At 44.9% G+C, this 144179-nt stretch overlaps 3 protein-coding genes and 2 long non-coding RNA genes across 8 annotated transcripts; 3 read left to right on the top strand and 2 right to left on the bottom strand.

Annotated features, from left to right (window-relative positions):
* The first annotated feature begins 9203 nt into the window (after positions 1–9203).
* LOC132388328 (zinc finger protein 850-like) lies at positions 9204–21104 on the top strand. The gene is made up of 2 exons (XM_059960663.1): positions 9204–9257; positions 17689–21104. The coding sequence occupies exon 2, from the start codon at positions 18093–18095 to the stop codon at positions 20238–20240; it is 2148 nt and encodes a 715-aa protein (XP_059816646.1). The 5' UTR covers positions 9204–9257; positions 17689–18092; the 3' UTR covers positions 20241–21104.
* A 7982-nt stretch (positions 21105–29086) lies between these two features.
* Positions 29087–36208, top strand: LOC132388329 (zinc finger protein 239-like). 3 transcript variants are annotated; one of them, XM_059960664.1, is made up of 3 exons: positions 30721–31123; positions 31634–31826; positions 34217–36208. In XM_059960664.1, the coding sequence occupies exon 3, from the start codon at positions 34540–34542 to the stop codon at positions 35407–35409; it is 870 nt and encodes a 289-aa protein (XP_059816647.1). In that variant the 5' UTR covers positions 30721–31123; positions 31634–31826; positions 34217–34539; the 3' UTR covers positions 35410–36208. The 3 variants fall into 3 exon arrangements, with proteins under 3 accessions (XP_059816649.1, XP_059816647.1, XP_059816648.1); XM_059960666.1 differs by lacking the exons at positions 30721–31123; positions 31634–31826 and adding an exon at positions 29087–29359; XM_059960665.1 differs by having other exon boundaries at positions 30721–31814.
* A 9494-nt stretch (positions 36209–45702) lies between these two features.
* Positions 45703–62003, top strand: LOC132388326 (uncharacterized). 2 transcript variants are annotated; one of them, XR_009510211.1, is made up of 5 exons: positions 45703–45847; positions 49445–49617; positions 50817–50983; positions 59342–59562; positions 61407–62003. It is a non-coding gene; the product is annotated as an uncharacterized LOC132388326 (long non-coding RNA). The 2 variants fall into 2 exon arrangements; XR_009510210.1 differs by lacking the exon at positions 59342–59562.
* A 17434-nt stretch (positions 62004–79437) lies between these two features.
* On the bottom strand, positions 79438–103291 carry LOC132388330 (oocyte zinc finger protein XlCOF6-like). Its single transcript, XM_059960667.1, has 3 exons — positions 103276–103291; positions 95803–97440; positions 79438–81106 (listed from the first exon to the last, which is right to left on the bottom strand). The coding sequence occupies exons 2-3, from the start codon at positions 96991–96993 to the stop codon at positions 80417–80419; spliced, it is 1881 nt and encodes a 626-aa protein (XP_059816650.1). The 5' UTR covers positions 96994–97440; positions 103276–103291; the 3' UTR covers positions 79438–80416.
* A 12197-nt stretch (positions 103292–115488) lies between these two features.
* LOC132388324 (uncharacterized) lies at positions 115489–140866 on the bottom strand. Its single transcript, XR_009510209.1, has 4 exons — positions 140758–140866; positions 135477–135653; positions 124677–124802; positions 115489–115751 (listed from the first exon to the last, which is right to left on the bottom strand). It is a non-coding gene; the product is annotated as an uncharacterized LOC132388324 (long non-coding RNA).
* Between the last annotated feature and the right edge of the window lie 3313 nt (positions 140867–144179).

Genomic DNA, 144179 nt, shown 5'->3' on the forward strand with positions numbered 1-144179 from the left:
CTTTTTGTTGGCTTTGTGGAACAGCCCATGTTCCAAGCCTATACGAGTATCCATCTCCCTCTTTTCCTTCGCTTCATCGACGACTGCATTGGCTCTCCCTCCTGCACGCATGCTGATCTCGTTGACTTCATTAACTTTGCCTCCAACTTTCACCCTGCCCTCAAATTTACCTGGTCCATTTTCGAAACCTCCCTCCCCTTTTTTAATCTTTCAGTCTCCATCTGTGGAGACGGCCTATCTACTGATATCTACTATAAGCCTACAGACTCTCACAGCCACCTGGACTATTCCTCTTCCCACCCTGTCTCTAGCAAAAATGCAATCCCTTTATCGCAATTCCTCCGTCTCCGTCGCATCTGCTCTCAGGATGAGGCTTTTCATTCCAGGACGAAGGAGATGTCTTCCTTTTTTAAACAAAGGGGCTTCCCTTCCTCCACTATTAACTCTGCTTTCAAACACATCTCTCCCATTTCCAACTCCCATGCCCTCACCCCATCGGGATAGGGTTCCCCTTGTCCTCATCTACCACCCCACCAGCCTCCAGGTCCAACGTATAATTCTCCGTATCTTCCGCCACCTCCAACAGGATCCCACTACCAAACACATCTTCCCCCCCCCTTTCTGCTTTCCGCAGAGATCGCTCCCGACGCGACTCCCTTGTCCATTCATTCCCACCGATCTCCCTCCTGGCACTTATCCTTGCAAGCGGAACAACTTGGAAAGATCCAAGATGGCGGCGCGACGCAGCTTGCAGCGGCCACTCCGGAGCTGATTATCTGTTATTTGTGAAGTGGGGTGCCGTGCGCAAACATAATCGATTGAAAACGGACGTGGAAGTACGGAGAAACACCGGGAAATCCAAGGAAGTTCTTCTTCGTTGTTGCTGTTGCTGTGAGGTCCAACACTCTGTTGGGAAGAACAGGCCCCCAGTCCTCGGGGTCGCATTGGCGGGGCCGTCTTGATACACTCGGCAGAGGATGGTGCTCGGAGAAGCTGTGCCGGAGGGGATGGTCTTTGGCTCGGAGGTTCGACGGACTCGGCGCATTCGGTGTGTGCTGCGTCTGCGAGGCTGAGTCGGGCGGCGCCGTGGGGGCCAATAGCGGGGGTATTCCCTTCTGCCGCCGGCGTGGGATGGCGAGTCTGTCGGGACCCTGGGGACTCGTGGAAACTGTGTGGTGATTTCTTTTGAATTTACAGTCCTTTAACATCTTGGACTATTTTTACTGTGCCCATAGTCTGTTTTTTTTAATCAATTATGCTATTGTTTGCACTGTTGTAACTATATGTTGTAACTATGTGGTTTTGTGCAGGTCTTGTAGCTTTAGTTTTTGGTCTTGTTTTGTCTGGTGGATTTGGAGCTCCTTTCCGGGGAACGCGCTAAGATGGTAGCGCGATATTAATACACAGCAGCCTCTCCGGACTCTGGATTGGGGATTGCCAAACGGTATGTGGATTTTCTGGTGTACTCTGTTTTGTCCTGTGCTTTTGTGATATAATTCTGGAGAACATTGCCTCATTTTTTAACTCATTGCAATTGTGGTTTCTAAATGACAATAAACAATCTGAATCTGAAGTGTGTTACGAAGGTGAAGCAACTCTAAGGGGCCGAAGGGTACAAAGTAGCCCCCTCATTTTTTGAGAATCGCAAGATCGCTATTAATTCGGGTCTGGGACCCAGGAAATGAGAGAGAATCCACAAGGTTTTGGAATGTGTCCTGGCCCCAGCGAGACAAAGCCACGGATACCGGCCATTGTCTCTGGGAGACGGAATTGTGTATTGAGTGCTGTACTACTCATTGAAGCCCTCGGGGAATGACCAGAATGGTCTGGTTGAGGGATTGCATCATCCCAACCTGATTGACATCTGAGACCCCGTGAGTGGGGATAAAAGAGGGTCTGGGGAACGACCCCTTCAGACGCACCAGGAGAAACGCTAGGAATCCGGTGACAGCCTTTAATAGCGACAGCCGGTGGGGTTCGTGTGCGTCCTTTCCCTTGCCTGGGTTGGCGGCCTCACCACGGAAGAACGGCTTAGCTAAAGGAGAAGCCACAAATGAACGGCCACCCCCCAACGAGACTCCCGACGGATCGAAATCATAAAGGTTGGAAAACTCGTAGCGGTAACTATTCCATTCTATTCGTATTTCTCTCTCTTCAACCAAGTGCAACACAGCCACAACCAAAAGACGGCAGCTTGTGGAACTTCAGTGAACCGTATATTTCCATTGGACAATTCGTTATCCCCGGGACAACGATAGAGCTTATTTCTTATTGATTATTAATATACCCGCATTTTTAGATTTAGTATTGACGACGTATATTATCTGTATATTTGCATTGATATTATTTTTGTGTATTTTTACTAATAAATACTGTTAAAATAGTATCTTCAGACTTCAACAGACATCTCTATCTTTGCTGGTAAGTGACCCAGTTACGGGGTTCGTAACAAGTGCTACACCTGCCCTTACACTTCCTCCCTCACCACCACTCAGGGCCCCAGACAGTCCTTCCAGGTGAGGCAACACTTCACCTGTGAGTCGGCCGGTGTGGTTTACTGCGTCCGGTGCTCCCGGTGTGGCCTTTTATATTTTGGCGAGACCCGATGCAGATTGGGAGACCGTTTCGCTGAACACCAACGCTCGGTCCGCCAGAGAAAGCAGGACCTCCCAGTGGCAGCACATTTTAATTCCACGTCCCATTCCCATTCTGATATGTCTATCCATGGTCTCCTCTACTGTCAAGATGAAGCCACACTCAGGTTGGAGGAACAACACCTTATAGCAGGCTGGGTAGCCCCCAACCTGACGGCATGAACATTGGCTTCTCTAACTTCCGTTAATGCCCCTCCTCCCCTTCTTACCCCATCCCTGACATATTTAGTTTTTTTGCCACCCTCCTCCTTTTTTTCTCTCTTTCTGCCCGTCACTCTGCCTGTTCTCCATCTCCCTCTGGTGCCCCCTCCCTCTTTCTTTCTCCCGAGGCCTCCCGTCCCACGATCCTTTCCCATCTCCAGCTCTGTATCACTTTCGCCAATCACCTTTCCAGCTCTCAGCTTCATCCCACCCCCTCCGGTCTTCTCCTATCATTTCGCATTTTCCCCTCCCCTCGTACTTTCAAATCTCCTACTATCTTTCCTTTCCGTTAGTCCTGACGATGCGTCTCGGCCTAAAACGTCGACAGAGCTTCTCCCTGTAGATGCTGCCTGGCCTGCTGCTTTCCACCAGTGTTGTGTGTGTGTTGTCTGGAGAAGGGAAGATCTGATTGGGGAAAGAGGTAAAAAGCTGGAGAACAACACACACAAAATGCTGGTGGACGTCCTGACGAAGGGTCTCGGCCCGAAACGTCGACAGAGCTTCTCCCTGTAGATGCTGCCTGGCCTGCTGTGTTCCGCCGGCATTTTGTGTGTGCTGCAGATGCTGCGGATCCGCGATAAAACGGGATCACGTGACGGGTGGAGGGACTCCCACGTGACCCGGTGACTCCGCTCCTCGCCCCTCACACGCTGCCCGACCTCCCCACCGCATCTCCCTCATTATTCCCTATTTACACCGGGTACAGGTTTCACATTTCCCCTCCGTATATTCCCGTCCCATCCCTCCACCTCCCTGGGTTAGGGGCTACGGGTTCGAATCCCATTCCGATCCGACTAACATTTTAGATCCAAAACAGGATTGTGCAGGTTTCATGTAAATCAGTCGATGTTTATAAACTAATTTGTATTCACATTCCTCTGGCCTCACTGGACAGGAACACTGAAACATCAAGTGAGAAACAGCAGTAGGTGGCCATTTAGCCCCTCTAACTATCAACAAGACGGCGGCTGCTCTCCCATCTCAGACACATGTTTCTGTCCGATCCTAATTTCCTCAATCCCTTCGGTCTCCACACATGAGTCAGCCTCTGTTTTACGTGGGGACGATCACCGAGTCTTCACCACCCTCTGAGGTGGGGATTTACAGACATTCACCACCCTCGGAGTGGAGACATTTCCCCTCATCTCAGTCCCGGACAGAGCACTCCTTTTTTCAGAGACTGTGATCCCTGGTTCAGCCGGTAATGATGTTGCACATTTCAATGTGTCTCAATCCTCGATTCTCTAAATGAAAGGGTTATCACATTTGATCTTTATTCATATGATGAGCCCAGCACCCCAGGGATCAGTCTGTTGAATCTTCATTGCACTCTCTATAACAAATACTCTCTAACTTCTTTGATGATCCTCTGTGGAATTAATTTCCATCTTCTGCAGCACCGTGTTGGTCCAACCACTTACTTCCCACCCCTGTCACTATTTCCACCTTCCACCTCCCCCTCACCTGGATCCACCTCTCACTCCCCGGCTCTTGCCCCATCCCCACCCCTCACCTCTTTTCTCTATTTCCCGTCCACTCTCACTTCAGAGGGAGGGTCTCGGCCCGAAATGTTGACGGTTCATTTCCCTCCACAGATGCTGCCCGACCCACTGAGTTCCTCCGGCAGTTTGTTCTTTGGTCTGTATAACCCGTGTTAGTATGGGGAGCGGGATTTTACACCATATTCCAGGTACAATCTCAACAAAGCACAAATAATTGTCACTTTGCCCGGACCATTGGCCCCGCTTGCAGGGCAACAGTCTGCCGGTGTTTGCCCCCAATGTGGTGAATCCCTCTGCTCGGCACCACCGTGGGCTCAGACATTTCCACAGATGAGCCCCTCCTGTCCCCACCGGGACAAACATCCTGTCCGCCCCCTCTCTCACCATCTTCATCCTTTCAATACAATCCCTCCCTCCCCGGGGAACCGGCATCGAACCGACGTGCCGAGCGGTCTCCTCCTACCTCTCAGCGATACATCAGACTCCGGCCGCAGGAGACGCTTCACAAACGCCCCAACTTCCCTCGGAGGGAAATGGAAATAAATCAGAAAGCGGACATTTACTTTGAGGTTTTCTCCGCTCTGAGGAGGCTGTCGGCGCTCGAGCGGGAGACGGACTCAGCGGGGTAACGCCCACTCGGCTTGTCCGCCTCCGCGATTGGTTGTAACCAGTGACTGACATCGCTTCACACCAATAGGAATAGCGCAGCTCCTAAATCCTCTGTTGACAGCGGTGGGGGAGGGGCTGGTCACGTGATTATTAGCCCAGCCGTTAAACCGATAAAGCTCGAGCACAGCAGCGCGTGGGTGACGTAAGACACCGCGCACGTGAGGGCAGATCCCGGTGTGGGGAGTTCGTGTGTGACGTCAGGCGCGTGGGAACTGTGTCTGACGTCACCTGTGGGCGAGCGCTGGCATTTAAAAGCACCTTAATGGACTTTTCGGTGAGACAACAACATTAATGACGGGTTTCATCGCTGAATCCAGTGTTGTGGGATGTAAAGTCCCCCGTTATGTGTCCGGCTGTGCCGTGTTGTTGGTGGAGTGGGCAGCGTGATGTTTGTCTCGATTCGGGTCACAACACCAGAATTGCCAGCGGGGTCCACACACATATTAGTCAACAGAAAACACTGTGTGTATTCTCAAGTGAGGAGTCTGTGTGGTGATGCAGCTTCCCTGGAGGTGGACGAAAGAGGACACACCAACAGGTGGAACCAGCTGCGGGAAGACATGATTTTTCAGGTCTGATGACGAGCTGAATGTACCATAACCTTCAGACTGAATCAGAAAACCATTCAGAAGGTATTTGAAACGTCAGAAGCAGAGGAGATGATCCTATGTCTCCATCAGACTTCAGTGAGATGGTTCCAGTTATAACGTGCAGGGATGAAAGCACAGTGTTTGGGGTCTGATTTAATCACTGATTCTGACACAGTGAGAGGGTTAGTTTTGCTGTAAGGAAGCAACATTAATGCAAGAAGACACAGGAACTTCATCAGTTGCCAGTTGTTTAGCAGAAGTGACCAATCTATGCTACTTTGACAGAAACAGATATTCCCAGAGGTGAGAAAGGGGTGCAGTCTGGTTTATTTCAGTTTGGAGAGGGGTGTGGAGTTTTGAAATCAATGCCTTGCGGTGCCACCATCGTTAATTTAGCATGTCCGGATTGGTGGATCACACAGCACGGGAACAGGCCTCTGGCCGGCCATACCTGTTCTGACCATCCACTCACTGTCCACACGGGTCCCATTCATCAGCACTTGGTTCACAGCCGACTGTATCTCGGCAGTTTCAATGCTCATCCTCTTCGTAAATGTTGTGAAGGGACCTGCCTCCACCACCACCTCGGGCAGTGAGTTCCAGATTTCAGCTACCCTGGTGACACCGGCTCCTCCGCTGTTGTGCGGGGTAGGGTTGTTTCCTTTGGGGGGGGGGGGGGGGCTCGATGTTATTGTTCCCTTTTCTCCAGAGCGGTGGGGTTTGTAGATTGATGATCGGGATGCCGTTCTTTTTTTAAGCTGGGGTTGGGGTGGGAGTTTGATTTTTCTCTCTGAACGACTTTCATGCTGGGACTCACAAACACAACAGCTCGTTAGTTCCGCTGTATCTGTCAGTTCACCAGCGCTTGAATGCCGCCGATCCTTGAATGTAGAGGCGGAGATGCTGGAGAAGACAGCGCCCCACTCGCGACAAGGAGAGCCCGAACACGTGTCCATGTACGTGATCTGATTGGATACATCGCCATGACGTTCAGAGCACTGTGACGTCATTCCCTGGATCTCATTTTGGAAGGGATTCAGTCGGCCATCGCAGATTCACCGACAGCTTCGCACTGGGAAGCGGCCGTTCACCTGCTCCGTGTGTGCGAAGAGACTCATTCAGTGAACCCACCTTGTGATGCTCCGGTGTGTTTACAATAAATAGAGGCCACATTTCTGTCTGGAGTGAGCAAAGAGTTTCACTCAATCATCCCAGCTGCGGCAACACCAGCAACTTCACATCAGGGAGGAAGTTCAAATCAGCTCCGTGTTAAATGTTTAACCATCTCGGTGACTGAAGGCTGCTGCAGGTTCATGAGGGACTGTTACTGTCAGATTCTGCAGTTCTTGCGGCTGCTCATCGCACCCAGGACTGAACCCTGGTCACTGAGCATTGGAGGAGTCTGTTCTGCTGATGTTAGACTTAAACTAGACTGGTGTTTAATATTGTGGAGCTGTGAAAGATAAATCAGCTCTGTATCAAATCCCGTGTCTCAGGTTCTTATCGTCTCTAACACACTCACAATGTACACTAGAGTGGCCACTCTGTCCATCTGGTCCCTGCCCATGTTTCTGTTCCATATCAGTATATTAAAATCTACCCCTGCCGTTCTCCCTCTCACTCTCCCTGTGATGACAGGTTACAACTAGTCACCGCTCCGTGGAATAGGAGATTTCTCTTGAATTTCAGAGAATCATAGAAATCTACAACACATTACAGACGCTTTGGCCCACAATGTTGCGCCGACCATGTAACTTACACTAGAAACTGCTTTAAAATTACCCTACCGCATAGCCACCTATTTTCCTAAGCTCCGTGTACCTATCATAGGACTCTTAAAATACTCTATTGTATTCGCTTCTGCCACCATCGCTGGCAATGCATTCCACACAAACACCACTCTTTGCTTTAAAACCTTAGCTCTGACATCTCCTCTGTACCTACTTCCAAGCAGCTTAAACCTATTCCCCCTCGTGTTAGCCGTTTCTGCCCTGGGAAAAAGCCTCTGGCTATCCACACGACCAATGCCTCTCATCATCTTATACACCTGCATGAATTTCCTACATGATTTTCTCCGGGTTGAACAAGATGATGAGCTCACTGTGGTTGTGACGTTGTTCAGGGCTCCGGACGAAGTTGGTTAAACTCCTTCTTCTCCGCTCTTTTCAATGTTTTGTGTCATTTTCACCTATTTTAAAGGACTTTGACTCACAGCTGGGTTGTTGCAATTTTTACGTACCAGCAGCAATAGATCACTATAGGAGTCTGGTTTCGATGTTAAAACCACTCTCTTCATTAGTATCTACTCCAAAAGATTGAACGAAATAAACAGCAATTAACGGTGTTGTACGTATTCCAAACTATTGGGAAACAATGCTTAAAGTCTTCAGATGGTAAAGTGGAAAAGTTCAGTAATCCACGGAATAAGTGAGTGAGAGGAGAGATTTGTAAATCCACACGAAGATGTAGAGAGAAGGCAATTACGAAGAATTCCACACACATTCCACGCTGGATAAACGAAATAACAGTCGCCGAAGATCGTATCCGGGGATTAGTTCCGAAATCCACTTAGAAATATCAACAGGTGACAGTGACAGGAATATCGTCTTCAAGTGGTTACCACAGAACACCCGGATTCCTGGTAAGGGAAATCCACACATCTGGATGATACGAAGTGACAGTCACACATCCGTTGTGCACTGCATGCCGATGATCAACCCAATCTTTTGGGCATAGCAGTGACAAGCTGAAGTCTCTCTCACTCTTCCTCTCTTCTTCTCCCTCTATCTCTCTCTCTCCCCTCCCTCTCCTCCCCCCTCTGTCTCTCTGTCTCTGCTGCAGCGCCTGTGTGACGTCACAGACCCGCCTCACTCAGGCACTTAAAGCGACGCTCACAGTAAACGAACCTGTGGTCTCGTAACACAATGCACCTCTAAAGTCTGACAGCAGACTAGCGAGTGAATCTTCGATGGTGCAGAGTCGGAAACCAAAGAGTTGCCAGCCTGAGTCAGGCTTTGCGGCTCCAGAGAGAGAATGGGTCTGGAGTTTACGAGGAAGAGGAGAGGGAAGAAACAGACCAACAGGATATGGCTACAAAAGGAAAATCAGAAAAATTTGGAAAAAAGATTGTTAGTTTCTGCAAAATACTGGTGGAAATCAAAAGATTAGGCAGCAATTGTGGAGAGGAATAAATAAACAACTTTTAGACCGAGCCTCTTCAGCATGCCTAGACTGTGGACTCCACTGCTTAGTTACTACCTGAACTGCAGAGCTCCTCCAGCATTTTGTGTGTGTGCGCGTCTCTGTATGTCCAGCCACTGCAGAATCTCTTGTGTTTTATATCCACATTTTACATTGGCATTAGATACACGTGGATATTGAATACATTGTTTATGTGAGCCGCTTCCTGCGTTAAAAAAGCTTCAGATTTTTTCTATATACCCGAAAAAAAAATGAGATATGGACATTGAATCGGTGCTTCAAGAACTGTTTAATGGCACCGGTATTACCCAAAAGGCCCTGCCAGAATAATTCTTATCAGGCACTGAAGCGCTGATGAACTGCGCAGGCGTCAGGCTGACGACGTCCCCGAGTATCACGCATGCGCGCAGCACACGAGGCCTTGAAAATGTCGGTTGCAGGTAAGAGCGATTCTCCGTGTTTTTTTCGTAAACACCGACTTCGGGATAATTCCTCTGAATTTCGGACACCGTGGCCCGCAACCCCGGGACAGTCCTGTTCTCTTCCCTCTCTATCAGCCCCACGATCCGTACACGGGCCCCGGGGAGCTCCCGGCTGATGAGGGAATGGGAACCGATGGATCTCTCAGACAGAGCTGAGCTCCAGCTATCTAAATGCAAGGATTAGGAACTCGGAGAAAGGGAACAAAATCTTTTACATCACCCATCTGTGGACACTCTCTGGAGGTCCAAGATTCGTATGTTACACGACCGCTGGACTAAGTGTGTAAATGTAGGAGTGGACTATGTTGAAAAATAGATGTGCTAGATTTTCTAAAATTGACTCCTTCTACCTTAGGCCACAACCTTATCTGTCATTCCTTATTTATTTATTTATTTATTTATCTATCTATCTAGCTATCTATCTATCCATCTATCTATATTATATATATGGAAAAGCAGTATAACATTAGATGATCCAGCATAAGATGAAAGTTTAAACCTTAGCCTTTGTTTTAAATCAATACTTAGTCTTTTCTGTGATTAGAAAATCGGAATCTTGGTTAAATTACTGGACATAAAGTATGGTGAGGTGCATTGCTAGCATTGTAGATTAGCAAATATTCTACTGTGGATTGGACTTCCAGAGCACAGTTATTGGATATCCACAGGACAGTACTGTCAAAGACTAAGATGGTACTTTCAAATAGAATTGGAAAGGAAATGAGAGGGAATTTTTGAGTGATGCAGAGCAAGAGAAAAGGATTGGAATTGAGAGGATAGTTCTGGTTGATGATCTCCTTTCATGCCAACAATAATTTTATAAAATTGTTCTGTGATTCTGTGTGAAGCTTTCCCTGGTCATTTGCCACCTCTTCTTGTGATTCTGCTCCTAAATGTGAAGACGTGGAGAAGTGAGTTTAAAATTATGCCATTGAACTGGTTGTAAGAATGGACCACACCTATTGGTCCTCATTTGGTTTATTCGGAGCCTTGTCAATAGCATGAATAACTGAATAAACATCTCATTAGAATGGGGTAGATTAAATTGAATATATAGGATCTTTAAATTATACCCCTTCCCACTTATTATTTTCGCTGGAAAAGAGATGTTGAAATTCTAAGTAATCCTGACTAAAGTGTATTAATGTTTGAAAAAAAAAGCTCAAGGTCAAATAAGTGTGAAACATTTGTAGAGTATTTTATAGGAAGGGACATTAAAGACATTCATCATTCATGCTGATTTTTCCTCCCAGCACTGCCGCAAATACACAAACCACCCCACCTCCCTTCAAATCTACTCCATGCTATGCCTGATGAACCAGCCAAGATTAGCAGTTCACCATCTGTGGGAAAAATTGAGTACAAATACCTAATAAGGTTGGGATGTGTACATTCGTCTCCCAATTTATGATGTAGGAGCATTGACATTATGCTGCTTTGTGTGTAAAATATACAATCCTCTTTGTTCAATTCTTTATTAGCTCGTGAACTTACAAGTTTGCTTCAGGGAGTTAAGCAATTTAATTTTAAACAACAGCATGAATTGACAAATGTTACCAATTTTAAATAGCAAAAAGTTTATAGTATTTTTTTCCTGGGAAAAAATAGAAGTGGGGAAAAAAAAGACTTTTGGTCTGAAGTTTGAATAGTGTTATCATGTGACTGCATTTTTCAAAAGAAAAGAACAAAGATTGTAGTTATCCAAATGCAGAAGGGTTAATCCTACGTTAAACTTGTGAATTAGGATTAAGAGATCCAAGATAATGTTAATTTAATGAAATAATTTAAATCCAATTAATGCTTTAAATCTACACTATACGTTCAAGAATGCATTTTAGGTAGCTCAACACCTCAAGCAGGTCAGTCAGGTATCTCTGCTCCCTTTAAACTCGCACGTTTCTGTTTCCCAGATGCCTTTGAAACTTACTTTGACCTTATTTTCTGAGCTTCTTTTAAACTTGGAGGTTATGTGGAACACATCATTCTGTAATGTGATGTCTAAAAACAGTGATTTGGAAGTGAGGTATGATATATTAATATGAGAACATCTAATAATACAGAAAATCTGCTGGTCCGACACCCAAGACCCAACCATGGCAGGTTCACTAAGTTTTACTGTGGTTCGTCACATGTTTGGAGGGCTGTCGCCTGAAAGTAATGATCATTAATCACCATCAATGTTACATAGTTCACACTGAAAATAAAAGCACAAGGGAGAAATCGGCCTCTGCCGCACCTTTTTTTCAGAGTGCTCAGTGGTTCATTTGAAATCAGGTCCAGAATTTTTCTGCACTTCTGATGGGAAATCTGTTGGATGTGTTTCTGACAAACAAACACCCAAAAAATGTAATGAGTCAATGCACCAAGTGGATTGAACGCCAGCACTTTTGAACAGTGTGTTTCAGCCTATTCTGTTTCAATCTTTATGAAATGTGAAATAATATGAAAGGTCTAGAACTTGATTGAGGGCTAAAAGATTACGAGAGGCATAGACAGGGTGGATAGTCAGTACCCGTTTCCCAGGGCACCAACAGCAAACACCAGAGGGCATATGTATAAAATTAAGGGAGGGAAGTTCAGGGGAGACATCAGGGGTAAGTTTTTTTTTACACAGAGGGTTGTGAGTGACTGGAATGACTTGCCAGGGGTGATGGTGGAGGCTAAAACATTAGGGGTATTTAACAGCCTCTTGGACAGGCACATGGATGAAAGAAAAATGGAGGGTTACGGGGTAGTGTGGGTTTAGTTCTTTTTTTTAAGGTTTATATGGGTTGGCACAACATGGAGGGCTGAAGGGCCTGTACTGTGCTGTAGTGTTCTATTCTATGGCTCTAAAATCTTTTACATCACCAGTTGAGAAAATCATCTTTGATCTACCTCCAATCACAAAGAGGAAATCTGCAGGTGCTGGAAATCCAAGCTACACACACAAATTGCTGGAGGAATTCAGCATTAGTACTCTTTTCCATAGATGCTGCCTGGCCTGCTGAGTTCCTCCAGCATTTTGTGTCTGTTGCTTGTTCTACCTCCTCTCGGTCTGCATTTTTCTACCAGTGAGAACACGCTTCCACCAATTCTGTCTGGCTACGTAATGATATCAAACACCTTTGCCCCGGGCAACAAGTAGCTTTCACATCAGAAATGTGCCAGACTCCAGGGAGATGGACTACTGTCCTTAAAGGCAGTATTCCTTGGCATTACCATCACTGAGTTCTCCACTGTCAGTCACCTGGGTGAGACTTGAGGGGAAATACTTATGTACAATACCGTCTGTATTGTTGCTGTAGAATTTTCAAGTGGGAAGAAGTGGAGTGATATTTGGAAATCTGAAATTGAAAGCATCATTTAGCAAGAAAATCACAAATAGGTGGTTTGCAAAAGCTGTGGCGAGTAAATCCTTCATTAACCTGTTACATAGGTTGTGTGAGAGTGCAGATGAACTCGATCAAGACTCAACCAGAGGAGATTAAAGTTCTTACTGACAGTGATTTGCTCGCTGTTGAAATGAAAACCTCTCTATATAAAATTCAGTTTGCACATGTTGTTGTCACTGGGTAAAAATTGTACAGTACAAGGTTTTTGCACACACTGGTCATTACAAATTAGAGGGGATATTGGTGGGAAGGCGGGGAGACCTCCAGTGTCCCTGACGTCCTCACGTATATCCAGCTGCACTTTAAGGAGTTGGAGCTGGAAATGGATGAATTCCGCATCATCCAAGCGTCAGAGGGTGTGATAGGTATGACGAGCAGAGAGGTGAGTTGTACCCAGGGTGCAGGACACAGGAAACTGGGTGAGAGTCAGGAAGGAGAATGTTAAATAGCCATCGCCGAGTACTCTTGTTGCTATCCCACACAACAACAGGTGGACACTTTAGAAACTGTTGGGGGGAATTACCTGGCAGAGGAAAGTCAAAGGGGTGATAGGGGATTTGTTAGTTAGTGGAACAGAACTAGAAAGGGATGAGTATCCTAGTGGCAAGGCTTGCTGGTGCTCCCCTGTGGGGTGGGTGGTTAAACTAAAGTTGCAGGGAGGATCGGAGCCAGAATGACAGAACAGAGAGTGGAGAGGGTGAATTGAATCGAATTGACTTTATTACTTACATTCTTCATACATGAGTTGTAGAAATCTTTATGTTATGTCTCTGTCTAAATGTGCAATGTTAAATTTTTTAATAGTTTATAATAAATAGTATGTACAACAGGACAGTCAGGATAAATAAAAGTACAATTGTATCAGCATGAATTAATCAATCAGAGGGCCTGGTGGAAGAAGCTGTCCCACAATCTGTTGGTTCTGGCTTTCAGGCTGTGGTACCATTTCCCAGATGGTAGCAGCTGTAACAGTTTGTGGTTGGGGTGGCTCTGGTCCCCAATGATCCTTTTTACACAGTGGTCCTTTTTACACACCTGTTTTTGTCAATGTGCTGAATAGTGAGAAGTTCACATCTACATATGCGCTGGGCTGTCCGCACCACTCTCTGCAGGGTCCTGCAACTGAGTGAAGTACAGCACCCATACCAGGCAGTGATGCAGCCAGTCAGGATGCTCTCAATTGTGCCCCTGTGGAAAGTTGTTAGTATTTGGGGCCCCATCCCACACTTCCTGAACCGCCTGCGGTGAAAGTGGTGCTGTTGTGCCTTTTTCACCACACAGCCAGTATGTACAGACCAGGTGAGATCCTCGGTGTTGTGTGTGCCAGGGAACTTAAAGCTGTTCACCCTCTCAACCCCAGATCCTGGGTCAGCCTGTCTCCATTTCTCCTGTAGTCTGCAGCCAGCTACTTTGTTTCAGTGACATTGAGGGCAAGGTTGTTTTTTTGACAGCAAACAGATGTCATTCAGACCTCAGGACATGAAATTATGATATTGTAGCCATTACTTGGACTTGCTTGCGCTCAACAGTCTGAGGGATTTCAAGGAACAAATCTGTAGAGAGATTGCGGACTATGCCAAGAAACAAAGGTTGATAAAGTGAGTGATTTTAACTTTCCATTTATTGACTGGAATCCTAGGCTGTAAAAAGACTAGATGGGGTAGACCTTATCAAATCTACCTTAATCAGTATGTAAAATTCCTGATGTAGAAGTGTGCAATAAGCTATTGGGAAGTGATCTAGGGCGAGTGACAGAAATTAGTGTATGGGAACACTTTGTATCTACTGATCATGAGATTCCAAGTAAATACAGAAAAGCAGAGGCCTGGACCTCTCTTGAGATTCTAAATTGGAGAAAGGCCAATTTTTATGATATTTGCAAGGATTTGACAAGTGTGGATTGGGACAGGATGTTTTTTAGCAAAGGAGAACTTGGTAAGTGGGAGTTCTTCAGAAGTGAAATTTTAAGGGTGTAGAGTTTGTATGTGTCTGACAAAATAAAAGTTGAATGGTAACTAGTGCAGGGAATCTTGGTTTTCAAGAGATATTGAGGCCCTGGATATCTCGTTCCTCTAAATGCCGTGGACTGTTGGGTGCAACCAAAACTCATTAATGACAACCATTTCATAATTCCACTCCTGAACTCATCTGACTTTCCTTTAGTTGTCTTCTTTTGGATTCTAAAAGCTTCCTAATGGTCTTTTGCTCTTTTGTTTGCCCTCTCCTCTGCTTTTATGTTGGTTTTGGTTTCTCATTTAATCCACGGTTGTGCCCTGCTGTCATTCCAATGCTTCCACGTCTTTGGGATGTATCGATTACTCAGCTCTCGAATTGCTCCCAGAAACTCCAGCCATTGCTGCTCCATTGTCACTCCTACCTTTTCCCTTCCAAACAAGTTTGGCCAGCTTCTCTGTCACAGAAACATGGAGAAGTTCAGTACAGAAACAGGCTATTTGGCCCATCTAGTCAATGCCAAAAACATTTAATCTCTCTAATGCAACTACCTGCACCGGGATCATCACCCTCCGTACCCCTACCATCCAGGTACCTGTCAAACTTCTCTTAATGGTGAAATCGAGCTCATATTCTCCACTAGTGCTGACATCTCATTCTGCACTCTCACGACCATTTCAGCAAAGAACTTTTCCAAATGTTCCCATTAAATTTTCACCTTCCCCACTTACCCATGACCTCTGGTTGTCGTCCCACCCAACCTCAGTGGAAAAAGCTGCTTGCATTTACCCTATCTATACCCTCATAATTGTGTTTACTTCTGACAAATCCTCAGAGCAATGTCTAATTTCCTTGTTTATGTTTAGAGCCTTTTTTAGGTGTATAAGATGATGAGGGGCATTGAGTGTGTGGATAGCCAGAGGATTTTTCCCCAGCATTAAGATGGCTAACAGGATGGGGCATAGTTTTAAGGTGCTTGGAAATATATGCGGAGGGGATGTCAGGGGTAGAGAGTGTTGGATGTGTCGAATGCACTGCCAGCAGCGGTTGTCGAGGTGGATACAACAGGGACTTTTAACACTCTCTTAGATAGTTACATGGAGCTCAGAAACATAGGGGACTATGCGCTAGGGAAACACCAGGAAGCTTCTTGAGTAAGTTACATAGTCGGCACAGCACTGTGGGCCAAAGGGTCTGTAATGTGCTATAGATTTCTATCATTCTATGAAATTCAAGGGAAATCTCCAAACCCACGGAGTGGTGACTAGTAGTGAATAGTGGGGAAGTTACTGGAACTTATGTGCAGGAACCGGAAATATAAGTATTTGGCTAGATGTGGACTGATTAAGGATAGACAGCATGGCTTTTTGCATGGTAGGTCATGTCTAACCAGTCTTACAGAGTCTCTTGAGGAAGTTATCAGGAAAGTGGTTGAAGTCAAGGCAGTGGATGTTGTCTACATGGACGTTAGCAAGGCACTTGACAAAGTCTCATATGGGAGGTTGGTCAAGAAGTTTCAGTCACTCAGCATTAAAGATGAGACAGTAAATCGGATGAGACACTGTCTTTGGGAGAAGCCAGAGTGTGGTAGCAGATGGTTGCCTCTCTGACCGGAGGCCTGTGACTAGTGGTTGCCACAGGGATCAGTGCTGAATCTGTTGTGGTTTGTCATCTATATCAGTAATCTGGATGATAGTGTGGTTAACTGGATTAGCAGATTTATGACCACCAAAACTGGTGGTGTAGTGGACAGCGAGGAAGACTATCATGGCTTGCAGTGCAATCTGGACCCCCTGGGAAAATGGTTTGAGAAATGGAAAATGGAATTTAATTCAGACCAGTGTGAGCTGTTGCACTTTGGTCTGACCTACCAAGGGAGGTCTTTCACAGTGACTGGTCGGGCACGGAGGAGTGTTGTAGAAGCAAGGGACCTGGGAATACAAGTCCTTAATTCACTGAAAGTGGTATCACAGTTCGATAGTGACGGAAAGAAAGATTTTAGCCCATTGGCTTTCGTGAACCAAATACTGACAATAGATGGATATTATGTTGACTTGTAAAAGAGGCCTAATTTGGAGTATTGTGTGATGTTTTGGTCACCTACCTACAGGAAAGATTTAAAAGAGATTCAAAGATTTCAGAGAAAATTCACAAGGCTGTTGTCAAGTTTGGAGGACTTGGGTTATAAGGAAAGATTGAACAGGTCAGGACTTTATTCTCTGGAATGTAGAAGATTGAGGGGAGATTTGATTGTGGTAGAGGGGCACAGATAGTGTAAATGCAAGCTGGCTTTCTCCACTGAGATTGGGTGGGACTTCAACCAGTGGCCAGGGGTTAAGGGTGAAAGGTGAAATGTTAAGGGGAACATGAGGGGAAACTTCTTCACACAGATGGTCATCTAGGTTTGGAATGAGCAGCCAGCACAAGTGGTGCATGCGAGCTCGATTTCAACATTTAGGAGGTTCGTGTAGGTACCTGGATTGTAGGGGTGTGGGAGGGGCAATTTAAATAGTTCAGCACAAGACTAGATGGCCCAAAGGACCTGTTTCTGTGTTGTACTTTTCTACAAGAACCTGAAATATTACAAAAATTCACTCTAACCCCTTTTAACAGCTGTGCGGACCAACCAGTCATCTCAGCAGGAATTTTTTTACATGGTGTTAAAGCTGTAGCACTTTAAGTTAATAATACATAAAAGAAAATCCCAGATGCACATCCACAAAGACAATTTGCGTGAGACTGGTTCAGTTACTGTGGGGCCAGGCACCCATGCAGCTCAGCAGGAACGGGGAATAATACCAATGGAGAGAGTCAAACTGAGCCAGGTCACAGATTGGAGATGGCAGAAATGCCCCATTCTTATAGAGACAGGAAGAGCATCAGAGAGTTTGATGGTCTTCCAGATACCAGCACTGTGCCCAGTCAGAAGATGATTTCTCTGTCCAACTTGGGTTGAACTTCACTGTAACCGTGTGATACCAAGTCAAACCATGGCAACTCAAGTTATCTCATCTGAAATGTTGTCCTAAACCCATTGATGGATTTTGTAAATCTTTTCACAGGTTAAAAACGAGAAGGAATTTGTCGTGGGGATCTCAAACTGAAAACGCCAGTTTTGCTGACTCTGTCTGGATATTTAAGAAGTGGAGCGAGGGATTCTATCGACTATCCTTCCTGCTCAGACTGTGGAGAGGGATTCAATTGATCATTTGACCAAATAGCAAGCCAGTCATCTTACACAGGAGAAAGGCTGTTCACCTGCTCAGACAGTGGGAGTAGATTCACTCAGTTATCACAATTAAAGGTGCATCAGCAAGTTCACACTGGGCAAGGCCATTCATCTGTTCTGTGTGTGAGAAAGGATTCAGTTGGACCTGTGGACACACCAGTCAGTTCACACCACACCTGGTAGAGGCTGGTGATCTGCTGAATTTCTGGGAAAGGATTCACTCAGTCATTTGACCTTATGGCTCACCAGCGAGTTCACACTGGGGAGAAGCCATTCACCTGTTCAGTCTGTGGGAAGGGATTCACTCAGTCATCCAACCTACGGAGTCCCCAGCGAGTTCACACTGGGGAGAGGCCGTTCACCTGTTCAGAATGTGAGAAGAGATTCACTCAGTCATCCAACCTACGGAGTCCCCAGCGAGTTCACACTGGAGAGAGGCGCTTCACCTGCTCAGTCTGTGGGAAGAGATTCACTCATTCATCCGCCCTACAGAGACATCAGCGAGCTCACACTGGGGAGAAGCCATTCACCTGCTCAGTCTGTGCGAAGGGATTCACTCGGTCATCCAACCTACTGGTACATCAGCGAGTTCACACTGGGGAGAAGCCATTCACCTGCTCAGAATGTGGGAAAGGATTCAGTGAGTTATCCAACCTACTGGTACATCAGCGAGTTCACTCTGGGGAGAAGCCATTCACCTGCTCAGTCTGTGCGAAGGGATTCAGTCGGTCATCCAGCCTAAGGAGACATCAGCGAGTTCATACTGGGGAGAAGCCATTCACATGCTCAGAATGTGGTAAAGGATTCAGTGAGTTATCCAACCTACTGGTACATCAGCGAGTTCACACTGGAGAGAAGCCATTCACCTGCTCAGAATGTGGGAAAGGATTCAGTGCTTTATCCAGCCAACTGAGACATCAGCGAGTTCACACTGGGGAGAAGCCATTCACATGCTCAGAATGTGGGAAAGGATTCAGTGAGTTATCCAGCCTACTGAGACATCAGCGAGTTCACACTGGGGAGAAGCCGTTCACCTGCTCAGAATGTGGGAAAGGATTCAGTGAGTTATCCACCCTACAGAAACATCAGCGACTTCACACTGGGGAGAAGCCGTTCACCTGTTCAGAATGCGGGAAGAGATTCACTCAGTCATCCCACCTACAGAGTCATCTGCCAGTTCACACTGGGGAGAGGCCATTCACCTGCTCAGACTGTGGGAAAGGATTCACTCTGATATCCCGCCTACAGAGACATCAGCGAGTTCACACGGGGGAGAAGCCGTTCAACTGCTCAGTCTGTGGGAAGGGATTCACCCAGTCATCCGACCTGCGGAGTCACCAGCGTGTTCACACTGGGGAGAAGCCATTCACCTGCTCAGACTGTGGGAAGAGATTCACTGTGTCATCCCACCTACAGAGTCATCAGCGAATTCACACTGGGGTGAAGCCGTTCACCTGTTCAGAATGTGGGAAGGGATTCACTCAGTCATCCAACCTACGGAGTCATCAGCGAGTTCACACTGGAGAGAGGCCATTCACCTGCTCAGAATGTGGGAAGAGATTCACTCATTCATCCGCCCTACAGAGTCACCAGCGAGCTCACACTGGGGAGAAGCCGTTCATCTGCTCAGAATGTGGGAAGAGATTCACTCATTCATCCGCCCTACAGAGACACCAGCGAGCTCACACTGGGGAGAAGCCGTTCATCTGCTCAGAATGTGGGAAGGGATTCACTGAGTCATCCTACCTACAGAGACATGAGAGTGTTCACACCGGTGAAAAGCCGTTCAATTGCACAGAATGTGGGAAACGGTTCACTCTGTCATCCAACCTTCTGAAACACCAGCGAGCTCACACTGGGGAGAAGCCGTTCATCTACTCAGAATGTGGGAAGAGATTCACTCATTCATCCGCCCTACAGAAACACCAGCGAGCTCACACTGGGGAGAAGCCGTTCCTCTGCTCAGAATGTGGGAAGAGATTCACTCGCTCATCCGACCTGCAGAGTCATCAGCGAGTTCACACTGGAGAGAAGCCATTCCCCTGCTCAGAATGTGGGAAGAGGTTCAGTCACTCACGCTCCCTGCAGAGACACCAGTCAGTTCACACTGGGGAGAAGCCGTTCATCTGCTTAGTCTGTGGGAAGAGATTCACTGAGTCATCCAGATTACTGGAACATCAGCGAGTTCACACTGGGGAGAAGCCGTTCATCTGCTTAGTCTGTGGGAAGAGATTCAATAACTCATCCAGATTGCTGGAACATCAGCGAGCTCACACTGGAGAGAGGCCATTCACCTGCTCAGAATGTGGGAAGAGATTCACTCACTCTTCCACACTACAGAGACATCAGCGAGTTCACACTGGAGAGGAGCCATTTACCTGCTGAGAATGTGGGATAGGATTCACTCAGTCATTCCAACTACTGGCACACCAGTCAGTTGATATGAATCCCTAGGTTTTGTTTGCTGTGGACTGTCATTTTAAGAGAGAGAGATTAGGAAGTTTAATCAGTCTGACTTGCAGCTTGTTTACATCACTCACAGCTTGTTTAGTTTTAACTGAGGACACAGACACTCAGAGTCAGACGGAGATGAAGGAGGAAAAATGGAAAGATCGATACAAGGGAAATAGGTGCCAAGGGTCACTGTTTGGAATTTTCCTATGCCCGCAAGTGTGGGTTAATTATCGATTCATCATACATCGAATGTGTGGTTGTCACCTCGTTTGATCCATAGGAGTGGATCTGATTTGGGGTATCATGTGAAGACCACCGATGTGTTAACCCTTGCCTGGGTGTGGTGTGGTAATTCACTTGAAGACGATACGCCTTGTGACAAGTCACTTTGGGTGATAATTATTATGTGGATTTGGAAGGATGACAGATAATATCTACAGTGACTGTTCTCTTGTTTTACCACCATGGAACCTGTGGAAATCGACATAATTGCCTTCTCTCGACATTTACCCTGGATTACATATATCTCTCTCATCACCTATTCTGTGGTTGAACTGAACTTTCATACTTTACCATCTCAAGACTCCAAGCCTTGTTCTCCCCAAGCTCAATAGTTTTGGATTTATATTTACACACATATATACACATAACACTGTTAACTTTTGTTTATCTTGCTTAAGTTACTACATTATAAGTCGATTCTAATAAAGATAGTTTTAAGATCAAAAACAGACTCCTGGTGTAGTCTCCACGAGGAAATCTGCAGATGCTTGGAAGTCAAACACACACAAAATGCTGGTGGAGCACAGCAGGCCAGGGAGCATCTATAAGGAGAAGCACTGTCAACGTTTCAGGCCGAGGCCCTTTGTCAGGCAGTCTCAGGCAGTCCTGATGAAGGGTCTCGGCCTGAAACGTCGACTATGCTTCTTCTTATAGATGCTGCCTGGCCTGCTGTGTTCCACCAGTATTTTTTGTGTGTTGTTCCAGGTGTAGTCTATTGGTGCTGATTCTTTTTTAAAGCTTTACGATTCATAACAAAATTGGGGCCTGCATCTGGGATATGAACAGCTATGGGGGCGTAGTCATTAATTATCGATTTCATTGGGGAAGTCCCTTTTGATATATTTGTGTGTAGAAAATCAGCAGCGGATGCTGATTATTGTTTGGAAGTGGGAACCTCTGAGGCATTAGAGGATGCCAGACGGATTGAGTTGTTGAGTCTTGCTAGAAGGTTAAAACTTGCTATGTTGAAATTGACAATGAGGAGGGAACAGATGCAGAGGGTAATAGCTGAACATTATGTATCTGAGGGTGTGTTTAAAGTGGAGGAGTTGGACGTGTTTCCTGGAAGTAAACCTAGTGAGCTTGAGCTCCAGTACAAGTTAGAAAAATTAAAGATGGAGGCTCCGGAAAGGCAGAGGCAATTTGAGGCTAGAGAGGCAGAAAATCAGAGAGGAGGCAGAAAAACAGAAGGAGGAAGCAGAAAGACAGAGGCTATTCGAGCTGGAAAAGATACAGTGGTTTCAGCAAAGGGGTCTAGCGTTAGACTCTGGTGATAAGTTTGAGGCTAGTCAGGAAATTAAATTGGTACCTCCATTTGATCAGAAAGAGGTTGATAAATACTTACAGCATTTTGAGAAGGTTGCTTAGAATTTAAAGTGGCCAAAAGAGGGTTGGTTCTCTTACAAAGGGGGAGGCTTAGCAAGCCTATTCTGCTTTGACAGTTGATGAAGCAGCTGATTGTGACATAGTGAAACAGGCTGTGCTCAAAGCTTACGAGTTGGTCCCAGAATCATACAGGCAAAAGTTCTGAAATTTGTGGAAATCTGTGAACCGGACATATGTAATTTGCTTATGAGAAGTCTGTGTGTTTTGATCGCTGGTGCACATATATGATGATGATGATAAGTATATGATGATTTTAATAGCTTGAAAGAGTTAGTTTTAATTGAAGAATTCAAAAGGTGTGCTCCTGACGACATAAAGACATATTTAGATGAAAAGGATACTGCCAATTTGCAGGAGTCTGATAGAATAGCAGATGAGTTTGCTTTTACTCATAAGGTTAAGATTATCCCAAATAAGAGCTTCCAAAAGAGTGCCAGAGATCACCAGGGTAAACCAGAAATTACAGCTGGGACTAGTGACAAGAGTAAGGATGAAGGGAAGCAGTTGAAAGAGAAATATTCTGGTCTTGCTTGTTACTATTGTAAGAAAGCTGGTCATGTGATGGCTAATTGTTCTATCCTGAATAAGAAAAATGAAAAGAAGCCAGTCCCAAATGCCGGTGTTCAGTTTGTTGACGCACCTATAAACCCACAGGGTTCTGAACATTCTGTTGAGGCTCAGTTATGGACTGAGAACTCTGACTGAATTAAGAAGGCTTTTGATCATTTTATGTCAAATGGGTTTGTATTAGTAAAGGAAGGGTCAACCCAATTACCAAAAATTCTTCGAGTTACTGGGGATTCTCAGTCACTTATATTAGACAGCGTTCTAAAGTTTGGTGATGAGATGAACAATGATGAGGTAAATCTTATTAAAGGCATTGGGGGTAGCATGGTTTCTGTGCCATTGTACAAGGTAAATTTACTGTCAGGGTTGCTTTTGGGACCTGTTAAAATCGGATTATATTCCATTTTACCATTGGAAGATGTTAGTTTGCTGTTAGGGAATGACCTAAAATTGTTCCTGCAGCGCTGTTGACAACTAAGACAACTGCTGACGACCCACAGATGGATTTTAACATTTATCCTTCCTGCGCAGGAACTCAAAGTATGGCTAAAAGTATGCCGACGCAGACGAATCTGTGCAGCATGATTCTGATACTCATGATAGCCAAAATCGGGATTCAGGTTATGATGTCAGGGAATTTCTGCCTTCATTGTTTCAACAGGATTCAGTCGTAAGTCTGATGAGAAAGATTTATCCCTGTCTAGGAAGGAGTTTATAGCAGAACAGAACCGAGACCCTGAGATTGAAGCTTTAAAAGAAACAGCCCTCTCAGATGATGAGATTAAGAATGTGCCAGTAGGGTATTATCTCATGATGAAGTGTCAATGAGGAAGTGGAGGCCACCTGCTATACCAGCGAGTGAGGAATGGGAAATTGTTCACCAAGTTGTAGTTCCTAAAGTTATATGGCTGAAATTTTAACTTTGGCCCACAGTATGCCATTAGGTCGACATTTTGGAGTGAATAAAACTGTAAACAGTTATGTAATAATTCTACTGGCCTAATTTGAGGAAAGATGTTGTGACCTTTTGCAGAAGCTGTCGCACTTGTCAAGTTGTGGGTAAACCGAATCAGGTCACCCCAGTGGCCCCACTCTGCCCTATAACTGCATTCGGTGAACCCTTTTTAAAATTTATAGTGAGGGGAACCTTGTCCTTGTTAAAGGAACAGTGGATTGATGGGGATGTACATGTTAACTTGTTAGACTCTGTTTAGAAGTTCAAGAATAAACTACACCAAGTCTGTAGTCTAGTGAGACAAAACTTAAAGATCTCTCAAAACAAAATGAAGTGTTGGTTTGATAAGTGGGCTTGAGAAAGAAAATATCAGGTGGGAGATAAGGTGCTTGAAATAGTCTCTCAAATTAATGATCTGAATAATGCTATTAAAACACCCGACCAATGTAAACTAACACAGGTGGTACACATAAATATAATGAAGCCGTATTTTGACAAGCAGGCACCGTCTGGGAGTGTTGTTGTCAAAACATATTGAGAATGAAACAATCGACTCGTCTGAGAATTTTCACAAGCCAAACATGGTCCCAGTTAGGCTAATGAACTCGGTTGTTCCAGAAAACATTGATAACAAGTTGGCTCATCTGCAGCCAAAGCAACAACAGCTGAAGGAAGTAATCCTGATGTTTAAAGATTTATTTCACGATGTTCCCAAGCAAACCACAGTCGCAGTACATGATGTAGATATTGGTCAAGCCAAACCGATTAAACAACACCCATATTGCATGAACGTCGAAAAGTGTAAATTGGCTGAGCAAGGAATTGAATATATGATGAAAATGGTATTATTAGTCCTTTGGCATCAGATTGGAGCTCACCCTGCGTTATTGTGCCCTAACCTGATGGTGGTGTTAGATTTTGCACTGATTATGGGAAGGTAAATGCAGTAACAAAAACAGAATCCTCTCCTATCCCTAGGGAGGATGATTGCATCAATAAGTCTGGAAAAGCTAAATTTCTTACAAAGATTGATCTGTTGAAAGGGTATTGGTGTGATCCATTGACGGACAGAGGTAGAGAAATTTCTGCATTTGTGACACCTTCTGGGTTGTATGAACACAATGTTTTCTCTGTTGGAAGGAAAAATGGTCCAGGATCATTCCAGAGAATGATTGATTCTGTAATTCCAGGGTTAGAACACACAGATGCCTATATTGATGACTTAGCCACAGGGAGTGACACTTGGGAAAAGCATATCTCTGCAGTAGAGAAGCCGTTTGACAGGCTTTCTCAGGACAACCTTACAGTTAACTTGGCTAAGAGTGAATTTGGGTGCCACTGTGACCTGTCTTGGCTATGTTGTTGGTCAAAGCAAGTTGGCTCCTGTTCGGGCAAAAGTCCAGGCAATTTCTCAAGTTCCTATTCTGACTGATAAGAAGGCTCTTAGAAGGTTTCTGGGAATGGATGGATATTTTCGTAAGAACTTTGCTGCTATCGCTCTTTCTCTGACCAATCTCCTGAAGAAGAGTGAAAAGTATGTTTGGACCGAACCTTGTCGGGAGGCATTTGATCGATTGAAAGTTATTATTTGAGATTAGGCCAATCAATGTAGTGCTGTCAGCTAATTTCATTAGCAGGTTGAAGGTGTGGGTGGCAACACAAGTCATGGGTGCACAGAGAGTAAAGGAGAGGGCCAAAGAGACAACACTGTGGGGTATGTGTCCTGAGGGTCAGAGAGACAGGAGATGGAGCCCACTCTTACCACCTGCCGGCGATCTGACAGGAAGTCCAGGATCCAGCGACACACGGCAGGGTGAAGGCCGATGTCTCTGAGCTTCTTGTCGATACTTCACACAGAGAACTTTGGAGAGCAGAGAACATCAGAGAAACAAGCTTCCCCTCCATGGACTCTCCGTACACTTCCTCTCCCTCAGAAAAGCAGGGCATGTACACAAAGAACCTCATAACCTGTACATTCTTCCTGCAAACCCGCTCCCCCATCGGGGAAGAGATACAAAAGCCTTAAAGCGAACCACCCGGCTCAAGGACGGCTTCCTGTCTGCAGTTATAAGCCAAATGAATGATAAAATGGACTCGACCTCACAATGTAACTCGACGTGACCCTGCACCATATGTCTATCTGCACTGCACTTTCTCTGCAGCCATAATGTTTGTTACAGTTATTGTTTTGTCGTATATCAGCTCGATGTACCGTTGTAATGTATCGATCTGTGTGGATGGTACGTCAGGGAAGATTTTCACTGTCGTTCAGTACATGATGATAATAAACAAATTCCCCATTTTAATTGTGTGCAAATATTAGACAGACTGAGCTTTAGCTCAGGAACCACAGAAGGAAACTGAACGCAAATAAATAGAAAAGGCTTTAATCTCTCATTACGATCTGCTGTAAGTGAGATCAGGTGACTGGTGGTGGGTCTCCCATATCAATATCAGAATCAAGTTTAATAGCACCGGCATATGTCATGAAATTCGTTCAGAAGTAGAACCTAATTTTTGACCATAGATTTTAACAATTGTGATTTAATATAAGAATATAACTATCACATTGTTAAATTATATAAATAGTACAAAATGAAAAAAAGATGTAATAAACTATTTTAATTGTGTGGAACTATTTGACTGACTGGGTTGTTGCTTTGGAAGTAGTGGAGTGAAGCTTAACTGAACTGCACACATTTATGAGAAGCTCAGATAATTATAAAAAGCTAAATTCTCACATAAGTGGGTCAGACACCCAGAAACATCGGCAGCACTTCAGCAGGTGAAAACAGTGGAATGAAACATGCTGAAAATATTGCCGAAAAAAAACCATATTGTCCACCACAACGAGAGGACGTGACAGATCCGGATCTCACTGCCTTGTCTGAACGGGGAAAGATGAAGCTCCACGTATAGGTAGAGCAGTGACCCGCAGATGCTGCAGATCTGCAGAGAAACGTGAACAGGAAACGGGATCACGTGGCCGCTTTGGTCTCTCACCCCCAGACAGATGTCCGTTTACCCACTACTCTGTGGAAAGACGCAAACGCCGCTCACATCTCCTCTCACCTTAAATGTATTAGACATTTCAACCCCCAGGAAAAATATATCGTCTATCCACTCTATCTATTCCTCTCGTAATCTTATAAACGTCCATCCAGTCTCACCCCAGCCTGCGCCGCTCTGGAGAAAACAACACAAGTTTGTCCAGCCTCTCGTTATAGCTCATGCCCTCTAATCCAGGCAGTGTCCTGGTAAACCTCTTCTGCGCCCTGTCCAAAGCCCCGACATCTTTCCGAGAATGGGGGCGACCAGAACTGTGTGAAACACTCCAGATGTGGTCTAACTAGTTCTATAAAACTGTGTTACGAACTGTGGCGTTTTAGAAACGAACCAGCAGCACTAGAGTTCACACTGGAGTCTGGTTTTGATGTTAAAACCAATATCTTTAGTAGTATTGACTTATAATATAGTAACTTAACGAAATGAAGGGAAGTTAACAGTGTTATGTGTATATGTGTGTAAATATATCTCCCAGACTATCGAGACTGAGGGAACAAAGCTTAGAGTCTTGAGATGGTAAAGTAGGAAAGTTCAGTAATCCACGGAATAAATGATGGGAGAGAGATATTTGTAATCCAGGGTGAAACGCAGAGAAAAGGCCGTTACTTCAACCAACCGCCGTCGAAGTTCTTATCCGCTGAATCCGTCCACATACGAGTTATCAGCGAAAGTGACCTGTCACAGGAATACCGTCTTCCAGGGGTTACCACACAACATACCCAGGCAAGGGTTAACACAAGATATTCCAAAACCCACTCCTATGGATTATACGAAGTGACAGCCACACACATTCGTTGTGTTTCCGTGTACCGATGATCAACACACTCTTGCGGGCATAGGAGAGTTCCAAGCCTCAGCTGCGACTAACTGAAGCGATCAGCTTTTCCAGTCTCTCTCTCTCTCTCTTTAGACTGGCTGACTGGCTGTCTGCAGATCTCTCTCTCTCTCTCTCTGATGGTTCAGTCCACAGTCAGCGCTGTCAGCCTGTGACTGACGTCATAGTCCCGCCTCCTCACGCCGGCGCTCTTAAAGAAACAGTCACAGTACGACCAAAGGCTCGTAACAGCCGCAACACAACTTTCCGACTTTTGAACTCAATGCTTCAACTAATAAAGACAACCATGCCATTTGCCTTCTTATCCACCCGATCAATCTGTGCAGTCTCTTTCAGGGAGCGATGAACTTGGAGTCTAAGATCCCTCTGATCATCAACACTGTTCAGGGTTTTGCATTCAACAGTGTTCTGTCTCATACATTCGACCTACCGAGTTGCCAAGATGAACATCACTAATCAAATCTCACTGAGATTTCTCAGGTCCTGTTGAATTTATTGCCAAGTGCTCAAGTACGGGAAGGTACAGGGACAGAGAAACACTGACTTGTTGCAGCATCACAGGCAAGTACATTCAGAAAATACGCGGAACAGAAGTTATACGATTCTCTGTCCGTAACAATCTGTAAATATGTTTTATGTCATTAACGATATTTAAAATACATTGTGTCATGATCAATACTAATATGTGCATTTGTGTCAATAACAGACTTGGAAATGTTGAATTTGTTCCCTGTCTCCATTCCTCCTGTAATCCACAACCAGCTCCTTTGTTTTCGTTACAATGAGGGAGAGGTTGTTTTCTTGACATGACCATGTCGGGGTGATGACTTCTTCTCTGTCGGCTGCCTCGTTATTATTTGGGATCCGGCGGATCAATGTACTGTGGTCAGCAAATCTAATTAGCAGATTGGAACCAGCCACTGCAGCCCCACAGTGCACTATGTACTGATTGCAAAGCTACAAAATTGCATGTGAATAGCCTCCCCTCCCTCAACTCCACTCTTTCTGCGTCACCAGCAGACTGGGGCATCTCACATCTCGCTGCCTCCGCCAGGACATTAAACTGTGAACAACTGTGGTCAGGGACTGATCTCTGGGGTACTCCAAACGCTACCTCCTTCCAGTCTGAAAACGACCCACTCATCCAGACACACACTACCGGCAGTTTATCGATCTCCAACGAAAAAGCCTAATCACCTACTCCTGAGGGTCAATACCATTGCTGACTCGGAGTTTACAACCGTCAAATACCAGGAGGGACATAATAATCAGAAAGTCTCTAGTCACAGCCGTGTAAATAAAATGTGATCTCAGTGGGTGTGTGGCGCATGCTCAGAATGCGAAGGAGACAGACAAACTGAGCCAAGTCACAGACTGATGTAGGGGAGGAAGGATCCATTTTGATACAGAGAGGGAAGCGGAGAGTTTGATGTTCAGCCTGATGCCGGAACTGTAGCCTGTTAGAAGATGAAGTCTTGTTCCTCCAACTTGTTCTGAGCTGTGACAGTTTTTTTCAGAAGGCACCATGGAGAGTAAAATTACCTAAGTTGAAATGTTGTCCTTCACCCTCCAACGTGCTTTGTAAGCTTTTAACATTGCAGAAAAGGCAAAGGACTTGTCTATGGGACTCACAAACACAACAGCTCGTTAGTTCCGCTGTATCTGTCAGTTCACCAGCGCTTGAATGCCTCCGGTCCTTGAATGTGGAGGCGGAGATGCTGGAGAAGACAGCGCCCCACTCGCTACAAGGAGAGCCCGATCACGTGTCCATGTCCGTGATCTGATTGGATACATCGCCATGACGTTATAGCACTGTGACGTCATTCACTGGCTCTCATTTTGGAAGGGATTCAGTCGGCCATCGCAGATACACTAACAGCTTCGCACTGGGAAGCGGCCGTTCACCTGCTCCGTGTGTGTGAAGAGACTCATTCAGTTAACCCACCTTGTGATGCTCCGGTGAGTTCACAGTAAATAGAGGCCACATTTCTGTCTGGAGTGAGCAAAGAGTTTTACTCAATCATCCCAGCTGCTGCAACACCAGAAACTTCACATCAGGGAGGAAGTTCAAATCAGCTCCGTGTTAAATGTTTAACCATCACGGTGACTGAAGGCAGCTGCAGGTTCATGAGGGACTGTTACTGTCAGATTCTGCAGTTCTTGCGGCTGCTCATCGCACCCAGGACTGAACCCTGGTCACTGAGCATTGGAGGAGTCGGTTCTGCTGATGTTAGCCTTAAACTAGACTGGTGTTTAATATTGTGGAGCTGTGAAAGATGAATCAGTTTGTATCAAATCCCGTGTCTCACTTGAGAGACCACTCGGCCCAGCTGATCCCTGTCCATTTTTCTGTTCCATATCAGTATATTAAAATCTATCCCTGCCGTTCCCCTCTCACCCTCCCTGAGATGACAGATTGCAACTAGTCACTACTCCGTGGGATAGGAGATTTCCCTTGAATTTCACAGACACATAGAAATCTACAACATATTACTGATGCTTTGGCCCACAATATCGTACCGACCATGTAACTTAGTCTCTTAACTGTCTAGAATTACCCTACCGCATAGCCACCTATTTCCTAAGCTCCATGTACCTATCTAAGCGTCTCTTAAAAGATCCTATTTTATCCGCCTCTACCGACGCTGGCGGTGCATTCCACACAGACATCACTCTCTGTTTAAAAAAAACTTGGCTCTGACGCCTCCCCTGTACCTACCTCCAAGCAGCTTAAACCTATTCCCCCTCGTGTTAGCCGTTTATGCCCTGGGAAAAAGCCTCTGACTATCCACACGACCAATGCCTCTCATCATCTTATGCACCTGCATGAATTTCCTGCATGATTTTCTCCGGCTGAACAAGACGATGAGCTCACTGTGGTTGTGACGTTGTTCAGGGCTCTGGACGAAGTTAGTTAAACTCCTGCTTACCCGCCCTTTTCAACGTTTTAGGTCACTCTCACTAATTTCAAAGGTCTTCGCTTCGAACTGCTGGGTTGTTACAATGAACCTCTGAAGTCTGACAGACTAGCGAGTGAATGGAGCAGAGTCAGAAACCAAGTTGCCAGTCAGGGATTTGGGGCTCCAGAAAGAGATTGGGCCTGGAGTTTACAAGGAGGAGGAAGAAGACAAACCGAACCTGCAGGATGTGGCTACAAATGAAAGATCAGACACATTTGGAAACTGCTTGATTGAAAAAAAAAGTGGTTAATTTCTGCAAAATACTGGAGGAAATCAACAGATCAGGCAGAAAATGTGGAGAGGAATAAATAGACAACGTTTAGGCCGAGCCCTTCAGCATGCCTAGACTGTGTACTCCTCTGCTTAGTTGCTGCCTGAACTGCACAGTTCCTCCAGCATTGTGTGTTTGTGTGTCTGTGTCTGTATTTCTAGCAACTGCAGAATCGTTTGTGTTTTATATCTTCATTTGTAAGAGGGTTGTACTTCGGCATTAGATAAACAGAATGCCTGTTGATATTGTTTTTGGGAGCCGCTTTCTACGTTAAAAGAGCTGCTGAGTTTTCTACACAGAAAAAACCCTGAGGTGTGGACATAAAACCGGTGCTTGCAGGAACTTTTTATGGCACCGTGATTACCCATAAAACCGTGCGTTTAAAATTTCTCTGCCTCTGAACCACCAATCAAATGCGCAGGCGTCAAGGTTGTTGACGTATTTAGATCGCATGCGCGCTGTATACAAAAGGACTCAGCAGGAGCGTTCAAGGTAAGAATGAATCTACGGGCGGCTATCTTAAACACCGAGTGTGGAACAATTGCTCTGATGCCGGACACCGTGACCCGCAATCCCGGGACAGTCCTGCTGTCTTCCCCTTCTCTCAGCCCCACGATCCGTACACAGGCCCTGGGAAGCTTACGGCTGCTGAGGGAATGGGAACCGATGGATCTCTCAAACAGAGCTGAGATCCAGCTATTTAAATGCAAGGATTAGGAACTCGGCGAAAGGGAACAAAATATTTTACATCACCAGTTGAGAAAATCTTCTTTGTTCTACCTCCAATCACAAACAAGAGAAAACCCGTGGAGAGGGCACAGTTTTAAGGTGCTTGGAAGCAGGTACAAAGGAGATGTCAGGGGTGTTGTGCTCTTTATACGGACCGTGGGTTACTCATAACAAACTATATTAGGGAAGAATTGACCTTTTATTTAACAGCAACAAAACCACGTTTTACACTGCCATGCTTCTCGATCATTCTTCATTTCTGCGCATTCTCAGAACTCTGTCCAGTCACGTCCTGGCACGTGATATCACCACGAGGGGTGAGTTTCTTTACGCAGAGTGATGAGTGTCTGGAATGGGCTGCCGGCGACTGTGATGAAGGCGGATGCAATCGTGTCTTTTAAGAGGCTTCTGGTACATGGTGCGCAGAAAAATAGAGGACTATGGGAAACTCTAGGTAATTTCAAAAGTAAGTAATATGTGGCACAGCATTGTAGGCCGAATGGCCTGTATCGTATTGTATAAATGGTGAAGTCACTTACCCATGACCTCTGCTTGTCAGCCCACCCAACGTCAGTGGAAAATGCTGCTTGCAAATACCTCTATCTATACCCTTATAATTCTGTATACTTCCAACAAACCCTCAAAGCAGTGTACAAACTCCATTTCCAAAAAAGTTGGGATATTTTCTAAAATGCAATAAAAACAAAAATCTGTGATATGTTAATTCACGTGAACCTTTATTTAACTGACAAAGAAAAGATTTTCAATAGTTTTACTGACCAACTTAATTGTATTTTGTAAATATACACAAATTTAGAATTTGATGGCTGCAACACACTCAACAAAAGTTGGGACAGAGTTAAAATAAGATTGAAAAGTGCACAGAATATTCAAGTAACACCGGTTTGGAAGACTCCACATGAAGCAGGCTAATTGGTAGCAGGTGAGGTATCATGACTGTGTATAAAAGTAGCATCCATCAAAGGCTCAGTCTTTGCAAGCAAGGATGGGTCGTGGCTCACCCCTTTGTGCCAAAATTCATGAGAGAATTTAGGTCTTTCAATATCTACAGTACATAATATTGTGAAAAGATTCAGAAAATTCAGAGACATCTCAGTGCGTGAAGGGCAAGGTCGGAAATCACTGTTGAATGCACGTGATCTTCAAGCCCTCAGGCGGCACTGCCTAAGAAACAGTCATGCTATTGTGACAATTATAGCCATCTGGCCTTGGGAGTACTTCGGAAAACCATTGTCACTTAATGCAGTCTGTCGCTCCATCCAGAAATTCAACTTGAAACTGTATTACTCAAGGAGGAAGCCATACATCAACTCTATGCAGAAACGCCAGCAAGTTCTCTGGGCCTGAGCTCATCTCAGATGGACTGAAAGACTGTGGAACTGTGGTCATATGAGTCCACATTTCAGCTCGTTTTAAGAAAAAAACGGGCATTGAGTTCTCCATGCCAAAGGTGAAAACGACCATTCTGATTGTTATCAGAGAAAGGTGCAAAAGCCAGCATCTGTGATGGTATGGGGGTGCATCAGTGCCCACGGCATGGGTGAGTTTCATGTATGTGAAGGTAACACTGACTCTGAGGCATATATTAGGATTTTAGAGAGACATATGTTGCCATCAGGGCGACGTCTTTTCCCGCAACGTCCATGCTTATTTCAGCAGGACAATGCCAGACCACATTCCGCACGGGCTACAACAGCGTGGCTTTGCAGACACAGAGTGTGTGTGCTTGACTGGCCTGCTGCCAGTCCAGATCTATATCCTATTGAAAACATATGGCGCATCTTGAAGAGGAGAATCAGACAACGGAGACCACGGACTGTTGAGCAGCTGAAGTCTTACATCAAGCAAGAATGGACAAAATTTCCAATTGCAAATCTACTACAATTAGTATCCTCAGTTCCAAAACGATTCAAAAATGTTATTAAAAGGAAAGGGTAATGTAACACAATGGTAATCATGCCTCTGTCCCAACTTTTGTTGAGTGTGTTTGTGTTGCAGCCACATTTGTGTATTTACAAACTACAATTAAGTTGTTCAGTAAAACTATTGCAAATCTTTTCTTTGTACTTTTGTCAGTAAAATAAGGGTAAATGTGAATTAACATATCAGAGATTTCTGTTTTTATTGCATTTTGGAAAATATCCCAACTTTTCTGGAAATGTTGTTTGCATAATTTCCTTGTTTATGCTTAGAGCCTTTTTTAGGTGTATGTGAGCTCGATTTAACATTTAAGAGGTTTGTATAGGTACCTGGATGGCAGGGGTATGGGACTGGGCAGTTTAAATGGTTCAACACAAACTCGATGGCCCATAGGGCCTGTTTCTGTTTTGTATTTTTCTACGACTGTGACAGGATCCTGAAATAATTCTAATATGTACTCTATGAACTTGTAACAGCTGTGTGGACCAACCATTCATCTCAGCAGGAATTTTTTATATGGCGTTAAAACGGTGGCACTTTAAGTTAATAATACATAAAAGAATTCCCAGCAGCACGTCAAGAAAGACTATTTGCGTTTCAGATACTGTGGGGCCAGGCACCCGTGCTGCTCAGCAGGAATAGGGAATACAAGCATTGGAGAGAGTCAAACTGAGCCAAGGCACAAATTCGAGATGGCAGAAATGCCCCATTCTTATAGAGACAGGAAGAGCATCAGAGAATTGATGGTCATTCCAGATACCAGCACTGTGCACAGTCAGGAGATGATTTCTCTGTCCAACTTGGGTTTAACATCACTGTAACAGTGTGATACGAGATCAAACCTCGGCAACTCAAGTAATTTCATCTCAGATGTTGTCCTAAACCAATTGATGGATTATGTAAATCTTTTTACAGGTTAAAAACGAGAAGGAATTTGTCTCCACGAATCTCAGATACGGCACGGCAATTTTGCTGTCTCTGTCTGGATATTTAAGAAGTGGAGCAAGGGATTCAATCGACCATTCTTCCTGCTCAGACTGTGGGAATGGTTTCACTCGGTTATCTCAGTTGAAGGTACATCAGCAAGTTCCCACTGGGCAGGGCTATTCATCTGTTCTGTGTGTGAGAAAGGATTCTGTCGGGCATCCCACCTGCGGACAGACCAGTCCGATCTCACTGGGCCGAGGCTGGTCATCTGCTGAATTTCAGGGAAGGGATTCTCTCGGTCATCTGACCAAATGGCACACCAGCAAGTTCATACCGGGAAGCGGCCATTCACCTGCTCAGACTGTGGGAAGGGATTCACACAGTCATCCACACTACAGATTCATCAGCGAGTTCACACTGGGGAGAAGCCATTCACCTGCTCAGAATGTGGGAAGGGATTCAGTCAATCATCCAACCTACAGAGTCACCGGCGAGTTCACACAGGGGAGAAGCCATTCACCTGCTCAGACTGTGGGAAGGGATTCACACTGTCGTCCCACCTACAGAGACACCATCGAGTTCACACTGGGGAGAAGCCGTTCACTTGCTCGGTCTGTGGGAAGAGATTCAGTGAGTCATCTGACCTACTGGTACATCAGCGAGTTCACTCTGGGGAGAGGCCATTCACCTGCTCAGTCTGTGGGAAGGGATTCACTCAGTCATCCAACCTACTGGTACATCAGCGAGTTCACACTGGGGAGAAGCCGTTCACCTGCTCAGTCTGTGGGAAAGGATTCACACTGTCATCCCACCTACAGAGACATCTGCGAAGTCACACTGGAGAGAAGCCATTCACCTGCTCAGAATGTGGGAAGGGATTTACACTGTCATCCCACCTACAGAGACACCAGCGAGTTCACACTGTGGAGAAGCCATTTACCTGCTCAGAATGTGGGAAAGGATTCACTCATTCATCCATACTGCAGATTCATCAGCGAGTTCACACTGGGGAGAGGCCGTTCACCTGCTCAGACTGCGGGATGAGATTCACTTGCTCATCTAAACTGAAGGTACATCAGAGATTTCACACTGGGGAGAAGCCGTACACCTGCTTAGACTGTGGGAAGGGATTCACTCAATCATCCAACCTACAGAATCATCAGCGAGTTCACACTGGGTAGAAGCCGTTCACGTGCTCAGTCTGTGGGAAAGGATTCACCCAGTCATCCAAACTACAGAATCATCAGCGAGTTCACACTGGGTAGAAGCCGTTCACGTGCTCAGTCTGTGGGAAAGGATTCACTCAGTCATCCCAATTACTGGCGCACCAGTCAGTTCACAATGGAGAGTGGCTGTTGTTATGAATCCCTGGGTTTTGTTTGCTGTGGACTGTCATTTTAAGAGAGAGACAGATTAAGAAGGTGAATCAGTCTGACTTGCAGCTTGTTTACATTGCTCACAACTTGTTTAGTTTTAACTGAGGACACAGACACTCAGAGTCAGACGGAGACGAAGGAGGAAAAATGAAAGGATCGAAACCAGGGAACTAGAGGCCAAGGGTCAATCTTTGGAACTTTCCTATGCCCACAAGGGTGGGTTAGTTATCGATTCATCGTACATCGAACGTGTGGTGGTCACCTCGTTTGATCCATAGGAGTGGATCTGATTTGGGGTATCATGTGAAGACCACTGATGTGTTAACCCTTGCCTGGGTGTGGTGACGATACCCCTTGTGACAATTTGCTTTTGGTGATAATTCGTATTTGGATTTGGAATGACGATGGATAAAATCTACATCGATTATTCTCTCGCTTTACCACCATGGAACCTGTGGAATTCGACATAATTGCCTTCTCTTGACATTTACCCCGGATTACAAATATCTCATCACCTATTCCGTGGATGAACTGAGCTTTCATACTTTACTATCTCAAGACTCCAAGCCTTGTTTCCCCCGTGCTCAGTAGTTTGGGAGTTATATTTACACACATTTATTCACATAAAACTGTTAACTTCTGTTTATCTTGTTTAAGTTACAATATTATAAGTAGTTATTAATAAAGATAGTGGTTTTAACATCAAAACCAGACTCCAGGTGTAGTCTATTGCTGCTGGTTTGTTTCTAAAGCGTTACGGTTCATAACAAAATTGCATCCTGCGTCCGGGATATGAACAAACTTGGGGAAATATTGATCGATTAATTATCGAGTTGATTGGGGTGATCCCTTTTGATTTATTTGTGTGTGGAAATCAGCAGCAATGGATATTTATATAATTCTGGAAGCACCAACCCCTGAGGTATTAGGAAAAGCTAAAACAAATGAATAGCTGACTATTGAACGTCAATGAGGTAAGGGGGTGTGAAGGAGCAGGGTAAGCATAAAACTGGGAGAGCAGGTAAAGGTGAAAAAAATAGGGGTTTTATTACCCAAAGTGTTTATAAACTCAACAGAACTGTTCTAGAGTCTAAACTTGAATCAGCTAAACTTGAATCAGCTAAACAGAACAAAACTGGGTTACAACAATGCAGCGAAATACTCCTCAGACCTAGAGACACCACTCAGCTCCTGGCTGTGGGCTTATATTGGATGCTGGCCATTCAATAGTAAATTGCATGGGACAGAAAACATTCCTCTCCTTTAAAAGATATGCCGTAGCTCCAGAGAACACCCCTCTGGCTGTAGCAGAATCCAATTATCCAGCCCCATCTACATAGGCTGGTGTCATGCAGCCACTGAGTCATTTCCCAGGTTATCAGGAGGACGGTCGGCTACAGGACACTTTAATAGGCCCGGCTGATGGTGCGGCTGCGAATTGCAGACGCCACAGGGGACTATGAGAAAGCCAGAAATTCAGAGGAAAATAGTTGAGCACTATATATCTATGAAGGTATTTGATAAGGAAGTGTTAAAGAGGTTTCCTGTGAGTAAAGAGGAGATCCAGTTACAACTAGAACAATTGAGGACTGATGTACTTAGATTAGAGGCTGAAGAAAAAGAGACAGAGGGGGTTTGATGCAGACAAACAGAGGGAGGAAGCAGAAAAAAAGGTGTTTTGAAGCTGAGGAAGCAGACAAACAGAGGGAAGAAGGAAAAAGACAGAGGCATGTTCTGACAGAGAAGTTAAGGCTCAAGAAAGAAGTTGCTGTCTCAAAGGAGTTGGTTGTACAATTTATTGCCAGCCAGGAAGTTAAATTGGTCCCTCCATTTGATGAAACCGACGTAGGTAAATACTTCCAGCCTTTTGAGAAAGTGGCTGAAAGTCAAAAGCGGTCGAAAGGAAGCTGGACTCTTTAGTTACAAAGTATAATTAAGGGCAAGGCTCAACACACACATTCTGCCCTATCAATTGAAAATGCAGCTGATTATGTCATTGTGAAACAGGCTGTGCTCAAAGCTTATGTGTTGGTTCCAGAAGCTTACAAAGGCTTAGAAATTGGAGGAAATCTATGAAACAGACTTACATGGAATTTGCTTCTGAGAAGTTTGTGTGTTTTGACCGCTGGTGCACATATAAAAATATAAATGATGATTTTTACAGATAGAAAAAGTTGGTTTTAATTGAAGAATTCAAAAGGTGCGTCTATGATGACATAAAGAGACATTTAGATGAAAATGATGCTGCCACTTTGCAGGAGTCTGCTAGATTAGCAGATGTTTGCTTTAACTCATAAGGTTAAGTTTACCCCGAATAAGAGCTTCCCAAAGAGTAGCAGGGATCACCAGGGTAAACCAGAAATTAAAGCTGGGACTAGTGACAGGAGTAAGGATGAAGGGAAACAGTTGAAGGTGAAATATTCTGGTCTTGCTTGTTACTATTGTAAGAAAGCTGGTCATGTGATGGCTAATTGTTCTGTCCTGAAGAAGAAAATGGAAAATGAGGCAGTCCCAAATGCCCGTGGTCAGTATGTTGAAGCACCTATAAATCCACAGGGTTCTGAATATTCTGTTGAGGCTCAGTTAAGGACTGAGAGGTCTGACCGAGTTAAGAAGGTGTTCGATCATTTTATGTCAGATGGGTTTGTATTCGTAAATGAAGAATCAACCCCAGTACCAGTGAAAATTCTTCGAGATACTGGGGCTTCTCAGTCACTTACATTAGACAGTGTTCTAAAGTTTGGTGATGAGTCTAACACTGGTGAGGTAAATCTTATTCAAGGCCTTGGGGGCGGTGTGGTTTCTGTGCCGTTGCACAAGGTAACTTTATAATCAGGATTGGTTTCAGGACCTGTTGAGATAGGATTGTGCTCCAGTTTACCAGTGGAAGATGTTACTTTGCTGTTAGGGAATGACCTGGCAGATGGTAAAGTTGTTCCTGCAGTGCAGTTCACAACTAAGCCAACCACTGATGACCCACAGATGGATTTTAACATTTATCCTTCCTACGCAGGAACTCAAAGTATGGCTAAAAATTCTACCAATGCAGAGAGTTCTGTGCAGCATGATTCTGATATCCATGATAGCCAAAATCGGGATTCAGGTTATGATGACTCGTCAGGGACTTTTCCGCCTTCATTGTTTCAACAGGATTCAGGTCGTAAGTCTGATGAGAAAGATTTTTCCCTGTCTAGGAAGGAGATTATAGCAGAACAGAACCGAGACCCTGAGATTGAAGCTTCAAAAGAAACAGCTCTCTCAGATAATGAGATTAAGAAAGTGCCAGTAGGGTATTATCTCAAGGATGGCGTGTTAATGAGGAAGTGGAGGCCACCTGCTATACCAGTGAGTGAGGAATGGGCAATTGTTCACCAAGTTGTAGTTCCTAAAGTTCTTAGGGCTGAAATTTTAACTTTGGCCTACAGTATGCCATTAGGTCGACATCTTGGAGTGAATGAAACTGTAAACAGGATTATGAAATAATTCTACTGGCCTAATTTGAGGAAAGTTGTTGTTACCTTTTGCAGAACCTGTCACACTTGTCAAGTTGTGGGTAAACCTAATCAGGTCACACCAGTGGCCCCACTGTGGTCTATACCTGCATTCGGTGAACCGTTTTCAACATTTATAGTGGATTGTGATGGCCCATTGCCTAAGACTAAAGCTAGCCATCAGTATCTGCTAACTATTATGTGTACTACATCCAGATTCCCAGAGGCAATAGCTCTCAGAAATATTAAAGCTAAAACTGTGGCAAAGGCTGTTACCAAGTTTTTTTACTTTATCTGGTTTGCCTAAAGAAATCCAGTCTGATCAAGGAAGTAATTTTACATCTGGATTATTCCAGCAGGTAGTTTATGAACTGGGAACTAAACAAATTACATCAACTGCATACCATCTGGAATCACAAGGGGCTTTGGAAAGATTTCATTCTGCCCTCAAAACAATGATTAAGACATAGCATGGTGAAAATGGAAAAGACTGGGATGAAGGAATGTATTTGGTTTTGTTCACAGTAAGAGTTGGTACAGGATTAACTGGGCTTTAGTCCATTTGAATTTGTATTTGGTCTCAGAGTGAGGGGACCTTTGACCTTGTTAAAGGAACAGTGGATTGATGGGGATGTACATGTTAACCTGTTAGACTATTTTAAAGTTCAAAAATACACTGCATGAAGCCTGTATTCTAGAAAGACAAAACTTAAAAGATTTCTGAAAACAAAATGAAGTGTTGGTTTGATAAGTGGGCTTGCGAAAGAAAATACCAGGTGGGGGATAATGTGCTTACCTTATCTCCAATGTTGATGAATCCACTACAGGTGAAATTCAATGAACCGTTTCAAATAGTCTCTCAACTTAATGATGTGAATTATGTTATTAAAACACCTGATCAACGTAAACTAACACAGGTGGTACAGAAAAATATAATAAAGCCTTATTTTGAGAAGCAGGCACCATCTGTGAGTGTTGTCAAAACATATGAATCTGGTAACCCTGAGAATGAAACAATTGACTCGTCTGAGACTTTTCACAAGCCAAACATGGTCCCAGTTAGACGAATGAACTCGGTTGTTCCAGAAAACATTGCTAACAAGTTGACTGATCTGCAGCCAACGCAACAACAACAGCTGACGGAATTAATTCTGAAGTTGAAAGATTTTTTTTCCCGATGTTCCCAAACAACCACAGTCGCAGTACACGGCATAGATAATGGTCAAGCTAAACCGATTAAACAACACCCATATTGCATGAACATGAAAAGTGTAAATAGGCTGAGCAAGGAATTGAATATATGCAGAAAAATGGTATTATTAGTCCTTCAGCATCAGATTGGAGCTCACCCTGCATTATAGTGCCCAAACCTGATGGCAGTGCTAGATTTTGCACTGATTAGAGGAAGGCAAATGCAGTAACAAAAACAGATGCCTATCCTATCCCTAGGATAGATGATTGCATCGATAAGGTTGGAATAGCTAATATCTTACAAAGATTGATCTGTTGAAAGGGTATTGGTGTGTTCCATTGATGGACAGAGGTAGAGAAATTTCTGCATTTGTGGCACCATCTGGGTTGTATGAATACAATGTTTTACCTTTTGGAAAGAAAAATGCTCCAGGAACATTCCAGAGAATGAATGATTCTGTAATTCGAGGATTAGATCACACAGATGCTTATATTGATGACATAGTTACAGGGAGTGACACTTGGGAAGAGCATATCCCTGCAGTGGAGAAGCTGTTTGACAGGTTTTCCCAGGCCAGCCTTACAGTTAACTTGGCTAAGAGTGAATATGGCCATGCCACTGTGACCTGTCTTCGCTATGTTGCAGCTCAAGGCAAGTTGGCTCCTGTTCGGGCAAAAGACCAGGCAATTTCTCAAGTTCCTATTCTGACTGCTCAGAAGGCTCTTAGAAGGTTTCTGGGAATGGATGGATATTATCGTAAGTTCTGGAAGAACTCTGCTGCTATCGCTCTTCCTCTGACTAATCTCCTGAAGATGGGTGAAAAGTTTGTTTGGACCGAGCCTTGTCAGGAGGTATTTGATCGATTGAAAGTTATTTTTTGAGATTAGGCCAATCAATGTAGTGCTGTCAGCAAATTTAATCAGCAGATTGGAGCTGTGGGTGGCAACACAAGTCATGGGTGCACAGAGAGTAAAGGAGTGGACCAAAGAGAAAACCCTCTGGGTTCTGTGTCCTGAGGGTCAGAGAGACAGAGGAGATGGAGCCCACTCTTACCACCTGCCGGCGATCTGACAGGAAGTCCAGGATTCAGCTGCACAAGGCAGGGTGAAGGCCGAGGTCTCTGAGCTTCTTGTTGATACTTCACGCCTTTGTATGGCTACTGCTCTGCCCATGACTGCAAGGAACTGCAGAGAACTTTGGAGAGCAGAGAAGATCAGAGAAACAAGCCTCCCCTCCATGGACTCTTCCTACACTTCCCCTGCCTCGGAAAAGCAGGCCATGTACTCAAAGACCCTCACAACCTGGACATTTTTGCTGTAAACCCGCTCCCACATAGGCGGAGAGATACAAAAGCCTTAAAGTGCGTAACACCAAGCTGAAGGATGGCTTCCTGTCTGCAGTTATGCCAAATGAATGATAAAATGGACCCGACTTCACAATGTAACTCAGCGTGACCCTGCACCATATGTCTATCTGCACTGCACTTTCTCTGCAGCCATAATGCTTCATTACAGTTATTTTTTTGTTGTATATCAGCTCAATGTACCGTCGTAATGTATCGATCTGTGTGGATGGTACATCAGGCAAGATTTTCACTGTAGCTCAGTACGTGATGATGATAAACAAATTTCCCCATTTTAATTCTGTGGAAATATTAGACAGACTGAGCTTCTGCTCTGGAACCTCAGAAGGAAACTGAACTGTTGTCATTTCTGTGGAAAGCAAGTATATGGAAAATGCTTCAATCTCACATTACGATCTGCAGTAACTGGGATCAGGTGACCGGTGGTGGGTCTCCCATATCAATATCAGAATCAAGTTTAATAGCACCGGCATATAGATAGATACTTTATTCATCCCCAAGGGGAATTTCAACCCATGAAATATAACTCATGAAAGGGGAAATGTGCCATGAAATTTATTGTCTCTGTGGTAGCAGTAGAACCTAATACTTAATAAAAGATTCTAACAATTGTGATTTAAAATAAGAATATAGTTCAAAAATAGAAAAAATAAAAATCTAATAAACTTTTAATTCTGTGGAACTATTTGACTGACTGGGTTGTTGCTTTGGAAATTCTGAAGTGAAGCTGAATTAAACTTTACACATTTCTGAGAAACTCAGATAAATACAAATGGCTAAATTCTCACATCAATGGGTCATACACCCAGAAACGTTGGCAGCACTTCAGCACGTCGAAACTGTGTATGAAACATGCAGAAAATATTGCAGGGAAAAAAAAAAACGCTGTCCACCCACAACGAGAGGATGTGACAGATCCGGATCTCACTGACTTGACTGAACGGGTGAAAGATGAAGCTGCAAGTACACGTAGAGCTGTGACTCGCAGATGCTGCAGATCTGCAGAAAAACTTGAACAGGAAACGTGATCAGGTGACGGGTGGAGGGACTCCCTCCTGAACCGGTGACTCTGCTCCTCGCCGCTCACATGCTGCCCGACCCATACGCCGCATTACCCACATTATTCCATATTTACACCAGATACATGTCTACTTTTCCACACCATATCTACCCCGATCCCTTTCCCTCCACCCCCAGGTCACAGAGTCACGGGCTCGATTCCCATCCCCTTTTTCAGAGACTGGGATCCCTGATTCAACCGGTAATGTTGCTGTGCATTTCAATGTGTTCTCCTCTCAGTCCTCGATTCTCCAAATGACATTTAGTGTTATCACATTTGATCTTTCTTCAAGTTATGACCCCACCACTCCAGGGATCAGTTAGGTGTATCTTCATTGCACTCTCTATAACAAATACTCTCTAACCTTTTTGTTCATCCTCGATGGAATTAAATTAAACTTTCTGCAGTCCTGTGTTGCCCCAACTACTGACGTCCCACCCTTGTCACTATTTCCACCTTCCACCTCCCCCCCCCACCTGGATCCACCTCTCACTCCCCAGCTCTTGCCCCATCCCCAGCCCTCACCTCCTTTCTCTGACTATTTCCCGTCCACTCTCAGTCCAGAGGGAGGGTCTCGGCCCGAAATGTTGACGGTCCATTTCCCTCCACAGATGCTGTCCGACCCATTGAGTTCCTCCGGCAGTTTGTTCTTTGGTCTGTATAACCCATGTTAATATGGGGAACGGGATATTACACCATATTGCAGGGTTAGTTTGTTGACGTTCTTTGTTACGTCAGCAATATTTCAATGTTATTTTCAGTTCGGTGCATTGTTTTACCATACCGAGCTGCAGAAATCTTTTCAGCATTTTGTCCAACTTTGCCAAATCATTCCTGATTCCCACATCACTCTCTGGGACTGGGAGCCTTTCCCCATCACCAGGCCTGAGGAAAAGCAGGGAATCTTCTGTCACGGTTTCCTTCTCTGTGAGTTCTGTGATTTCCTGTAAACATGGAAGGTGTTGAGTGATGGATTGAGTGAAAGGGAATGGAGAAGACATTATCTGCTCAGTGATGAGACGTCTCAGTGACTTTGATCACAGGAACAGTCACTGGGCAGCCTCTACACCCATTCTGTAAATTACTGGGTTCGGTAATTAGCAGCAAAGCACATGACTGTGGAAATAACAACCTGCATACACTTCCCATCCATGTCCTTACCCAAATTTCTCTTTAGTGTCTAACTAGAACCCACATCCACCACTTCCACTGGCAGCTCATTCCACACTCTCACCAACCTCTGAGTGAAGAATCCCCCTTCAGATTCCCCAAAAATATTTCACCTTTCACCCTGAAATATCGTGTGACAGTGGGAAAGTGTGTATTGAACCGGAGGAAATAGCAGAGGTAATTAATGAATACTTTACTTCAGTATTCACTATGGAAAAGGATCTTGGTGATTGTCGTGATGACTTGCAGCAGACTGAAAAGCTTGAGCATGTAGATATTAAGAAAGAGAATGTGCTGCAGCTTTTGGAAAGCATCAAGTTGGATAAGTCGCTATGGATATGAACATTTGGAGAGGTATAATATGATTAGTAATAGTCAGCATGACTTTGTGACGGACAGGTCGTGCCTTACGAGCCCGATTGAATTTTTTGATGATGTGACTAAACACATCGATGAAGAAAGAGCAGTAGATGCAGTGTATATGGATTTCAGCAAGGCATTTGATAAGGTAACCCATGGAAGGCTTATTGAGAAAGTAAGGAGGCATGGGATCCAAGGGGACATTGATTTGTGGATCCAGCACTGGCTTGCCCACTGAAGACAAAGAGTGGTTGCAGATGGGTCATATTCTGCATGGAGGTCGGTGACCAGTGGAGTGCCTCAGGGATCTGTTCTGGGACCCTTACTCTTTGTGTTTTTTTATAAATGACCTGGATGAGGAAGTGGAGGGATGGGTTGGTAAGTTTGCTGATGACACAAAGGTTGAATGTTTTGTGGATAGTGTGGAGGGCTGTCAGACTTTACAGCGGGACATTGATAGGATGCAGAACAGGGCTGAGAAGTGGCAGATGGAGTTCAGCCCTGGTAAGTGTGAAGTGGTTCATTTTAGTAGGTCAAATATGATGGCAGTTAAAATGTCGGGACTGAGATGAGGGGAAATGTCTCCACTCCGAGGGTGGTGAATGTCTGTAAATCCACACCACAGAGGGTGTTGAAGACTCGGTGATCGTCCTCACATAAAACAGAGGCTGGCAGATTTGTGGAGAGCCAAGGGATCGAGAAAATCAAGATCGGTAGAAGCATGTGGCTGAGATGGGAGAGTAGCCTCCATCTTGCTGATGGTTAAAGGGGCCGAATGGCCTCCTCCTGTTGTTTCTCACTTAATGTTTCAGTGTTCCTGTCCAGTGAGGCCAGAGGAATGTGAATAGAAATGAGTGTTTATAAACATAGACTGATTTAAATGACAAACACGAGGAAATTTGCAGATGCTGGAAATTCAAGCAACACACACAAAATGCTGGTGGAACACAGCAGGTCAGGCAGCATCTACAGGGAGAAGCGCTGTCCACGTTTCAGGACTGACGAAGGGTCTCGGCCCGAAGCGTCGACAGCGCTTCTCCCTGTAGATGCTGCCTGACCTGCTGCGTTCCACCAGCATTTTGCGTGTGTTGGCTGATTTAAAAGAAACCAGCTCATTTTCTGTGTGGGTCTGAATTGTGTGTCGGGATGGGAAGTGAATCGAGACTATAACTGAGAACTCTGTGACCTGGGGCTGGAGGGAAAGGGATCGGGGAAGATATGGTGGGGAAATCTAAATACGTATGGAAATGATATAGGGAAATAATGAAATAATGTGGGAAATGCGGCGGTGGGTAGGGCGGTATGTGAAGGGCGAGGAACAGTCACCGGTCACATGGGAGACCCTCCAGCGAAACGTGATCGTGTTTTACCGCAGATCGGCAGCATTTGCGGGTTAGTTTCCGTGGCTCTGCCCACCGCCTGTGACGCAAAAGAAGCATATTGCGCATGCCGAGCCAGGCAGTGATTTTTTTTTCTTTGTGGAAGTGGGTCAGCGGCGGGTCCGGGTTCGGGATCGGGATCGGGATCGGGAGGGGGTCCTCGCCCCCTTGGACAGGGAGCCGGAGACGGATTATTCTCTGCGGGGCAACACCAGCAATTTCCATTCAGTGAGTATTGAAGACGGTCCCGAGCGGGGAGGTCTGACGTTGGGTAGTGAGTTAACTTTCCCGAACTTAAACAAGAGAAAATCTGCAGATGCTGGAAATGCGAACAACGCGCACAAAATGCCGGAAGAACTCAGCAGGCCGGGCAGCATCTAGGGGAAGAATACAGTCGACATTACCGACATTACTGCCCTTCGGCAGGACTGGAGAATAAAAGGTGGGGGTGGGGAGGGAGAGAGAAACACAAGGTGATCGGTGCAACCTGATGGAGGAGGGGATGAACTTTCCCGAACTGGCGGCCTCGCCTCGCTTCCTTCACAGAATCTGCCGAGGTCGGTCCGGGTTGTGAGACCTTCACACCGAACCGTCTGAGATGAGCCGCCGCTCAGCCCGTTGTTCTGGTCCTATTAGCAGGATGACGTAAAACATGTTTCTATCTTGTTACTGACAGAGAATTGTAAAATTGCTGTTCTGTGTGTTATCTGAATGTACTTGCCAGTGATGCTGCCACAATTCAGTGTTTCTCTGTCCCTGTACCTTCCCGTACTTGTGCACTTGGTAATAAATTCAACAGGACCTGAGAAATCTCAGTGAGATTTGATAAGTGATGATCATCTTGGCAGCTCGGTAGGTCGAATGTATGCGACAGTACACTGTTAAATGCAAAACCCTGAACAGTGTCGATGATCAGAGGGATCTTAGACTCCAAGTTCATCGCTCCCTGAGAGAGACTGCACAGATTGATCGGGTGGTTATGAAGACAAATGGCATGGTTGTCTTTATTAGTTGAAGCATTGAGTTCAAAAGTCGGGAAGTTGCGTTGCAGCTTTATAAAACTAGTTAGACCACATCTGGAGTCTTTCATACAGTTCTGGTCGCTCCCATTCTCGGAAGGATATCGGGGCTTTGGAGTGGGCGCAGAAAAGGTTTACCAGTATATTGCCTGGATTAGAGGGCCTGAGCTGTAACGGGAGGTTGGACAAAATTGTGTCGTATTCTCCGGAGCCTTGCCGGCTGGGGTGAGACTGGATAGACGTTTAGAAGATTACCAGACGATTAGAAGCCATGTCTCAGAAAGGCAGCGTCCATTATCAAGGACCTCCAGCACCCAGGGCATGTCGTTTTCTCACTGTTACCATGAGGTAGGAGGTACAGAAGTCTGAAGGCTCACACTCAGTGATTCAGGAACAGTTTCTTCCCCTCTGCCATCCGATTGATAAATGGATTTTGAACCCTTGAACACTACCTCACATTTAAAATATATAGTATTTCTGTTTGTTGCACGATTTTTAATTTATTCACAGAAACATAGAAAACCTACAGCACAATACAAGCCCTTCAGCTCACAAAGTTGTGCCAACATGACCCTAACTTAGGAATTACTATGGTTATCCGTAGCCCTCTATTGTTCTAAGCTAGTATTTCTTTACTTTTCTCCAGTGTCTCCAGGTACCTATTGTGCTGTCTTGCCATAACCATTTCAGACCAGGGAAAAAGTCTCTGACTATCCACATGATCAATGCCTGTCATTATCTTATACACGTCTATCAGGCCACCTCTCATCTTCTGTTGCTCCAAGTAGAAAAGGCCGAGTTCACTCAAACTTTTCTAATAAGGCATGCTCCCCAATCCAGGCAACATCTGCGTAAATCTCCTCTGCACCCTTTCTATTGTTTCCACATGCTTCTTGTAGTGAGGCAACCAGAATTGAGCACATTGGGGTGTGATCAGCATCACATATAGCTGCAACATTACCTCTCGGCTCCTAAATTCAATCCCACGATTGATGAAGATTGATTGAAGATTGATATGCCTTCTTAACCACAAAGTCAACCTGCGTAGCAGCTTTGAGTGTCCTATGGACTGGGACCCCAGGATCCCTCTGATCCTATTCACTGCCAAGAGTCTTACCATTAATGTTATATTCTACCATTATGTTTGACCTAACAAAATGAATCACTTCACACTTATCCTGGTTGAACTCCATCTGCCACTTTTTTGCCCATTTGTTCATCCTATCAATGTCCCACTGAATCCTCGGACAGCCCTCCACATTATCCACAACTCCTCCAACCTTTGTGTCATCAGCAAACTTGCTAACCCATCCCTCCACTTCCTCATCCAGGTCATTTATCAAAATCACAAAGAGTAAGGGTCCCAGATGAACTGTAAATGATTTAGTTGTTTATTTTTATTATTTTATATTGTTTTTTTTTCCTTCTATAATATGTATTGCATTGAATTGCTGCTGCACGGTTTTCAAATTTCATGACACACACCGGTGATAATAAACCTGATTCGGATTCTGAGTGGACAGACAATCTATTTTTCCTGGGGGTTGAAATGTCTGATATATTTATGGTGAGAGGAGATGTAAGCAGCAAGTTTGTTTCTTTACACAGAGTGGTGGGTAGCTGGAGAACTCTGCCTGGGGTGGGAGACCTGACTGTTCACGTGATCCCGTTTGCCCCTCCCATTTAACAGCAGATGGGCAGCACCTGTGCACCTGTTTCCGAGGACCCGCCCTCCGGATGATGTGACACTCACTTCGCGCATGTTCAATGTCTCCGTTTGGGTGGTGTTTTCTTTTCCGCTCAGTGCTGAAGTGCATCACCTGTGGGATCGAGGGAAGGCTCCTCACCTCCTGGGTGGGGGAGCCAGGGGTTGGAATCACTGTCTGTGGGCTGAAGATACTGCGTTCCCATCGGGGAGTATTGAGACCGATCCCGAGCGGGGAGATCCGATGTTGGCCGTGAGCCCCGAACTGAGGACCAATTACTCATTTATTTTCCGATTATCTGGGCTGGGCAAAAATGTGTAGACTTCACTTAATCTGCATTGAACGATCCAAACCTGGAGCCCAGGATGTCTATTTCCACAGAGTTGAAAAGGGAGACCCACTGACAGGTCACGTGAGTCTGTTTACTGTCGATCTGCCCTACCCTTCACTTTGTAATGCAAGATGACGTGGTGTGTGCTCAGAGTCCCCAGATGGGTCAGGGTACTTCCTCTATGTTGTGTTGGGGAATCTGATGTTGGTCACTGAGTCCCGTTAACTTCCCCCAACTCGCCTCATTTCCTGAGGCTGCTCAAATTTGTCCTTGAGCTTTCTGACTGTTGTGTCTTCTCCTGGACTGGGGTGGCTGAGAAAGGAGAACGTCTCAGGTTTTGGGGATCTTTGATTTCACTGCCTGCTTTACCGAGGGACTGGGAAGTCTAGGGGGGAGAGTGGTTTCTGTGATGTGCATGTGGCCAAGTGGTTAAGCAATCTGAAGGTCATGAGTTTGAGCCTCAGGCCAGGCAATGTGTTGTATCCTTGAGCATGGCACTGAACCACACATTGCTCCTACATGTTTATAGCCCAGATAGATTAAATCACCTGATCCTGTTCCTGTACTACCATGACAGAATGATGGCTCCTTCGTATCCTATATTGTTTTTTGATGTGTGAGCGACAATATAATATTGTTCACTGAGATTATTATATTTGGCTTCAACGTTTAAATTTCAGTGAGTTTTGTTCTTAGTAATATTAAGCAGAAATGTTTGGTTCTCTTTTTCATTGTTACTGTGCTTCATTATCTCTTTGGTTACTGTTAGACCTGCGGTGAGAGGTTTATTGGAAGAAAAACCCCAACTGGAAGCAAACCATGGCTAAAGATGTGGGAACAGCAACAAGAGAACTGGCCCGAGGACTGAGAGCATCAACTGGAGAGAACAACACTGAATCAGCTGACTTGGAGTTCCCAGTGAGTCAGTGAGGAGGAAGTTTGGTGAGTCTCATTTACTCAAACACTGGTTCTTTATACATTACATACCTGTACAATAGAAGATGGGAAAAAGTTGTTGAGACTGAATGTGCCCAGAAGAAACATTTATCCTCTGTCAGACACAGTTGCAATCGCACCAGGTCCGGTAATGTGCTTCCAGCAGCCCAACCCTTTAAAATCACTCACATATTGTGGAAGTCAAATCTGGATGAAGTGGTGGAAATCGGGCACAATCTTAAGTTGCTGGAGATCTGCACTAAAAACTGAAAATGTTTGAAGTCATCCTGACAAAATGTTATTAACCTGAATTGTAAAGATTGTCCCCCTCCCCACAGCTGTTCCTTACCTGCTGAGCAGTTTGGTCATTCCAATTTCTTTTTATTACATTCACTCTGGATTGGTTTATGTTTCCTAAAATGTATCAGTTTTAATGTGGAAGTGGAAATGGCTCACTCTTTGATAGTTGAACAATAAAGTAACCACAACTTTTCCCTGCAAATTACCCTGGTGCCAATTAGTTTGTTATTCCTAGAAATGGGTTCAGTACAGTTGTTGTGAACAAGGTTTACAAGAATAATCTCAGGAATGTTCGGCGTTATGTATGAGGAGCATTTGATTGTTCTGGATCAGTGCTCAATGGAGTTCAAAGGGACGGTGGGGATGGTGGAGGGATGTTTGGTTAAATAAACCTACCAAATACTGAAAATCCTGGATACAGTGGACATGGAGAGGATGTTTCCATTAGACTGTGATCTGATGGCACAGTCTCGGAATAAAGAAGCTTTCCTTTAAAACTGAGAGGAGGAAAAAATTCAGCCAGAAGATGTCTGATCTGTGGAATTTGTTGCCACAGAGTTGGTTGAAGCTGCCATTTGGGTATACATATGACAGAGATTAACATATTGATGATTGCTGAGCAGCTCAGAGTTACAGGAGGAAGGCAGGAATGTGGTGTTGGAATGAAAATCAGCCATGGTTAAATGGTGGGGCAGACCAGTTGGACCAAATCACATAATTCTGTTCCTGACTGAATGATGGCTCCTCCTTATCCCGTATTGTTTTGTGATGTGTGAGTGACAATAAAAAAATGTTTACTGAGATCATTATATCAGCTTTCTACGTTTTGTTCTCAGTAACATTAACCAGAAATGTTTGGTTCTCCTTTTTATTGTTATTGTGCTTCATTGTCTCTCTGGTTAAAGTTAGACCTGCGGTGAGAGGTTTCTTGGAAGAAAAACCCCAACTAGAAGCAAACCACGGCTAAGACAAGGGAACAGCAACAAGTGAACCAGCCCGAGGACTGAGAGCACCGACTGGAGAGGACCCATCTGACTCAGGGTTTCCATTGATTCAGTCAGGAGAAAGTCTGGTGAGTCTCATTTACTCAAACACTGGTCCTTTAGACATTACATACCTGTACAAAGGAAGGTAGGAGATAGTTGGAGTTGGAGAATGAGCCCAGAAGAACCAGTTATGCCTCTGTCAGACCCAGTTGCAATCACTCCAGGTCTGGTAATGAGCTTCCAGCAGCGCAGCCCTTTAAAACCATTCCCATTCTGTGGAAGTCGAATCCGGATAAAGTCACTCAGAGACCGTACGGTACAAACTCTTTATTCCAAGCACCCGGGGCTTACTTAGTTAGTTGCTCAAACAGGAACAGTCTGTGACTGTTCCCACCCAATCCACTAACTGACTAACAATTCCCCTTACACCACAGATATATCCATCCAGATACCCCCACACAAGACAGGCTATGTACTACATGACAGGCTGGAGCCCCTAAAGACAAACTACAAAATAGTCATAATGGTTTACCCACACAGAACAGACTGAAGCTATCCTATCTCTACATGTGAATGCGCAAGGAGATAAGCATCCGGAAACCCTAGCTCGCTACCCTCAAGAAGAAATATGGCTCAGCATGGCTTAGTACATCTATTGATCATCAGAATTTTCTTTCAGAAAAACAGGCTGCTATTGTTTAACAAAGTGTTAACCATTTTACACACTTTATCCTTCCCTCCTTTTGATCATTACATTATCAACAACGCAGTAACTTTTTACAGAGAAAGCAACTGACGACAGCATTGACTTATCAGTGGGTAAAGACAGTGTACAACAGTAATTGTAACAAAGATATATACAAATATTAGGCCATAATGCAGTCTTATTCCCCACATATTACCAAATAGGCCTTCACAGATCACCCGTGTAATCGGTGAACCCGTGTAAATCCTGCCCTACTTTCTTGATGCTGTCAATCTCCTTTTCAGTGTGCTCGGAGAGGGATGTAATGTTAGTAAATTCATTAGGGGATATACATGCAGCATTCTGTGTCAATAACAGCACAGGTTCCCTCTTTCTCAGCTGGGATAAACTCTAAAGCCGTACGATTCTGTACGACTGTTTGCCAGATTGCAATCATTTCAGTGGATATTTCCATTACTTGGGCTTCTGTTACTGTCAGGGCCCCTGCAGTGTTGTGGCCAGCTCCTCAAGTGCTGTATCCAAATTGATTATCTCTAATGAATTCCTGGCTACTCCATAGGAGAGAAAAGTAATCATTCAAAATCAAGCAGACTCAGTTGTTCCTCTCGGCTGCTGGGCACCTGCAAGTATGGCCAGGATGCATGTTTCCCAGTATTGGAAGTTCCATTTGATGGGGGTCTGAGACACCATCCCTCAAAACACTGACAGCCGCAGTCATCTCTGACTGGACCACAGGTCCTCATCTCACTTCCCCGGAAGTTATTTGAGAAAGCCCGGGCTGAGAGTTCCTCACTCTGGTTGAGCAGGATTACTGACATTGGAACCACAGTTTGACCATGCTGTGGAATTTCAGCACAAACCCAGCAGGCCCCTAGTTCTACCTGTTTGGCATAGGTATGACAGAAAGATGGAAATGTTGACATGGGTGCCCCCGGATGCTGGGGTGAGCCCTCTCAAAGACATAACCATGAACACCACTAACAACCAATACGTTTTCCATTAATCTAAGAGGGACCTTCTACACAGTTCCTTCAGTAACATGTTTGGCACCTAATTGCTGTATCCACCGAGATTGCCCCTTCAGTTTCACACCCATCTAAGTGGTCAGCAACACCTAATATGGTCCTCTCCACCGAGGTCCAAGGTTCCCTCAATCCCAGTTGTTTGTCCGGAAAAAAGTATCCCAGGTTCCATGGTGGGATAGTCACTCCTCTCTGCAGAGTAGTTCTCTTCCTTGTAAGTCTGTCGTACCTGTGAATGTATGCTTGGAAAATTTTGGTTAGTTAGCATATATATTTCCCCATGTCTTCCCCTTGGGTATGAATATCCAATTTTGTTGGTAGACTTTCTGGGAGCAATGGTACACAAGGTCTTAGTCCCCAGGGTGTCCTCATGGGCCATCCATAAATAATTTCAGCTGGTGACAAATCTGTTTTCCCCTGTGGAGTAACCCTCATATGGAACTGGTAGGACTTTCAACTGAGTCCATTCTCCACTGTTAGTTTGGCCAATTTACTCTTCAGAGTGCCATTGGCTCTCTCCACTGTGCCAGCGGCCCGTGGGTGGAGTACAAAGTTGAATTGTTGCTGGATAGCTAGTTCATTACTTATGCCTTTGTTTACTTTCATCACGAAGTGTGGGTCATTGTCAGAGCTCAGCATCTCTGGCAGGCCGTACCTGGGAATTATATCCTGTAATAATACCTTCACAACAGTCATAACAGTATTGTTGGTAGTTGGAATAGCTTCAACCCATCTACTAAACACATCTATAATATCTAAGCAGTATCTATAGCAATGTACTCTAGGCAATTCAATAAAATCAACTTGTAGACACGAAAAGGTCCACCTGGCAAGGGACTCGTACCCGGTGTGCAGGGTACAGGTTACCAACCATTCCCTCCTTTCCCAGGTGTGTATAATTACGTATATAATCGACCAATGTTGGTAAAAACTGTGTAGGAACACAAACCTGTCCCACTGGGGTGATCCAAAATCCTAGGTCGGGGTCTTACTGGCACCCCATCTGGGACCACAGTTTTCGCTTCTCCTCAGAGAAAAAACAAAACAAAACTCGAGGTAGCTGTAGAGCGGTGAGTAAGTTGTTTACAAAGGTGGCATTACTAATGGGGTGGGCAGAGAAAGTCAGGAATCCCCACGTTCCCAGAGAGCCCAGTAGTCATGTACAATTCCAAATGCATAACGGGAGTCTGTGTAAACGTTCCCACTTTAGTCTGTTGCTGGGATACAGGCACGAGTCAGAGCAAACAGCTCAGCCTTCTGGGCGGAGACAGCTGCTTCAAAAGAGGCCTGTTCAATTACTTCACTGCCCATCACTATTGCATAGTCAGAATATTGTTATCCTGCTGGATCCACAAAAGAGCTTCTATTCTCATAAAAATTTGCCTCGGGATTGAGGGGATATTGCTAAATGGATGGGAGAGTCTGTCCTTCTTTCATGTTGATCCAGACAGGGGGGCAGTTGGTGCGACAGACTTCTTGGCTTGAAATTGCACAGAGATGGGGTACAGCATGGGATTGGCCACCATTAAAAGGTTTTCTTACCAGATATCCCGTCTTCACCATAGACTCCTTCCTATATTGGACTAGACCAGGCATGGGCAAACTACGGCCCGGGGGCCATATGCGGCCCGTTAAGCTTTTTAATCCGGCCCGCAGAACTTGATGAAATTATATTAATAAGCCTTGTTAACGTTTTTTCCCCGCAATTCTGGCGTTTTCCCAATAGATGACGCACTCTATATACATTTGTGGTGACCCATTTCCTGGCACATCCGAACCGGCTCACAATTAGCCAGCGTTCCGGCTAAGGGAGATAGCCTGCGGGGATTTGCGAGCACAGAGCTTTGGAGCCTCTGCGCCTCGGGGGGCAGGTTGAGGGAGGCTTAAAAGTGAGGCTGGGGATTTCGAATAAAGTTTTTTTTCTTCGACTGCAGTTACCGACTCTGTGTCGTAATTTTAGCGCTGCATGTAGCACACCGCTACACATTGACCTTTGTTGAGGTGCAGCGTATTACTCCACATTTGCGCTTTACTCTTTGTTCGGCTCGACCTATTTGTGTGAACAGGCGTTCAGCGTCATGAACATCAACAAAGCCAGCCACAGATCCAAGTTAACTGACCAACACCTCAGATCCATCCTGAGAATCACCACAACAATACTAAATCCAGACTTTGATGCGCTAACTAAAAAGGGAGACCAACAACATTGTTCCCACTGAAATTAAAAATAAGTTTCTTCGTTGTGTTATGTAAAAAAATGCATTTGAAAATATTTTTTTCAATAAGCATTACATGTTACGTCATTCCTGTTAAGTGATGGACATGAGTAGTGCGCAGGTGCACGTACGTTCTCAAGATAAAAAATGAGCTCCAGATCAAATAACGCGCTCCGCATACTGGCGCGCTGTCATTGTTCTGTCCTTGTGCTGGTCATTGTTGAGTTTTGGCACAGGGGACTATTGAATAAGAAGGAGCAGGACAAGTAGACCTGCATCTCCTACCGTTTTTGAAATAAAGACAGGCAGGAGGAGAGTGATGATGATAATATCTTGAAGGATAACAGAATTTTCAGTGCTTTAAAATAGTAACTGTTACTATTTAAAAAAGCTGTATTTTATTCATTTAATTTTCAGTGTTTTAAAAGTCATTTCAATAAATAGCTAAATACCATGGGACTTCAAAGACAGATATTTTGTTGTAATGCATTTTCAATTGAAATTAAAGCACATGTTGTCTACATATCCCATGATATTTTATTTTCTCTTATGAGGTGTATTACCAAAACACTCCGTCCATCTGCTCCTGGTCCAGCCCCCCTGTCAAATTTTAGAACCCTTTGTGGCCCACAAGTCAAAAAGTTTGCGCACCCCTGGACTCGACCCACAGTCTCCCTCGGTGCTGAAGGCTTGTTTTGTTAGGGTGTAGGGCAGGAACCCTGGGCTCTTTGGCTTGAACCCAGTGCAAATCCTAATGGTGGTATTGTAGCGGTGTGCTACACGCAACGCTAAAATTAAGACATGGAGTTGGTAACTGCAGTCGAAGGAAAAAACTTTATTCGAAAACTTCAGCCTCACTTTTAAGCCTCTGTCAACCGGCCCCCCATGGCGCAGAGGCTCCAAAGCTCTGTGCTCGCAAACCCCCGTAGGCTATCTAATTGTGAGTCGGTTCGGATACGCTAGGAAATGGGTCGCCACAGTATGGGCAACTACCAGTTCTGCCTGTCGCCAAAGGAAATCCGGAAATTCGGCCAGTAATGCAATACCGTCTCTTCCTTTAACCTCTCTAATCACCGTGACTGGGAACTTCTGTCCCTCGGGGGATGCATAATATTGGCTTTCCTCAGTGGCGCACCCCGTAGGGTCAAAGCGCAGAGTCACATGAGGGTTGGCTGCTGGCAGAAGGAGTGTCCAATTTAATTGCCCTCCTCCTGGGGGTCAGAAACTGGGGAAGCTGTCGGTTGTTCACCTGACAAGGGTGACAGCATTGACTGTGCAAAGAATCTCGACTTCCAACGGACAGAGCAAGTCTCTCCCTGCGAGATTACACCCCCCGTCTGGTGGTGACTGTAAATGAAACCTCACACTGGCTCCCCTGGAATTCCACCTGCAGAGGCTGGGTACGTGAATATGTACGTTCCGTGCCTTCGAACCCTAACAGAGTGATTGTAGCGTCTGATAGCTGGAATCCCTTTTCCGATACTATTTCCTGATTGAGAGTGGAAAACTGACTGTAAATGATTTATAGATAAGTGAACAGAAAAAAGATTGTTTAAGACAAATGTAAGTCCCTTTCAGTTCGAAACAGGTGAATTGATCATAGGGAACAAGGACATGGCAGACCAATTGAATAACTACCTTAGTTCTGTCTTCGCTAAGGAGGACATAAATAATCTTCCGGAAATAGTAGAGGACCAAGGGTCTAGTGAGATGGAGGAACTGAGGGAAATACATGTTAGTAGGGAAGTGGTGTTAGATAAATTGAAGGGATTAAAGGCAGATAAATCCCCAGGGCAAGATGGTCTGCATCTCAGAGTGCTTCAGAAAGTAGCCCAAGAAATAATGGATGCATTAGTGATAATTTTTCAAAACTCCTTAGATTCTGGATTAGTTCCTGAGGATTGGAGGGTGGCTAATGTGACCTCACTTTTTTAAAAAAATGAGAGAGAGAGAAACCGGGGAATTATAGACTGGTTAGCCTGACATTGGAGGTGGGTAAAATGTTAGAGTTTGTTTTGAAAGATGTAATAACAGCACATTTGGAAAGAAGTGAAATAATAGGACAACATGGATTTGTGAAAGGAAAATCATGTCTGGCGAATCTTAAAGAATTTTTTGATGATGTAACTGGTAGAATGGATAGGGGAGAACAAGTGGATGTGGTATATTTGGATTGTCAAAAGGCTTTTGACAAGGTCCCACACAGGAGATTAGTGTGCAATCTTAAAGCGCACGGTACTGGGGGTATGGTATTGAAGTGGATAGAGAATTGGTTGGCAAACAGGAAGCAAAGAGTGGGAGTAAATGGGACCTTTTCAGATTGGCAGGCAGTCACTAGTGGGGTACTGCAAGGCTCTGTGCTGGGACCCCAGTTGTTTACAATAATGATTTATACGATGGAATTAAATGCAGCATCTCCAATTTTGTGGATAACAGAAAGCTGCGTGGCAGTGTTAGCTGTGTGGATGCTAAGAGGATGCAGGGTGACTTGGTGAGGTTAGATGAGTAGGCAAATTCATGGCAGATGAGGCCACAGCCGGCGTACTGTGTGCAGTTTTGGTTCCCTAATCTGAGGAAAGAAATTCTTGCCATAGAGGGAGTATAAAGAAGGTTCACCAGGTTGATTCCTGGGATGGCAGGACTTTCATATGAAGAAAGACTGGATCAACTAGGCTTATACTCGCTGGAATTTAGAAGATTGAGGGGGGATCTTATTGAAACGTATAAAAATCTAAAGGGATTGGACAGGCTAGATGCAGGAAGATTGCTTCCGATGTTGGGGGAGTCCAGAACGAGGGGTCACAGTTTAAGGATAAAGGGGAAGCCTTTTAGAACCAAGATGAGGAAAAACTTCTTCACACACAGAGTGGTGAATCTGTGGAATTCTCTGCCACAGGAAACAGTTGAGGCCAGTTCATTGGCTATATTTAAGAGGGAGTTAGAAATGGCCCTTGTGGCTAAAGGGATCAGGGGGGTATGGAGAGAAAGCAGGTACAGGGTTCTGAGTTGGATGATCAGCCATGATCATACTGAATGGCGGTGCAGGATTGAAGGGCCTAATGGCCTACTCCTGCACCTATGTTCTACGTTTCTATGTGTGGACATTTAAAATCTCCCACAATCACAACCTTGTGCTTACTGCAAATATCTGCTATCTCCTTACAAATTTGCTCCTCCAATTCGGTGGTTTACAATACACCCCTATAAGTGTTACTATACCTTTCCCATTCCTCAATTCCACCCAAATAGGCTCCCTAAATGAGCCCTGTAATCTATCTTGTCAAAGCACTGCTGCAATATTTTCTCAGACAAGCATTGCAATACCTCCCCCCTTGCCCTTCTGAAACAACAAAATCCAGGAATACTTAGTTGCCAATCACACCCCTCCTGCAACCATGTTTCACTAATAGATACAACATCATATTTCCAGTTATCAATCCATACTCTAAGCTCATCCACCTTTCTTACAATGTTCCCAGCGTTAAAATAGATGCATTCAAGAAACATTCCACCTTTTCCTCTCTGTTTATCCCTAACGGTGCGAACAACTTTATTATCTCTTTTTTTTCCTTCTCCCGTACATCATCGGTCTGAGCAGTCCTACATCAGGGAGGATGTTCAAGTCATCTCTGTGTTAAAAGTTTAGCCATCACGGTGACTGAAAGCAGCTGCAGGATCATGAGGGACGGTTCTGATTCTGAAGTTCTTGTGGCTGCTCGTTGCACCCAGGACTGAACCCTGGTCACTGAGCATTGGAGGACTCCGTTCTGCTGATGTTAGTCTTAATCTAGATTGGTGTTTAATATTGTGGATCTGTGAAAGATAAATCAGTTCTGTATCAAATCCCGTGTCTCAGGTACTTACTGTCTCTACCACACTCATAATGTACACTAAAAAGGCCACTCAGCCCATCTGGTTCCTGCCCATGTTTCTGTTCCATATCCGTATATCAAAATCTCTCCCTGCCGTTCCCCTCTCACTCTCCCTGAGATGACAGGTTGCAACTAGTCACCACTCTGTGGGATAGGAGATTTCCCGTGAACTGCATGGAAACATATAAATGCACAACTCATTACAGATGCTTTGTCCCACATTGCTGTGCCGACCATGTATCTTACTCTAGAAGCTGCTTAGTATTACCCTGCCGCATAGCTACCTATTTTCCTAAGCTCCATGTACCTATCTGAGAGTATCTTAAAAGACCCTATTGTATCCACCTCTACCATCGTCGTTGGCAGTGCATTCCACACACACACCTCTCTTTGCTTAAAAAACTTGGCTCTGACGCCTCCCCTGTACCTACTTCCAAGCAGCTTAAACCTATTCCCCTCGTGTTAGCTATTTCAGCCCTGAGGAAAAAGCCTCTGGCTATCCACACGACCAATGCCTCTCATCATCTTATACACCTGCATGATTTTGTCCCGGGTGAAAAAGACGATGAGCTCACTGTGGTTTTGACGTTCTCTCTCTCTCTCTCTCTCCTTGTGAATGATGTCACAGCCCCACCTCAGTGAAGCACTTAAAGCGACACTCACTGTAAGTGAACCTGGGGTCTCGAAACACAATGCACCTCTAAAGTCTGACAGCAGAGTAGCGAGTGAATCTTCGATGGTGCAGAGTCAAAAACCAAAAGTTGCTCCAGAGAGAGATGGGGTCCAGTGTTTACGAGGAGGAGGAGGAGGAATCAGGAGGAACCAGCAGGATGTGACTACAGAAGAAAGGTCAGAAACATTTGGAAAAAAATGGTGGTTAATTTCGGGCAGCAAATCTGGAGAGGAATAAAAAGACAATGTTTAGGCCGAGCCCCTTCAGCATGCTTAGCCTGTGTACTTAGCTGCTTAGTTGCTCTCTGAATTGCAGAGTTCCTCCAGCTTTTTGTGCATGTGTGTGTCTCTGTATTTCCAGCAACTGCAGAATCTCCTGTGTTTTATAACAGCATTGTACTTTGGCATTAGATACACGTTGATATTGAGTATATTGTTTATGGGAGCCACTTTCTGTGTTAAAACAGCTGCAGATTTTTTCTACACACACTATAAAAAAAAATGAGGTATGGTCATTGAACCAGTGCTTGCAGAAATGGTTAATGGCACCGTGATGCGTTAAGAATTTTGCTGGCTCTAAAGTGCAGATGAAATACGCAGGCGTCAGGCTGAGGCCATCGCTGAGTATCACGTATGCGCGCAGTACACAGAAGGCCTTGAAAATGTCGGGTACAGATAAGAGCAATTCTCTGTGTTTTTATCTTAAACACTGACTTCAGGACAATTCCTGTGAAATCCGGACACCATGGCCAACAATCCCGGGACAGTCCTGCTCTCGTCCCTGTCTCTCAGCACCACAATCCGTACATGGGCCCCGGGGAGCTTCCGGCTGCTGAGGGAATGGGAACCGATGGATCTCTCAGATAGAGCTGAGCTCCAGCTATAATAAAGGCAAGGATTAGCAACTCAGAGAAAGGGAACAAAATCTTTTACATCACCAGTTGAGAAAATCACCTTTGTTCTACCTCCAATCACTAACAAGAGAAAATCTGCAGATGCTGGAAATCCAAGCAACACTCACAAAATGCTGGAGGAATTCAGCATTAGTACTCTTTTCCATAGATGCTGCTTGGCCTGCTGAGTTCCTCCAGCATTTTGTGTCTGTTGCTTGTTCTACCTCCTCTTGTTCTGGACTTTTCTATCCGGGAGAACATGTTTTGTCCCATTCTCTCTGGGTACATAATGATATCAAACACCTTTGTCATGGGCAGCAAGTATCTTTCACATCCCAAATGTGCCAGACTCCAATGAGACAGACTCCTGTCCTTCCCTTCATATTCATTGGCATTGCCATCACTGAGTTCACCACTGTCAGTCAATGGGGGAGGCTTCAGGGGAATACTGGTGATACTCGTGTGTATTCTGGTGTTGCAGTAGTTGCTGGAGAATTTGCAAATGGGTAGAAGTGGAGTGATATTTGGAAATCTGACTTTTTAAAGTGTAACTTAGCAAGCAAACCTCATATGGACAATATGCAAAAAATTTTGGTGAGAAAATCCTTCATTATCCATTACAGGCCAGCTACATAGGTTGTGTGAGAGTGCAGATGAACTGGATCGAACCCAGAGGAGATCAATGTTCCTATTGACAGTGATTTGCCAGCTCTTAAAATGAATACCTCTCTATAAAAATTCACTGTGCATATCTTGTCACTGGGTAAAAAAAAAATGCACAGTGCAAGATTTATGTACACACTGGTTATTACAAGTTAGAGGGTGTATTGGAGGGTATGGAGGGTAGATGGGAAGACCTGTAGTGTCCCTGATGCCCTCACTTCCAAGATGTGCATCCAGCTGCAGTTTGTAACCCTGCACTGTAAGGAGTTGGAACTTGAAATGCATATGGGAATAGATGGTCATTCCAGATAGCAGCACTCTGCCCAGTCAGGAGATGATTTATCTTCCAACTTGGGTTTAACCTCACTGTAACAGTGTGATACTAAATCAAACCTTGGCAACTCAAGTAATCTCATCTGAAATGTTGTCCTACACCCATTGATGGATTTTGTCAATCTTTTACAGGATAAAAAATGAGAAGAAATTTGTCTCCAGGAATCTCAAACACGACACGCCAGTTTTGCTGTCTCCGTCTAGATATTTAAGAAGTGGAGCAAGGGATTCAATCAACCGTCCTTCCTGCTCAGACTATGCGGAGGGATTCACTTGGTCATTTGAACATCTAGCAAGCCCGTTATTTTACACAGGAGAAAGGCCTTTCACCTGCTCAGACAGTGGGAATGGATTCACTCGGTTATCACAATTGAAGGTACATCAGCAAGTTTACAATGGGCAAGGCCATTCACCTGTTCTGTGTGTGAGAAAGGATTCTGTCGGGCAACCCACTTGTGGACACACCAGTCAGATGACACTGGGCAGAGGCTGGTCATCTGCTGAATTTCGGGGAAGGGATTCTTTCGGTCTTCTGACCTCATGGCACACCAGCGTGTTCACACCAGGGCGCGGCCATTCACCTGCACAGTCTGCGGGAAGGGATTCACTGCATCATCCAACCTACAGAGACATCAGCGAGTTCACACTGGGGAGAAGCCATTCACCTGCTCAGTCTGTGGGAAGAGATTCACTCAGTCATCCAACCTACAGAGTCATCAGCAAGTTCATACTGGGGAGAAGCCATTCACCTGCTCAGTCTGTGGGAAGGGATTCACTCAGCCATCCCACCTACTGAGACATCAGCGAGTTCACACCGGGGAGAGGCCGTTCACCTGCTCAGTTTGTAGGAAGGGATTCACTCATTCATCCCATGTACAGAATCATCAGCGAGTTCACACTAGGGAGAAGCCGTTCACCTGTTCAGAATGTGGCAAGGGATTTACACTGTCATCCTACCTACAGAGACATTAACGATTTCACACTGGGGATAAGCCATTTACCTGCTCAGTCTGTGGGAAGGGATTCACTGAGTTATCCACACTACAGAGACATCAGAGAGTTCACACTGGGGAGAAGCCGTTCACCTGCTCAGTCTGTGGGAAGAGATTCACTGATTCATCCCACCTACAGAGTCATCAGCGAGTTCACACTGGAGAGAAGCCATTCACCTGCTCAGACTGTGGGAAGAGTTTCACTCGGTCATCCCAACTACTGGCACACCAGTCAGTTCATACTGGCGTGAAGACATACACCTGCTCAGTCTGTGGGAAGGGATTCACTCTGTCATCGACCTTACTGGTACATCAGCGAGTGCACACAGGGGAGAAGCCGTTCACCTGCTCAGACTGTGGGAAGGGATTCACTCATTCATCCAGCCTACAGAGTCATCAGCGAGTTCACACTGGAGAGAAGCCGTTCACCTGCTCAGTCTGTGGGAAGAGATTCACTCGGTCATCCCACCTACAGAGACATCAGCGAGTTCACTCTGGAGAGAAGCCATTCACCTGCTCAGTCTGTGGGAAGAGATTCACTCGGTCATCCCACCTACAGAGACATCAGCGAGTTCACACTGGGGAGAAGCCGTTCTTCTGCTCAGTCTGTGGGAGGGGATTCACTCAGTCATCCCACATACAGAATCAGCGAGTTCACACTGGGAAGAAGCCGTTCACCTGCTCAGACTGTGGGTAGAGTTTCACTCGGTCATCCCAACTACTGGCACACCTGTCAGTTCATACTGGGGAGAAGCCATACACCTGCTCAGTCTGTGGGAAGGGAATCACTCAGTCATCCCACCTACAGAATCATCAGTGAGTTCATGCTGGGGAAAAGCCATTCACCTGCTTAGACTGTGGGATAGGATTCACTCAGTCATCACAACTACTGGCACACCAGTCAGTTCACAGTGGGGACTTGCCATTGTTATGAATCCCTGGGTTTCCTTTGCTGTGGACTCTCATTTTAAGAGAGAGAGATTAAGAAGATGAATCAGTCTGACTTGCAGCCTGTTTACATCGCTCAGCTTGTTTAGTTTTAACCGAGGACACAGACACTCAGAGTCAAATGGAGATGAAGGAGGAAAAATGGAAAGATTGAAACCAGGGATCTAGTGACCAAGGGTCACTGTTTAGAAGTTTCCTATGCCCACAAGGTTGGGTTAATTATCGATTCATGTACATCAAATGTGTGGATGTCACATTGTTTGATCCATGGGAGTGGATCTCATTTGGGATATCCTGTGGAGACCACTTATGTGTTAACCCTTGACTGGCTGTGGTGTGGTAGTTCACCTGAAAACATACCCCTTGTGACAAGTCACTTTCGGTGATAATCAGTATGTGGATTTGGAATGATGACGGATAAATTCTACAGTGACTGTTCTTTCATTTTACCACCATGGAACCTGAGGAATGTACACATTTACATATCTACATAATATCGACATATTTGCCTTCTCTTGCCATTTATCCTGGATTACAAATCTCTCTCTCTTATCGCCTATTCTGTAGTTGAACTGAACCTTCATACTTTACCCTCTCAAGACTCCGAGCCTTGTTTCTCCCCGAGCTCAATAGTTTGGGAGTTATATTTACACACATTTATAAATGTACCACTATTAACTTCTGATTATCTTGTTTAAGTTGCAATATTACAAGTAGATTCTAATAAAGACAGATTTAACATCAAAACCAGACTCCAGGTGTAGTCTATTGCTGCTGGCTTGTTTCTAAAGCATTGTGGTTCATAACAAATTTGGGGCCTGCGTCTGGGATATGAACACATTTGGTGGCTATTGATCGATGAATTATCAGTTTGATTGGGGAAATCCCTTTTGATTTATTTGTGTGTGGAAATCATTTATTTATAATTTATAAATTTCTGGAAGCGCCAACCCCTGAGGCATTACGAAAAGCCAAAAAGAATGAATTGCTGACTGCTGCTAATGGGCTGAATCTTAAACAGGTAAGGGGGTGTGAAGGACCAAGGCAACCATAAAATTGGGAGAGGAGGTAAAGGTAAAACAATAGGGGTTTTATTATAAAATATAGGCATCCACCCCCTTTTTCAGAGACTGGGATCCCTGTTTCTACCAGTAATGATGTTGGACATTTCAATGTGTTCACCTCTCAGTCCTCGATTCTCTAAATGAAAGGGTTATCACATTTGATCTTTCTTCATATGATGACCCAACCATTTCAGGGATGAGTCTGTTGAAACTTTATTGCACACTCTATAACAAATACTCTCTAACCACTTGGTTAATCATCTGTGCAAAAAATGTTCATCTTCAGCAGCCCCGTGTTGCCCCAAACACTCACCTCCTACCCCTGTCATTGGCCCACTTGCAGGTCAACCGTCTGCTGGTGTTCCCCCCCCCCCCCCCACCAATGTGAATCCCTCTGTTCGCCACCACTGTGGTCTCAGATATTTCCACAGATTTCCACCGGGACAAACATATTGCCCGCCCCCTCTCACACTATCTTTTTCCATTCAATAAAATCCCTCCTCTCCCTCCCCAGGGAACTGGCATCAAACCGATGGGCCGAGTGGTCTCCTCCTACCTCTCGGCGACACATCAGACTCCGGCCGCAGCAGACGCTTCACAAACGCCCCAACTTCCCTTGGAGGGAAATGGAAATAAATCAAAAAACGGACATTTACTCCGCTGTGATGTGGAGTTTGAGGCCGGAGCGGGAGGCTAACTCAGCGGGGGTAACACCCTCTGGACTTGTCCACCTCTGCGACTGGTGGTAACAAGTGATTGACATCGCTTTGGATCAGAGGGAATAGCGCAGCCCCTGAATCCTCAGTTGACAGCTGTGGGGGACGGCTGGTCACGTGACTATTAGCCCAGCTATTAAACTGTTAAAGCCCGAGCTCAGCAGCGCATGCATGACGTAAGACACTGTGCACGTAAGGACAGATCCCGGTGTGGGAAGCCCATGCGTGACGTCAGCCACGAGGGGGGTCTGTGTGACATCACCTGTGGGGAAGCGCTCGTATTAAAATGCACCTCAATGTGCGTTTCTTATGATTTCAGAGGGACAAGAACATTAATCACGGGTTTCATTACTGAATCCAGTGTTGTGAGATGTAAAGTTCCCTGTTATGTGTCCGGCTAGGCCGTGTTGTTTGGGGGCTATTGATCGATTAATTATCTATTTGATTGGGCATAACCCTTTTGATTTATTTGTGTGTGGAAATCAGCAGCAGTGAATATTGATAAATTTCTGTAGGTTGGATGACTGAGTGAATCCCTTCCCACGTACTTCCTCATCCAGGTCATCCACACTTGGTCTTCCTGGAATCATTCTTTGACACTTCTCCGGACCCACTCCAATACGAACACATCTGTTGCTCAGATAATAAGTCGGAAGTACAGGTCGGAATCTGCTCACAATACACCAACAGTGATCTGCCCAATGCGTTATAATGCTATAGTATCGCATCCTTGCTCTTATATTGCTAACATTGCAGTTGTCATCCTTAATCAACTCAATCTACAAGCAAATCTTTAGGGCCTCTTGCTCAAGGACTTACAAGCACTTATGCACCTCTAATTTTTTCAAGCTTCTCCCATTTATTTTTTTTTCTACGCCCAATTACTTCTACCAAATGTACATGACTTGCACATACTGTATTTCAACTGCTACTTTGCTGGCATTCTCCAGACCTATCGAAGTCCTTCTGCAGACTCCCGCTTTGCTCTAAACTACCTGTCCCGTACCTATCTTTGTATCAACTGCAATGTTCGTCGCCAAGGTATCAATGCCGTCATCCATATCATTCAGATTTAACATGAAACGATGCGGTCTCAATACTGACCCCTACAGAACAGCATTTGTTACCGACAGCAAAACAGAATTGCCCACATTATTCTGACTCTTTCTCCCTTGTCAGTACAAGTTTATTCCCTGTAATTCCATGAGCTGTGATCCTGTTAAGCAGCCTCACGTGCAGCACCTTAGAAACATAGAAACAAAGAAAACCTGCGGCACGTTACAGGCCATTTGGCTCACAAAGCTATGCCGAACATGTCCTTGCTCTAGAAATGCCAAGGGTTACCTACAGTTATCTATTTTTCTAAGTTTCGTGTACCTATCCAGGAGTCTCTTAAAAGACCCTATCGTGTCCGCCTCCACCACGATTGCCGGCAGCCCATTCCAACCACTCACCACTCTCTGTGTAAAAAACTTACCCCTGACATCTCCTCCGTACCTACTTCCAAGCATCTTCAAACTATGCCCTCTCGTGCTAGCACTTTCAGCCCTGGGAAAAAGCCTCTAACTATCCACACGATCAATGTCTCTCATTTTCATGAACACCTTTATCAGGACACCTCTTATCCTCCATCATTCCAAGGAGAAAAGACTGAGTTCACTCAAACTATCCCTATCCAAACAACATCCTCGTAAATCTGCTCAGCACCCTTTCTATGGCTTCCACATCCTTCCTGTAGTTTGGCGACCAGGACTGAGCACAGTACTCCAAGTGGGGTCTGACCAAAGTCCTATATAGCTGCAACATTACATCTCGGCTTTTAAACTCAAGCCTGCGGTTGATTAAGGCCAACGCACAGTATGGCTTCTTAACCACAGAGTCAACCTACATAGCAGCTTTGAGTGTCCTGTGGACTCCGTCCCCAAGATCCCTCTGTTCCTCCACACTGCCAAGAGGCTTACGATTAATACTATATGCTATCATATTTGACCGAAGCAAATGAACCACATCACACTTCTTTGGGTTGAACTCCATTTGCCACTTCTCAGCCCAGGTTTGCAGACTATCAATATCCCCCTGCAACCTAACCCAACATTTGTGTCATCAGCAAATTTACTAACCCGTACCTCCACTTCCTCATCCAGGTCATTTATTAAAGTCACGAAGGGTAGGGGTCCCAGAACCGATCCCTGAGGCAGACCACTGGTCACCGACCTCCATGCAGAATATGACCAGTATACAACCACTCTTTGTCTTCTGTGAGCAAGCCAGTTCTGGATGCACAAAGCAATGTTCCCTTGGATCCCATGCCTCCTTACTTTCTCAATAAGCCTTGCATGGGGTACCTTGTTGAAGATCATCTGAAAATCGAAGCAAACAACATACACTGCCTCTGCTTTATCTATCTTTCCTGTTATTTCTGCAAAGTATTCCAAGAGATTTGTCAGTCAGGATTTCCTTGAAGGAATCCGGCTGACTTTGGCCTACTTCATCATGTTTCCCCAATTACAGTACCCAAAAAACACACTCTTAGTATACTCTAACATCTTCCTGACCACTAAGGTCAGACTAACTGTCCAATAATAATAACTGTCCAACAATAATAACTGTCCAATAATTTTCCTCTTAAATTGTGGAGTGACATTTGCAAATTTCTGGTCCAATAGAACCGTTCCAAAATCTAGTGATTTGTGATAGATCATTACTCATCACTTGAAGAGAAAACTAAGGGGGAACTTCTTCATTCAGAGGCGGGGAGAGTGTGCACCGAGCTGCTGAGCAAGTGGCAGGGACGATTGTAATCTTTAAGAGAAGTTTGCTTAGGTCACTGGATGAGAAGCATATGGAGGGCGATGGTCCAGGTGGAAGTTGTTGGAACTCGGAAGATTAATGCTTTAGCACGGACTAGACTGGCCGAATGGCATTTTCCTGTGTTGTAGTGTTTTATGACTCTAATGCCTTCACAATCTCTTCAGCTACCTCTTTCTGAACTCTGCGGTGTCTTATCTACCTTCAGGCCTTTCAGCTTCAACAACACCTTCTCTCCTTGGTAAAAGCATGTATCCTCACTTCTGCCCCAGGTGCTGCTGACTGTTTGGCATTTATGTAATAAATTTAATGACACAACTGTAGTGGGTGACTTCAATCTGCAGGAGGATTGGGAAAGTCAGATTGGCGTGAGATCGCAAAAGAGGGGATGTATTGAAAGCTAACGAAATGGCTTTTTAGAGCAGCTGATGGTTGAGCCTACTCGGGAAACTGCTATCTTAGATTGGGTGTTGTGTAATAACCCAGATCTTATTAGGGAGGTTAATGTAAAGGAACCAGTAGAAGGCTGTGATCATAATATGATTGAAGTCCTACTGCAATTTGTGAGGCAGAAGCACAGGTCACATGAGTAGTATCGCAGTGGAATGAAAGGGAATTACAGAGGCGTGAGAAAGGTGATTCCCCAGGTGGATTGGCGGATGCTTGTGGAGATGACGTCAGAGCAGAAATGGCTGACGTTTCTGGGAATAGTTCATGATGTACAGGATAGATATGTCCCACAGACGTAGTTCTCAAACAGCGGGGCTAGGCTATCATGGCTGACAAAGGAAGTTAAGGACTGTATAAAAGCATATAAGGTAGCAAAAGTGAGTAGTAGGTTGGATAACTGGGTAGCTTTTAACATCCAACAGCAGGCAAATTTAAAATAAAAGCTATAAGGCGAAAGGTGAAATATGACAGCAAACTATACAATAATATCAACCAGTTATAAAATATACGAAAGGGAGGCGAGAGTTGATATTGGACCACTGGAAAATGATGCTCATGGGGTACAAATGGGGAAGAGATGGTAGACGAACTTGATAGGTACTTTGCATCCGTCTTGTCTGTGGAAGACACCACCAGTGTGCCAGAGATCCAGGAGTGTCAGGGAACAGGAGTGAGTGCCATTGCTATTACAAAGGAAAACGTTTGAGGCAAACTCAGGTTCTTAAAGTGGATAAGTCACCTGGACCAGATGGACTACATCCCAGAGTCCTGAGAGAGGTTGCTGGAGAGATAACAGATGCATTGTTCATGACACGTCAAGAATCACTTGATTCTGGCATGGTCCCGGAGGACAGGAAGATTGCAAATGTCAATCCACTCTTTGAGAAGGGAGGAAGGCAAAGTAAAGCAAATTATAGTCCAGTTAGCCTAACCTCAGTGGCTGGGAAAGTGTGGAATCATGATAACAGATGAGGTTTAGGGGTACTAGGAGACTAATGATATAATGTCAAAGCCAGCATAGGTTCTGTACAGGGAAATCTTGCCTGACAAGTCTGTTACAGATCTTCGAGGAAGTCATAAGCAGGATGGACAAACGAGAGGCAGTGGATATCATTTACTTGGATTTTCAGAAGGCATCTGATAAGGTGTCACACATGAAACTGCTTAACAGGATAAAAGTCAGAAGTAATACTGGCATGGACAGAGGATTGGCTGACAGCCAAGAGGCAGCGAGTGGGAATAAAAGGGGCCTTTTCTGGTTGGCCAGCAGTGATTAGTGGTCTTCAGGGGTCAGTATCCGGACCGCTAATTCTCACATAGTTTGTCAATGATTTGGATAATGGAACTGATGGGGTTGTGTGGCTCAGACTGTGGGAAGAGATTCAGCACATCATCTCACCTAGTGACTCACCAGTCAGTTCACACTGCAGAGAGGGATTTCACCTGCTCAGTCTGTGGGAAGAGATTTGCTCAGTCACCTAACCTACAGAGACACCAGCGAGTTCACACTGGGGAGAAGCTGTTCACCTGCTCAGACTGTGGAAAGGGATTCACTCGATCATTCAACCTACAGAGTCACCAGCGAGTTCACACTGCGGAGAAGCCGTTCACCTGCTCAGACTGTGGAAAGGGATTCACACTGTTAGGTAGCCTACAAGTACACCAGGTAGTACACACTGGGGAGCGGCTGTTCACCTGCTCAGACTGTGGGAAGGGATTCACTCAGTCATCCAACCTGCAGACACACCAGCGAGTTCACACTGGGGAGAGGCCATTCACCTGCTCAGACTGTGGGAAGGGATTCACCACATCATCACACCTAGTGACACACCAGTCAGTTCACACTGCAAAGTGGGATTTCACCCGCTCAGATTGTGAGAAGGGATTCACCCAGTCAATATACAATAGACAGTAGACAATAGGTGCAGAAGTAGACCATTCGGCCCCTCGAGTCTGCACCGTCATTCTGAGATCATGGCTGATCATTCACTATCAATACCCAGTCCCTGCCTTGTCCCCATATCCCTTGATTCCTCTATCCATCAGGTATCTATCTAGCTCCTTCTTGAACGCATCCAGAGAATTGGCCTCCACCGTCTTCCGAGGCAGTGCATTCCACACCTCCACAACTCTCTGGGAGAAGAAGCTCTTCCTCAACTCTGTTTTAAATAACTGACCTCTTATTCTCAATCCATGCCCTCTGGTACTGGACTCTCCCAACATCTGGAACATATTTCCTGCCTCAATCCTATCAAATCCTTTAATTATCTTAAACGTTTCAATCAGATCCCCTCTCAATCTCCTCAATTCCAGCGTGTACAAGCCCAATCTCTCCAATCTCTCTGCGTAAGACAGCCCTGCCATCCCAGCAATCAACCTAGTGAATCTACGCTGCACTTCCTCAACTGCCAGAATGTCCTTCCTTAAACCTGGAGACCTAAACTGTACAGAGCCCTGTACAAATGCAAAAGGACATCCTTGTTCTTGTATTCAATTCCCCTTGTAACAAAGGCCAACATTCCATTTGCCCTCTTCACTGCCTGTTGCACTTGCTCATTCACCTTCATTGACTGGTGAACTAGGACTCCTAGGTCTCTTTGCATTTCTCCCTTACCTAACTCTACACCGTTCAGACAATACTCTGCCCTCTTGTTCCTGCTTCCAAAGTGGATAACTTCACATTTATTCACATTGTATGGCATCTGCCAAGTATCTGCCCACTCACCCAGCCTATCCAAGTCTCCCTGTATTCTCCTAACGTCCTCTTCGCATGTCACACTGCCACCCAGTTTAGTATCGTCAGCAAACTTGCTGATATAGTTTTCAATGCCCTCAGCTAAATCATTGGCATAAATCGTAAAGACCTGTGGTCCCAATACAGAGCCCTGTGGTACCCCACTAGTCAACTCCAGCCAGTCCGAGAAACACCCATTCACTGCTACCTTTTGCTTTCTATCTGCCAACCAGTTTTCAATCCATGTTGAAACCCTGCCCCCAATGCCATGAGCTCTGATTTTACTCACCAATCTCCTATGTGGCACCTTATCGAATGCCTTCTGAAAATCTAGGTATACAACATCCACTGGCTTACCCTCGTCTAACATCCTTGTTACACCCTTAAAAACTCCAACAGATTAGTCAAGCATGATTTGCCCTTGGTAAATCCATGCTGGCTCGGCCTAATCCTATTTCTGCCATCTAGATGTGCCACTATTTCGTCCTTAATAATGGACTCAAGCATCTTCCCCACGACTGACGTTAAGCTAACAGGGCGATAGTTCTCCGTTTTCTCCTTCCCTCCCTTCTTGAAAAGTGGGATAACATTAGCCACTCTCCAAGCTTCAGGAACTGATCCTGAATCTAAGGAACATTGGAAAATGATTACCAATGCATCCGCAATTTCCTGAGCCACCTCTTTTCGAACCCTCGGATGCAGACCATCTGGACCCGGGGATTTATTAGCCTTCAGTCCTACCAGTCTACTCATCACAGTTTCTTTCCTAATGTCAATCTGTCTCAATTCCTCTGATATCTTATGACCCTGGCCCATCCATACATCTGGGAGATTGCTTGTGTCCTCCCTGGTGAAGACAGTCATCTGATCTGCTAGCACACCAGTGAGTTCCACTGGGGAGAGGCCGTCGATCTGTGAATGTGGGAAGGCATTCACATGATCATCTCATCTATTAAAACACCAGCGAGTTCACACCACTTAGAGGCCGATCGTCTACTCAGACTTTGGGAAGAGATTCTCTCAACCGTCTCCACCAAGGCTGCATCATTGTGTTCCACTGGGGAGAGGCCATTCACCTGCTGTGAATATGGGAAGGGTTTCACTCAATAATCTAACCTTGGAACACACGACTGGGTTCACATTGGGGAGAAAGTTTCAATAAGCTGCAGGCAGGATATTTTTCCATCCCCGTTGCTGAATGCAATTCCGAGAGTTACTGGGGGAGTCTAGTACAAGAGGGCATGACTTGATGTTTGCAGGGCGCCCATGCAGAGCAGAGATGCGGAGATTTTTTTTTAGTCTGAGGGTGGTGAATGTGTGGAATTTGTTGCCACGGGCAGCAGTGGAGGCCAAGTCATTGGGTGTGTTTAAGGAAGAGATTGATAGGTATCTGAGTAGTCAGGGCATCTAAAGTTATGGTGAGAAGGCGGGGGAATGGGACTAAAGGGCAGAATGGATCAGCTCATGATGAAATGGTGGAGCAGACTCGATGGGCCAAATGGCCTATTCTGCTCCTGTGTCTTATGGTCTTTCGTGATTTTTTTTTCTCATGTGTGTTATTCCTCTTCCTCCTTCTCTCCAAGGTAGTGTTAATCTAAGTGGGTTTAAGTGTAAATAGTCTTTTCTAAACTTGTAATTTAAGTTCTTACTTTTCTTGGTAAATTTTAGTGATCGAAATGGGACTAAGATATTTTCATTAAAAAAGTCAATGTCGGTATTGATGGAAGTGTTTATTGCCTTTGTTGTATTTGTTAATTATTGAGCTCTGTTCCACAGTTTTTTAAAGCCTTGAAATAAATTTTGTCACAGGTTTTCCCAATATTGCAATACTTTCTATTATTTTTGGACAGTTCATTTCAACCCTGAGGCTGTCAAGTTGAACAACTCCAGCCATTGCTATTCTACCATCATCCCTGCTAGTGTCCCCTTCCAATCAACTTCGGTAAGGTCTTCTCTCGTGCCTCCATAGTTCCCCACACTCCACTAATAAAGATGCATCATGTTGTACCTTTCCCCTCTCAAAGTGCAGGGTGAATTGCAACATGTTATGATCACAGCGTCCACGTGGTTCCTTTACCATAAGCTCCCTAATCAAATTTGGTTCCTTGGACAACACCCATTCCAGAATAAACATTTTTCAAGAGGGCAATTCTAAAAGCATTTTCTAAAATGCTTTTTCTAAAGGCATTAGAATTTTCAAGCTATTCTAAAAGCACCTCATTAGTATTTTCCAAATTCCCTCTCTTGAGATCAAGCACCAACCTAATTTTCATAATCTACCTCCACCCAACCCGCTCTTGAACTGCTTGTCCCACTCTCATCGGGGGGTAAATGTTCAGCATCCTCACCAGGACTACTAGCCTCTGGGACAGATACTTTTCCCAAGCAGTAAGGCTGATAAATATCTCTAACCAATAACATACCCTTCCACAACACCAAACACCTCTACTTTACCATTTCCCGTCTGTCATCTTATATGCAGGCATCCTAAGCCGAGCGTCACTTTATGAACATACAATCAATCCGTGCACAATATATAAGCTGTGGATGTATGTTGTTACTATTGTGTTTTTGTGTTGCATTGGAGCCGGAGTAATAATTATTTCGACCTCGTGTACACGTGCCTGCTGGAAATGGAATTAAACAACTCTGAATCTTGAATAAATATTTCAGCAGGCTGCAGCGTTACATTTCTGTGTCTCAGCGTTATTGCGGCAGAGCGCCACCTGGTGACAATGGAGTCCACAAATCGGGGGGGTCCTGTTATTGTGGCAAATCACCAGCAAGTGGCAGTGTTGTCCACAAAAGGGAGAGGTTTCCAACGATAGTGAAGTGGACTGGAAGCCAACTGCAAGTGGATGAAGTGCCAGACCTGCCCGAGAACACTTTCCTCACCACGAGTCAGGTTCCCAAACAGTCCTTCCATTTGAGGCAACTTTTCAGCATCGTGACTGTTGGGGTCATCCACTGTTTCCGGTTTTCCAGGTGTGGCCTCCTCGACATCAGTGAGACTCGATGTAGTTTCTGCATTCTGCACTCTGTCCCGCTGAGATTCTGCAGATGTTGGAGATGCAGAGTCACAGACCCAAAATGTTGGAGGAAGTCAGGAGGTCCGGTAGCTTCGATAGAGGGGATAAAGCAAAGCAGAGATTTCCTGCCGAGACCCTTCATCGGGACTGGAAGTGCGGAGAAGCCGGAACAAGATGGAGCGGGGAGTGGAAAGAGTCCAAGCTGGTAGGTGATAGGTGAAGCCAGATAAGAGTGAAGGTGAGTGGGTGGGGGAGGTGGGAGATGAAGTGAGACGCTGTGAGGTGGTTGGGGGAAAATTCAAAGGACTGAAAAGGAGGAATCTGATAGGAGAGGAGAGCGGACAATGGGGAAGACAGTAAAGAGGAACCAGAGGGAGACGATCCGCAGTGGAGAAGAGAGAATTGAAGAGATATAATGGAAGAGACTGGCATGTGGGTTGATGAAATGAAAACATGGAGATAGAAGTTAAAGATATCGATGCTCATGCTACCCGGAAGTAATATGAGGTGTTGCTCCTCCAACCTGAGAGTGCACTCATCGTGTTAGTTAAACAATGAAACGGAAGGGAGAGTGGATTGATAATTTTCCCCTGGGATCCCTATTAAATCAATCCTCTCTCAACTTAAACCAGTCCTCTCTGTTCGTTGATTCCACAAAAGTGGGGTAAAGGGAAAAAATAAACATAGAAAACCTACAGCATAATACAGGCCCTCCACAAAGTTGTGCTGAGCATGTCCCGACATTAGAATTTACGAGGGTTACCCATAGCCCTCTATTTTTCTAAGCTCCATGTACCTATCCAGTAGTCTCTTAAAAGACCCTATCGTAGCCGCCTCCACCACCAGCGCCGGCAGCCCATTCCACACACCCACCACTCTGAGTATAAAACTTACCCCTGACATCTCCTCTGTACCTGCTCCCAAGCACATTAAACCCGTGGCAGCCATTGTAACCCTGAGGAAAACCGCTGACTATCTACAAGATCAATGCCTCTCATCATCTTGTACACCTCTATCAGGTCACCTCTCATCCTCAGTCGCTCCAAGGAGAAAAGGCCGAATTCTCTCAACAGCGCACTTTCTCCGTTTCTGTACACTTATAGTTTGGAACACCTGCATTATGTCGGCCTCATTAGTAAGTCTGAATCTGTTGAATTTATAACAGTGCTAGTGTACAGTAGAGAGTCAACTCAGGCCTGCTAAACCCTACCACTGATTCTGTTCCACGACTCTCCTTTTAAATCCTCCCCTGTTGTTCCCCTCTCGTTCTCCCTGCGAAATGGGTTGCAGTCACCACTTTCTGGGGGAAGAGGTTCCCCTTGCATTATCTGCAGACTGAAGAAGACGAGCTGACTGCAGTTCTCTCCAACATGTTCTTCGCCCCTCTCTTCTCTGGACTGAGGAAGAATGACATTGCTAGTTAACCTCCTTATTCACGACTCATTTCCATATTATGGGTCATTTTCTCTACTTCTAAAAGTTGTTGAAAACACCCGTCCTTTAAAGACTGAAAGCAGAATGGGGAACCACCTGTCGGATGTTCAACGAAGCAGGGTCAGAAACCCGAGGGGGGTCTACACAGGGCAGAGATTGGGGCTTTGGATTATGAACATATGATGAGGAGAAGGGAAGCTGCAGCGGGGCGTGGCAACGAATGACAGAGTTGCAACATTTGGAAGCTGATTGACAGAGAAAATAGTTTGGTTGTCTGACTGATGACACAAACAATGCCTGTGGTAAGGTGCTCCACTGGTTGAGGAACATGTATGTATTGGGAATGGTTTAATCTGCTGGGGGAGTTGATCGTGTTTGGTTATCCTGTAATATTATAACCGAATGGTTATTATGGATTGTCCTATCTGAAATAATGCATTGGTTATCATATAATATGTAAGATTTTGACACTAAAACTGTATCGGGCTTGAATTTATGGTACCTTTCTGAGGTGATGGGCATTCATGAGTTTGTATTTTAAAGCAAGATTTTGGTGAATGATATTTGCCATTTGTTTGTACCTTTGTAAGTAATCAGATTGAATTAAACTGTTGCAGGATCCTGGAATGTGTTGGATTGTGTCTGCTTTCTCTGGCATTTTCTGCACTAACTGCCTCGTTTGTTAATATTTCATGTATTTTTGATGTTTTCCCCCTTTTGTCAAGCAGGACGCAAGGATTTCTGCAAGGAACACCTTTGTTTTTTGGGGAGAGGTCACCAACTCTCAGTCAGGTGCTCAAGGCTTCCTTGTCACCATCTAGTCTACTCAGATCGTTGGGATGTCTCCCATGGAGGGTCATACTCATTCCACTGGTTAAAGTTTTCTTCCGGAGTGATGATTGATTGTTCTGAGTTGGCCTCACATGTACGTGTTTTGGTCTGTATCTCTTATCACGATTGCATATACACACATGGAGTGCTGAATCCTGTTCATTTTTGATGAAAATATATACTTAAAAGTTTTATCTGTTTTTCTTGAAACATTTCCAGAAGGTGTATTTCAGACATTGTAGATATATATCATATAATCATATATGTCACAAATCTCAGCATTGAATATATCTGAGGTATACACTTATAGAAAAGAGTGAAAGAAAAAAAAAACAAGCAAAACGAAAAGAAACTATGTACAAGTAGGGAGTGATTTTTTTTAACAACATATTAAATGATTTGTGAGAATAAAATCGGGCCTATGAGGCATTATGTAGTTAAACCATTTTTCCCAGTATGAAGCAAATTGTTCCAGATTATGATTATCTTCTCCATTTTGTAAATGTCCATTGTAATTTCCATCCATGCATTTAACCTTGGGCTCTCCTGTGATAACCATTTCCTAGTAACAGTCTTTTTACCAGCCGCCAACCATATATTCATTAAATATTTATATTTTTGCAACCATTCTTGAGGTATATATCCAAAATATATGGTCTTACTCCCCAAAGGTATTTCACATTTAAAGATGTCATGTCGGGCATTGTGTATCCCCCTCCAATAGTCTTTGATAACAGGGCAGTCACAAAAAATATAATAATGATTTGCATTTCGATTTCCACAGTTTCTCCAGCAAACCGCGAGGTTACTATCATAATGGGATACCTAAGAGGGTGTAATAAAATATCTTATCAAGTTTTTCCGTCCGAACTCCCTCTATTTCTGTGAACTGGTACACTTCCATACCTCCATATTGTTGTCCATTCTTCCTCAGATATAATTATCCCTCCTTCCTTCCCCCATTTTGTTTTAATGTATGAAGTCAAATGTATTTTAAGATTTGACAAATCCCTATTCATGCTTGAAATAATTCTACTACCGCTATCTGAATTATATGCTTTTCTAAACAGCTCTAACATGCACGTACTTGCCTTGGTTACAATTTTAAGCATCCTATTAACATACTGTCGCATCTATATATACTGATAAAAATCTTGTTTTTCTAAATGTTTCTCTTTCAGCATTTCAAAGCTGAACAGTGTTCCTTCTTTCATTATGTTGCAAAGAACTGTTATTCCATTAGCTGTCCAGTCCTTAAATCTAGCATCCAATTTATTTGGTGTAAAATCCGAGTCATATGCACACCATTTAAGAATTGCAGTATCTCCCTCGAGATTATATTCTTTTATAGTAGTTTTCCATATTTTAAGAGTCAATTTCACCCATGGATTATTAATAGTATTTATGTACCTTTGCAAGTTATTATCAGCCAAAATTGCTTGTATGGGGAAGGGAAGTACCCGCTCCTCAATGTTTTTCCATTGAGCGTCATACGATGGGTTGCTCCAGCATATCACAGCTCTTAACTGTGCTGCAAAATAATAACCTCTAAGAGAAGTTAGGCCACATCCACCTTTTTCCTTTGCTAATTGCGAAGTTTTGAGATGAACTATAGGCCTTTTACCTTGCCAAATATACCTTGATAACATCTTGTTCCATTCATTGAATTGATTTTGATTAATCTCTATTGGTAGGGGCTGAAAGAGCTATAACAGTCTGGGCAGTGTATTCATTATAATAGACTCACTCCTTGAACTGAAACTAAAAGAAAGGAATCAGGTTCCATCTTGCTATATATTCCTTAATGTTCTTTTTATATAAAGGCTGATAATTACATTCTGATAATGTTGCCTAATCTTTTGGCATAATGATGCCCAAATATTTGAAAGACCCTGTATGCCATGCCCGGGGTTATCTACTTTCAATTTCTCTTGCTGGGCTGTAGTAATATGAAAGTAATTGGGTTTTATCTATGTTGATCTTGTATCCTGATAATTGACCATATTGTTCAAAGGATTGCATCAATCAGGTAAAGAGATCAAAATGTTATCCACGTAACAAGCCGATTTATGCTCTGTCCCTTTACTAGTAATTCCCCATTTTGTCTCATGTATTGAGCTAATGGTTCCAGATATAACGCGAGGAGTAGTGCTGACCATGCACAACCCTGTCTTGTGACCCTTTCTAGGGTAAGACCATTTGATTAAATATCCATTGATTTTAATCCTAGCAGTAGGGTTGTCATATAGTGCCTGTATAGTTTTAATAATTGTTATGGAAACCAAATCTATGTAAAACTCCGTAAAAAAATTTCCAATTAACCGAATCAAATGCCTTTTCAGTGTCCACGCTTATCACTATTGCTTTGATTTTACTTTTTTGTATATATGATCCATAATGTGAAGTATTGTGCAAACACGAGGAAATCTGCAGATGCTGGAAATTCAAACAACACACACAAAATGCTGGTGGAACACAGCAGGCCAGGCAGCATCCATAGGGAGAAGCTCTGGCCGAGACCCTTCGTCAGAACTAACAGAAAGGAAAGGTACTAAGAGATTTGAAAGTAGGTGGGGGAGGGGGAAATGCGAAATGATAGGAGAGGACCGGAGCGGGTGGAGTGAAGCTGAAAGCTGGAAAGGTGATTGGCAAAAGTGATACAGAGCTGGAGAAGGGAAAGGATCATGGGACAGGAGGCCTAGGGAGAAAGAAAGGTGGAGGGGAGCACCAGAGGGAGATAGAGAACAGGTGGCGTGATGGGCAACTCAGTATGTCAGGGATGGGGTAAGAAGGGGAGGAGGGGCATTAACGGAAGTTAGAGAAGTCAATATTCATGCTTTTCTTTCTCCCTTATCACTATTGCTTTGTTTTTTTTTTGTATATGAATTTGTATACAAGTTCCCTCTCTTCAGCAAGAATCATTCCTTTGCCGCCCGGCTGGCAGTTTCCGCAGCCACAACCCCCGCATTTTGGCTCGCATGCTGCACCAATACTATCCATTTCCGATTTCCACGCTCGATTTCCATAGCGGTTTTCTAGAACACGAAAGATGACATCTGCAGTTTTATAAGTTTTGAGGCGAAGGTCTCTTCTGACTTTGTGGTCAAGACTGTTCAGCAATTGAACCTTTTTCACCTCTCCTGCACCGGTCGGCTCTCCCTGCCTCTGGAGTGCGTCCCAGTCCTTTCTCCACCTGTGAAAATCACGTCTGCTGCCAGGAAACTTGGGAAGGGCCGTCGGTTTCAGTCTGATGGCTGGCGTGGGAAAATTGGAGGAAAAGCCCAACGCCGTTGGTGTTAGTATTTCAGCATCCTCCTTTCTCCTTCCTTCCTTTTTCAGGACTACAGTTTATTGCTCTTGCTGTCCCAGCTCAAAGCTCACAGATTTCTGTTTCCTGGTCCTCCAGTTTCCGAGTCAAACAGTTTTGTCAAGCAGTATTTTCACTGCTCCCTTTGCACATGTGCAGCTTCCACACTCGAACGGGACTGAATACCCGAAGGTTTTAACCGGATTCCATTCAATGACCAAACAACTTTCCTTCTTTTCCATTTTTTATTTTTATTTTCACAAGTGTGGCATTTCATAGTTCTTAGTTATTAGTCAGTAGTCATAAATAATCAGTCATGTCAGTCATTAGTCTAGTCAAGGTTAGTCATAAGGCAGTGGCATTAGCATTAGCATTAGCATTAGGATTAGGTGAAAAACTGGCTGCCTCTCGGACTTCGGAGACAATTTCGGACCTGCACCTCCGTTTCTCTACTGGACCGTTATGGTTCCAAACTGGGTGAACCCTTGCGCCATTTTCAAGAAGTGCCTGCATGCGATGATCCCGATGGCGGAGTTAAACCAAACGCAGTGACAGCAGTGTTCCTTCCCCTGAAACAGTCTCAACAATTATTTAAAGTTCGGCAACTTACCGCGGGTTGTGACGCTGCTCTCGGACTGCCACTGTGACGCTGCGGGGTCCGCCCAAATGTTCTGGGCAGAAACCGCCCTCAGGCAGTAGGTTCCGTCCTCTCTGCCAGTGAATTCTTGCTCTTCCTTGATACCTTCCTGAAACTCAAATTTGACTTGACAATCATACACATTTGGTGGAGATGGCCGAGAGAATCTCTTCCCAAAGACTGAGCAGGCCTTTACCCAGTGTGACCTCGCTGGTGTCTCAGTAGATTAGATGACAGCGTGAATCCTTTCCCACAGTCTGAGCAGGTGAATGGCCGCTCCCCAGTGTGAACTGACTGGTGTGCCAATAGTTTGGACGACTGTGTGAATCCCTTCCCACAGACTGAGCAGGTGAATGGCCGCTCCCCAGTGTGAACTCGCTGGTGGTTTTGTAGATCAGATGACTGAGTGAATCCCCTCCCACATTCTGAGCAGGTGAATGGCTTCTCCCCAGTGTGAACTCGCTGGTGTCTCTGTAAGGTGGATGAATGACTGAATCCTTTCCCACAATCTGAGCAGGTGAATGGCCTCTCCCCAGTGTGAACTCGTTGGTGACTGTGTAGGGTGGATGAATGACTGAATCCCTTCCCACAGTCTGAGCAGATGAACGGCCTCTCCCCAGTGTGAACTCGCTGGTGTTTTTGTAGATCAGATGACTGACTGAATCCCTTCCCACATTCTGAGCAGGTGAACGGCCACACCCCTGTGTGTACTCGCTGGTGTGCCTTCAGTGTGGATGAGCAAGTGAATCCCTTCCCACAGTCTGAGCAGGTGAATGGCCTCTCCCCAGTGTGAACTCGCTGATGTACCTTCAGTTTAGATGAGCAAGTGAATCCCTTCCCACAGTCTGAGCAGGCGAACAGCCGCTGCCCGGTGTGAACTCGCTGGTGAGCCATTAGATCAGATGACCGAGTGAATCCTTCCCCACAAATTCAGCAGATGACCAGCCTCTGCCCCGTGTGAACTGACTGGTGTGTCCACAGGTGGGAAGACCGACTGAACCCCTTCCCACTCACAGAATAGATGAATGGACTTCCCCAGTGTGTAGCTTCAGTTGAGATTACCGAGTGAATCCATTCCCACAGTCTGAGCAGGTGAATGGTCTCTCCCCTGTGTAAAATGATGGACGTGTCAATTGGTCAGATGACCGAGTGAATCCCTCCGCAAAGTCTGAGCAGGAAGGATGGCTGATTGAATCTCTTGCTCCTTAAATATCTAGACAGAGACAGCACAACTGGTGTGTTGTGTTTGAATTCCCATAGACAAATTCCTGGTCGATTTTAACCTGTGAAAAGATTTAAAAATCCATCAGTGGGTGAAGGACAACATTTGAGATGAGATCACTTGAGTTGCCAAGGTGTGATCCGACATCACACAGTTACAGTGAAGTTCAACACAAGTTGGAGAGAGAAATCACCTTCTAACTGGGCACAGTGCTGGTATCTGGGACGACCCTCAAACTCTCTGATGGTCTATAAGAGTGGGACACTTATGCCATCTCCAATCTGTGACTTGGCTCTATTTGACTCTGTCCATTTGAATTAGTCCCTCTTCCCACTGAGCTGAAAGGGTGTCTGGCCGCACAGTAACAGAAACCCTCTCACTTAAATAGCATTTGTTGACGTGCAGCTGGGGTTTCCCTTTATGTAATGTTAATATAAAGTGCCACAGTTTCAATGCCATGTCAAATATCTCCTGACCTGGCTGGTGGCATAGTGGCATCAATGCCAGACTTCAGGATGAAAGGTCCCGAGTTCGAATCCAGCCGGCTCTCCTGCACGCTTTCCATCCGTGCTGGGTTACGAGCTGGTGATCTCTTTGGAATCTCACCCGGCAGAAGTTTCCCCTCATGTTCCCCTGAACGTTTCACCTTTCACCCTTAACCCACGGCCTCTGGTTATAGTCACACTCCATCTCAGTGGAGAAAACCAGCTTGCTTTTACCCTATCTCTAACCCTCATAATTGTAGTATACCTCCATCGAATCTCCCCTCAATCTTCCACATTCCAAGGAATAAAGTCCTGGCCTGTTCAATCTCTCCTTATAACACAAGTCCTCCAGACCGGGCAACATCCTTGTGATGACAAGGAAGGGGTGAGGGGGAATTGAGAGTGAGGGAGAGAGGGAGCAAGAAGGGAGGGCTGGAGTAATCTCGGGATTACTGACTGTGCCACGCGGCAGTGACAGTAGTAATGGAATGAGGTGGAGGATAAATGCGTGGCTGAGGGATTGGAGCAGGGGGCAGGGATTCAAGTTTCTTGATCATTGGGACCTCTTTTGGAGCAAGAGTAATCTGTACAAAAATGAAACCTAGGGGGACCAATATCCTGGCGGGAGATCTGTGAAGGCTACTGGGGAGACTTTAAACTAGAATGGTTGGGGGGTGGGAATCAAATTGAAGAGACTAGGAGAGAAGAGGTTAGTTCACAAATAGAGAAAGCTTGTAGACAGTGTGAGGAAATCTAGGAATAATGGTGCATATTTCCCTGAAGGTGGAATCTCATGTGGTGAAGAAAGCTTTTGGTATGCTGGCCTTTATAAATCAGAGCATTGAGTATTGGAGTTGGGATGTGATGTTAAAATTGTAGAAGGCATTAGCAAGGCAAGATTTTGGAGTTTTGTATACAGTTCTGGTCACGAAATTATAGGAAAGATTTCAATAGAGTACAGAGGAGATTTACCAGAATGTTACCTGGGTTTCAGCACCCAAGTTACAGAGAAAGATTGAACAAGTTAGGTCTTCATTATTTGGAGCGTAGAAGGTTGTGGGGGGACTTGATAGAGGTATTTAAAATTATGAGGGGATAGACAGAGTTGACGTGGACAGGTTTTTTCCATTGAGAGTAGGGGAGATTCAAATAGGAGGACATGAGTTGAGAGTTAAGGGGCAAAAGATTAGGGGGCAACACGAGGGGTAACTTCTTTACTCAGAGAGTGGTAACTGTGTGGAACGAGCTTCCAGTGGAAGTGGTAGAGACAGGTTCGATTTTGTCATTTAAAAAAAATTGTATAGGTATATGTACAGGAAAGGAATGGAGGGTTATGGGGTGAGTGCAGGTAAGTGGAATGAGGTGAGAGTAAGCGTTCGGCATGGACTAGAAGGGCCGAGATGGCTTGTTTCCGTGCTGTAATTGTTATATGGTTTTACCGGGTACGATTCTGGTCTCCATATCCGACAGCGGGGAGTTTTTACACATACGGGGACCAACTGCAGCTCAACCCTAGCTGATGCGGGTGTTTCTCCTGTTCAGGTGGTGGTGAGGAAGGGGTTAATCTCAGGTTTGTGTAAATCCAGGGCCGGGTACAGTGGGAAAGGGCCGGGACCAAGCCGGACAGCTGGAGGCTCCAGGCTCGCCAGTCTTGCATCCCTGGTTTTAGTTTTGCACTGTGTCGGGATCACGGGATCAGTTTGTTGCGGTTCCCCAAGCTGGGAGGGTGGACGTGGGTGAAGGGGGCCTGTCTATGTGTCGGTGTGGGGTGAATGGTCAGAAGGGTGTGGGTGTGCGGAGGGTGATTGGGGTACTGTGGGTTATCGGAAGTAACATGACTTGGGTGGATGGACAAGGGGTAAATTACGTTGTCAACGAAGGTGGATCTGGTCCAATGAATCAGACAGCTCAGCTCGCATGTCCTTTCAGGAGGCCACAATTCTCTCATCATCTTAATCACGGACTAATCTTCCTGTTAACATTGAGTTTGTTACAGAGCCCCAGGTCTGGGAATGGCTGGGTGGTAGGAATCAGAGGGTGATGGTGAGAGACTGTTTCTTAGACTCGAGTCCTGTGCTTAGTGACGTTCCCTGGGGTTACGCCCATTGCTACTTGTCATCTATGTCAATAATTTGGTTGAGAAAGTACAGGGTATGGGGAGAGAGTTTGCAGCAAGTTCAAACAAATACTGTTTTTGAAAGAGAGTCAGTATAAACACTCCCCTCTCTTTCCCTCTCCCCACTCAGAACTGACCAAAAGCTACATCAGAGGATGCAAGACCTTGAACTGAGTGACCACTGTGAGGGAATGGGAGTGGTTTCAAAGGGCCGGGCTGCTGGAAGCACATTACCAGACCTGGAGTGATTGGAACTGGGTCTGACAGAGGCATAACTGGTTCTTCTGGGCACATTCAGTCTCACTCCCCACTATTACCTACCTTCCTTTGTACAGGTATGTAATGTCTAAAGGACCAGTGTTTGAGTAAATGAGACTCACCAGACTTTCTCCGGACTGAATCACCGGAATCTCCGAGTCAGATTGGTTTCTCTCCAGTTGATGCTCTCAATCCTCGGGATGGTTCACTTGTTGCTGTTCCCTCGTCTTACAGTCGTGGTTTGCCTCCAGTTGGGGTTTTTCTTCAAGTAAATCTCTCACCACAGGTCTAACTTTAACCAGAGAGACAATGGAGCACGTTAATAATGAAAAGGAGAACTAAACATTTCTGCGTAATGTTACTAAGAACAAAACTCACTGAGATTTAAACACTGAAGGCAGATTTAACGATCTCAGTGAACAATATTTTATTGCCCCTCACATGTCAAAGAATGATATGGGATAAGAAGGAGCCATCATTCAATCATGGTAAGACATAAGACACAGGAACAGAATTAGGTGAAGCTACTTAGCAATCATGAGTATATTAATCTCTGTCATAAATATACTCAAACGGCAGCCTCAATCAACCTCTGTGGCAACAAATTCCACAGATCAGACACCTTTTGGCCAAAAAAATTTTCTCATCTCAGTTTTAAGGAGATGCATCTTTATTCTGAGACAGTGCTGTCAGATCGCAGACTCTCCATCCCTCTGAACTCCATTGAGCACAGGTCCAAAACCCTCAAATGCTCCACCGATCATTCCTGGGATTACTTATGTAAACCTTGTTAGCAATACTCACTCAACACCTCACAAGCCCAAACAGCTCGATTGCTGGGTCGATTTTACCTGGATCAAAAACTGTTACATCCCAGGACCCAACCTCACAATCACACAGCTGAATCTGCCACTCACCGACCCTGAGAGTCTCACACATTGTCCCCACATCTCACACTGGGTAGTGCAATCCGGGATTTCCCCACAACCAATGTCCAGTTGCTCGAAATTTCTGCTTCATTGCAGGACGAACATCCAGCCCCATCTGTAGAAGCTCAAACCAAAGTCAAAGCTAAAACACCAAGAGTTCCATTTGCCTGGAAAGCCGATCACAGGATTAGAGCCCAAGCACGAACTCTCCCAGTACTCTTTGCTGCCAGCAAAATGCTGCAGTGTGTCAGCCCGTCACTGTTCATAAACGAGCACCTCCACACCAATGCACAACAGAACTGGGACCTGATGACCCTCCGGCATTCCAGCTAACAATAACCGATTCTGGAAATGACTCAGCGAGGCCAAAGGTACAAAAGAGCACTTCACGATGAAGACAAGGGTTGGAAGAAAGTTTGCTGATATATAACATTGAGGAGGTGGGATACAAGGCGGACTGAGGATGACCCAGATGGTTGGTGTACATCACTGAAGTGGGGTTGGGGTTGTGAGGAGACTGGACAGAGGTTGAACAAGATGAGCAGATGGAACCAGGTGGGAGAAGGGATCAAGGACGATCACTGATGGTCCTCCAGCAACACATAGGTACTGAATGAATAGTACATACTATCGTACAAAAGATTCTAAAATGACAGAATTAGCAAAAATAACAAGAACTTTAACAGATATACTGTGGCCCTCACCAAATTTTTATCTACACACCATAGAGAGTTTCCCATCCGGACACTTCACGCTTTGCATGGTAACTGCTCCGCCCGTGACTGTGAGGAACAGCAGAGACCTTTGGATCCAGATCAGCACATCACAGAAACCATCCTCCCCCCTAGACTTCCCAGTCCCTCGGTAAAGCAGGCAGTAAAATCAAAGATCCCCACAATCTGGGACCCACCCCACTCCGGCAGAAGACACAACAGCCATAAAGCTCCAGGACAAATGTGAGGAGCCTCAGGAAGCGAGGCGAGTTCGGGGGAAGTTAACGAGACTCAGTGCCAACATCAGATTTCCCCAACACAACATGGAGGATGCATGACCACCCACCTGGAGATTGTGAACATGCACAAAGAGATCGTTACATCTATGGTTAAATGGGAGGGGCAAATGGGATCACGTGACCGGTGGGGTCTAACACCCCAGACGTAGACTCCAGCTTCCCAGCACTCAGTGGAAATAAACAGACGCCCCTCACATCTCCTCTCACCTTAACTGTGTCAGATATTTCAAACCCCCAGGAAAAAAACATACCCTCTGTCCACTCTATCTATTCCTCTCGTAATCTGATAAAAGTCCATCCAGTCTCACCCCAGCCTGTGCCGCTCTGGAGAAAACAACACAAGTTTGTCCAGCCTCTTGTTATAGCTCATGCACTCTAATCCAGTCAGTATCCTGGTAAAACTGTTCTGCACCCTCTCCAAAGCCCCGACATCCTTCCGAGAATGGGGGCGACCAGAACTGCATGAAACACTCCAGATGTGGTCTAAATAGTTTAACAAAGCTGCAACACAACTTCCCGACTTTTGAACTCAGTGCTTCAACTAATAAAGACAACCATGCCATTTGCTTCTTAACCACCCGATCAATCTGTGCTGTCTCTTTCAGGGAGCGATGAACTTGGAGTCTAAGATCCCTCTGATCATCGACATTGTTCAGGGTTTTACATTTAACACTGTACTGTCTCATACATTCAGGGGTGCAGTGCTACCAGAGCTCACCGGAGAGCCGCTCCGACACCTCTGTAAAACAGTCAAAATAAACAAGCGGGGAATTTAACAACCCCGGATATTAAATAGAGGGAATTTTACGGAAGCGGGGGTTGGGAAGTAGGGGTGTTGGCTGGTGGGGAAAAATACCACTAATAACATTAGGATATTTGTTCGTTTTTGGTGAAATCCTGGAGCTGTGACTGTTTTTAATTTAGGTATTTGTGAAATTCCTTCTCGCTCGACCCGTTGTCCATGAAGCTGGAAAATACCTGTACACAAATGCGAGCATTTTTCCGCTCTTTCCAATGGGTACCATTGGATTCCAGGAAGGAGCTATAATAAGCACGGAATGAACATCGAAACCTATGTTTAAGAGTGGAAAATAATGAAAGAAAAATTCAGTGCTCGCTCATCTTCTTCCTGATTTTGATCAGATACACAAGCTAATCATTCAAAATCCCCTTCAACACCTGGATAAATTTAATTTTGTTTTGGAAGCCAAATGGAAAAAAAATTCTAGGCTACAAGCTAGTTTTACGTCATTTCATATCATTAGTAGCTGATTAACTCCTTGGCCTCGCTCCACCAACTGTAGTTGATTGAAAAGAGGCTCTTTTTCTCTTTGCGTTGATAGGAAAAAGAGTAACTTAGTGAGGCAATGAACGAGATGAAATGCATTTCCAAACCTCCCAAATGGTTGCTCTCCTCCCATTAACATTTGTCACTTCCGAAATACAATATTTTCTATTCGTATAGTTGCGATAATAATTTATGTAAAGATTCTAGCTTCTTTAACTTTTTATATATTTAAACACTAAACAGGATGTATGAAGGTCGAACCATGTAACACCAGACGTGTGAGGATATTTTGAGTATCGACACTCACAGGTACACTTCAATATATTGAGAAAGGGATGGAGCAGTGGACCCAGAGTGAAGTGATAAGCAGGTGAGAGGACGTACAAAGACAGAGGGGATGAGAGGGAGTGGGACGGAGGGGTGTGAGGTAAATTTGTTCACCGGAAGGGGAAATCGATATCCATGCCATCAGGGTGGGTGGGGGCACCCAGACGGAATACAAGTTGCTGATCCCGCACCCTGAGGATGGCCTCATCTTGGCAAGGGATGGGATGACACGTCGGAACGGGAATGGGAATCGGAATTGAAATGTTTGGACACCGGGAAGTCCCGCTCGGAGTGGATGGTTGAAAGATTAATTTATTATCAAAGCAGGAATTCATAAATAACGCTGAGTTTTTTTTTCCTTCTCCAGAGAACCACAAAACAAAGAAAACGTTAGTCGTTCAGAGAGAGAAAAAAATGAAACTCCCTCCCCCCCCCCCGCATCAGAAAGGACGGCATCCCGATCATCAACCCCCAAAACCCACCCCTCCCCCCCCGCACAAAAGGGAAGAAAAATATCGACACCCGTTAAAAAAAACACTCCTACCCGACAAAACTGCGGAGGAGCCGGTGTCACCAGTGTCGAGGCGGCCGCATCGGGAGCAGCGGACACAACGGGCGACCCCGGAAGATTCACAGGTGAAGTGTCGCCTCACCTGGAAGGATGTTTGGACAACGGAAAGAGTTCGGCCGTCCGGCCCTGTCACTGTGACACCCCGAACTCCACATCAAATCCGTCCAAATGAATCTGGGTGAACTTTAATGACCAATAAATATAATTCCTCTCGGTGATCAGCTGTCTGAATGATTCCCTGACTCTGAGAGGAAGGGGTATCTATGGTCCACAGTGTCAGGGTGTTGAGTTTACCAGGAGACAAAGACTACAGGGACGAAAGGTTTTCTGCTGTCTAACACACTGTGTGTGGACCCCACTGGCAATTCTGGTGTTGTGACCCGAATCGAGACAAACACCACGCTGCCCACTCCACCAACAACACGGCACAGCCGTACACATAACAGGGGACTTTACATCCCACAACATTGGATTCAGTGATGAAACCCGTCATTAATGTTGTCGTCTCACCGAAAAGTCCATTAACCCTAACCCTGCAATATGGTGTTAAATCCCGCTCCCCATATTAACACGGGTTATACAGTCCAAAGAACAAACTGCCGGAGGAACTCAGTGGGTCGGACAGCATCTGTGGAGGGAGATGGACCGTCAACATTTCGGGCCGAGACCCTCCCTCTGGACTGAGAGTGGAGGGGAAATAGTCAGAGAAAAGAGGTGAGGGGTAGGGATGGGGCATGAGCTGGAGAGTGAGAGGTGGATTCAGGTGAGGGGGGAGGTGGAAGATGAAAATAGTGACAGGGGTGGGAGCTGAGTGGTTGGGGCAACACGGGGCTGCAGAAGATGGAAACTAATTCCATGAACAATGAGGTTAGAGAGTATTTGTTATACAGAGTGCAATGAAGAGTCACCTGACTGATCCCTGGAGAGGTGGGGTCATAACCTGAAGACAGATCAAATGTGATAACTCTAAATGTCATTTAGAGAATCGAGGACTGAGAGGTGAACACATTGAAATGCAGAACATCATTACCGGTTGAACCAGTGATCCCAGTCTCTGAAAAAGGGGGTGGACTGTCCGGGACTGAGATGAGGGGAAACTCCGAGGGTTGTGAATGTCTGTAAAACAATGTAATCACTCTTATGTACTGAATATTACCATGTATTATTTTACTAGACACATTTTGCTATGTATTTTTTACTCGGTACCTTGTATTCTCTTAGCAACATACTGTGGCAGTTAAAGAACACCTGTTTCGCATTAGCAATACTAGTGAGCAGAAATGTACATATATACAACAGCATGGCTTCTGAAGAGATAACGGTGGCAGGGAGGATGGTATGAGCAGGAAATGTATTGTGAGGGAGGTGAAGGGAGGCTGACTGCTCTACGTGTACGTGTAGCTTCACCTTTGTCCCCTTCAGACAACGCAGTGAGATCCGGATCAAATAGCTCCGCACAATTAAAATAGATTATTACATTTACACAATTAGAATAGCTTATTACATTTTTTTATATTTTTGTACTATATATATATATACACTTTAAGTCACAATTGTTAAAATCTTTTGTTAAGAATTAGGTTCTACTGCTACCGCAGAGACAACGAATTTTATGGCATATGCTGGTGCTATTAAACTTGATTCTGATATTGATATGGGAGACCCATCACCGGTCACCTGATCCCAGTTACTGCAGATCGTAATGTGAGATTGAAGACTTTTCCATATATTTGCGTTCCACAGAAATGACAACTGGTCAGTTTCTTTCTGTGGTTCCGGAGCAGAAGCTCAGTCTGTCTAATATTTCCACACAATTAAAGTGGCGTATTTGTTTATCATCATCACGTACTGAGCTTCAGTGAAAACCTTGCCTGATGTACCATCCACACAGATCGATACATTACAACAGTACATTGAGCTCATAGACAACAAAGAAATAACTGTAACAAAGTATTATGGCTGCAGAGAAAGTGCAGTGCAGATAGACATATGGTGCAGGGTCACGTCGAGTTACATTGTGAGGCCGAGTACATTTTATCATTCATTTTGGTTATAACTGCAGACAGGAAGCCATCCTTCAGCCTGGTGGTACACCAGGTATACCTTTAAGGCTTTTGTATCTCTCTGCCAATGTGGGAGTGGGTTTGCAGCAACAATGTCCAGGTTATGAGGTTTTTTGTGTACATGGCCTGCTTTTCCGAGCGAGGGGAAGTGTAGGGAGAGTCCATGGTGGAGGCTTGTTTCTCTGATGTTCTCTGCTCTCCAAAGCTCTTTGAAGTTCCTTGTAGTTATGGGCAGAGCAGAAGCCATACAAAGGCGTGAAGTATCGACAAGGAGCTCAGAGACCTCGGCCTTCACCCTGCCTTGAGTAGCTGGATCCTGGAATTCCTGTCAGATTGTTGGCAGGTGGTAAGAGCGGGCTCCATCTCCTCTGTCTCTCTGACCCTCAGCACACATAACCCACAGGGTTGTCTCTTTGTCCCTCTCCTTTACTCTCTGTGCACCCATGACTTGTGTTGCCACCCACAGCTCCAATCTGCTAATTAAATTTGTTGAGAATACTACATTGATTGGCCTAATCTCATATAATATCTTTCAATCGATCAAATGCCTCCTGACAAGGTTCAGTCCAAACAAACTTTTCACCCTTCTTCAGGAGATTAGTCAGAGGAAGAGCGAGAGCAGCAAAGTTCTTACAGAACTTACGATATTATCCATCCATTCCCAGAAACCTTCTAAGAGCCTTCTTACCAGTCAGAATAGGAACTTGAGAAATTGCCTGGACTTTTGCCTGAACAGGAGCCAACTTGCCTTGACCTACAACATAGCCAAGACAGGTCACAGTGGCATGGCCAAATTCACTCTTAGCTAACTGTAAGGTCGTCCTGAGAAAACCTGTCAAACAGTTTTTCTACTGCAGAGATATGCTCTTCCCCAGTGTCACTCCCTGTGACTAAGTCATCAATATAGGCATCTGTGTGTTCTAACCCTCGAATTTCAATATCAATCATTCTCTGGAATGTTCCTGGAGCATTTTTCTTTCCAAAAGGCAAAACATTGTATTCATACAACCTAGATGGTGTCACAAATGCAGAAATTTCTCTACCTCTCTCCATCAATGGAACACACCAATACCCTTTCAACAGATTAATCTTTGTAAGAAATTAGCTATTCCAACTTTATTGATGCAATCATCTATCCTAGCGATAAGATAGGCAACTGTTTTTGTTGCTGCATTTCCCTTCCCATAATCTGTGCCTCTGAGACCTACTGAATCTGTTTCCACACTTACAACAATTGCTCAGCGAATTTACATTTTCTACGTTCATGCGATATGGGTGTTGTTTAATCGGTTTGGCTTGACCAATATCTGCGTCATGTACTGAGACCGTGATTTGCTTGGGAACATCGGGAAATAAATCTTTAAACTTCAGAATTAATTCCTTCAGCTGTTGTTGTTGCTTTGGCTGCAGTTGAGCCAACTTGTTATCAATATTTTCTGGAACAACGGAGTTCATTAGCCTAACTGGGACCACGTTTGGCTTGTGAAAAGTCTCACATGAGTCAATGGTTTCATTCTCAGGGTTGCCAGATTCATATATTTTGACAACAACACTCACAGATGGTGCCTGATTGTCAAAATAAGGCTTTATCCTATTTATGTGTACTAGCTGTGTTAGTTTACTTCAGTCGTGTGTTGTAACAACATAATTCACATCGTTAAATTGAGAGACTATTTCAAACGGTCTATTGAATTTCACCTGAAGTGGATTCGTCAACATAAGGCAAGCACCTTATCTCGCACCTGGTATTTTCTTTCGCAACCCTGCTTATCAAACCAACACTTCATTTTGTTTTGAGAAATCTTTAAGTTTTGTCTTGCTAGACCACAGAATTGGTGTAGTTTATTTTTGAAATTTAATACATAGTCGAACAAGTTAACATGTACATCCCCATCAATCCACCATTCCTTTTACAAGGTCAAAGCTCACCTCACTCTGCGTCCAAATACGAGTTCAAATGGAGTAAAGCCCAATGATTCTTGAACCGACTCTCTTACTGCGAACAAAAGCAAATGTATTCCTTCATCCTAGTCGTTTCCATTTTCAATATAGTATGTCTTAATCATTGTTTTGGGGGTATATTGAAATCTTTCTAAAGCCCCTTGTGATTCTGGATGGTACGCAGACGATGTAATTTGTTTTGCTCCCAGTTCATAAACTACCTGCTGGAATAACCCAGATGTAAAATTACTTCCTTGATCAGACTGGATTTCTTGAGGTAAATCGAATAAAGTAAAAAAAAAACTCGGTAAGAGCCTTCGATACATTTTTAGCTTTAATATTTCTGAGAGGTATTGCCTCTGGGAATCTGGACGCAGTAGACATAATAGTTAGCAGATACTGATGACCAGCTTTAGTCTTTGGCAATGGGCCAACAGAATCCACTATAACTTTGGAAAAGGGTTCACCAAATGCAGGTATAGGCCGGAGTGGGGCCACTGGGATGACCTGATTAGTTTTAGCCAAAACTTGACTAGTGTGACAAATCCAAGCATTAATTTCTGGTTTACCCTGGTTATCTCTGCTACTCTTTTCAAAACTCTTATTCAGGGTAAACATAACCTTATGAGTTAAAGCAAACTGATCTGCTAATCTAGCAGACTCCTGCAAAGTGGCAGCAGCATTTCCATCTAAATACGTCTTTATGTCATTAGGGACACACTTTTTGAATTCTTCAATTAAAACCAACTCTTTCAAGCTGCTAAAATCATCATTTACATTTTTATATGTGCACCACCGGGCAATACACACAAATTTCTCATAAGCAAATTCCATATAAGTCTGGCTCAGATTTCTTCAAATTTCTAAACTTTTGCCTGTATGCTTCTGAGACCAACTCATAAGCTTTGAGCACAGCCTGCTTCACTACGTCATAATGTGTGGTACATGGCCAACTGGTTAAGGTGTTGAACTAGCAATCTGAAGGTCATGATTTCAAGCCTCAGCCAAGGCAGTATGAGTGGCTTTGAGCAAAGCACTGAACCACACACAGCTCCTGCACATTTATAGCCCAGCAGAATAGGCATGCTAAGCCTTTCCCTTTATTACACTTTATGAGACAATTTTCTGTCTATTTTTCTGCCTCTCTAGCCTCAAACTGCCTCTGCCTTTCAGCAGCCTCCATCTTTAATTTTTCTCACTTGTACTGGAGCTCAAGCTCACTAGGTTTACTTTCAGGAAACACCTCCAACTCCTCCACTTTAAACACAACCTCAGATACATAATGTTCAGCTATTATCCTCTGCATCTGTGCCCTCCTCATTGTCGATTTCACCTTAGCAATTTTTAACCTTTCAGCAATACTCAACAACTCAACCCTTCTGGCGTCCTCTAATGCCACAGAGGTTGGCGCTTCCTGACATTGATCAACATCCATTGCTGCAAATTTTCCAAACAGAAATAAATCAAAAGAGATTTCCCCAATGAAATTGATAATTAATCAATCCTCAAATTTGATCATATCCCAGAAGCAGGCCCCATTTTGTTACGAACCTTAACGCTTCAGAAACGAACCAGCAGCAACAGACTACTACTGGAGTCTGTTTTTGATGTGAAAACCACAATGCTTATTAGTATCCACTTATACTATAGTAACTTAAGCAAATTAAATGAAAATTAACAGTGTTATGTGTATATATGTGTGTAAATATAACTCCCAAACTATTGAGCTCGGGGGAAACAAGGCTTGGAGTCTTCAGATGGTAAAGTATGAATGTTCAGTTCATCCACAAAATAGGTGATGAGAGAGATATTTGTAATTCAGGGTAAATGTCGAGAGAAGGCAGTTATGTCGTACAGCAATGGAGATGAGGCTGAGTACAGAGCTATGGTGGAAATCTTTGTCACATGGTACGAGCAGAATCATCTGCAGCTTACTGTGAAAAAGACTAAGGAGGGTGGTGGACCTGAGGAGGGTTAAGGCACCGGTGACCCCTGTTTCCACCCAACGGGTCATTGTGGACATGGTGGAAGATTACAAATACCTGGGGATACGAATTGACAATAAACAGGACTGCTCAAAGAACACACAGGCTGTTTACAAGAAGGGTCAGAGCCGACTCTGTTTCCTGAGGTGACTGAGGTCCTTTGACCAGACGATGGTGAGTATGTTCTACGAGGCTGTGGTGACCAGTGTTATCATGTTTGCTGTTGTGTGCTGGGGAAGAAGGTTGAGGGTAGCAGACACCAACGGAATCAACAAACTCATTCGTAAGGCCAGTGATGTTCCGGGGGTTGAACTGGACTCTCTGACGGTGGTGTCGTAAAAGAGAATGATGTCCAAGTTGCATGCCATCTTGGACAATGACTCCAATCCGCTCCATAATATACTGGTTAGGCACAGGAGTACATTCAGCCGGAGACTCATTCCACCGAGATGTAACATTGAGCGTCACAGGAAGTCATTCCTGCCTGTGGCCATCAAACTTTTCTAATCTTCCCTCGGAGTGCCAGACATCCTGAGCCAATAGGCTGGTCCTGGAATTATTTCCACTTGCAAAGATTAACTTATTATTATTTAATTATTGATGGTTTTATATTGCTATATTTCTACACTGTTCTTGGTTGGTGTGGCTGAAATGAAACTCAATTTCCCTCAGGATCAATAAAGTACGTCTGCCTGTCTGTCTGTTCTACAGGTTCCACAGTGGTAAAATGAGAGACCAGTTGCTGTAGATTTTATCCATCATCTTTACAAATCTACATACGAATTATCACCGAAAGTGACTTGTCATGAGGGGTATCATCTTCAAATGAATGACCACGTCACACCCAGGCAAGGGTTAACACATAAGTGGACTTCACAGGATACCTCAAATCAGATACACGTCTATGGATCAAACAAGGTGACAACCACACATTCAATGTACAGTGAATGGATAATTAACCCACCCTTGTGGGCACAGAAAAGTTCTAAACAGTGACCTTTAGCCACTAGTTCCCTGGTTTCAATCCTTCCATTTTTCATCCATCTCCATCTGACTCTGAGTGTCTGTGTCCTCGGTTAAAACTAAACAAGCTGCGAGCGATGTAAACAAGCTGCAAGTCAGACTGATTCACCTTCTTAATTTCTCTTAAAATGACAGTCCATATCAAACGAAACCTAGGGATTCATAACAATGGCCACTCCCCACTATGAACTGACTTGTGTTCCAGTAGTTGGGATGACTGAGTGAATCCTTTCCCACAGACTGAGCAGGTGAACGGCTTCTCCCCAATGTGAACTTGCTGATGTCTCTGTAGGTTGGATGACTGAGTGAATCCTTTCCCACAGTCTGAGCAGGTGAACAGCCTCTCCCCAGTGTGAACTGACTGGTGTGCCAGTAGGTGGGATGACTGAGTGAATGCCTTCCCACATTCTGAGCAAGTGAACGGCTTCTCCCCAGTGTGAACTCGCTGATGTCTCTGAAGGGTGGAAGAGTGTGTGAATCTCTTCCCACATTCTGAGCAGGTGAACGGCTTCTCCCCAGTGTGAACTCGCTGATGACTATGTAGGTTGGATGAGTGAGCGAATCTCTTTCCACATTCTGCGCAGGTGAACGGCTTCTCCCCAGAGTGAACTAACTTGTGTTCCAGTAGGTGGGATGACTGAGTGAATCCCTTCCCACATTCTGAGCAGGTGAATGGCTTCTCCCCAGTGTGAACTCGCTGATGTCTCTGTAGGGTGGAAGAGTCAGTGAATCCCTTCCCACAGTCTGAGCAGATGAACGATTTCTCCCCGGTGTGAAATCGCTGGTGACTCTGTAGTGTGGATGACCAAGTGAATTTCTTCCCACATTCTGTGCAGGTGAACGGCTTCTCTCCAGTGTGAGCTTGTTGATGACTCTGTAGGTAGGATGACCGAGTGAATTCCTTCCCACATTCTGAGCAGGTGAATGGCTTCTCCCCAGTGTGAACTCGCTGATGACTCAGTAGTGTGGATGGATCAGTGAATCTCTTCCCACAGACTGAGCAGGTGAACGGCTTCTCCCCAGTGTGAACTCGATGATGTCTCTGTAGATTGGATAATTGAGTGAATCTCTTCCCACATTCTGAGCAGGTGAACGGCTTCTCCCCAGTATGAACTCGCTGATGCTTCTGTAGGGTGGATGAATCAGTGAATCTCTTCCCACATTCTGAGCAGGTGAACGGCTTCTCCCCAGTGTGAACTCGCTGATGTCTCTGTAGGGCAGATGAATCAGTGACTCTCTTCCCACATTCTGAGCAAGTGAACGGCCTCTCCCCAGTGTGAACTTGCTGGTGTGCCAGTAGTTGGGATGACCGAGTGAATCCCTTCCCACACTCTGAGCAGGTGAATGGCCTCTCTCCAGTGTGAACTCGCTGATGACTCTGTAGTGTGGATGACTGAGTGAATCCCTTCCCACAGACTGAGCAGGTGAATGGCTTCTCCCCAGTGTGAACTCGTTTGTGACTGTGCAGGTGGGATGACTGAGTGAATCCCTTCCCACATTGTGAGCAGGTGAACGGCCTCAGCCCAGTGTGAACACGCTGGTGTGCCATTAGGTCAGATGACTGAGTGAATCCTTTCCCAGATATTCAGCAGATCACCAGCCTTTGCCCAGAGTGATCTGACTGGTGTGTCCACAGGTGGGAAGACTGACTGAATCCTTTCTCACACACAGTACAGGTGAATGGCCTTGCCCAGTGTGAATGTGCTGATGTACCTTCAATTGTGATGACCGAGTGAATACATTCCCACTGTCTGAGCAGGTGAATGGCCTCTCTCCTGTGTAAAATGACGGGCGTGCCAGTTGGTCAGATGACGGAGTGAATCCCTCCCCACAGTCTGAGCAGGAAGGATGATCGAGTGAATCCCTCCCCACAGTCTGAGCAGGAAGGATGGTCGATTGAATCCCTCGCCCCACTTCTTAAATATCTGGACAGAGACAACAAAACTGGTGTGCCATGATTGAGCTTCCTGGAGATAAATTCCTTCTCATTTTTAACCTGTAAAAGATTTACAAAATCCATCAATGTGTTTAGGACAACATTTCAGATGTGATTACTTGAGTTGCCAAGGTTTGATCTGGAATCACACTGATACAGTGAGGTTAAACCCAGGTTGGACAGATAAATCATCTCCTGACTGGGCACAGTCTGGAATGACCATCAATTCCCTAATGCTGTTCCTGTTTCTATAAGAATGGGGCATTTCTGCCATCTCCAATTTGTACCTGGGCTGAGTTGGACTCTCTCCATTGGTATTATTCTCTGTTCCTGCTAAGCTGCATGGGTGCCTGGCCCCACAGTAACTGAAACAGTCTCACACAAATAGTCTTTCTTGATGTGCATCTGGGATTTTTTTTTATGTATTATTAACTTTAAGTGCCACAGTTTTAACGCTATATAAAAAATTCCTGTTGAGGTGAATGGTTGGTCTCCACAGCTGTTAAAAAGACAGAGTGAATTTTTGTAATATTTCACATTCTTGTAGAAAATTACAACACAGAAACAGGCCCTTTGGGCCATCTAGTTTGTGCTGAACTATTTAATCTGCCCACTCCCATACCCCTACCATCCAGGTACCTACATGAACCTCTGAAATGTTGAAATTGAGCTTGCATGCACTTCTTGCGCTGTCTGCTCATTCCACACCCGGATGACTGACCGTATGAAGAAGTTTCCCCTCATGTTACCCTTAACATTTCACCTTTCATCCTGAACCCAGGGCCTCTGGTTGTAATCCCACCCCATCTCAGTGGTAAAAGCCAGCTTGCATTTACACTATCTATGCCCTTCTATCACAATCAAATCTCTCCTCAATCTGCTACATTCCAAGGAATAAAGTCCTGACCTGTTCAATCTTTCCTTATAACCCAAGTCCTCCAGACATGGCAACATCCTTGTGAATTTTCTCTGAACTCTTTCAAAGTCCTTACATCTTTCCTGTAGGTTGTGAACAAAACTGCACTCAGTACTCCAAATTAGGCTTCAGCAATGTCTTCTGCAAGTCAACATAACATCCATCTTTTGTTGTCAGTATTTTTGTTCATGAAGGCCATTGGGCTAAAATCTTCCCTTCCGACTCTACCTAACTGTGATACCACTTTCTTCAAGAGGTCCTTTTCTGATATAACACTCCCCTGTGCCCGACCAGTCACTGTGAAAGACCTCCCTTGGTAGGTCAGACCAAAGTGCCACAACTCACACTGGTCTGCATTAAATTCCATTTTCCATTTCTCAAACCATTTTCCCACCTGGTCCAGATCACACTGAAAGCCCTGATAGTCCTCCTCACTGTCCACTACACCACCAGTCTTGTTGTCATCCACAAATTTGCTATCCAGATTACTGATATAGATGAAAAACAACAACAGATCCAGCACTGATCCTTTTTGCAACCACTAGTCACAGGCCTCCAGTCAGAGAGGCAACCATCTGCTACCACACTCTGGCTTCTCCCAAAGACAGTGTCTCATTCAATTTACTGTCTCATCTTGAATGCTGAGTGACTGAACCTTCTTGACCAAACTCCCATATGAGACTTTGTCAAGTGCCTTGCTAAAGTCCATGTAGACAACATCCACTTGCCTTGTCTTCATCCACTTTCCTGATATCTTCCTCGAGTAGCTCCATTAGATTGGTTAGACATGACCTATCATGCACAAAGCCATGCTGTCTATCCTTAATCAGTCCACATCTATCCAAATACTTATATATCCGGTTCCTACACATATGTCCCAATGACTTTCTCACTACTGCTGTGAAATTCACCAACATATCACTTCCTAGCTTAATTTTAGAGCTTTTCTTGAACAGTGGAACAACATTGTCTGTCCTCCAATCCTCCAGTACCTCACCTGTCACTAAGGATGATTTAAATATCTGTGCTTGGATCCCGACAATTCCTGCACTTGTCTTCCACAGGGTGCCAGGGATCTACATTTCAAGCCCTGGGAATTTATCCACACTAATTTGCCTTGAGACAGCAAATACCTCCACCTCTGTAATCTGTCCAGGGTCTCTGAAGTTGATGCTGCTTTGCCTCACCTCTATCGACTCTGTGTCCATCTCCTGAGTCAATACGGATGCAAAACTGCTATTTAAAACCTCCCCCATCTATTTTGTCTCCCGTACAGATTACCATTCTGATCGTCCAGAGTGGGCATGTTTCTGTTCTGACCTTCTCCACGTTTCTGTGACAGAGAAGCAGGCCAAACCTGACTGGAAGTGGAATCTGGTAGGAATGACGATGGAGCATCAATGGCTGGAGTTTCTGGGAGCAACTCGGGAGCTGAGTGATAGACACATCCCAAAGAAGTGGAAACATTGGAAAGGCAGGAGGACACAACCGTGGCTGAAATGAGAAGCCAAAGCCAACATAAAAGCCAAAGAGATGGCAAACAAAAGAGCAGAAACTATTGGGAAGCTTTTAAAAACCAAGAGAAGACAACTGAAAAAATTGTCGGATGAGCTCATGGTGTGGAATTACGATATTGCAGTCATTACTGAGTCCTGGTAGCACCCAACTGTCTAAAGTATTTAGAGGAACAAAATATCCGGGGCCTCAATATTTCTTGAAAACCAAGGTTCCCTGCATCAGTTACCTTTCTACTTTTAGTTTTGCAGGCACGTACAAACTCTACACCTGCAAAATTTCACTTCTGAAGAACTCCCACTCACCAAGTGCACATTTGCCAGAAAACAGCCTGTCCCAATCCACACTTGTCAGATCCTTTCTGACGCCATCAAAATTGACCTCTCTCCAATTTAGAATCTCAACCTGTGGTCCAGACCTCTCTTTTTCCATAATTACTTGGAATCTCATGGCATTATGAACACTATTCTGTGTCACCAGCCCTAGATCATTTCCTAACAGCCTATTGCACATTTCTACATTGGGAATTCTACATTCCGATTATGGGCACATTTGACAAACTCTACCCCAACTAACCCTTTTACGGTATAGGAGTCTCAGTCAATATATGGAAAATTAAAATCACTTAATATATCAAGCTTTGTTTCTTGGCATAGTCTGCGATCACTAGAGAAAAATTTGTCGCTCTAAATTCCTCAGACTGTTGGCTGGAGCCAAGTTCCTGTAATGGCTACAATATAATAATATATGTTCCATACACACTGGTTGTTTGGTGACAAATACACAACAGTGCTCTTTCACTTCAGAGCACTGAAAAGTTTGAAATAGGGACCTAAATCCTAAGAACTTTCAACAGGGTTACAATTGAGAGTATTGTGACTGGCTGTGTCACTGCCTGGTATGAGGACTGTACTTCCCTCAATCGCAGGACTCTGCAGAGAGTGGTGCAGACATCCCAAAGCCAGGACCAGCAAGCTCTGGGACAGCTTCTTCCACTAAGCCATCAGACTGACTAATTCATCCTGATTCATCCTGTATCTCTATGTTATGTTGACTGCCTGTTGTACACACTATTTATTATGACTATAAATTGCACATTTAGTCAGAGACGTAATGTAAATGTTTCTTCTCCTCATGTATATGAAGGATATAAGTAATAAAGCCAATTCAATTCAATTAACCCCCTCCATTATTTGTTCTGTCATTCTGGCTCCCTCCCTGCCTGCAACTTTAGTTTGACTCTCCCACTAGCACTTGCAAGCCTTACCACTAGGACGTTAATCCTCTTCTTGTTATGTTCCCCTAACTATCGAATCCCTATCACATCTTTGACTTAGCTCTGCCAGTTAATTCCTCCTACAACAGTTTCTAAAGTGTCCCACCCGTTATTGAGGAAAAGCCAGGTGTTACAAATTTCAAAGCCTTACAAATACCGACTCCACAAACCTTGGCCCAACAATCAGCAGCCATGGGCTCCGCTAAGTCCCTGCCTAGCACTCTGAAAATTAAAATACTTAATGCCCACAAAGCAAGAGAAGACAGCAAAGAGTTTTCAGTTAGCCATTTCCTTAGTTCGTAATGTACTTAAGAAATGTCAGGTAACAGGAATGGTGGAGGTCATTTTGAGGTCTAGAAGACCAAGAAGTCCTTCCGAGAAAACTGCTCGTAGGATTGCTAGAAAGGAAAACCAAAACACCCGTTTGACTGCAAAAGACCTTCAGGAATATTTAGCAGACTCTGAAGTGGTGGTGCACTGTTCTACTGTGCAGCGATACCTGCACAAATATGACCTTCATGGAAGAGTCATCCAAAGAAAAATTTCCTGCATCCTCACCACAAAACTCAGCATCAGAAGTTTGCAAAGGAACATCTAAACAAGCCTTATGCATTTTGGAAACAAATCCTGTGGACTGATGAAGTTACAAAAGAACTTATTGGCCACGATGAGCAATGGTATGTTTGGAGAAAAAAAGGGTGCAGCATTTCATGAACAGAACACCCCTTCAACTGTTAAGCAAGGGGGTGGATTGATCATGCTTTGGGCTTGTGTTACAGCCAGTTGCATGGGAATATTTCACTGGTATATGGAAATTGAATCCAATTAAATACCAGCAAAATCTGGAAGCAAACATCACACCGTCTGTAAAAAAGCTGAAGATGAAAAGAGAATGGCTTCGACAACAGGATAATGATCCTAAACACACCTCAAAATCCACAATGGACTACCTCAGGAGGCACAAGCTGAAGGTTTTGCCATGGCCCTCACAGGCCCCTGACCTAAACATCATCGAAAAACTGTGGATAGACCTCAAAAGAGCAGTGCATGCAAGACGGCCCAAGAATCTCACAGAACTAGAAGCCTTTTGCAAGGAAGAATGGACAAAAATCCCCAAACAAGAATTGAAAGACTCTTGGCTGGCGACAGAAAGTATTTATAAGCTGTGATACTTGCCAACGGGGTTGTTACTAAGCACTGACTATGGAGGGTGTCCAAACTCAGGCCCTTTTCCTTTTTTATTATTTTGAAACTGTAAATGATGGATGCAAAACAGTAATCTTGCTTAAAATATTAAACAATGTGTCATCTTTAACTTTCTGCCTTTTGGAAATCAGGTCATTGTTTTACTCGCTTAGCTGTTCTCAGGAACAGGAATTTTGAGCAGGGGTGCCCAGACTTTTGTATGTCACTGTGTGCAATTTTCTTACTAAATGATGCTTTAAGAAGTCAGACTTCCAAATATCACTCCCCTTCTTCCCACTTGCAAATTCTCCAGCAAATTTTGCATCACCAAAATGCAAACAGGTACAACCAGTTTCTGTATTTTACATAAATATTTCCGCTGAACCCTCCCTCAAGTGTTGGACGGTGATGAACTTGGTTATGGCAATGCCAATGAATATGAAGGGAAGGGCAGTAGTTTGACTCACTAGAGTCTGGCATATTTGTGATTTGAAGGCTACTTGTTGTCCAGGACAAAGGTGTTTAATATCATTATGTACCAAGAGAGAATGGGTCAAAACATGTCCTCACGTGTAGAAAAGTCCAGAACAAGAGGAGGTAGAACAAGCAACACACACAAAATGCTGGAGGAACTCAGCAGGCCGGGCAGCATCTATGGAAATGAGTACTAATGCTGTTCCAGCATTAAAAGAGTTCCAGCTTCTGCAGATTTTCACTTGCTGCGGTTGGAGATAGAACAAAAGTGATTTTCTCAACAGCTGATAGAAAGATTTTGTTCTCTTTTTCCGAGTTCCTAATCCTTGCATTCAGATAGCTGGAGCTCAGCTCCGTCTGTGAGATCTATCTGCTCCCGTTCCCTGATTAGCCGGAAGCTCCCCGGGGCCCGTGTACGGATCGTGGGGCTGAGAGAGAAGAAAAAAATCTGGCCTGTGCTGAGTTTGCGGGCGACAGTCTCCGGTTCTCACAGCAATTGTCGCTTAATTTGAGTCAGAAAAACCCTTACCTTTCCGATCCTCCCGACATTTTGTATACTGCGCGCATGCGTAGTTATCGGAGACGGCTGCGATCCTGACGCCTGCGCATTTGATCGGTGCTTCAAACGACAGCGAAATTTTAAACGCGGTGATTTATGGGTAAGTATGGTGCCATTAAAAGATTCTGCAGGGACCGGTTCCACGTCCATATCAGTTTTTTTTTCTGTGTAGAAAACTCAGCAGCTTTCTTAACGCAGAAAGCGACTCCCATAAACGATACACTCAATATCAACAGGCATTTCGTGTTCTGAAACAGATGTGAAACAAAAGAGATTCTGCATTTGCTGGAAACACAAAGATGCACGCACACAAAATGCTGAAGAGGCTCTGCAGTTCAGGCAGCAACTAAGCAGAGGAGTACACAGTCTAGACATGCTGAAGGGGATCGGCTTAAATGCTGCCCATTTATTCCTCTCCACATTTGCTGCCTGATCTGCTGATAATCTGCAATGTTTTGTAGAAATTAACCATTTTGTTTTTCGATTAACCAGTTTCCAAATGTTTCTCATCTTTCCTTCATAGCCACATCCCGCTGGTCTGGTTCCTCTTCCTCCTCCTGCTCGGAACCTCCAGACCCCATCTCTTTCCAGAGCCCCAAAGCCCTGATTGGTGCTGGTAACTCTTTGGTTTCTGACTCTGCTCCACCGAAGATTCACTCGCCAGTCAGCTGTCAGGGTTTAGAGGCGCATTACAACAACCCGGCTGTCTGAGGCACAGTCCTTTGAAATTGGTGAAAATGACACAAAATTTGAAAAGAGCAAGGAAAAAAGGAATTTAACCACCTTAGTCCAGAGCCCTGGGGAAGGTCAAATACTCAGCGAGCTCATCCTGTTAATTAGCCTGGGGAAAATCATGCAGGAAATTCATGCAAGTGTGTAAGATGATGAGAGGCATTGATCGTGTGAAAAGTCAGAGGCTTTTTCCCCAGGGCTGAGATGGCGAACACGTGGGGGGCATAGTTTAAGGTGCTTGGAAGTAGTTCAAGGGAGGTGTCAGAGATATATATTTTTATACAGATAGTGGTGGGTGTGTGGACTGCACTGCCAGCGACGGTGGTATAGACGGGTACAATAGAGTCTTTTAAGATAATCTCAGACAGGTACATGGAGCTTAGGAAAATAGAGGGTTCTCTGGTAGGGTAATTCTAGGCAGTTTCTAGAGTAGGGTACACAGTCGGAACAACATTGTGGGCCGAAGGGCCTGTAATTTGCTGCAGATTTCTCTGATTCTAAAAAATCCAAGGGAAATCACTTCTCCCACAGAGTGGTGACACCTTGCAACAGCGAGAGTGAGAGGTAAATTTGAAAATACTGATATGGAACAGAAACCTGGGCAGGGACCAGATGGATCGAGTGGACGCGCTAGTGTAAATTGTGAGTTTGGCAGTGACAGTAAGTACCTGCGACCCGGGATTTGATACAGAACTGATTTATCTTTCACAGATCCACAATATTAAACACCAGTCTAGTTTAAGGCTACCATCAGCAGAACGGACTCCTCCAATGCTCAGTGACCAGGGTTCAGTCCTGGGTGCGATGAGCAGCCGCAAGAACTGCAGAATCTGACAGTAACAGTCCCTCATGAACCCGCAGCTGCCTTCAGTCACCGTGATGGTTAAACATTTCACACGGAGCTGATTTGAACTTCCTCCCTGATGTGAAGTTGCTGGTGTTGCAGCAGCTGGGATGATTGAGTAAAACTCTTTGCTCACTCCAGACAGAAATGTGGCCTCTACTTATTGTGAACTCACCGGAGCATCACAAGGTGGGTTAACTGAATGAGTCTCTTCGCACACACGGAGCAGGTGAACGGCCGCTTCCCAGTGCGAAGCTGTTGGTGTATCTGCGATGGCCGACAGAATCCCTTCCAAAATGAGAGCCAGTGCTGCTATAACGTCATGGCGATGTATCCAATCAGACACGGACATGGACACATGTTCGGGCTCTCCTTGCAGCAAGAGGGAGCGCTGTCTTCTCCGCCATCTCCGCCTCCACATTCAAGGATCGGCGGCATTCAAGCGCTGGTGAACTGACAGATACAGCGGAACTAACGTGCTGTTGTGTTTGTGATTCCCATACACAAATCCTTTGTCTTTTCTAAACTGTTAAAAGTGTACAAACCACGTCAGTGGGTGAGGGACAACATTTCCACTCAGATTATTTAGTTTCCATGGTGCCTTCTGAGAAAAACACTGTCACAACTGAAAACAATTTGGGGGGACAAGACTTCATCTTCTAACTGGCCACAGTTCCGGAATCAGCCACAACATCAAACTCTCCGCTTCCCTCTCTATATCAAAATGGATCCTTCCTCCCCTTCATCAGTCTGTGACTTGGCTCAGTTTGTCTGTCTCCTTTGCATTCTGAGCATGCGCCACACACCCACTGAGATCACATTTTATTCACACGGCTGTGACTAGAGACTTTCTGATTATTATGTCCCTCCCGGCATTTGACGGTGGTAAACTCAGAGTCAGCAATGGTATTGAACATCGGGAGTAGGTGATTAGGCTTTTTCGTTGGAGATGATAAACTGCCGGTAGTGTGTGTCTGGATGAGTGGGTCGTTTTCAGACTGGAAGGAGGTAGCGTTTGGAGTACCCCAGAGATCAGTCCCTGACCACAGTTGTTCACAGTTTAATGTCCTGGCGGAGGCAGCGAGATGTGAGATGTCCCAGTCTGCTGGTGAGGCAGAAAGAGTGGAGTTGGTGGAGGGGAGGCTGTTCACATGCAATTTCGTAGCTTTGCAATCAGTACATAGTGCATTGTGGGGCTGCAGTGGCGGGTTCCAATTTGCTAATTAAATTTTCTGACCACACTACATTGATCGGCCGAATCCCAAATAATAACGAGGCAGCCGACAGAGAAGAAGTCATCACCCCGACACAGTGGTGTCAAGAAAACAACCTCTCCCTCATTGTGACAAAAACAAAGGAGTTGGTTGTGGATTACAGGAGGAATGCAGACAGGGAGCACATTCAACATTTCCAAGTCTGTTATTGACACAAAATGCACATTTTAATAGTGATCATGACACAATGTATTTTATATATTGTTGATGACATAAAACATAGTTATAGATTGTTACTGACAGAGCATCGTATAACTTGTGTTCCGTGTGTTATCTGAATGTACTTGCCTGTGATGCTGCCACAAGTCAGTGTTTCTCTGTACCTGTACCTTCCCTTACTTGTGCACTTGGCAATAAATTCAACAGGACCTGACAAATCTCAGTGAGATTTGATTAGTGATGATCATCTTGGCAGCTCGGTAGGTCGAATGTATGAGACAGTCCACTGTTAAATGCAAAACCCTGAACAGTGTTGATGATCAGAGGGATCTTAGACTCCAAGTTCATCGCTCCCTGAGAGAAACTGCACAGATTGATCGGGCGGTTAAGAAGGCAAGTGACATGGTTGACTTTATTAGTTGAAGCATTGAGTTCAAAAGTCGTTGCGGCTGTTCCGAGCCTGCGGTCGTACTGTGACTGTTTCTTTAAGCGCGCCGGCGTGAGGAGGCGGGACTGTGACGTCAGTCACAGGCTGACAGCGCTGACTGTGGACTGAACCATAAGAGAGAGGGAGAGTGATCTGCAGACAGGCAGTCGGCCAGTCTATAGAGAGAGAGAGAGAGACTGGAAAAGCTGATCGCTTCAGTTAGGCGCAGCTGAGGCTTGGAACTCTCCTGTGCCCACAAGAGTGGGTTGATCAACGGTACACGGAACCACAACGAACCTGTGTGGCTGTCACTTCCTATAATCCATAGGAGTGGATTGTGGAATATATTGTGTTAACCCTTGCCTGGGTATGTTGTTTGGTAACCCCTGGAAGACGGTATTCCTGTGACAGGTCACTTTCGCTGATAACTCGTATGTGGACGGATTGAACGGATAAGAACTTCGACGGCGGTTATTTTGAAGTAACGGCCGTTTCTCTACGTTTCACACAGGATTACAAATATCTCTCTCCCATCACTTATTTCCTGTATTACTGAACTTTCTTACTTTACCATCTCAAGACTCTGAGCTTTGTTTCCTCAGGCTCGATAGTCTGGGAGTTATACTTACACATATATACACATTACACTGTTAACTTTCCTTTATTTCGTTAAGTTACTATATTATAAGTCGATACTACTAAAGATAATGGTTTTAACATCAAAACCAGACTCCAGTGTGAACTCTATTGCTACTGGTTCGTTTCTAAAACGTCACAGTTCGTAACACAGTTTTATAAAACAAGTTAGACCACATCTGCAGTGTTTCATACAGTTCTGGTCGCCCCCATTCACGGAAGGATGTCGGGGCTTTGGAGAGGGCGCTGAAGAGGTTTACCAGGACACTGCCTGAATTAGAGGGCATGAGCTATAATGAGAGGCTGGACAAACTTGTGTTGTTTTCTCCAGAGCGGCGCAGGCTGGGGTGAGACTGGATGGACGTTTATAAGATTACGAGAGGAATAGATAGAGTGGACAGACGATATATTTTTCCTGGGGGTTGAAATGTCTAATACATTTAAGGTGAGTGGAGATGTGAGCGGCGTTTGCGTCTTTCCACAGAGTAGTGGGTAAACGGACATCTGTCTGGGGTGAGAGACCAAAGCGGCCATGCGATCCCGTTTCCTGTTCACGTTTCTCTGCAGATCTGCAGCATCTGCGGGTCACTGCTCTACCTATACGTGTAGCTTCATCTTTCCCCGTTCAGACAAGGCAGTGAGATCCGGATCTGTCACGTCCTCTCGTTGTGGTGGACAATATGTTTTTTTTTTCCAGCATGCTGCCTTCCACTGTTTTCACCTGCTGAAGTGCTGCCGATGTTTCTGGGTGTCTGACCCACTCATGTGAGAATTTAACTTTTTCTAATTATCTGAGCTTCTCATAAATGTGTACAGTTCAGTTAAGCTTCACTCCACTACTTCCAAAGCAACAACCCAGTCAAATAGTTCCACACAATTAAGATAGTTTATTACATCTTTTTTTCATTTTGTACCACTTATATAAATTAACAATGTGATATATATATTCTTATATTAAATCACAATTGTTAAAATCTATGGTTAAAAATTGGGTTCTACTGCTGAACGAATTTCTTGACATAATTCTGGTATTGATATGGGAGACCTACCACCAGTCACCTGATCCCAGTTACCGCAGATCGTAATAAGAGATTAAAGCCTTTTCTATTTATTTGTGTTCCTCAGAAAGACAACAGTTCAGTTTCCTTCTGTGGTTCCCGAGCAGAAGCGCAGTCCGTCTAATATTTGCACACAATTAAAATGGGGAATTTGTTTATTATCATCATGTACTAAACTGCAGTGAAAATCTTCCCTGATGTACCATCCACACAGATCGATACATTACAACTGTACATTGAGCTGATATACGACAAAACAATAACTGTAACAAAGCATTATGGCTGCAGAGAAAGTGCAGTGCAGATAGACATTTGGTGCAGGGTCCCGTTGAGTTACATTGTGAAATCGTCCATTTTATCATTCATTTGGCTTATAAACACAGACAGGAAACCGTCCTTGAGCCGGGTGGTTCGCTTTAAGGCTTCCTTGAGCCGGGTGGTTCGCTTTAAGGCTTTTGTATCTCTTCCCCGATGGGGGAGCGGGTTTGCAGGAAGAATGTCCAGGTTATGAGGTTCTTTGTGTACATGCCCTGCTTTTCTGAGGGTGAGGAAGTGTACGGAGAGTCCATGGAGGGGAAGCTTGTTTCTCTGATGTTCACTGCTCTCCAAAGTTCTCTGCAGTTCCTTGCAGTCATGGGCAGAGCAGTAGCCATACAAAGGCGTGAAGTATCGACAAGAAGCTCAGAGACCTCGGCCTTCACCCTGCCTTGTGTAGCTGGATCCTCGTCTTCCTGTCAGATCGCCGGCAGGTGGTAAGAGTGGGCTCCATCTCCTCTGTCTCTCTGACCCTCAGCACACATACCCCACAGGGTTGTCTCTTTGGCCCACTCCTTTACTCTCTGTGCACCTATAACACTGTGTTGCCACCCACAGCTCCAACCTGCTAATGAAATTGGCTGACAGCACTACATTGATTGGCCTAATCTCACATAATAACTTTCAATCGATCAAATGCCTCCCGACAAGGTTCGGTCCAAACATACTTTTCACACTTCTTCAGGAGATTGGTCAGAGAAAGAGCGATAGCAGCAAAGTTCTTACGATAATATCCATCCATTCCCAGAAACCTTCTAAGAGCCTTCTTATCAGTCAGAATAGGAACTTGAGAAATTGCCTGGACTTTTGCCCGAACAGGAGCCAACTTGCTTTGACCAACAACATAGCCAAGACAGGTCACAGTGGCATGGCCAAACTCACTCTTAGCTTACTGTAAGGTCGTCCTGAGAAAGCCTGTCAAACGGCTTCTCTACTGCAGAGATATGCTTTTCCCAAGTGTCACTCCCTGTGGCTAAGTCATCAATATAGGCATCTGTGTGTTCTAACCCTCGAATTACAGAATCAATCATTCTCTGGAATGATCCTGGACCATTTTTCCTTCCAAAAGAGAAAACATTGTGTTCATACAACCCAGAAGGTGTCACAAATGCAGAAATTTCTCTACCTCTGTCCGTCAATGGATCACACCAATACCCTTTCAACAGATCAATCTTTGTAAGAAATTTAGCTTTTCCAGACTTATTGATGCAATCATCCTCCCTAGGGATAGGAGAGGATACTGTTTTTGTTACTGCATTTACCTTCCCATAATCAGTGCAAAATCTAACACCACCATCAGGTTAAGGCACAATAACGCAGGGTGAGCTCCAATCTGATGCCAAAGGACTAATAATACCATTTTCATCATATATTCAATTCCTTGCTCAGCCAATTTACACTTTTCGACGTTCATGCAATATGGGTGTTGTTTAATCGGTTTGGCTTGACCAATATCTACATCATGTACTGCGACTGTGGTTTGCTTGGGAACATCGTGAAATAAATCTTTAAACATCAGGATTACTTCCTTCAGCTGTTGTTGTTGCTTTGGCTGAGCCAACTCGTTAGCAATGTTTTCTGGAACAACCGAGTTCATTAGCCTAACTGGGACCATGTTTGGCTTGTGAAAATTCTCAGACGAGTCGATTGTTTCATTCTCAATATGTTTTGACAACAACACTCACAGACGGTGCCTGCTTGTCAAAATACGGCTTTATTATATTTATGTGTACCACCTGTGTTAGTTTACGTTGGTCGGGTGTTTTAATAGCATTATTCAGATCATTAATTTGAGAGACTATTTCAAGCACCTTATCTCCCACCTGGTATTTTCTTTCTCAAGCCCACTTATCAAACCAACACTTCATTTTGTTTTGAGAGATCTTTAAGTTTTGTCTCACTAGACTACAGACTTGGTGTAGTTTATTCTTGAACTTCTAAACAGAGTCTAACAAGTTAACATGTACATCCCCATCAATCCACTGTTCCTTTAACAAGGACAAAGTTCCCCTCACTATAAATTTTAAAAAGGGTTCACCGAATGCAGTTATAGGGCAGAGTGGGGCCACTGGGGTGACCTGATTCGGTTTACCCACAACTTGACAAGTGCGACAGCTTCTGCAAAAGGTCACAACATCTTTCCTCAAATTAGGCCAGTAGAATTATTACATAACTGTTTACAGTTTTATTCACTCCAAAATGTCGACCTAATGGCATACTGTGGGCCAAAGTTAAAATTTCAGCCATATAACTTTAGGAACTACAACTTGGTGAACAATTTCCCATTCCTCACTCGCTGGTATAGCAGGTGGCCTCCACTTCCTCATTGACACTTCATCATGAGATAATACCCTACTGGCACATTCTTAATCTCATCATCTGAGAGGGCTGTTTCTTTTAAAGCTTCAATCTCAGGGTCTCGGTTCTGTTCTGCTATAAACTCCTTCCTAGACAGGGATAAATCTTTCTCATCAGACTTACGACTGAATCCTGTTGAAACAATGAAGGCAGAAATTCCCTGACAAGTCATCATAACCTGAATCCCAATTTTGGCTATCATGGGTATCAGAATCATGCTGCACAGATTCGTCTGCGTCGGCATACTTTTAGCCATACTTTGAGTTCCTGCGCAGGAAGGATAAATGTTAAAATCCATCTGTGGGTCGTCAGCGGTTGTCTTAGTTGTCAACAGCACTGCAGGAACAATTTTAGGTCATTCCCTAACAGCAAACTAACATCTTCCAATGGTAAAATGGAGTATAATCCAATTTTAACAGGTCCCAAAAGCAACCCTGACAGTAAATTTACCTTGTACGATGGCACAGAAACCATGCTACCCCCAAAGCCTTTAATAAGATTTACTTCATCAGTGTTCGTCTCATCACCAAACTTTAGAATGCTGTCTAATATAAGTGACTGAGAATCCCCAGTAACTCGAAGAATTTTTGGTAGTTGGGTTGACCCTTCCTTTACTAATACAAACCCATTTGACATAAAATGATCAAAAGCCTTCTTAATTCAGTCAGAGTTCTCAGTCCATAACTGAGCCTCAACAGAATGTTCAGAACCCTGTGGGTTTATAGGTGCGTCAACAAACTGAACACCGGCATTTGGGACTGGCTTCTTTTCATTTTTCTTATTCAGGATAGAACAATTAGCCATCACATGACCAGCTTTCTTACAATAGTAACAAGCAAGACCAGAATATTTCTCTTTCAACTGCTTCCCTTCATCCTTACTCTTGTCACTAGTCCCAGCTGTAATTTCTGGTTTACCCTGGTGATCTCTGGCACTCTTTTGGAAGCTCTTATTTGGGATAATCTTAACCTTATGAGTAAAAGCAAACTCATCTGCTATTCTATCAGACTCCTGCAAATTGGCAGTATCCTTTTCATCTAAATATGTCTTTATGTCGTCAGGAGCACACCTTTTGAATTCTTCAATTAAAACTAACTCTTTCAAGCTATTAAAATCATCATATACTTATCATCATCATCATATATGTGCACCAGCGATCAAAACACACAGACTTCTCATAAGCAAATTACATATGTCCGGTTCACAGATTTCCACAAATTTCAAAACTTTTGCCTGTATGATTCTGGGACCAACTCGTAAGCTTTGAGCACAGCCTGTTTCACTATGTCACAATCAGCTGCTTCATCAACTGTCAAAGCAGAATAGGCTTGCTAAGCCTCCCCCTTTGTAAGAGAACCAACCCTCTTTTGGCCACTTTAAATTCTAAGCAACCTTCTCAAAATGCTGTAAGTATTTATCAACCTCTTTCTGATCAAATGGAGGTACCAATTTAATTTCCTGACTAGCCTCAAACTTATCACCAGAGTCTAACGCTAGACCCCTTTGCTGAAACCACTGTATCTTTTCCAGCTCGAATAGCCTCTGTCTTTCTGCTTCCTCCTTCTGTTTTTCTGCCTCCTCTCTGATTTTCTGCCTCTCTAGCCTCAAATTGCCTCTGCCTTTCCGGAGCCTCCATCTTTAATTTTTCTAACTTGTCCTGGAGCTCAAGCTCACTAGGTTTACTTCCAGGAAACACGTCCAACTCCTCCACTTTAAACACACCCTCAGATACATAATGTTCAGCTATTACCCTCTGCATCTGTTCCCTCCTCATTGTCAATTTCAACATAGCAAGTTTTAACCTTCTAGCAAGACTCAACAACTCAATCCGTCTGGCATCCTCTAATGCCTCAGAGGTTCCCGCTTCCAAACAATAATCAGCATCCGCTGCTGATTTTCTACACACAAATATATCAAAAGGGACTTCCCCAATGAAATCAATAATTAATGACTACGCCCCCATAGCTGTTCATATCCCGGATGCAGGCCCCAATTTTGTTATGAATTGTAAAGCTTTTGAAACAAATCAGCACCAATAGACTACACCTGAAACAACACTCACACAAAATGCTGGTGGAACACAGCAGGCCAGGCAGCATCTATAAGGAGAAGCATAGTCGACGTTTCAGGCCAAGACCCTTTGTCAGGACTGCCTGAGACTGCCTGACAAAGGGTCTCGGCCTGAAACGTTGACAGTGCTTCTCCTTATAGATGCTGCCTGGCCTGCTGTGCTCCACCAGCATTTTGTGTGTGTTTGACTTCCAAGCATCTGCAGATTTCCTCGTGGAGACTACACCAGGAGTCTGTTTTTGATCTTAAAACTATCTTTATTAGAATCGACTTATAATATAGTAACTTAAGCAAGATAAACAAAAGTTAACAGTGTTATGTGTATATATGTGTGTAAATATAAATCCAAAACTATTGAGCTTGGGGAGAACAAGGCTTGGAGTCTTGAGATGGTAAAGTATGAAAGTTCAGTTCAACCACAGAATAGGTGATGAGAGAGATATATGTAATCCAGGGTAAATGTCGAGAGAAGGCAATTATGTCGAATTCCACAGGTTCCATGGTGGTAAAACAAGAGAACAGTCACTGTAGATATTATCTGTCATCCTTCCAAATCCACATAATAATTATCACCCAAAGTGACTTGTCACAAGGCGTATCATCTTCAAGTGAATTACCACACCACACCCAGGCAAGGGTTAACACATCGGTGGTCTTCACATGATACCCCAAATCAGATCCACTCCTATGGATCAAACGAGGTGACAACCACACAGACGATGTATGATGAATCGATAATTAACCCATACTTGCGGGCATAGGAAAATTCCAAACAGTGACCCTTGGCACCTATTTCCCTTGTATCGATCTTTCCATTTTTCCTCCTTCATCTCCGTCTGACTCTGAGTGTCTGTGTCCTCAGTTAAAACTAAACAAGCTGTGAGTGATGTAAACAAGCTGCAAGTCAGACTGATTAAACTTCCTAATCTCTCTCTCTTAAAATGACAGTCCACAGCAAACAAAACCTAGGGATTCATAACAACTGACTGGTGTGCCAGTAGTTGGAATGACTGAGTGAATCCTATCCCACATTCTCAGCAGGTAAATGGCTCCTCTCCAGTGTGAACTTGCTGATGTCTCTGTAGTGTGGAAGAGTGAGTGAATCTCTTCCCACATTCTGAGCAGGTGAATGGCCTCTCTCCAGTGTGAGCTCGCTGATGTTCCAGCAATCTGGATGAGTTATTGAATCTCTTCCCACAGACTAAGCAGATGAACGGCTTCTCCCCAGTGTGAACTCGCTGATGTACCAGTAATCTGGATGACTCAGTGAATCTCTTCCCACAGACTAAGCAGATGAACGGCTTCTCCCCAGTGTGAACTGACTGGTGTCTCTGCAGGGAGCGTGAGTGACTGAACCTCTTCCCACATTCTGAGCAGGGGAATGGCTTCTCTCCAGTGTGAACTGGCAGATGACTCTGCAGGTGGGATGACTGAGTGAATCTCTTCCCGCATTCTGAACAGGTGAACGGTTTCTGCCCAGTGTGAACTCGCTGATGTCTCAGTTGGCTGGATAAAGCACTGAATCCTTTCCCACATTCTGAGCAGGTGAATGGCTTCTCCCCAGTGTGAACTCGCTGATGTACCAGTAGGTTGGATAACTCACTGAATCCTTTACCACATTCTGAGCATGTGAATGGCTTCTCCCCAGTGTGAACTCGCTGATGATTCTGTAGTTGGGATGACCGAGTGAATCCCTTCGCACAGACTGAGCAGGTGAATGGCTTCTCCCCAGAGTGAACTCGCTGATGTACCAGTAGGTTGGATAACTCACTGAATCCTTTCCCACATTCTGAGCAGGTGAATGGCTTCTCCCCAGTGTGAACTCGCTGATGTAACAGTAGGTTGGATGACCGAGTGAATCTCTTCCCACAGACTGAACAGGTGAACGGCCTCTCCCCAGTGTGAACTCGCTGATGTCTCCGTAGGTTGGATGCCTGAGTGAATCTCTTCCCACAGACTGAGCAGGTGAAGCGCCTCTCTCCAGTGTGAACTCGCTGGGGACTCCGTAGGTTGGATGACTGAGTGAATCTCTTCTCACATTCTGAACAGGTGAACGGCTTCTTCCCAGTGTGAACTCGATGGGGACTCCGTAGGTTGGATGACTGAGTGAATCCCTTTCCACAGACTGAACAGGTGAATGGCTTCTCCCCAGTGTGAACTCGCTGGTGAGCCATAAGGTCAAATGACTGAGTGAATCTTTTCCCAGAAATTCAGCAGATCACCAGCCTCTACCAGGTATGGTGTGAACTGACTGGTGTGTCCACAGGTCCAACTGAATCCTTTCTCACACACAGAACAGATGAATGCCCAGTGTGAACTTGCTGATGTACCTTCAATTGTGATAATTGAGTGAATCTATTCCCACTGTCTGAGAAGGTGAACAGCCTTTCTCCTGTGTAAGATGACTGGCTTGCTATTTGGTCAAATGATCAATTGAATCCCTCTCCACAGTCTGAGCAGGAAGGATAGTCGATTGAATCCCTCGCTCCACTTCTTAAATATCCAGACAGAGACAGCAAAACTGGCGTTTTCTGTTTGAGATCCCCGGCGACAAATTCCTTCTCGTTTTTAACCTGTGAAAAGATTTACAAAATCCATCAATGGGTTTAGGACAACATTTCCGATGAGATTACTTGAGTTGCCAAGGTTTGATCTGGTATCACACTGTTACAGTGAGGTTCTACCCAAGTTGGAGAGAGAAATCACCTCCTGACTGGGCAGAGTGCTGGTATCTGGAATGACCATCAAACTCTCCGATGCTCTTCCTGTCTCTATAAGAAGGGGGCATTTCTACCATCTCCAATCTGTGACCTGGCTCAGTTTGACTCTCTCCATTGGTATTATTCCCTGTTCCTGCTGAGCTGCATGGGTGCCTGGCCCCACAGTAACTGAAACAGTCTCACGCAAATTATCTTTGTGGATGTGCATCTGGGAATTCTTTTATGTATTATTAACTTAAAGTGCTACAGCTTTAACACCATATAAAAAAATTCCTGCTGAGATGACTGGTTGGTCCGCACAGCTGGTAAAAGGGGTTAGAGTGAATTTTTGTAATATTTCAAGTTCTTGTAGAAAAGTACAACACAGAAACAGGTCCTTTGGGCCATCTGGTCTTGTGCTGAACTATTTAAATTGCCCCTCCCACACTCCTACAATCCAGGTACCTACACAAACTTCCTAAATGTTGAAATCGAGCTCGCGTGCACCACTTGTGCTGGCTGCTCATTCCAAACCTAGATGACCATCTGTGTGCAGAAGTTTCCCCTCATGTTCCCCTTAACATTTCACCTTTCACCCTTAACCCCTGGCCACTGGTTGAAGTCCTACCCAATCTCAGTGGAGAAAGCCAGCTTGCATTTACACTATCTATGCCCCTCTACCACAATCAAATCTCACCTCAATCTTCTACATTCCAAAGAATAAAGTCCTGACCTGTTCAATCTTTCCTTATAACCCAAGTCCTCCAAACTTGACAACAGCCTTGTGAATTTTCTCTGAAATCTTTGAATCTCTTTTAAATCTTTCCTGTCAGTAGGTGACCAAAACATCACACAATACTCCAAATTAGGCCTCTTTTACAAGTCAACATAATATCCATCTATTGTCAGGATTTGGTTCACGAAAGCCAATGGGCTAAAATCTTTCTTTCCGTCACTATCTAACTGTGATACCACTTTCAGTGAATTAAGGACTTGTATTCCCAGGTCCCTTTCTTCTACAACACTCCTCCGTGCCCGACCAGTCACTGTGAAAGACCTCCCTTGGTAGGTCAAACCAAAGTGCAACAGCTCACACTGGTCTGAATTAAATTCCATTTTCCATTTCTCAAACCATTTTCCCAGGGGGTCCAGATTGCACTGCAAGCCATGATAGTCTTCCTCGCTGTCCACTACACCACCCGTCTTGGTGGTCATAAATCTGCTAATCCAGTTAACCACACTATCATCCAGATTACTGATATAGATGACAAACCACAACAGATCTAGCACTGATCCCTGTGGCAACCACTAGTCACAGGCCTCCAGTCAGAGAGGCAACCATCTGCTACCACACTCTGGCTTCTGCCAAAGACAGTGTCTCATCCAATTTACTATCTCATCTAGAATGCTGAGTGACTGAACCTTCTTGACCAACCTCCCATATGAGACTGTGTCAAGTGCCTTGCTAACGTCCATGTAGACAACATCCACTGCCTTGTCTTCAACCACTTTCCTGATAACTTCCTCAAGAGACTCTGTAAGACTGGTTAGACATGACCTACCATGCACAAAGCCATGCTGTCTATCCTTAATCAGTCCACATCTATCCAAATACTTATATTTCCGGTTCTTGCACATACGTTCCAGTAACTTTCCCACTATTCACTACTAGTCACCACTCCGTGGGTTTGGAGATTTCCCTTGAATTTCATAGAATCATAGAAATCTATAGCACATTACAGACCCTTTGGCCCACAGTGCTGTGCCGACTTTGTAACTTACTCTAGAAACTGACTGGGGTTTCCCTAGCACATAGTACTCTATTTTTCTGAGCTCCATGTAACTATCTGAGAGAGTGTTAAAAGTCCCTGTTGTATCTGCCTCGACAACCGCTGCTGGCAGTGCATTTGACACATCCAACACTCTCTGTGTAAAAAAACTACCCCTGACATCCCCTCCGCATATATTTCCAAGCACCTTAAAACTATGCCCCATCCTGTTAGCCATCTTAACGCTGGGAAAAAATCCTCTGGCTATCCACACACTCAATGCCCCTCATCATCTTATACACCTAAAAAAGGCTCCAAACATTAGCAAGGAAATTATACATTGCTCTGAGGATTTGTTAGAAGTAAACAAAATTATGAGGGTATAGATAGGGTAAATGCAAGCAGCTTTTTCCACTGAGGTTGGGTGGGACGACAACCAGAGGTCATGGGTAAGTGGGGAAGGTGAAAATTTAACGGGAACATTTGGAAAAGTTCTTTGCTGAAATGGTCGTGAGAGTGCAGAATGAGATGTCAGCACTAGTGGACAATATGAGCTCGATTTCACCATTAAGAGAAGTTTGACAGGTACCTGGATGGTAGGGGTACGGAGGGTGATGATCCCGGTGCAGGTAGTTGCATTAGAGAGATTAAATGTTTTTGGCATTGACTAGATGGGCCAAATAGCCTGTTTCTGTACTGAACTTCTCCATGTTTCTGTGACAGAGAAGCTGGCCAAACTTGTTTGGAAGGGAAAAGGTAGGAGTGACAATGGAGCAGCAATGGCTGGAGTTTCTGGGAGCAATTCGAGAGCTGAGTAATCGATACATCCCAAAGACGTGGAAGCATTGGAATGACAGCAGGGCACAACCGTGGATTAAATGAGAAACCAAAACCAACATAAAAGCAGAGGAGAGGGCAAACAAAAGAGCAAAAGACCATTAGGAAGCTTTTAGAATCCAAAAGAAGACAACTAAAGGAAAGTCAGATGAGTTCAGGAGTGGAATTATGAAATGGTTGTCATTAATGAGTTTTGGTTGCACCCAACAGTCCACGGCATTTAGAGGAACGAGATATCCAGGGCCTCAATATCTCTTGAAAACCAAGATTCCCTGCACTAGTTACCATTCAACTTTTATTCTGTCAGACACATACAAACTCTACACCCTTAAAATTTCACTTCTGAAGAACTCCCACTTACCAAGTTCTCCTTTGCTAAAAAACATCCTGTCCCAATCCACACTTGTCAAATCCTTGCAAATATCATAAAAATTGGCCTTTCTCCAATTTAGAATCTCAAGAGAGGTCCAGGCCTCTGCTTTTCTGTATTTACTTGGAATCTCATGATCAGTAGATACAAAGTGTTCCCATACACTAATTTCTGTCACTCGCCCTAGATCACTTCCCAATAGCTTATTGCACACTTCTACATCGGGAATTTTACATACTGATTAAGGTAGATTTGATAAGCTCTACCCCATCTAGTCCTTTTACAGCCTAGGATTCCAGTCAATAAACGGAAAGTTAAAATCACTCACTTTATCAACCTTTGTTTCTTGGCATAGTCCGCAATCTCTCTACAGATTTGTTCCTTGAAATCCCTCAGACTGTTGGGCGCAAGCAAGTTCAAGTAATGGCTACAGTATCATAATTTCATGTCCTGAGGTCTGAATGACATCTGTTTGGTGTCAAAAAAAGAACCTTGCCCTCAATGTCACTGAAACAAAGGAGCTGGCTGCAGACTACAGGAGAAATGGAGACAGGCTGACCCAGGATCTGGGGTTGAGAGGGTGAACAGCTTTAAGTTCCCTGGCACACACAACACCGAGGATCTCACCTGGTCTGTACATACTGGCTGTGTGGTGAAAAAGGCACAACAGCACCACTTTCACCGCAGGCGGTTCAGGAAGTGTGGGACGGGGCCCCAAATACTAACAACTTTCTACAGGGGCACAATTGAGAGCATCCTGACGGGCTGCATCACTGCCTGGTATGGGTGCTGTACTTCACTCAGTTGCAGGACTCTGCAGAGAGTGGTGCGGACAGCCCAGCGCATATGTAGATGTGAACTTCTCACTATTCAGGACATTGACAAAAACAGGTGTGTAAAAAGGGCCACTGTGTAAAAAGGATCATTGGGGACCAGAGTCACCCCAACCACAAACTGTTCCAGCTGCTACCATCTGGGCAACGGTACCACAGCCAGAAAGCCCGGACCAACAGGCCCAGGGACAGCTTCTTCCACCAGGCCCTCTGATTGATTAATTCATGCTGATACAATTGTACTTTTATTTATCCTGACTGTCCTGTTGTACATACTATTTATTATAAACTATTATAAATTTCACATTGCACATTTAGACAGAGACGTAACATAAAGATTTCTACAACTCATGTATGAAGAATGTAAGTAATAAAGTCAATTCGATTCAATTCACCCTCTCCACTATCTGCTGTGTCATTCTGACTCCAATCCTCCCTGCAACTTTAGTTTAACCACCCACCCCACAGGGGAGCACCAGCAAGCCTTGCCACTAGGATACTCATCCCTTTCTAGTTCTGTTCCACTAACTAACAAATCCCCTATCACCCCTTTGACTTTCCTCTGCCAGGTAATTCCCCCCAACAGTTTCTAAAGCATCCACCTGTTGTTGTGTGGGACAGCAACAAGAGTACTCGGCGATGGCTATTTAACCTCATTCCCCTTCCTGACTCTCACCCAGTTTCCTGTGTCCTGCACCCTGGGTACAACTCACCTCTCTGCACGTCATACCTATCACACCCTCTGATGCTTGGATGATGCGGAATTCATCCATTACCTACTCCAACTCCTTAAAGTGCAGCTGGATATACACCTTCTACGTGAGGGCGTCAGGGACACTGGAGGTCTCCCCGCCTTCCCACCAATGTCCCCTCTAATTTGTAATGACCAGTGTGTGCAAAAACCTTGTACTGTACAATTTTTACCCAGTGACAACAACATGTGCAAACTGAATTTTATATAGAGAGGTATTCATTTCAACAGCGAGCAAGTCACTGTCAGTAAGAACTTTAATCTCCTCTGGTTGAGTCTTGATTGAGTTCATCTGCACTCTCACACAACCTATGTAACAGGTTAATGAAGGATTTACTCGCCACAGCTTTTGCAAACCACCTATTTGTGATTTTCTTGCTAAATGATGCTTTCAATTTCAGATTTCCAAATATCACTCCTCTTCTTCCCACTTGAAAATTCCCCAGCAACTCTTGCATCACCACAATACACACAGTATTGTACATAAATATTTCCCCTGAAGTCTCACCCAGGTGACTGAAAGTGGTGAACTCAGTGATGGTAATGCCAAGGAATACTTCCTTTAAGGGTGGTAGTCTGTCTCCCTGGAGTCTGGCACATTTGTGATGTGAAAGCTACTTGTTGGCCAGGGCAAAGGTGTTTGATATCATTATGTAGCCAGACAGAATTGGTGGAAGCATGTTTTCACCCATCCTGATAAATCCCCAGGGTATGGCCAGGAGCTCCCTCGGACCCTGTGGGAGGCAAGAGCAGAAATTGTAGGGGCCCCAGCAGAGATAATTAAGTCATCTTTAGTGACGGGGTGGTAATAGAGGATTGGCGAATAACCAAAGTTGCTTTGCTCCTTCACATAGAACAGAGATACCTACAGCACATTACAGGCTCTTTGGCCCACAGTCCTGTGCCGACCATGTAACCTACTCTAGAAACTGCCTAGAATTTCCCTCGCACACAGCCCTCTATTTTTCTATGCTCCATGTACCTATCCAAGAGGCTGTTAAAAGACCCCATTGTATCTGCCTTGACAAACGCTGCTGGCATACATTCCACGCACCCACCACTATCTGTGTAAAAAAAACCTTACCCCTGACATTGCCTCGGTATCTATTTCCAAGCACCTTAAAACTATGCCCCCTTGTGTTAACCATTTCAGCCCTGGGAAAAAAACCTCTGGTTATCCACACGATCAATACCCCTCATCATCATATGCACCTAAAAAAGGCTCCAAAAATAAACAAAGAAATTATACATTGAATTGACGACTTGTTAAAAGCATATAGTACCATGAGAGTATAGAAAGGGCAAATGCAAGCAAGAGCTGAGTGATCAATATATCCCAAAGAAGTGAAAACATTGAGGACACAACAGTGGCTGGAATGAGAAGCCAGAGCCAACATAAAAGTCAAACAGAGGGCAAACAAAAGAGCAAAAACTATTTGGAAGGTTTTAGAACCTAACAGAAGATGACAACAAAAAAGTCAGATGCGCTCAGTGTGTGGAATTGTGATTTGTAGTCATTAATGGATCTCAGTAGCACCCAACAGTCTGAGGCATTTAGAGGAACAAAATATCCGGGGCTTCAATTTCTCTTGAAAATCAAGGTTCCCTGGACCAGTTACCTTTCAACTTTTACTTTGGCAGGCACATACAAGCTCTATATCCCCAAAATTTCACTTCTGAACAAGCCCCATTTACCAAGTACTCCATTGCCAGGAAACAGCCTGTCCCAAACCACACTTGTCAGATCCTTTCTGATACCATCAAAATTGACCTTTCTCCAATTTAGAATCTCAACCCGTGGTCCAGACCTCTCTTTTTCCATCTTTACTTTGAATCTCATGGTATGATGTTTAATAAATTCTGTCACCAGCAGCCCTGGATCATTTCCTAACAGCTTATTGCACACTTCTACATCGGGAATTCTACGTACTGATTAAGGGCACATTTGACAAACTTTACTCCATCTAGTCCTTTTACAGTATGGGAGTCCCAGTCAATATATGGAAAGTTAAAATCACTTACTGGAACAACCTTTGTTTCTTGGCATGGTCTGCAATCTCTCTACAAATATCTCTAAATCCCTCAGACTGTTGTGTGTAAACAAGTCCCAATAACGGCCACAATATCATAATTCCCTGTCCTGAGCTCATCTGGCTTTCCTCCGATGCTTCTTGCATTGTGCTATACACAGCTCAGCACGTTCATCACACCATGCTCAGCCATTTGATTGCTGACTCTGTCTGAGGTCTGAACAACATCTGACTGGTGTCAAGAAAACAAACTCTCCCTCACTGTCACAAAAACAAAGGAGCCGGTTGTGGATGACAGGAGGAATGGAGACACTCTAACCCCTCTTGACATCATTGGATCTGCGGTTGAGAGGGTGAACAGCTTTAAGTTCCTCAGCATAAACGTCACCAGGCCTCTCAGATTGTCTGTACATACCGGCTGTGTTGTGAAAAGAGCACAGCAGCACCTCTTTCACCTCAGATGGTTGAAGAAGTTGGGGATGGGGCCTGAAATCCTAAGGACTTTCTACAGAGCATCCTGACTGGCTGCATCACTGCCTGGTATGGGAACTGTACTTCCCTTAATCTCAGGAACCTGCAGAGAGTGGTGCAGACAGCCCAGTTCATCTGTAGATCTGAACTTCCCACTATTCAGGACATTTACAGAGACAGGTGTGGAAAAAGGGCCCAAAAGATATTGGGGACCCAATTCACCACAACCACTAACTGTTCCTGCTGCTACCATCCAGGAAACGGTACCACAGCAAAAAGAGCAACAGGCTCCGGGACATCATCTTCCACCAGGCCATCAGACTGATTAATTCATGCTAATACAATTGCATATCTATGTTATACTGACTGTTCTATGCACAAACTATTTATTATAAATTACTATAAATTATACCACACATTTAGATGGAGATGTAACATAAAGACTTCTGCTCCTCATTTACATGAAGGATGTATGTAAGAAAGTCAATTCAATTCAATTCACCCTCTCCACTATCTGTCCTGTCATTCTAGCTCCCATTCCCCCTACAATTCATTTTAACCACATCAGCACCCCCCTCCACCACACTTGCTCTCGCAGCCGTACCACTAGGATATTAGTCCCCTTCCTGTTCTGTTCCCCTAACTAATGAATCCCCTATCACTCCTTTGACTTTCCTCTGCCAGGTAATCCCCCCTAATACTTTCCAAAGTGTTCCACCTGTTGTTGTGTGGGATGGCCACAAGAGTACTTTGTGATGCTATTTAACCTAATTTCCCTTCCTGACTGTCACCCAGTTCCCTGTGTCCTGTACCTTGTGTGTAACTCACCTCTCTTCCTGTCATATCTATCACCCCCTCCAACTCCTGGATAATCTAGAATTCAACCATTTCCAGTTCCAACTCCTTAAAGTGCCGGGTTACAAGCTGCAGCTGGATGCACATCTTGTAGGTGAGACACTGGAAGTCTCCCCACCTTCCCACCAATGTCCCCTCCAATTTGTAATGACCGGTGTGCACATAAATCATGTACCGTGTATTTTTTTTTACACCAGTTTCTGTGTTGTACATAAATATTTCCCCTGAACCCTCTCCAGATGACAGACGGTGATGAACTCTGTGATGGCAATGACAATGAATATGAAGGGAAGGGCAGTAGTCTGTCTCACTGGAGTCTGGCACATTTCTGACGTGAAAGTTACTTGTTGCCCAGGGCAAAGGTGTCTGATATAATCATGTACCCAGAGAGAATGGGTCAAAACATGTTCTCGCCTGTAGAAAAGTTCAGAACAAAAGGAGGTGGAACAAACAACACACACACAAAATGCTGAGGAACTCAGCAGGCCGGGCAGCATCTATGGAAAAGAGTACTAATGCTGAGTTCCTCCGGCATTTTGTGTGTGTTGCTTGGATTTCCAGCATCTGCAGATTTCCTCTTCTTTGTGATGGGAGGTAGAACAAAGGTGATTTTCTCAACTGCTGATGTAAAAGATTTTGTTCCCTTTCTCCGAGTTCCTAATCCTTGCATTTAGATAGCTGGAGCTCAGCTCTGTCTGAGAGATCCATCGGTTCCCATTCCCTCATCAGCCGGAAGCTTCCCGGGGCCCGTGTACGGATCGTGGGGCTGAGAGAGAGGGAAGAGGGCAGGACTGTCCCGGGATTGTTGGCCACGGTCTCCGGATTTCACAGGAATCGCTCTGAAGTCGGTGTTTAAGATAAAAACACGGAGAATCGCTCTTACCTGTAGCCGACATTTTCAAGGCCTTCTGTGTACTGCGCGCATGCGTGAAACTCGGGGACGTCCTCAGCCTGACGCCTGCGCATTTCATCGGCGCTTCAGCGCCGGCAGAATTCTTAACGCATGGCCCTATGGGTAATCACGATGCCATTAAACATTTCTGCAAGCACCGGTTCAAAGTCCATACCTCATTTTTTTCGTGTGTATAGAAAAATCTGCAGCTGTTTTAACGCAGAAAGCGGTTTCCATAAGCAATATACTCAATATCAATGTGTATCTAAGTAAAATGCAGTTATAAAACAGGAGATTCTGCAGTTGCTGGGAATACAGAGACGCACACATACAAAATGCTGGAGGAACTCTGCAGTTCAAGCAGCAACTAGGCAGCGGAGTACACAGGCTAGGCATGCTGAAGGGGCTCGGTCTAAACGTTGCCTTTTTATGCCTCTCCACAATTGCTGCCTGACTGTTGATTGCCACCAGTATTTTGCAGAAATTAACCACCTTTTTTTTCGATCAACCAGTTTCCAAATGTTTCTAATCTTTCTTTTGCTGCCACATCCTGCTGGTCTGATTCCTCTTCCTCCTCTTTGCAGCCCTAAAGTCTGACTCAATCTGGCAGCTCTTTGGTTTCTGACTCTACACCATCGAAGATTCACTCGCTAATCTGCTGTCAGACTTTAGAGGTGCATTGTGTTAGGAGACCGCAGGTTCGTTTACTGTGAGTGTCCCTTTAATTGCCTGAGTGAGGTGGGTCTGTGACGTGAAACACCAACGGAGGGAGAGAGAGAAGGGGAGGGGAGGGGAAGGGAGGAGAGGTGGAGGACAGGAGGGGAGGAGGGGAGAAGGGGAGAGATAGAGGAGGAGGGGAGGGGGGAGGAGGTGAAGGGGAGAGGGGGAGGGGAGGAATGGAGAATGGAGAGGGGGGAGAGAACGTCAAAATCACAGTGGGTTTATCGTCTTATTCAAACCGGAGAAAATCATGCAGGTGTATAAGGTCATGAGAGGCATTGGTCGTGTGGATAGACAGAGGCTTTCCCCAGGGCTGAAACGGCTAACACGCGGGGGAATAGGTTTAAGCTACTTAGAAGTAGGTACAGAGGAGATGTCAGAGCTAAGTTTTGTTTAAGCAAAGAGCGGTGTGTGTGTGGAATGCACTGCCAGCGACGGTAGTTGAGGCGGATACAATAGGGTCTTTTAAGAGGCTCTTAGATAGGTACGCAGAGCTTAGGAAAATTGGTGGCTATGCGGTATGGTAATTCTAGGCAGTTTCTAGAGTATGTTGCATGGTCGGCACAACCATGTGGGCTAAACGTATCTGTAATGTGCTACAGATTTCTATGATTCTATGAAATTCAGTGGAAATCCTTCCTCCCACAGAGTAGTGACTAGTTGCAACCTGTCATTTCAGGGTGAGTGAGAAGGGAATGGCCGGGGTAGATTTTGATATTCTGATATGGAACAGAAACATCGGCAGGGACTTCTCTAGTGAGAAACGGAATTTGATACAGAAGTGATTTATCTGTCACAGATCCACAATATTAAACGCCAGTCTAGTTTAAGGCTAACATCAGCAGAACAGACTCCTCCAATGCTAAGTGACCAGGGTTCAGTCCTGGGTGCGATGAGCAGCCGCAAGAACTGCAGAATCTGACAGTAACAGTCCCTCATGAACCTGCAGCTGCCTTCAGTCACCGTGATGGTTAAACCTTTCACACGGAGCTGATTTGAACTTCCTCCCTGATGTGAATTTGCTGGTGTTGCAGCAGCTGGGATGAGTGAGTAAAACTCTTTGCTCACTCCGGACAGAAATGTGGCCTCTATTTACTGTGAACTCACCGGAGCATCACAAGGTGGGTTAACTGAATGAGTCTCTTCGCACACACGGAGCAGGTGAACAGCCGCTTCCCAGTGGGAAGCTGTTGGTGTATCTGCGAAGGCCGACTGAATCCGTTCCAAAATGAGAGCCAGTGAAGACGTCACAGTGCTCTGAACGTCATGGCGATGTATCCAATCAGATCACGGACATGGACACGTGTTCGAGCTCTCCTTGTAGCGAGTGGGGCGCTGTCTTCTCCAGCATCTCCGCCTCCACATTCAAGGATCGGCGGCATTCAAGCGCTGGTGAACTGACAGATACAGCGGAGTGAGTGTCGCTTTAAGTGCCTGAGGGAGGCGCGGCTGTGACTTCACAAACGCGCTGCAGCAGAGACAGAGAGACAGAGGGGAGGGGAGAGAGGGAGGAGAGGGAGGGGGGAGAGAGAGAGTGAGGGAGAGAGCGAGAGGGAGAGGAAGAGAGTGAGAGTGAGAGAGACTTCAGCTTGTCACTGCTACGCCCAAAAGATTGGGTTGATCATCGGCACGCAGTGCACAACGGATGTCTGGATGTCACTTCGTATAATCCATATGTGTGGATTTGTTGGAGTGTCCTGTGGTATCACTTTTGTTGGGCCTTGCCTGGAATCAGGGTGTTCTGTGGTAACCACTTGACGATATTCCTGTCACTGTCACCTGGTGATCTTTCTAAGTGGATTTCGGAACTAATCGACGGATAAGATCTTCGGCGACTGTTTTCTCGTTTACCCAGCGTTGAATGTGTGTGGAATTCTTCGTAATTGCCTTCTCTCTACGTTTTCGTGAGGATTTACAAATCTCTCCTCTCACTCACTTATTCCGTGGATTACTGAACTTTTCCAATTTACCATCTGAAGACTTTTAGCATTGTATCCCAAGGTTGATAGTTTAGGAGCTATATATACGCATAACACAGTTAATTGCTGTATTTTTCATTCAATCTTTTAGATTTGGAGTAGATACTAATGAAGAGAGTGTTTTTACCATCGAAACCAGACTCCATGAGTGATCTGTTGCTGCTGGTACGTAACAATTGCAACAACCCAGCTGTCTGAGGCACAGTCCTTTAAAATTCTTGAAAATGACCCAAAACATTGAAAAGAGCGGGGAAGAAGGAGTTTAACCAACTTCGTCCGGAGCCCTGAACAACGTCACAACCACCGTGAGCTCATCCTCTTGTTCAGCCTGGAGAAAATCATGCAGCAAATTCATGCAGGTGTATAAGATGATGAGAGGCATTGGTCGTGTGGATAGCCAGAGGCTTTTTCCCAGGGCAGAAATGGCTAACACAAGGGGGAATAGGTTTAATCTGCTTGGAAGTAGGTACAGAGGAGATGTCAGAGCTACGATTTTTAAGCAAAGAGTGGTGTGTGTGTGGAATGCACCGCCAGCGACGGTGGTAGAGGCGGATACAATAGGGTCTTTTAATAAATACATGGAGCTATGCGGGAGGGTAATTCTAAGCAATTTCTAGAGTAAGTTACATAGTCGGCAGAACATTGCGGGCCAAAGCGTCTGTAATGTGTCGTAGATTTCTATGATTCTATGAAATTAAAGAGAAATCTCCTATCCCACGGAGTGGTAACTAGTTGCAGCCTGTCATCTCAGCGAGAGTGAGAGAGGAACGGCAGGGGTAGATTTTGATATACTGATATGGAACAGAAACACTGCCGGAGCCAGATGGGCTCGGCCGAGTGGCCGAGTGGCCTTTCTAGTGTACATTGTGAAGTCAATTCAATTCAACTCACCCTCTCCACTATCTGTTCTGTCATTCTGGCTCCCATTTCCCCACCACACTCTCCACCCACACTAGCACTAGCAAGCCTTACCACGAGGATATCAGTCCCCTCCTGTTCTGTTCCCCTAACTAATGAATTCACTATCACCCCTTTGACTTTTCTCTGTCAGGTAATCTATCCTCCCCACCCCAACAGTTTCTAAAGTGTTCCACCTGTTGTTGTGTGGGATAACAACAAGAGTTCTCTGTGATGGCTATTTAACTTTATTCCGCTTCCTGACTCTCGCCCAGTTTTCTGTGTCCTGCACCTTGTGTGTAACTCACCTTTCTTCATGTCATATCTATCTCCTGCTCCAACTCCTGGATGATCCGGAATTCATCCATTTCCAGTTCCAACTCCTTAAGGTGCAGGGTTACAAGCTGCAGCTGGATGCACACCTTGTAGGTGGGGGCATAAGGGACACTGGAGGTCTCCCCACTTTCCCACAATGTCCCCCCTAATTTGTAATGACCAGTGTGCACATAAATCATGTACCGTGCATTTTTTTGCCCAGTGACATGTGCACAGTGAATTTTATACAGAGAGGTAATCATTTTCACAGCGAGCAAATCACTGTCGATAAATACTTTGATATCCCCCGGGTTTGATGGAATTCATCTGCACTCTCACACAAACTATGTAGCAGGCCTGTAACGAGTAATGAAGAATCATCTCACCAGAGCTTTTGCACATTGTTCATATGTGGTTTGCTTGCTAAATTATGCTTTAAAAAGTCAGGTTTGCAAAGATTACTCCAAGTCTTTCCACTTGCAAATTCTCCAGCACCTCTTGCATTGTCACAATAGACAATAGGTGCAGAAGTAGACCATTCGGCCCCTCAAGTCTGCACCGCCATTCTGAGATCATGGCTGATCTTTCACTATCAATACCCAGTCCCTGCCTTGTCCCCATATCCCTTGATTCCCCTATCCATCAGATATCTATCTAGCTCCTTCTTGAAAGCATCCAGAGAATTGGCCTCCACCATCTTTTGAGGCAGTGCATTCCAGACCCCCACAACTCTCTGGGAGAAGAAGTTTTTCCTTAACTCTGTCCTAAATGACCTACCCCTAATTCTCAAACCATGCCCTCTGGTACTGGACTGTCCCAGCATCTGGAACATATTTCCTGCCTCTATCTTGTCCAATCCCTTAATAATCTTATATGTTTCAATCAGATCCCCTCTCAATCTCCTCAATTCCAGCGTGTACAAGCCCAATCTCTCCAATCTCTCTGTGTAAGACAGCCCTGCCATCCCAGGAATCAACCTAGTGAATCTACGCTGCACTTCCTCAATTGCCAGAATGTCCTTCCTTAAACCTGGAGGCCAAAACTGTACACAATATTCCAGGTGTGGTCTCACCAGGGCCATGTACAAATGCAAAAGAACATCCTTGCTCTTGTACTCAATTCCCCTTGTAATAAAGGCCAACATTCCATTTGCCCTCTTCATTGCCTGTTGCACTTGCTCATTCACCTTCATTGACTGGTGAACTAGGACTCCTAGGTCTCTTTGCATTTCTCCCTTACCTAACTCTACACTGTTCAGACAATACTCTGCCCTCTTGTTCCTGCTTCCAATGTGGATAACTTCACATTTGTTCGCATTGAATGACATCTGCCAAGTATCTGCCCACTCACACAGCCTATCCAAGTCTCCCTGTATTCTCCTAACGTCCTCTTCGCATGTCACACTGCCGCCCAGTTTAGTATCATCAGCAAACTTGCTGATATAGTTTTCCATGCCCTCATCTAAATCGTTGACATAAATCGTAAAGAGCTGTGGTCCCAATACAGAGCCCTGTGGTACCCCACTAGTCACCTCCAGCCAGTCCGAGAAACACTCATTCACTGCTACCCTTTGCTTTCTATCTGCCAACCAGTTTTCTATCCATGTTGAAACCCTGCCCCCAATGCCATGAGCTCTGATTTCACTCACCAATCTCCTATGTGGCACCTTATCGAATGCCTTCTGAAAATCTAGGTACACAACATCCACTGGCTTACCCTCATCTAACATCCTTGTTACACCCTCAAAAAACTCCAACAGATTAGTCAAGCATGATTTGCCCTTGGTAAATCCATGCTGGCTCAGCCTAATCCTATTACTGCCATCAAGATGTGCCACTATTTCGTCCTTAATAATGGACTCAAACATCTTCCCCACGACTGACGTTGGGCTAACAGGGCGATAGTTCTCCGTTTTCTCCTTCCCTCCCTTCTTGAAAAGTGGGATAACATTAGCCACTCTCCAATCTTCAGGAACTGATCCTGAATCTAAGGAACATTGGAAAATGATTACCAATGCATCCTCAATTTCCTGAGCCACCTCTCTTAGAACCCTCGGATGCAGACCATCTGGACTCAGGGATTTATTAACCTTCAGTCCTACCAGTCTACTCATCACAGTTTCTTTCCTAATGTCAATCTGTCCCCTCTGATATTCCTCTGATATCTTATGACCATGGCCCATCCATACATCTGGGAGATTGCTTGTGTCCTCCCTGGTGAAGATAGATCTAAAGTACGCATTAAATTCTGTTGCCATTTCCCTGTTTCCCATAACAATTTCTCCCAATTCATTCTTCAATACACACAGGTAACACCAGTTTCTATATTGGACATAAATATTTCCCCTGAACCCTCCTGAGGAATTGAGGATATATAAAAAAAAAACCTATGTAACCTATGTAATCTCTGGCTAAAAGAATAATTGGGACTGAATATGAATATTTGAACCGAAGTAAACACTGTCTTCAGTGGTTAGCTAAGGCAGGCTCATTGCCAGTTCTCTGTGGCTTGCAGAGAGACACACTGAGAGCTGATAACATTGTATACTGTACCGTTGTTAGTTGATACCATTATACATTCTACCCTCATTTGAGTAAGGGGCGGAGGACTCACTGATAAGGACAGGAATGAACATCTGTTTGTAATTAAGTCAGGGCTTTGCAAAGGGAATAAGTGGACAGTACATCCATCCATAATTAAAACCTCAATATAACAAACTCTGTTATCTAAGTAATTAAGATTTGCAGCAACACACTTGGTGGGCATACCAGTTCAAATAACATCTTGAAATAGTGATGCATGGGGTGTACTGTGTATAAATACACGGCTGTAACCTAAGTCAGTCGACTTGTCAGATAGTGGCAGTGCTTACGTGCCTTCCCTGTGACAACTGGGGCTCAAACTCCTGCAGGAGAATGTGCAATAAACTGTGGTGTCGATAAGAAGCTTGTATCTCGAGTTTTATTCAGATTCAGCTTTAACATTTGGCATCATGATCAGGATCTCTATCTACAGAGCACTGAGAAGATGGGCTGAGTAAGCAGCTGAACCACTCTGGGGACTGTGGGGACTGACCGGGAGCCCAATAGGTATTTTAAATTTGTCGCTCACTGTTAGTTCCTTTGGATGTATGGTGCCTTGCCCAAGGCTGATCACATACCTTGACAGGATCGGGAAAAAAATCTGTTGGGAGACTAGTATAAGGTAGGCAAAAATTTTACCAGGTGGGCAGGAGGCAGTATTGGATAAAGTTTACTAAGTGGCCAGGAGGCGGTACTGGGTAAACTTTACTAAGTGGGCAGGAAGCAGACATGTCAGGTAAATTCATCAATTGAGCAGGAGGTGCCTGCTGGGTAAATTTATCTGATTGTTAATTGAGCTGGAGGCTTTGTGCCTGATAAATTACTTAGAGATAATCGGTTAATTGCAGTCGATTGATACGAGTGTGCCAGGAGCAGCCCTACACAACTTTGTGTGAGAGTTTTCCGGACGAGGAAAATGATTTTCAAATGTTCAGTGCAGCACTGAGTAAGAAATTGGGGAACAAAATGTGGCCTCGGACGGGGGGGGGGGGGGGGGGGAGCCTGGGTTATTACGTCATGAGAACAAGCAGTAAATCTGATATGGAAAAAGAACTGAGGAAAGAAGTGGAAATCGTTGAAAAGGAAATGGAAGGAAAAGGCAGATGTAAAATGGAAGTTTGCCAGCTATGCCACTGATGGCCTACTGGCTTCAGAATTGGACTTTGAGGCGAGAGGTCTCGAGTTCGAATCCAGCTGACTCCCTTGCACACTTTCATCCGTGCTGGGTTAGAGCTGGTGATCTCTTAAACAAAACAACTCACCCAGCAGAAGGCAATGGCAAACTACTGCTGTAACTTGCCTTGTACATGATTTCCCAACACCGCACAGCGGCGTGGAAGGAAATCCTCGGCTAACTGGAAAAAGCTCCGGATGTGACATACGTTTAAAGTGGAACAGTATATTATCAGCAAGTTGGAGGAATAATGGAATGGGATAGTGGTATGTACTGCAGAAGGAATGCCAAAGGTTGGGAGCTGCTAAAAGTGGAGCGTGAATGGGTGGATGTGACTTGTGGCCTGCTACGGCAGTTTCACAGGAGACCAAGCCTTTAAACTGGGGGGACAAATACCCATTATTAATGACTTACTGCTCCAATGCTTACCAACTAAGTTAGCCAACATTATTAATACAAATAATATGGATTGGCCTGACAATGACCGAAATCGAATGTGACGAGCTTCGACATATTTTTGGGACCCAACTTTCGAATCCCGATCAACCCCGAAGGAAACTAATATTCTCCTGTTTGATTCTTACTAAGAGAGAGAGGGGGGCAGAACTATTTGACTATGCAGCATGTTTACACTTGTGTTTATATAGCTCACAGTTTGTTTTATTTAAGCAAGGACAGTCACAAACACAGTCAGGCAGAGAGAAAGAAAGAAGATGGAAGGTTCGAAACAAAGGGCCTAGTGGCCAAATGCCACTGTTTGGACTCTCCTATGCCCACAAGGTGGGTTGACTATTGATCCAGCGTGTACTGAATGTGTGATTGTCACTTTGATCCATAGGAGTGGATCTGTTGGTTTGGGAGTATCCTGTGAAGACCACTTGTGCTGACCCTTGCCTGGGTGTGGTAATTCACTTGAAGAGAGTACCCCTGTGACCAATCACTGTTGGTGATAATTCGTATAATCCATATGGGGATGTTGTTGGAGTATCTCGCGGCTACCACTTTTGTTAACCCTTAGCCGGATTCGGGTGTGTTATGTGGTAACCACTTGTGAGAAGGGATATTCTGTGGAAATCACTGTCGGTAATACTTTGTGTGTTGGATCTGGATTGGGAGTACCTTGTGGAATCTACCTGTGTGTCAACCCTTGCTTGTGTGGTAGTTCCTTCTGAAGACAGTACGCCTGTGATAAGCTGCTTCTGGTGATAATTTGTATGTAGATTTAGAACGACGACGGATAGAACCTACAGCGACTGTTAACCTGTCATTTATTCCATGGCTGAACTGAACTTTCATAGTTCACCATCTTAAGACTTTAAGCTTGGTATTCCCTGAGCTCAAAGGTTTGGGAGTTATATTTACACGTATGTGTACTCATAACACTTTTTAACTTTTGATTATTTTGCTTAATTTGTTATATTATAAGTAGATACGAATAAAGAGAGTGGTTTTAACATCAAAACCAGACTCCAGGTGTGGTCTATAGCTGCTGGTTCATTTAAACCAATTGGGTACGTAACAGTGCTGCTCGTGTTTATGTCTTTAAGAGGGCTCACCCCAGCACCCGGGGGCCCCCATGTTAACACCTTTCTGTCTCTCTGTCACACCTATGCCAAGCAGGTAGAACCAGGGGCCTGCTGGGTTTGTGCTGAAATTCCTCGGTATGGTAAAAGTATGATTCAAATGTCAGTAATCCTGCTCAACTAGAGTGAGGAACTATCTGCCTGGGCTTTTTCAAATAACACCCGGGGAAGAGAGTGAGGAACTGTGGTCCAGTCTGTGATGACCGTGGCTGTCAGTGTTTTGAGGGATGGTGTCTCAGGGCCCCACCAAGCGGAACTTCCTACGCTGGGAAACATGCATCCTGGCCATATCTGCAGGAGCCCAGCAGCCAAGAGGAATAACTGAGACTGAGCGATTTTTGATGATAGTTTTTCTCTCCTATAGCGTAGCCAGAAATTCATGAGAGATAATCAATTTGGCTATAAGAACTTCAGGAGCTGGCCACAATGCTGCAGGGGCCCTGTGACAGAAACACAGGCCCAAGTAACAGAAACATCCATTGAAATGATTGCAATCTGGCAAACAGTCGTACAGAATCGTACGACTTTAGATTTTATCCCAGCTGAGAAAGGGGGAACCTGTGCTATTATTGACACAGAATGCAGCACCTATATCCCTGATGAGTCTACTAACGTTACATCCCTCTCCAAGCACACTGCAAAGGAGATTGACAGCATCAAGAAAGTAGGGCAGGATTTACACGGGTTCACCGAAGGGTTGAAATGGTGATCTTCAAAGGCCTGTAAGGTAATATGTGGGGCAAAGTCCTAATCCTATTTCCTAAAAGTTGTACATATCATTGTTATAATTACTGATGTATGTTGTTTTTCCCCACTGAGAAGTCAAAGCTGTACTCAGTTGCTTTCTCTGTAAAAAAGTTACTGCTTTGTTGATCATGTAATGATCTAAAGAAGGGAATGATAAAGTATGTAAAAGGGTTAACACTTCGTTAAACTATAACAGCCTGTTTTTCTGAAAGAAACTCCTGATGATCAACAGATGTACTAAGCCATGCTGAGCCATATTTCTTTTTGAGGGTAGCGAGCTACGGTTTCAGGATGCTTATCTCCTTGTGCACTCATGTGTAGTGATAGGACAGCATCAGTCTGTTCTGTGTGTGTAAGCCATTATGACTATTTTGTAATTTGTCTTTAGGGGCTGTCACAGTAAATAACTTTGGCTCCATCCGGTCTTGTGTGGGGGAGTATCTGGACAGATACATCTAATGTGTAAGGGGAATTGGTGGATAGGGTGGGAGCATTCACAGTCTGTTCCTGTCTGAGTGACTAACTGAGTAAGCCCCGGGCGCTTGGAACAAAGAGTTTGTACCGTACGGTCTCTGAGTGACTTTATCCAGATTCGACTTCCACTGAATGGGAGTGGTTTTAAAGGGCTGGGCTGCTGGAAGCACATTACCAGACCGGGACTGATTGCAACTGGGTCTGACAGAAGCATAACTGGTTCTTCTGGGCACATTCAGTTTCACTCCAGCTATTTCCTACCTTCCCTTGTACAGGTATGTAATGTCCAAAGTACATGTTTTTGAGTAAATGAGACTCACCAAACTTTCTCCTGACTGAATCACTGGGAAATCCGAGTCTCTTGATGCAAAGTTGGTCTCTCCAGTTGCTGTTCTCAGTCCTCGGGCCAATTCACTTGTTGCTGTTCCCTCGTCTTCAGCTGTGGCTTGCTTCCAGTTGGGGTTTTTCTTCAAATAAACTTCTCACCGCAGGTCTAACTTTAACCAGAGAGATAATGAAGTATGTTAACATTAAAAAGGAGAACCAAACATTTCTGCTGAATGTTACTAAGAACAAAACTCACTGAAATTTAAATGTTGAAGGCAGATATAATGATCTCAGTGAACAACCTTCTATTGTCCCTCACACATCACAAAACGATATGGGATAAGCAGGAGCCATCATACAGTCAGGAACAGAATTAGGTGATTTGATCCATCTGGTCTGCCCCACCATTTAACCATGGCTGATTTTTATTCCAACACCATATTCCTGCCTTCCTCCTGCAATCCTGAGCTATGCACCAATCATGAATATATTAATTTCTGCCACAAATATACCCAATGGCAGCCTCAACCAACCTCTGCGGCAACAAATTCCACAGATCAGACATCCTTTAACCAAAAAATTCTTCTCATCTCAGTTTTAAAGGGGAGCATCTTTGTTCTGAGACTGTGCTGTCAGATCACAGACTCCCCGTCTAATGGAAACATCCTCTCCGTGTCCACTGTGTCCAGGCTTTTCAGCATTCAGTAGGTTTACTTAACCATACATCACTCCACCACTCCCACCGTCCCTCTGAGCTCCATTGAGCACAGGTCCAGAAACACCAAACGCTCCTCATACATAACATCGATTATTCCTGAGATTATTTTTGTAAACCATGTTAGCAGCAATTGTACTGAACACATTTCCAGGAATAAGAGATAAATTGATACCAGGATAATTTACAGGGTAAGTTGAGATTTCTTTATTTTTCTACTAGCACAGAATGAGCCATTTCCATTTCCAGGTTAATTTCAGGAAATATAAACCATTCCAAGGTAAATGTAATGAAAAGAAACTAGAATTATCAGAAATTCTCAGCAGGTAAGGAACAGCTTTGGGAGAGGAACAAACTTTACAATTCAGGGTAATAATGTTTTGTCAGAATGACCAAGCATTTTCAGTTTTTATTGCAGATCTCCAGCAACTTGGGATTCTGCCTGATTTCCACCGAGTGACAGACAGATGACAGTGAGGGGGGGATTTCGAAGCACTGTTTGAACACCAAACTCAGGGTCTATTTCTACTGTTGTAAACACGGAACAGCCCATTTACTCACAACCTCTCCCTGTGAGGATGGAATGGGAACATCCTCTCCTCTGATTAGCAGTCATTGCTTCCAAAGGAACTCCAGAAACAAACATCTTATCCCAGACCAGAAATACTCGATCAACACCTCACAAGCCCAAGCAGCTCAATCCCCGGGTCCACTTTCCCTGGATCAAAAACTGATATCCCAGGACCCAACCTCACAGAGTCACACAGCTTAATCTGCCACTCATCGACCCGGAGAGTCTCACACATTGTCCTCCCATCTCACACAGGGTAGTGCAATCCGGGATTTCCCCACAACCAATGTCCAGCTGCTCGAAGAAGGACATCCATCCAGCCTCATCTGTAGAAGCACTAAGCAAAGTCAAATCCAAAACACCAGCAGTTCCATTTCCCTGGAATGCTGATCACAGGACTAGAGCCCAAGCACCAACTTTCCCAGTACTCTTTGCTGACTGTAATATGAAGAAGTGTGTCAGCAGTTACAGTTCACAAAATAGCACTCCCACACCAATGCACAACAGAACTGGTACCTGATGACCCTCTGGTTTTCCAGCTGACAAGAACTGATTCTGGAAATAACTCAGTGAGGCCGAAGGTGTAAAAGAATACCTCACAATGAAGACAAGAAAGATTGCCGATATATATCATTGAAGAGGTGTGATACAGGGTGGACCAAGTTTGACCCAGATAGTTGATGCATGTCACTGAAGTTGGTGGGAGAGAGACTGAACAAGATGGGCAGGGAATGAGCAGATAGAATGAGGGGGAGAAGAAATCAAGGACGATCAATTAAGGTTCTCCAGCAATACACAGATACTGAATTAATAGTACACACTACTGTATAAAGGATCTTAAAATGACAAAGTTAGAACAAACAACAAGAACTTTGCCATATATACTTTGAACCCTCACCAAATTTTTCTCAACACATCTTAGAAAGTTCAGACACTTCATGCTTTTCATGGTAAATGCTCTGCCCATGACTGCGAGGAACAGCAAAGACCTTTGGATCCAGATCAGCACAACACAGAAACCATTCTCACACTAGACTTCTCAGTCCCACAGGAAAGCAGGTAGTGAAATCAAAGATTCCCACTGCCTGGGACATTCTCTTTCCTCACCCACCCCAGTCCGGGAGAAGACACCAGCCATAAAGCTCAAAGACAAATGCGAGGAGGCTCAGGAAATGAGACAAGCTGGGGGAAGTTAACGGGACTCAGTGGCCAACATCAGATTCCCCAACACAACATGGAGGAAGCATCACCTCACATCCGGGGACTCTGACCGCACACCACATGATCTTGAGTCACAAACCAGAGGGCGAGGTAGATCAGTGTTAAACAGGCTCATGTGTCCTGTTGGTGGGTCTCCCATTTCAACTCTGTGGTAATAAACAGCCTGGGCTCCTGGTTTGGATCGTTCAATACAGATTAAGTGACATCTACATATTTTTGAAGAGCCCAGATATTTGGAAAATAAATGAGTAATTGGCCCTCAGTTCAGCACTCATGGCTAACGTTGGATCTCCCCACTCGGGATCGGTCTCAATACTCACTGATGGGAAAACGATATCTTCGGCCCGCAGACTGTGATCTGATCCCTGGCTTCCTGACCCAGGAGGGGAGGACCCTTTCCCAATCCCACAGACGATCCGCTTCAGCACTGAGCAGAAAGGAAAACACCACCCAACCGGAGACAGTGAGCATGCGCGAAGAGTTAGTTACATCTGTGGATAAATGGGAGGGGCAAACAGGATCACGTGACTGGTGGGGTCTCCCCCCCCAGGCAGAGAGTCCAGCTACCAACCATTCTGTGGAAAGAGACAAACTTGCCATTTACATTTCGTCTCCCCATAAGTGTATTAGATATTTGAACTCTCAGGAAAAATATATCATCTGTCCACACAGATTCATAATCAGGTTTATTATCACTGTCATGTTGTGTAAACTGTGTTAACTTTGCAGCAGCATTTCAATGCAATACATAATATAGAAGAAAAATAAAACAAAATAAAATAATTAAAATTACAGTATATGTATATCTGGGACCATTGCTCACTGTAATTGTTATAAATGACTTGGATGAGGAAGTGAAGGGATGTGTTCGTAAATTTGCTGATGACACAAAGGTTGGAGGTGTTGTGGATAGTGTGGAGGGCGGTCAGAGGTTACAGCTGGACACCGAAAGGATGCCAAACTGGGCTGAGAAGTCACAAATGGAGTTCAACCCGGATAAGTTTGAAGTAGTTCAACTTATTAGGTCAAACATGATAGCAGAATATAGCATTAATGGGAAGACTCTTCACAGTGTGGAGGATCAGAGGGATCTTGGGGTCCGAGTCCATAGGACATTCAAATCTGCTATGCAGGTTGACTCTGTGGTTAAGAAGACATATGGTGCATTGACCTTTATTAATCGTGGGATTGAGTTTAGGAGCCGAGAGATTTTGTTGCAGCTATATTGGACCCTGGTCACACTCCACTGTGCTCAATTCTGGTCACCTCACTACAGGAAGAATGTGGAAACCTTAGAACGGGTACAGAGGAGAGTTACAAGGATGTTGCCTGGATTGGGGAGCATACATTATGAGAATAGGTTGAGTGAACTCGGCCTTTTCTCTTGGAGTGACGGAGGATGAGAGGTGACCTGATAGAGGTATACAAGTTTATGAGAGGCATTGATCATGTGGATAGTCAGAGGCTTTTTCCCAGGGCTGAATTGGTTACACAAGAGGGAATAGGGTTAAGGTGCTGGGGAGTACATAGAGAGGAGATATCAGGGGTGAGTTTTTTTAGTCAGAGAGTGGTGGAGAGTGGTGTAATGGGCTGCCTGCAACGGTTATGGAGGTGGGCATGATAGGGTCTTTTCAAAGATTTTTGGATAGGAACCTGGCGGCACTGGAGAAAAAACTAACTTAGAAAAATAAAGGGCTATGGGTAACCATAGTATTTTCTAAGGTAGTGACATGTCAGCACGACTTTGTGGGCTGAAGGGCCTGTACTGTGCTGTAAGTTTCTATTATTCTATGAATAAATTAAAAATTGTGCAAAAAGCAGAAATACTATATATTTTAAAAGTGAGGTCGTGTTCAAGGGCTCAATGTCCATTTGGCTATCCGATGGCAGAGGGGAAGAAACTGTTCCTGTATCACTGAGTGTGTGCCTTCAGGCTTCTTTAACTCCCTCTCTGATAGTAACGTTGAGAAAAGGGCATGCCCTCGGTGCTGGAGTTCCTTAATACTGGACGCTGCCTTTCTGAGGCACTGTTTCTAATCCTTTGGTAATCTTCTAAACGTCTATTCAGTCTCACCCCAGCCGGCACGGCTCCAGCGTAAACAACATAAGATTGTCCAAACTCCCGTTATAGTTCAGGCCCTCTATTCCAGGCAGTGTCCTGGTAAACCTCTTCTGCGCCCTCTCCAAAGCCCCGAAACTTACTGCCCAGTGCACGTACGGGAAGGTACAGGTACAGAGAAACACTGACTTGTAGCAGAATCACAGGCAAGTACATTCAGATAACACACGGAACACAAATTATACAAAATCTCCGTCAGTGTCAATATGGAAATATGTTTTACTTCATCCTGCTAACAGGACCAGAACAACAGGGGCTGAGCGGCGGTTCATCTCAGACGGTTCGGTGTGAAGGTCTCACAACCCGGACTGACCCCGGCAGATTCTGTGAAGGAAGCGAGGCGAGGCCGCCAGTTCGGGAAAGTTCATCCCCTCCCCTTTCAGGTTTCACCGATCACCTTGTGCTTCTCTCTCCCTCCCCACCCCCACCTTTTATTCTCCAGTCCTGCCGAAGGTTTTCGGCCGGGAACGTCGACTGTACTCTTTTCCGAGATGCTGCCCGGCCTGCTGAGTTCCTCCAGCATTTTGTGAGCGTTGCTCGCATTTCCAGCATCTGCAGGTTTCTCTTGTTTGAGTTCGGAACAGTTAAAGGGACTCACTGCCCAACATCAGATCCCCTACGCCACTCGCGACCGGCTTCAACACTCACCAATAGAAAATCGTAGGTTTCGCCCCGCAGAGAACCATTCGTTCCCGGCTCCCCACCCTGGGGGCGAGGAACCCCTCCCGATGCCGATCCGCTTGAACAAAGACCGGAAAGAACTGAGCGTGCGCGATGTCGTCAGCCCGTCATCAGGGCGGTGGGCGGGGCCTAGGAGTCAAACCTGCGGATGCTGCAGATCCGCTGTGAAACTGGATCACGTGATGGCCGGAGGGTCTCCCACGTGACCCGGTGACTCCGCTCCTCGCCCCCCACACGCTGTCCAACCCATCCGCCGCGTTTCCTACATTATTTCCCGTATTATAAAAGCAACAGTTTTAATTCTTTCCCTCCATATCTTCCCCGATCCCTTTCCCTCCACTCTCAGGTCACAGAGTTCTCAGCCTTAGAGTTTCGATTCCCATCCAGATCCGACACACAATTCAGACCCACACAGGAGATGTGCAGGTTTCATTTAGATCAGTCTATGTTTGTAAACACTAAGTTCCTCCGGAGCATGACTGGATTGGAACACAGAGACCTCAAGTGAGAAACAGCAGGAGGCCATTCAGCCCCTCTAACCATCAACAAGATGGCGGCTGCTCTCCCATCTCAGCGACATGTTTCTGTCCGATCCTCATTTCCTCGATCCCTTCCGTCTCCACACATCTGCCGACCTCTGTTTAATGTGAGGACGATCACCGAGTCTTCACCACCCTCTGTGGAGGGGATTTACAGATATCCAACACCCTCTAAGTGGAGACATTTCCCCTCATCTCAGTCCCGGCCAGTCCACCCCTTTTTTCAGATACTGGGATCCCTGTTCAACTGGTAATGATGTTGTGCATTTCAATTTGTTCACCTCTCAGTCCTCGATTCTCTGAATGAAAGGGTTATCACATTTGATTTTTCTTCACATGATGACCCCACCACCCCAGGGATCAGTCAGGTGAGTATTCATTGCACTCTCGGTAACAAATACTCTCTAACCGCTTTGTGAATCATCTATGGAATTAATTTCCACCTTCTGCAGCCCCGTGTTGCCCCAACCACTCACCTCGCACCCCTGTCACTATTTCCACCTTCCCACCTCCCCCTCACCTGGATCCACCTCTCACTCCCCAGCTCTTGCCCCATCCCCACCCCTCACCTCTTTTCTCTGACTATTTCCCGACCACTCTCAGTCCAGAGGGAGGGTCTCAACCCGAAATGTTGACGGTCATTTCCCTCCACAGATGCTGCCCGACCCGCTGAGTTCCTCCGGCAGTTTGTTCTTTGGTCTGTATAACCCGTGTTAGTGTGGGGAGCGGGATTTTACACCATATTCCAGGTACAATCTCAACAAAGCACAAATAATTGTCACTTTGCCCGGACCATTGGCCCCGCTTGCAGGGCAACAGTCTGCCGGTGTTTGCCCCCAATGTGGTGAATCCCTCTGCTCGGCACCACCGTGGGCTCAGACATTTCCCCAGATGAGCCCCTCCTGTCCCCACCGGGACAAACATCCTGTCCACACCCTCTCTCAGCATCTCACGCCATCTTCATCCTGTCAATAAAATCCCCGGTCTACCTCCCCGGGGAACCAGTATCAAACCGACGGGCCGAGCGGTCTCCTCCTACCTCTCAGCGATACATCAGACTCCGGCCGCAGGAGACGGTTCACAAACGCCCCCCAATTCCCTCGGAGGGAAATGGAAATAAATCAGAAAGTGGACATTAACTTTGAGGTTTTCTCCGCTCTGAGGAGGCGGTCGGCGCTTGAGAGGGAGACGAACTCAGCGGGGTAACGCCCACTCGGCTTGTCCACCTCCGCGACTGGTTGTAACGAGTGATTGACATCGCTTCTCACCAATGGGAATAGCGCAGCTCCTGAATCCTCTGTTGACAGCGGTGGGGGAGGGGCTGGTCACGTGCTTATTAGCCCAGCCGTTAAACCGATAAAGCTCGAGCACAGCAGCGCGTAGGTGACGTAAGATACCGCGCACGTGAGGGCAGATCCCGGTGTGGGGAGCCCGTGTGACGTCAGGCGCGTGGGGGGAGGAGCTGTGTGACGTCACATGTGGGAGAGCGCTGGCATTCAAAAGCACCTTAATGGACTTTTCCGTGGGACAACAACATTAATCACGGGTTTCATCACTGAATCCAGTGTTGTGGGATGTAAAGTCCCCTGTTATGTGTCCGGCTGTGCCGTGTTGTTGGTGGAGTGGGCAGCGTGGTGCTTGTCTCGATTCGGGTCACAACACCAGAATTGCCAGCGGGGTCCACACACAGTGTATTAGTCAACAGAAAACCTCTCGTCCCTGCAGTCTTTGTCTCCTGGTAAACTCAACACCCTGACAGTGTGGACCATAGATACCCCTTCCTCTCAGAGTCAGGGGATCATTCAGACAGCTGATCGCTGAGAGGAAATATATTTATTGGTCATTAAATTCACCCAGATTCGTTTGGACGGATTTGATGTGGAGTTCGGGGTGTCACAGTGAAAGGGCCGGACGGCCAAACTCTCTCCATTGTCCAAACATCCTTCCAGGTGAGGCGACACTTCACCTGTGAATCTTCCGGGGTCGCCTCTTGTGTCCGCTGCTCCCGATGCGGCCGCCTCGACAGTGATGACACCGTCTCCTCCGCAGTTGTGCGGTGTAGGGGTGTTTTTTTTTTATCGGGGGTCGATATTATTGTTCACTTTTGTGCGTGAGGTGTGGGTTTTGGGGTTTGATGATTGGGATCCCGTTCTTCTTGATCTGGGGGGTGGGGTGGAAGTTTGATTTTTCTCTGTGAACGACTTTCATGCTCTTTCTTTGTTTCGTGGTTCTATGGAGAAACAAAAACTCCCTGTTATTTATGGATACCTGCTTTCATAGTAAACTAACCTTTGAACTATCCGCTCCGAGCGGGAGTTCCCCGTGTCCAAACATTTTCATTCTGATTTCCATTCCCGTTGCTACCCGGCCTGCTGTGTTCGGCAAGCATTTTGTTTGTGTTGGTTTGGATTTCAAGGATCTGCAGACTTTGTCTCGTTTGTGATTTACCTCTCCGTTGTCCTTCCGGCTTCCGACCATTGGTGGCGCTGTGCGGATCTCCGGCCAGCGGTGGCGCTGTGCGGATCTCCGGCCTTCGGCGACGATGTGCAGACCTCCGGCAGCCGGTGGCGCTGCGAAGAAACGCCTGCTGAACGCATGCGCGGTGCCGACTGCCTCTGTTGTTGGCGGTTCTCCGATTCGAGCAGGGGTGAGTAGGGAATGATCCCGGTGTTGTGTAACTCTGGGGCCGGTTGCATTGGGAAAGGGCCGGGCCCGAGCTCTGCCGGACTGCTGGAGCATGGCTGCAGTGGTAATGTTTTAGCTGCCGGAGCTGTGGGGGTGGGGGGTGCGGGAGATTGATTGATAAGTTCGTGGCCTAATTTGGAAGTTCTGAACTTATACAGCTCTCGG

This window comes from Hypanus sabinus, unplaced genomic scaffold, assembly GCF_030144855.1.
Source record: "Hypanus sabinus isolate sHypSab1 unplaced genomic scaffold, sHypSab1.hap1 scaffold_298, whole genome shotgun sequence".
In the NCBI taxonomy this organism is placed as follows: Eukaryota; Metazoa; Chordata; class Chondrichthyes; order Myliobatiformes; family Dasyatidae; genus Hypanus; species Hypanus sabinus.

Coding starts and splice junctions, on each gene's coding strand:
- LOC132388328 (XM_059960663.1), top strand. CDS start 18,093: ATGGCTCACCAGCGAGTTCACACTGGGGAGAAGCCATTCACCTGTTCA.
- LOC132388329 (XM_059960666.1), top strand. CDS start 34,540: ATGGCACACCAGCAAGTTCATACCGGGAAGCGGCCATTCACCTGCTCA.
- LOC132388330 (XM_059960667.1), bottom strand. CDS start 96,993: ATGGCACACCAGCGTGTTCACACTGGGCTGAGGCCGTTCACCTGCTCA. Junction 81,107..95,802: donor ACCTACTGGCACACCAGTCA/GTTCACACTGGG, acceptor ATGGCTCACCAG/CGAGTTCACACCGGGCAGCG.